This window comes from Pituophis catenifer, unplaced genomic scaffold (genome assembly GCF_029215685.1).
Source record: "Pituophis catenifer annectens isolate HBS135680 unplaced genomic scaffold, rPitCat1.0.hap2 SCAF_8, whole genome shotgun sequence".
Lineage (NCBI taxonomy): Eukaryota > Metazoa > Chordata > Lepidosauria > Squamata > Colubridae > Pituophis > Pituophis catenifer.
Window position 1 is genome coordinate 69,046,397 of NW_027256888.1, and position 144,179 is coordinate 69,190,575.

A 144,179-nucleotide genomic window follows, 5' to 3' on the forward strand; every position below is an offset into this window, starting at 1 on the left:
CAACATAATATCAGAATAAAACAAATTATGACAGATAGGGGATGTGAATTCATGTCTAAAGAATTCTCCCAATGGTTAAAGGATAGAGGGATGCTACATTTCACGTCCAATCCATTTTCTGCCTTTCAAAATGGGATTGCAGAGAGAAAGAACTCCACACTACAAACCATGATTAGATGCACATTAGAGGATGCTGGTTTAGGCAAACAATTTTGGTCAGAAGCCTTACATTATTCAAATTACACTCAAAATAGAACATGGTCCAGTATTGTGAATAAGACACCATATGAGGTGATGTACAATAGAAAACCTAAATTAGCACACATGCACATATTTGGAGTTACTGCAGACGTGCACATACCTAAACAATTGAGGAGAAAGGGAGAAAACGTATCCAGGAGATTAAGATTCATGGGATACGAAACTGGAACCAAAGGGTACAGATTCATCGATAATAATAACAAATTTATAGTATCCAGAACAGCTGTGTTTCATGAGCAGGCCAATTGGTCTAAGTTGCACCTTAATGAAATTTTTCCTAATAAAAGCAAAGATAATATATCTTGCGAGGAAGGAACAACAGAAAATCAAAATATTAACAAAAATAAGAACAAAACCAAAACTTGGACAAATAGTCAGCATAAAATAAAGACAGACACATTAACAAAAAAGGAAGCCAGATATTTGCATGACAACCATAGCAAACCTGAAAGAAATATTAGAAATAATAGAAACCAAATACCAAATAAATACAAAGATTATATTATGCATATGGATGGAGAACAAATAACACCTAATACATATGAGGAAGTATTGAAACTTCCCCGTGAAGAAAGAGAAAAATGGGAACTAGCTATGGAAAAAGAAATGAAAAGTTTACAAGGATTAAATGTATTCACACCTGCGATCGCACCTAAGGATAAAACAATTATAGGTACCAGGTGGATTTATAAAATTAAGAATTTAGAAGGAGGTAATACCTTATACAAGGCCAGACTAGTTGCACAAGGTTACGCACAAAAATATCCAGAAGACTATACTGACACATATTCACCCACAGTGAGAACAGAGAGTGTCAAAACAGCTCTTGTAGTAGCATCTGCACTCAATCTAGACGTGTTTCAATATGACATACAGACTGCATACTTACATGCAAAATTAGATAAGGAAATATATGTAAGAGCACCACACAGTCAATACACTAATAAGAACGAAATTTGGTTACTAAATAAGAGTCTGTACGGATTGAAGCAATCTGGCAAAAGATGGTACGATTGTTTGGTAAAAGTACTAAAGACCATGGATTTCAACGCCACCACTGCTGATAACTGTTTCTTTGTAAAAAAGAGTAATGATCATATTGAATTTGTATTAATTTATGTGGATGATATTTTATATATTGGAAAGCATAAAGAGAGCAGGGAAATCTTTGTAAATAAGTTAAACGAACACTTCTCATTGAAATCACTAGGTAAAGTGAATAAATACCTTGGTGTACAAATTAACAAAACAAAAAGGGGATTCAAACTTACTCAAAAAGATAAAATCATTGAACTCCTAAACAAATGTAACTTAAATAATGCCAAAACATGTGACACACCTATGCAAACTGATTTTCTTAGAAACAATGATGAATCTTCCCCTGAGTTTAAAGACAACACATTTTACAGATCAGTTATAGGTTCACTCCTTTATATATCTAATTGGACTAGGCCAGATATTGCATTACCTCTCAATTTATTGTCAAGATATGTTAGCAAACCAACCTTGTATCATTGGGAAGCTGTCAAAAGAATTTTAAGATATCTGAAAAGTACATTAGATTTTTGTTTAATATTGGAACCCAATAATGACAAAGAACCAAAAATTACTTGTTATGCTGATGCAGATTGGGCTGGTGATACATCATGCAGAAAGAGTACCTCTGGTTATGTTTTTCTATTGAACGATTGTCCAGTTTACTGGTATACTGGTAAACAAGAACTGGTAGCCACCTCTACCACAGAAGCAGAATATGTTTGCTTGTCTAAAGCTGCAAATAATCTTGTATGGTTCAATGATTTGATCACAGATGTTTGGAAGAAACCTACTTTACCATTTATTATGCATGAAGATAACAAAGCGGCCATTGAAATTTCTAGATCCGATGCAATTGGACAAAGGTCCAGGCATATTGATATAAAATTTAAGCACGTGAGACAACTATCTCAAGACGGATTCATCAAAGCAATACATTGTGATACTTCTGAACAATTAGCTGACATATTAACAAAACCCTTACCTTCTAAACAACACAAATATTTAACTTCTAAATTATATGTATTATATTGTCCTGAATCTGAATGTAACTGGTGTTGTATAACGAACCGGCATTTAGAGGGGGATTTGTCAGATGTAAATGCCTTATTCTCTAATGTGTAAATAATGTATATATGGAACATCAGGGGTTAACTTATTACTTGAGCTTTAATGTATTCATATTTTACCACTCCCATTCCTGGCTCCGCCCCTTGTATATAAAAGGAGCCATCCTCCCCATTTTCCTTGCTTCTATCTTGAATATTCAGCGAATATAGAATGCCTATTATGATTAAAGAGAATTATATTTAAACCTATAACTTCTACTATCTTTATTGAGTCTGATCCTGAAAATATTGCAACAGAGCCTTTGTTGCCGCTAACCTTTTTGAAAGCAAATATCCTGGTGATGCCATGGCTGTCCTCCTGCTTTCACATGTGAGAGGCCTCACATTCCTGCAGTTCTTTAATGTTTTAAGTTCTTTCTTAGGGAAGATGGATGTTCTGAACTGCATACAGCAACCATTTTATTTCGAAGGATTTAAAGGAGGAGGAGGAGGAGAGGGAGAAAAAAAACCAATGACATTGGAGCCCTCAATCTTTTGAAGATTAGGTTCTATTATTTTTTAAAACTTCATCTTGTACCCATGATGGCAAACCTATACCTGTGATGGCAAACGCATGCCACAGGTGGCACGCAGAGTCCTCTCTGTGGGTATGTGAGCCGTCGCCCCAGCTCAGCTCCACCACACATGCACACGCCTCCCATTGGCCAGCTGATTTTCAGATCTCTGCCGCGCATGCGTGGAGAGTGGGGCACATGCGGGAGACATGCATGCATGTGTGCAGGGGGTTGGGGGTCGTGCGCATGCGCAGGGGACGGGGAAGCGGGGGGGACAGGGGGGCCCCGCAGCCCGTTTTTGGTCCCAGGAGGCTGCAGGGAGGCCTGCTAGGCCCAAAACAGGGCATGGGAGGGTCGTGGGTGGGTGAGAGCACGGGGGGGGGTCACACATGCATTGCATTATGGGTGCTGGCATGCACACGCGTGCTTTCAGCATGCAATGACAAAAAGGTTAGCCATCACTGATCTATACAGTTTTTATCAGGTTGACTAGGGATAGACTGAAGGACAACTTAAAATCCCAGAACAAATGTGATTCTACAGCACCCCAACATTTTACAAATGAAAAATGACTGAAATCTCAGGAAGCTTTCAATAGTCTCGCATGAAATCTTTTTAGATTTTGAGCAAACTTTCACAAGGTTGGTTTTCTTGCCAAAACTGTTCAAAATCACGGTGTTAGGAGGGTCGAAATCAACCGAGATTGTCCAGTTTTAATATTGTTGAATGTTTAAGTCCCCAAAGCTATTACGTGAGTTTTCATAATAGTGGCCGGCGTCTGAAAGAATTGCTGATCCTGAGGCACAGTACCTCATATTAATCACAACCCTGACCAATTTTGTCAGGAAAAATAAATCTGTTTCAGTTACCCAGCTGTAAAATTAGAAGAATGCTGATCAGTCATTGTCCTAAGCACAAACAAGAAGAATGCAGCCATCCATTTTACACCCTTTGCTATGGGCCACTGTTGGCTCATAAGAGACGTGGTGGCGCAGTGGTGAGAATGCAGTACTGCAGGCTACTTCTGCTGACTGCTGGCTGCCTGCAATTTGGCAGTTCAAATCTCACCAGGCTCAAGGTTGACTCAGCCTTCCATCCTTCCAAGGTGGGTAAAATGAGGACCCAAATTGTTGGGGGCAATATGCTGACTCTGTAAACCGCTTAGAGAGGGCTGTAAAGCACTGTGAAGTGGTATGTAAGTCTAAGTGCTATTGCTATTGCTATTGGGCCCAAGTCAAAAACTTTCTGCTGTGCCTTCAACAATATTCCTGCGTATTGCTGGACTTCTTAGTAGGGATGAATGAGTCTACCAAGTTTAGGGTTTTTTTTCCCCCAGTTTCTCATGTCTCCGTTAGTAGATTCAGTTCACCCTTTTTCCATTACGGTTTGTTTGTAAAGCTTATATATTTGTGCATGCAAGTCTCAAAATAGGCATCATTTGGCCTAATGAAGCTAGCAGATTTGATTACGCACATCAGGTTTATGAATGCCTGCATTTTCCAACCAACTTTTCTCTAATATGGTTTTAATTCATGAGCCACATCACAAAATTCAAAGATAGCAACATTTGAATAGGAACAGTGTTTGATTTTCATATATGGTTATAGAAGTGAAAAATGATTATGATTTGGAAAGTCTGGGGGATGAGTGTGTGCTGACAATATTTCAACAATTTCTAACCTATTTGTGAGCAGAAAACTGGAGAGATATTTTCATCATATTTCTGCTATATAGGAAAAATTCTCCCAACAATTTCTCAAAGTCAAACCTACTATTAGCAATTACCATTTTTCTTTCTTTCAGTTTTTCAATCTTTCTTTCTTTCTTTCTTTCTTTCTTTCTTTCTTTCTTTCTTTCTTTCTTTCTTCCTTCCTTCCTTCCTTCCCTCTTCCTTCCTTCCTTCCTTCCTCCCTCCGTTCCTCCCTTTCTTTCTTTCTTTCACTCCCTCCCACCCTCCTTCCCTTCCTTCCTTTTCTTTTCTTTCCCTCACTCCATCCTTTCTTTCTTTTTCCTTCCTTCCTTCCTTCCTTCCTTTCCCTCCCTCCTTCCCTCCCTCCTTCCCTCCTTCCCTTCCTTCCTTTCCCTCCCTCCCTCCCTCCCTTCTTCCTTCTTTCTTTCTTCCTCCCTCCCTTCTTTCTTCTTTCTTTCTTTCTCCCTCCCTCCCTCCCTCCCTTTCTTTCTTTCATTCTTGCCCTCCTTCCCTTCCCCCTCCCTTCTTTTTCCTTTCTTTCCCTCAGTTCGTTCTTTTTCTTCCTTCCTTCCTTCCTTCCTTCCTTCCTTCCTTCCTTCCTTTCTCTTTCTTTCTTTCTTTCTTCTTTCCCTCCCTCCATTCTCCCCTTCCTTCTTTCCTTCCTTCCTTTTTTCTCTTTCTTTTTTCCCTCCCTCCTTCCTTTCTTCCTTTCTTCCTTTCTTTCCCTCCCTCCCTCCCTTTCTTCCCCTCCCTCCCTCCCTTCCCTCCTTCCTTTCTTTTCTTTCCTTTTTCTGAGATATTTTCTTTTCTGATTCTGCAAGTATGTGTAAGAGCAACCTTTTTAACAGCTCGGAGAGATCAAAATCGTTTTGTTTTGTTTTTAAGGAAAACTATTTTATCTGAAAAATATCTCCTGGAAAGTTTAGCTAGTTCTTTTTACCTCAGGCAACACTGAAACCAGATGTCCCAAGTTAACTTTCAACTCAGTTTTTATGCATTGTTTCTAAAGATTATAAGTCCGAAAGCAACTCCCTATCCATTAATAAAACCCACAAAAATTTGCAAAGGCTTTTTTATTAATCCAATTTTATCAATAGGAGAACAGTTAATTTCATACATCCATTAACCATTAGGAATATTTTTGTTAACAGTTGGGCAACAATATGGAAAGCATGAAGCTGACATGTATAAAATTTATGGAAAATCATTTGGGAATTCAGCCTCCCAAGTGTTGTACACCCTTTTAAAAAGGGTTAATCAGATCTCAGAAGTTGCTAGGTAACTGGGTGATACATTCATAGTATGATCAGTCGATGGGAGTTTGATTTTTACATTACAAGCTCATCAGACTAGGAACTGCATTTTTATCTTTGTCTTGTAAAATGCAAAGCAACCTATCGCCACGTAATTATCAATGCTAATATAATAGTTGCCACTTATTATTTCCCTGTCGAAGCATGGTTTCTGAATAAAGAAATGCAAAGCATTAAAGAAATTGTAGTTTCCCAAGAATTAGCCTTCTAATTCAGATTGTATTTCCTTTTTGAACATTTTTAAAGTCAGGTGTCTAATAGGCATATAGATATCAAAGAAATATATGTACAGGGCACTCTTTCCTCTATACTGTCCTGGACATTATGTCGGTGAGCCAGTGGGGTATAAATTAAAAAATGATACTCAGTTGGAAATTGCTGGAATTTATATACAAATTAAATTTATGGGTTATTAATTACAAGTCCTTGACTTACAGGGACGCGGTGGCTCAGCGGCTAAGATGCTGAGCTTGTCGATTGAAAGGTCGGCATTTCAGCGGTTCGAATCCCGAGTGCCACATAACGGGGTGAGCTCCCGTTACTTGTCCCAGCTTCTGCCAGCCTAGCAGTTCGAAAGCACATAAAAAATGCAAGTAGAAAAATAGGGACCCCTTTGGTGGGAAGGTAACAGCGTTCCGTGGGCCTTTGGCATTTAGTCCTGCCGGCCACATGACCACAGAGAAATCTTCGGACAGCGCTGGCCCTTCGGCTTTGAAACAAAGATGAGCACCGCCCCCTAGAGTTAGGAATGACTAGCAAATATGTGCAAGGGGAACCTTTCCCTTTCCCTTGACTTACAATGACACTTAAGCCCAAAATTTCTGTTGCTAAGCAAAACACTTAAGTGAGTTTTGCCCCATTTTATGACCTTTGTTGCCACTTTCTTGTTAAGTGAATCACTGCAGTTGTTAAGTTAGTAACTCAGTTGTTAAGTGAATCTGACAGTTAGTAATTTCTTGCTGGAAACAACTTGTAATTATCATCGGAGCATTTTTGGAAAAGTCTTATCGTATCTTTTTTTCTGGGCTGGTTGCCAACCTTTGCCAGACTTTGATTTATTCTTGCTACTTAATAAATTTGATAAGGACCGTTGGTGTGTGTCAATATCCTCGGGCATCCGGAGCTGGGGCAGTGTTCTGTCCCCGTCTCACACATGCACCCCCACAGACAGGCAACAGTTAAAGAACTCAGCCGACAACAGTTTATCCGGTATCAGAATTGGCAGCAGCCCAGTGGCTGGCTGCCAGGTAATCTTTACTCACGAGGGGGGAATTTCTCCCTTCGTCCGGGAACAAAGCCAATACACAATAATCAACAAAGTCCAGTAAATACAAAGAAAGTCGTCCAATATCCGTTTTTTGCTTGTCACAGAGCTGAACCAGCCCCCACACCCTCTTTTATACCCTGTGGGGGGTGGTCCAGTGACTCAGCCTAATCCCTGGCATGCCTCTTCCTCTCCTGCGCGTGCTTATCTCTGCGACGCTGCCGAGACTCATCTTCCTCATTACTGTCCACCTGTGGCTGCGTGGGCGTGCTTGCCCCGGGCCTATCTCTTGACTTTCGGAGGACACCGAAGGCATTGCCAGAGAGGAGGGTCCTGGAGAGGGAGGCCTTGCCAACGCCTCTCCTTCACTCTCAGAGTCCTCTCCTGCCGATAACAGGCAGAACATTGACTTTGCTTGTCAAAAGGTCGCAAAAGGGGAATGCATGACCCTGGGACACTGCAACCGTCATAAATATGAGTCACTTGCCAAGCATCCGAACTTTGATCACATGCCCATGGGGATGCTGCAATGGTCATAAGTGTGAAAAACGGTCATAACTCACTTTTTTCAAGGCCGTTATAACTTCAAACGGTCACTAAATGAAGTGTTATAAGTTGAGGACTACCAGTATTGGTTTTATTTTTGCACCTCGACATCATTGCACATCTGGCCAAATATAGGTGGAAATGGCTTACATAGATGGAAATGGTCCAAATATAGATGGAAATGGTCTGCGAGAGAAAAAGGCCCCCGAGCTCCGTTTTTGGCTGCAACGGCCTCCTGCAATCCTCTGCCAGCGAAAACCCAGGGCCTCCCTGAACTCCATTTTCACTGGCAGAGGCATCACGGGCCGGTACTTTGCTGTTTCCAGGGTGACCCCGTCAGTGGTGGGTTTCAAATTTTTTTACTACCGGTTCTGTGGATGTGGCTTGGTGGGCGTGGCATGGCTTGGTGGGCGTGGCTTGGTGGGCGTGGCAGGGGAAGATACTGTAAAATCTCCATTCCCTCCCCAATCCCGGGGAAGGTTATTGCAAAATCCCCATTTCCTCCTGATCAGCTGGGACTTGGGAGACAGAGAATAGATCGGGATGGGGGCAATCAGAATTTTTACTATCAGTTCTCTGAACTACTCAAAATGTCTGCTACTGGTTCTCCAGAACTGGTCAGAACCTGCTGAAACCCACCTCTGGGCCCCGTGGGCCATATCTAAGCACCCCGCAGGCCAAATCTGGCCCCTGGGCCTTGAGTTTGACACCCCTGGACTAGAAGATTTCCAAGGTCCCTTCTGACTCTGTTATTCTGTATTCTAGTCTGTTATTGTCCACTAATGAAAAGTTACTATTTGTTTACTTTTATATTGTCCCGAATTGTTTAAAATTAAAGAGCAATGTCAAAATTAGTTGGAAATAAATAAATTGTCCACCTGCTGTGAATCAAATCACTTGCCTGGTGGCTCAGCAGACTGATAGCATTGTGATTAACACCAGCTGTCTGCAATTACTGTAAGTTCGAATCTTACCAGGCTCAAGGTTGACTCAGCCTTTCACCCTTTCTAAGGTAGGTAAATTGAGGACCCAGTTTGTGGGGGCAATAAGCTGACTTTGTATAAATATACAAAAGTATGAAGGCTATTGCTTAACGCATTGTAAGCTGCCCTGAGTCTCCGGAGAAGGGCGGCATATAAATCAAATTAAAAAAAAACTTGGTGTTTTGGAATGTAAACTGTTTGATAACTGTTCTTTATGGATAAACAAGTGAACTATTGACAATTTGCATATAGTGAGATGCTGAGAGATGGTGAAAACATCCAAGCAAGGACAAATCTCATTCAAATCAATAATGGAATTGACCAGCTGCTGCAACTCTGCTGCTGGAAGCTAGAAAAATCCACAGTTGCTTGCCAAAGTAAAGCTTGCCCTGAGCAGCATATACAAAAATTATCACCATAGAAAAAATGAGATATACAAAAATTATCACCATGTCAGTTAATACTTAGTTGGGTAACCTTTAGCATGAATGACGGCCTTACAATGTCTTCCCATGGAGTGAACCAAGTCTTTTAGTCCCGCAGCTGCTATAATGTGAAACCAAGATTGAATGATTGCTTCTATTAACTGAGTTTTATTGCTGGGTCACTTCTGATTAACAAGTTTCTTTAGTCAGCTCCGTAGATTTTCAATTGGGTTAAGGTCAGTAGTGGTTTCAATTTTTTTTTACTACCGGTTCTGTGGGCATGGCTTGGTGGGTGTAGCATGGCTTGGCTTGATGGGCATGGCAGGGGAAGGATACTGTAAAATCTCCATTCCCACCCTACTCCAGGGGAAGGATACTGCAAAATCCCCATTTTCTCCCCAATCCAGGGGAAGGTTATTGCAAAATCCCTATTTCCTCCTGATCAGCTGGGACTCGGGAGGCAGAGAATAGATGGGGGCGGGACCAGTCAGAATTTTTACTACTGGTTCTCCAAACTACTCAAAATTTCTGCTACTGTTTCTCCAGAACTGGTCAGAACCTGCTGAAACCCACCTCTGGTTAAGATCTGGGCTATTCCCAGGCCATTCCAGCAGTGGAATATGACTATCTTGAAACTCCAATATTATTTCCATAATTTTGGCCACTACTTCCCTAAAAGGTCAAATTTTGCTCCTGCAAATTCTCACATCATCTTCCCCATTTCCTGCCTTATTTCATGACTGCATTTTTAGCTCTGCAGAGCAGCTTAAACATGCCAGTGAAATACCTTTTTTCTAAATATATAAGATTATCCCACATAATGACAGAGGGTTGATCTGCATATAATCTCTGAACTCCAAACATTTCCAGTCCACGGTCTAGCCTGTTCACATTGCATGAATCTCAGTAATTGCCTTTTTCAGGGAGTGGGGGGCAGAAACTGTCCATATTGCATTTAATAGACAGAAGAGGCACGAACAAAAATTGTGATTTGCTGAGCCAAGGAGTTCTAGCCATGTCACAATATCTGCTTTGTCGAATATATGATGAGCCAAACGATTTATTTTATGTACAGTGAGAGCACATGCACCAAGACAAATTCCTTGTGTGTCCAATCACACTTGGCCAATAAAAATTCTATTCTATTCTGTTCTGTTCTGTTCTGTTCTGTTCTGTTCTGTTCTGTTCTGTTCTGTTCTGTTCTGTTCTATTTTTGGAGTCCTTACTGTGAGTGGAAAGAAGGTTTATCAAGCCACTGGTTATTATAATCAACAGAATTGAAAAGAAGCTCCCAAGTAATGTTGCTAATGTTAAGGGGAAAAAAATGAGATATTTAGTATTGACTCTTCAGGAATCTGCAGTGTGCTTTCTTTAAAACAAAAATCCTGTATAAATAAATAGGCATCTATAGAAATGCTTTTTCCCACAAGTTTCAGTACTGATTCCAGTCTTAAAAATGCAGCTTTCTGCTTCCCATAATCACAGTAAAAAGTAACAGATGTCATGATTTGTACACAAATAAAAATGGCTCTTAGGCCAAATTTCAGTGGAAAGGTTAAAACAAAGAAATCAAGTACCTGATTTGCCAGGTGAGAAATGGGGGAAAAAAATGAGTGATTCTTGTGCTTGTAAATTGGTTTGATTCCTACCGTTCATTTTAGAAGGACAAATAATAGCACTGCTAAGCAAACAAGAACATACTAAAAAGCAGAGACATCACCCTGTCAACAAACATGCATATATTAAAGGTTTTCCCAGTTGCAATGTGCTGTGAAAGTTGGACCATAAGAAAAGCTGAGCGCCAAAAAATTGAGGCCTTTGAACTACGGTGCTGGAGAAGACTCCTGTGAGTCCCTTGGACTGCAAAGGCAATCAAACTGGTCAGTCCTAGAGGAGATCAAACCTGACTGCTCTTTAGAAGGCCAGATCCTGAAGATGAAACTCAAATACTTCAGCCACCTAATGAGAAGGAAGGTCTCACTGGAGGGGAGCCTAATGCTGGGAAAGATTGAGGGCAAAAGAAGAAGGGGATGACAGAGAATGAGGTGGCTGAATGGAGTCACTGATGCAGTCGGCGTGAGCTTAAATGGACTCCAGAGGATGGTAGAGGACAGGAAGGCCTGGGGGAACGTTGTCCATGGGGTCACAATGGGTTGGACATGACTTCACAACTAACAACAACAAGCAAACAATCAATATAATGTATCAGTAAAACATCAATAAAAACCTAGAATTTTAGGAACAGAGCAAAAACCTCTTCACTGCATGAACAGCAATAAGCTCTATTCATTTTTAAAGGCTCAACAAAATAGCTCTAACTTGGACCAGGGCTAAAATGTCAGCAAGACTGACTGACATAAGGTGTATTCTTAAAAGGTGGCATTTCATATTTGGACATCTTTGAAGTACAAAGTCTTCCCTGGAGTCCTATTAACACTTAATTGCAGTTGGCTAATTATGAATCCCTGGAGTTAATTATCTTTACCAACTTTCCACCTTAAACTGTACAACGTACAATATTACTATATACCTCCATACAGTGGTAGGACAAAATGTTTAATTCAGTTTGATGAAGAAGAATTTGCTTTAGGAGTTTGCTCAAAGGGGAATAAAATTCTTATAAGTTGAAAACGGTGATCTTGAAGTTAGCTGCTAGGCCACAAAATATGTGAGTGTCTGCGCACACACACACACACACACACACACACACACATACACACGTAAGCATAGTCTTTTATATCTCCTCTCCAATGGTCTTCAGCCTCTCTAGTTTTCAATGTTCCATTTATACAGAGATAACTTCTCCAAGCAGGCTTTTTCAACTGCACTGTAACTGTTATTGCTAAAGGAAAATCCTTCCCTTGAGAAATTCTTGAATTAGGATAGGATAGGATAGGATAGGATAGGATAGGATAGGATAGGATAGGATAGGATAGGATAGGGTAGGGTAGGGTAGGGTAGGGTAGGGTAGGGTAGGGTAGGGTAGAATAGAATAGAATAGAATAGAATAGAATAGAATAGAATAGAATAGAATAGAATAGAATAGAAGTAGAGTAGAGTAGAGTAGAGTAGAGTAGAGTAGAGTAGAGTAGAGTAGAGTAGAGTAGAATAGAATAGAATAGAATAGAATAGAATAGAATAGAATAGAATACTTTATTGTCACTTTGAATGTACACTAATCGGCATACATTAAAATGAAATTTCGTTGCACACAGCTCTCAAAGGGTCTCCACCTCTAATACACACTACATAAACATGACTAAATTATGCATATACCCACATATATTATATGACACAGAGAAACAACACAGTCTAGTTCGGGTGTATACATGTACATGGGGAGAAAAATAGTGAGTTTACCAGGCAGATGGCATTGGGAACAAAGCTGTTACAGAATCTGGTAAAGACCGTGAAGTAGGTATGTGGGGCCTCTAACAGAGACGTCATCTTAGAAGAAGTCATCTACTCAATTTGATGGGGAAATTTATGGCCAGCTCTTCATTTGCATACCTTCTGATCACAATTTCAAATCTGCATTTTAAAAAAACAAAAAAAAAAACAAAAAAAACAAAAAACGAAGGCATTTATAGAGAAACTATTCTGACCCAGCTTTAGCAGAACCAAGAAACAGAATCCTTGTTCCAAAAAAACTCCTTCTTTTATTTAGCTTCTGTGAATTACTGGCATTCACACACTGAAAAGTCCAGGCAATAATCCTTCAAAGCAGCGGTGAACTCCCACTGGTTCTATCCGGCTCACTGAACCGGTAGTGCTGGTGGTCGGAGGCTCCGCCTACCCGATGGACATCATTACATCCCTTTTTTTATTTTTTTTATTTTTATTTTATTATTAAATTTCTATACCGCCCTTCTCCCGAAGGACTCAGGGCGGTGAACAGCCACAAGATAAAACACAGAAGTACAAAAATTTAAAATAGATTAAAAACGAATTAAATAATTTGGCTGAATTTAAAATACCCCATATTTTATTTCTACACATGTGCAGAAGGTTCTGCACATGTGTAGAAGAGGCATGTTTGTGCTGCCGCACGCTCCCATTCCCAAACCAGTAGCGAAGGTAAGTGGATTTCACTATTGCTTCAAAGGGTTAATTGCAGCAACAGCCCTTATCAGTTCCTTGGGATATTTGCCAGGCTGGGAGCTTCCAGTTGCAAAATTGTAAATTAAGTTCTGGCAAGCCGTCTCTGAGGCACAAACCATGATAAACAAATCTTCCAAAAGAAATCCAAACAGTTGTCTCCTACAGCCACCCCTCCCCTTTCCTCCTATTCCCCAACCAGGGAGGGGCCATTCAGTGTCTACGTGTGCCTTTTTTTCCAAGTCAGCTCCTTGTCCTCAGTTGTTCTCCTTTCCTAACAGCTCTGCGCATGCGCGCATCTGGAAGAGGCCCCAGCTGTTCATCCTTCGCACTTATCTCCAACTCCAAAGGCAGCTACTTATTGTGTCTTTCTGTTACAGACGCCATCTCCATGGTAGAGGGGGGCCGCATGTCAGCTCCAGCGTGACGGCCGGCTGGCCCAGAGCTGCCATTCAGAGGAGAGGCAATCCAATTTTTTTTACTACCAGTTCTGTGGGCATGGCTTGGTGGGCATGGCTTGGTGGGTGTGGCAGGGTAAGGATACTGCAAAATCTCCATTCCCTCCCCACTCCAGGAGAAAGATACTGCAAAATCCCCATTCCCTCCTCACTCCTGGGGGAAGGATACAGCAAAATCTCCATTCCCACTCCAGGGGAAGGATACTGCAAAATCTCCATTCCCACCCCACTCCAGGGGAAGGATACTGCAAAATCTCCATTCCCACCCCACTCCAGGAGAAGGATACTGCAAAATCCCCATTCTCTCCCCTCTCCTGGGGCAAGGATACTGCAAAATCCCCATTCCCTCCCCACTCCTGGGGGAAGAATATTGCAAAATCTCCATTCCCTCCCCACACTGGGGGCCAGCCAGAGGTGGTATTTGCCAGTTCTCTGAACTACTCAAAATTTCTGCTACCGGTTCTCCAGAACCTGTCAGAACCTGCTGGATTTCATCCCTGCCTGGCTCTATCTCTGCTTCCGATGCAGAGAATCCATCAGAGCCTTCCCCAGACTCCAGGACTGCCCCAGGTTCCTCCTCAACCTCCTCATCCTCTGAGTCTGCCCCCAGCTCCACTGGCAGCTGGCAGGCCACAACAGAAACAATCTCTCAGTCCACGATAATAAAGCCCTTGAAAAATTTGGGATGATGATGGTGAAGGATAGTGGTGACAACCGCCTCGGATATATAAATGTGGCCTGGAGTTCTTGCTGTTCAGCTAGCAAAAGAAGCTTGCTGTAAAAGGGACAGCTTGCAACATAGCATGCTAAAAGTTGAAGTGCTGGCAAATGCATTCAAGGATGGCTTGCTGGGCACAAGTGAGGAAATAATAGCTCCGAGTGCCACAATAAATTGGATGGGCTTGTCAAAACCAAAAGCAGATAAAAAGGTTGCCATGGTAATTGGACTATCCAAATATACCGAGGCAGTGGCTGCTTGCCTTGCCATATGCAAGGCACAAGGCTTGGATACCTTTGTGAGCTTGGCTTGAGATAAACGCTCATCCCTGGATTAGCAAGGAAAACATAACATGAAAGTGCAGCCAGAGATGCTCTTTGAACCTGTTCTTAAAGACGGTGGGAAGGGAGGAGACAGATCCAAGGGAAGAGAGAATGATTGATTCCACTCTCTTCTGCATAATGGTCGGCCGTGCTGATGTGATCGATTTGCAGTTACATTCAAAGACAAATGCTTCCTTAGATTAAGGGGCCGATAGCCTACTTCCTCGACTGAGTGAAATTCAAATGAAGTGCCTCTGGGGAATGGAGTGGAGTGACACAACTTGTGACATTTGGAAGACAACCCTGTCTGGGGTAGCAAGCGTGGCAGTGGTGAAATCCAAATTTTTTACTAATGGTTCTGTGGGCGTGGCTTGGTGGGCGGGTGTGGCTTGGTGGGCATGGCTTGGTAGGCGTGGCAGGGGAAGGATACTGCAAAATCAATATTCCCACCCCTCTCTGGGGGGAAGGATATTGCAAAATCTCCATTTCCACCCCATTCTGGGGCCAGCCAGAGACGGTATTTGCTGATTCTCCGAACTACTCAAAATTTCCGCTACCGGTTCTCCAGAACCTGTCAGAACTTGTTGGATTTCACCCCTGAAACATGGTGATAAGAAGTTCAAAAATATTCAGAGGGTGCTCTTAACACAAACAGAATGAAGATTGTAGATAAACACTCTATGAAGTATTGTTGGTGTGCTCACAATTGTCAGCCTCAAATATTTTGCTATTTGAAACAAAGAATCTTATTCAATAGCACTGGACCACAAAGATTTTGCTTCCTGAACTCTTTCTGGTGTATCTTATAGATTTTATATAGATTTTAGCCACTTTAAAATGCCTTGGTAAGGCCACACTTGGAATATGGCATCCAGTTTTGGTTGCCACAATATAAAAAAGATGTCAAGACTCTAGAAAGAGTGAAGAGAAGAGCAACAAAGATGATTAGTGGACTGAAGGTTAAAACATATGAAGAATGGTTGCAGGAATTGGGTATGTCTAGTTTAATGAAAAGGAGGACTGGGGAGATAAAATAGCAGTATTCTAATATCTAAGGGGGCTGCCACAAATAAGAGGGGGGGTCATCCTATTCTCCAGAGCACCTGAAGACCGGAAAAGAAGCACTGGATGGAAACTAATCAAGGAGAGAATTGACCTAGAAATAAGGAGAAATGTCCTGACAGTGAGAACAATAAACCAGTGCAACAACTTGCTGCCAGAAATTATAGGTGCTCCAACATTGGAGGTTTTTAAAAAGATATTGGAAGTCATTTGTCTGAAATGCTATAGGGTTTCCTGCTTGAGCAGGGGGTTAGACTAGAGGACCTTCCAACTCTGTTATTCTGTTATCCTGTTTTGGCTGCTAATGATAAAAGTAACCTGTAATTTAACCAATAGAATAGAATAGAGTAGGGTAGGGTAGGGTAGGGTAGGGTAGGGTAGGGTAGGGTAGGGTAGGGTAGAATAGAATAGAATAGAATAGAATAGAATAGAATAGAATAGAATAGAATAGAATAGAATAGAATAGAATAGAATAGAATAGAATAGGGTAGGGTAGGGTAGGGTAGGGTAGGGTAGGGTAGGGTAGGGTAGGGTAGGATAGAATAGAATAGAATAGAATTGAATTGAATTGAATTGAATTGAATTGAATTGAATTGAATTGAATTGAATTGAATTGAATTGAATTTTTTATTGGCCAAGTGTGATTGGACACACAAGGAATTTGTCTTGGTGCATATGCTCTCAGTGTACATAAAAGAAAAGATACATTCGTCAAGAAACATAAGGTACAACACTTAATGATAATCATGTACAAATAAGCAATCAGGAAACAATATCAATATAAATCGTAAGGATACCAGCAACAATATCACATACTGTTTGGTAGAATTTTTTTTTATTTTTTTTTATTTTTTTGCACAGTGCCAAAGTAAACCCTTCATTACCTGTTGGTTATACTGCACACATATGAAAACATGGAACCGTTGCTGAAGCACATTCAGTACACTAAGTACACCCGGAACATCTGTGGAAATCTAAAAGTAATGGCTCTTATGCTTGGAGTTCATCTTGGGGATACCAAGCATTATTGTTACATTGCGAATAGGACAACTATGGAAGAGAATTGCACTACATTTTTTTTTTTTAAAAAAAGGGTCAGTCTGAACGTTGCACATCCATCACTTGTTGACCCAATTTTGCGTCCGCTTCACATAAAACCAGGACTGATGAAAAATGGTGTAAAAGTGATGAACAAGATAGCTGAAGGTTTTGTTATTTGAGACAGATGTTTCCAAGAATAACAGATGCCAAGATTAAAGAAGGCATTTTTGTTGGTCCGCAGATCAAATATGTCATGAATGACAAGCGGTTCGAAGATCTGTTAATGGGGCCAGAGAAAATTGCCTGGAAAGCATTCAAGGATGACATTGAAAATTTTCTTGGCAACTACAGAGCACCAAACCACATTTAGTTGGTTGACAAACTTCTTACAACATACATGAAGTGCAACATGTCACTGAAGATTTATTTTCCGCAGTCACACTTGGACTTCTTTCTCAAAAATCTTGGTGCGATCAGTGACGGACATGGTGAAAGTTTTCACCAGGACATTACAACAATGGAAAAATGGTATAAGGGCAACTGAAATCCATCGATGCTGGCTGGCTATTGTTGGACATTGCAGCAAGATGCATCAGACACCGAGTACAAATGAAAATCAGCAGCCACTTTTGGCCGTCTTGAACTCACGCAGCTTGTTAGAAATATTATATGATTAAATACATTATAGGCATTAAAAGTTAATTTTATATTTATCAAGATTCCTACATTCAAGATTCCTACATTCTGAAAGTAAATTTGTGTTTAGTTTGAAGGGCTCTACCATACTTACCGAAAGGTTTTCAGGAAGCAAAACCTTTGACAAAAAATACTATCTAATGTAAGGAGTTGAATCTTTCTTCAATAGGGATAATGGAGTTGTATGTTCTATCATGAGAGAGCCAATTGGGTGCAGTGGGTAAGGCACCAGGCCAGAAACTGGGAGATCATGAGTTGGACCCAATGCCAGCTGGGTGACCTTGAGCCAGTCATTGTCTCTCAATCCTAGGAAGGAAATAATGGAAAACCAGTTCCAAAAATTTCACCAAGAAAACTTGCAGACTAGGACTATCATTTTGTACCCTTGCAGTATTAGTGAGTTGGCATAAGCCAGGGGTAGGCAACCTTAAATACTCAAAGAGCCACAAAGTTCTTAACCGGAAGCCCCCTGTTCAATTCTGGAGCTGACTAGAAGTCTGGTTCCTCCACCATAGAATCTCCTCCTAGCGCTGCATCCTTTTTCCTCTGTGGACTGGAAGTCTGGTTCCCCCACCATAGAATCTCCTCCTAGCGCGGCATCCTTTTTCTTCTACCTGTCCTAACCAAAAGCCCTATCAATTGTGAAGCTGACCAGCGACAGGGAGCCACAGCAGAGGGATGATTGAGCCACATGTGGCTCCAGAGCCGTGGGTTGCTGACTCCTGGCATAAGCCTATCCCAGAACATTCCAGTGGTCTCCTTCCACAATACTCATGTCGTATTCATCTTTGCATACTCTTCTCCATTATTGCCCCCATCACTTTACAGTTGGGATCCTAAGTAATGGAAGGAGTTTGTCTTCAAGTAGAGTTTTGCCATTGACCTGGATGATGGAAGTACTTAGGCTAGTCTCTAAATACTTAGTCTTCTTTATATTGAGGTACAAACTGAATTGGGTAAGACAGTCATTCCATGTCTGGAAACAGCTCTACAGTTGTTCCATGATGGTAGCTGTGAGAAGGACCAGTAGATACACATTTATGTGTCTACATCCTATTGGCTTTGTGTCTGAAATGGGGCTTTGTCTACTCCCCCTATCCCACCTCTCAAAGCACAAATATAGCACCAGAGGTTTTCTTGGACAGGAAACCAGATCAGTGGTTGATGCCATGATTAACAGTCAGAAGTCATCTCTTTGGTTCTGTCAACTCGCAAAGCATCTCTGGCCTGCTCTTGAGTTGCCATAGGCAAGGGGGATGGGAAACCAACGAAGCAACATGGCAGCCACAAACAGGAGCACATCCTAGACATATCTTTCTCAAGGCTGTCTCCCAGGGTTACAGACAGCGGCTGGAGGGGAGTAGTCTCTACAACCCACGAAATTGCTCCGTTGGCCAATGTGATTGATGACACACCCTGGGGGAAATAGGGTCATGATTAGGGCCGTAAGCATGGGGTCAGAGTTGGCTTCATTTGGATACGTGCCAACATGGGGCTCCTAATAAACAACTCAGTTTCTTTTGAAGCTTGGCTTGAGGCTCATGATTTAATTAGAGCAACCTTCGGAATCCTGACAGGTTCAAACTAACCCAAACAATATATGGAAGTGAATGCATGAACCCATCACCAATTATCTCTTCTGTTGTCTATGGAGATTCTCAGTCAACCAGGTCATGGTTGTCCCAAAGGTGCTATTTTTCAAGAGGCAACTGGACTTTCTGGTTTTTCTTTGATTTCTCTGGTTTCACTGAAGAAGCGTCTTGGATGAGAAGCGAAACGTCTTCAAAGAAAAACCAGAAAGTCCAGTTGCCTCTTGCAAAATAGCACCTTTGGGATTATCTCTTCTTCATTGCTTCACTACCTTAACCCATAAGAATAACAGATCTATAAATATCCATTCATTTCACAATTAAAGTTATTCAATCAACCTTTAGGAGAGATGTCTATAAAGATCCAATATTGAATTGAACCTCAGGAGGTGAGGGTTCTGCCTTCCTGTGGCACTCATAAACTAGATTTCATCTCCATATATTCAACACCTAAAGGTCAGAGGCAGGGGTGGCCTTCAAAAATTTTAGCAAGGGGTTCTCTGCCCGGTTGCTGGGTGGGCGTGGCCATCATGGGTGTGGCCTAGTCAGCCTCCTGCACCATGGCAGGGGGGCGTTTTTGCCCTCCCCGGGCTCCAGAGGCTTTCCTCGAGCCTCTGGGACGGCAAAAATCATAATCATAATCATAAGTTTATTTGTCAAGCATATATAAGATAACAGGTAAAAGTATAAACATAATTTGAATACATGAAAAGAGTAAGTAAAAAGGAATATTAGGACAGGGACAGTAGGCATGCTGGTGCACTTATGTACGCCCCTTACAGACCTCTTAGGAATGGGGTGAGGTCAACAGTTTAAATGGCCTCCCCAGGCTCCAGAGGCCCTCTGGAGGCCGAAAATGGGCCCATTTCTGGCCTTCCCAAACTTCCGGTAGGCCCGTTTTTTGCCCTCTCTGAGTGTCTGCACACGCCCTGCACTTACCTGCATCAAAACGGGCCATGTGAGGATTCCTAGGAAGGGCAGGGCGGGATGGGTGGGGTCAGCCAGGAGTGGGATTTGGGGATTCTCTGAACTGCACAGAATCTTAGCTAGAGGTTCTCCCGAACCCCTGCGAACCCCCAGCATCCCATCCCTGGCCACAGGGTGTGCTCTGAAGAAATGATATTTGTTTACATCAGGGAGATAAGGATAACAAGAAAGCCTATCAGGAGTCTCAGTTTGAAAGAAAACCATTAACGTCTCCGTGGATAGAAACCTGGCTTGAAGGGTTTAGTGACCTTAGTGACAAGGGCAGCAAGGGCAAAGAAAGTCATATTTAAGAGTAAGATGCCGTCTCCAGTGGGTGGGTCATTTGAATTTCATCTGCAAGGTAATTTCCACGCCATTTAGCCTTATCCATAGCAGAAGTAAAGGGGGCTAAATAGATTATTAAACTGACAAAGTCATACAAGGGGTAGGGAGGGATTCAGCCATGTGGGCAAGAGGCATGATAAGATTCAATGATACGCTAGGATAGTTTAGTGACAAATTAGGAATTTTAAGTATTTACAAAACGATATGGTATCGGTGGAGAAAAGGCCAGTAATATATACATCCAGGATTTATGGTGTGTTGAAGATTTATCTTATAAACAGAACACAGAATTAAAAACAAAACCACAAGGAGTGGATTGAAACTGTTCTCAGTAATGGTTGACAGTACAACTCTGTTCCTACAGCTCATTTTGTTTGACATTTAAGGCATCAGAGATTCCTTAATGGTCAACAGTAGAGGCAGGAATGAGGAAAATCCCTTAATTGATGCGGTTAATTGACTAATTGAGTAAATACAGTTTAAATATATGGATTTTTAATTGGATTTTCAGCAAAGCACTGCTTTATGGATGGTGAGCCATGTTGGTGACAAGAAAACCATACACTTCTTTTGAAATAAGTGGTGCATTGCAGCAGTGTTTCTCAACCTTAGCAATTGTAATATGCATGGACTTCAACTCGCAGAATTCCCCAGCCAGCACAGCTGTGAGATGCATGGACTTCAACTCCTAGAATTCCCCAGCCAGCACAGTTAGCTGGGGAATTCTGGGTGTTGAAGTCCATGCATCTTACAATTGCTAAGGTTGAGAAATACTGCATTAGAGGTAATTTTTGCAGCAATTTATGTTCTTATTGTTTAAAGCAAGTGAAATTACCTTCATTCAAGTTCCTTAAAGTTCACCTATGCTTCAATTCTTTTATTAATCTCTTACATGCATGACACATAATTTATTAAAAACTCAAAAAACCATTACACATCTTGGAAATTCAGTATTTAAATTGATAGTTTTTATAGTACATTTATACTTTAATTTTGTATAATTACAAAATGTAGCATGGGTAAATAGAAACATTAAATTTTAATTTTGTTATAACATTTAAGATTCCAGATTATATATGCTGGAAGAATAAAGTAAAATTCTGCATATAAGTCTCAAACACATACTGAATTTGGCAGATGAAATAAACTGCATTTCCTCACTTTGAATCTTCCTCCTAATTCAAGAGTAGGCAAATGTCACTCCCATTCTACAGCTTCCAGAATTCCCCAAGATCATGCAGTTAAAATGTGGAAATAAATCTCTGATTTTTTTTCAGTAGCACTATGTTTCCCCATTTCAAAAATAAGGGTAAAAATCCATAAACCACAAAAATGCTCTCAAAAAAAAAGGGCAAAAAGTAAAAGCAAAAGGAGGTAAATTCATGTTTTATACGCTTAATGTCTATTTGGCCATTTTCACTCTCCTAGACCCCAAAATATAGAAAAGGCAAGTCACATTTCCTGCAACTACTTCTTTCAGTGATATGAATATATTACTACTGCTCTCTCTGAAGCAGGGGTGAGTTCCCACTTACCTTTACTACCGGTTCGCATTGGGAGCGCGTGTGCGCACACTTCTGCACATGCGCAAATCACCCATGATGATGTCATGGCAGGTGGGCGGAGCCTCCTGACGGTTTTCTACCAGTTCTATAGAACCGGACCGAACCAGGAGCAAGCCATCACTGCTCTGAAGCCAAGTTAAATTAATTTAAAACAACACCCCTCCACCCCCCAAAAAGGACCCCAAATTCTTGGCTGTAAAATATCTTTGCCACCCTGGTCCTAATATCTTGATGGTTTTTCATAGTACTACTTCAGATGGCTACAGAGAGAATATATAAAAGGCCTAAATATAAAAAGAGCATGGGTCTTTTCACCCCAATGACATGGGAACAGAACCATTCAGATACAAGTTGTAGACGAGCAAAACAGTGGCTTCAGAAATGATCAGAAGGCAGACCAGAATCTCTTAGCATATTACTAGGACGGCAAGTCATTCCTCCAAAGCTTCAGGTACAACCTTCAGAGCTTTCCCCAAAATGCTACGATATTTAATTCAACAGAAGGCAGAACATGTTATAGCTGAATAAATGCAGTTTTCCTAATAAAAAGAAAGCAAAGTCAATAGGGCAAGCCTGAAGTCAATTTGCCCTTAGCTGATATTATGTCACTAACAAGAGCTATCAAAATATAATTCACTTTACCAGTTCTCCAAAAATTCTTTTACACAATTAGAATAATCATAACATCACGCACAACATTCTTTTCCCTAATCTTGCCATTTTTCATATTTGTGGACTTCAGAATTCCACAGCCAGCATTGGCCACAGATGAGAACTCATTTGAGCTGATATCTACAAGTCTGAAAGTTGCCAAGATTGGGAAATACTGAGGGGCCTCCTTTTGTCATTAGCCAAGATATCTGGGTTTTGTGTTGTTGTTGTTGTTGTTGTTGTTGTTGTTGTTGTTTTGAAATCCAAGCATGGGGAAAGTATTTCCTATCTAATTTCTGTCTGTTGTGCAAAACTTATAGGCACAGAACATCTACCAAAGAAGAGCTGGGAACTCTAAATGAGATTTCCTTTATTTGGGTAGCAAGAAGTGAGAAGTAACAGGGAAGACATATTGGATGGCAGCTTTTATGTACGGTACAATAAGTAGCCACTAAATGTAGTTACGGGTGGGTATTTTGCTGGGATGGAGCCCTTTGCCAGTCTGAGCCAGACTTCTTGTCCGTAGTTCAGTTCCAATATAGCATCTCCGGTCACTACTCTAGTCACGTATTTGTCTCTGCTTCCATTTTCAGATCGGAAAGCTAGCTTGTCTGTTCCGTCAACCACAAGGTAGCCTGAGATGGATGGGCTGCTGGACTCAATGTTATACTCAAAGACATATACTCCCAAGTATGGTACACGGAACCTTCCATTTGCAGGGACATATGAGGTCCCATAGTTGACATCCAGATTGTTAAATCGAATAGGACCAGGTGTGTTCATCCCATAGGTGTGCGAAGCAAAAAAGGCTACCATTGGTGCATATCTGTAAGACCCCTTTGAGAAATCTGCAAAACAAACAAGCAATAAAATAATAGGATCAGAATGTGGGTCGGGGGAAGCTGGGTAGAGCTTTTGAACAGTAATAATAATGTAATATACTTTATTTTCATTGCACCTCGTACAATGAAATTAAACACCATCTTCAGTGTACATTATACATTTTTTTAAAACTTTCAAAAATAAATCAAAACCACACCTCCTTCACATCCTATACAACTGAACTGAAAACCCCAGATGCGGCATTCATATTGCACTATACAGTACAATTCAATATAGTTACTGCTCTGGGATAGAAGTTGTTTTCCAGCCTATTTGTCCTTGTTTTTATTGTCCTGTACCGTCTGCCAGATGGTAATAGTTCAAAAAAAAAAAAAAAAGGTGCCCAGGATGAGATGGATCATTAAGATTGTTTTGAAAATTCTTAAGGCAGCGGACTCTATCAAGCTCTTCCAAGGAGGGGAGAGGGCAACGAATGATCCTCTGGGCAATGATGTTAACTCTGGGCAATGATGTTAATAGACAGGATGACACACTTGAACCCACAACCCAGAGCCGAGGTGGCGCAGTGGCTAGAGTGCAGTACTGCAGCTACTTCAGCTGACTGCTAGTTCAGATCAAATCTCACCGGCTCAAGCTTGACTCAGCCTTCCATCCTTCCGAGGTGGGTAAAATGAGGACCCAGATTGTTGGGGGCAATATGCTAATGCTAATACAATATGCTAATATGCTATATGCTAAACTTTGTAAACCGCTTAGAGAGGGCTGTAAAGCACTATGAAGCGGTATAGAAGTCTAAATAAATAAATAAATAACGGCAAAGTCCAAAATCAGAGGAGAGCTCAAAGCTGCAATGAGGCTGCACCGAGAACATTTGTTAAAGTTTTAGAACTTCCAGAAGATCACTCTTAAATGATATACCATTTTTGCAAGTTCCAGCTGCCAGGTGAAAGATTTATATAGATCTATATATAGATCTGTAACACCCAGAGACCAAGCCCAACACACATGACAATCCCCAGATACCCACTCACCCACCCACCAAAAATTCCCCACCCCTAAACCACCCAAGCATCCACACAGCAGACCAAGTAATGGTGTCCAAGAGCTCACTGATGGTGGCCCTTTAGTTCATTGTTGAGTGCAATTATAGCTCTGGGATAAAAACTGTTCAGAAGACTTACAGCACTTCCTGGGAGGTTTACAAATGTCAGCCTATTGCCCCCAGCAATCTGGCATCTCACTTTATAGACCTCAGAAGGATAGAAGGATGAGTCAATCTTGATCCTGTCAGGATCGAACTCCAGGCTGTGGGCAGAGTCCGCTCGCAATACCTTCCAACTCTGTTATTCTGTCATGATTAGTATCGGCATCTAATTTAGTTCTTGGTTAAAGCTGAACACAATTACCGTATTTTTCAGAGTATAAGATGCATCGGACTATAAAACGTACCTACCTTTTTTTGGTGAGGAAAACAAGAAAAAGAAATCTGCCTCTGCCTCCCAGCAATTTTGCCTTGTTGCAGCAAACAGCCTGCTTTACTTTCATTTTCATTTTCAGCATAGCTTGATTAGCAGAAGAAAAAAATATCTGCTCCCAGAAATTTACTTCCTTGCAGCAAGCAGCAGTGGCCTGCACAAAACAGCTGAGAGTCGGGAGGCCGATCCAATCAACTTGTGCTAATTAGGCTGTGCTGAAGCTGAAAGGGGCTGTTTCTTCTTGCTGCTTGCTGCAAGGAGGTAAACTGCTGGGAGGCAGAGGCGAAAGGATGGGGACCAGTGGATGGGCAGGGCTACATTCAGTGTATAAGACACACCCAAATTTTCACTCCCTTTTGGGTGGGGGAAAGATGCATTTTATACTCCGAAAAATATGGTATATCCTAAAATTCTTTACCAAATGTATGAAGAAATGCTGGATGGATAATTTTTCAATAGGGCAAGGAAAAGGGAAAGCACAAGAAATCAAGTTGTTTGAAGACAAGTGACTATACAGTAATAGGCAGGGTATTCGTGCACACACACTCAAATCTTTTGCCCTATAATTAAATAAGGGCAAGAATACTACAGTCTTTTCATGACAACTTCTCTGAAATTGACAGCTTTTTTTTTTTTTTGGAAGAGTTTCAAAAACATTTCCCCCCTCAAATGAAACGAAGGCAATAAGAGGAAAATGCAGGAAAATATCTCTGCCCAGTAATATGCTCGACCATCCTTCCTTTCTTCCTCCATATTGTCATTTTGCTGCAATTTTCTACACCTCTCCAGGAAGTAGTAGCCAATGGAGAGAAACAAGGAGGAGGAGAAATCAGCATAATGCTGTCATGTCACAGAATAAGTTTAATGAGGGAGCAGTGCAAGGGAATCTGGGCTCCGAGATGCTATTTTCAGCATTCACCCTCTAAGCCTGCCATAACATCCCAGTCTGCCTTTTGTTATCTTCTCATGCGGAATTGCTGATTTAAGTGGGATCAGCTTCATATAGCAGACACAGGTAGACTTATAAACTTTCCCCCAGGCCTTCTGTCAAATTCCCGAGAAATAAAGAAGAAAAGAGGTGGGTGGGGGTGGGGGTGGAATGAATTTTTAAATTGTACAGAAAGCAATTCTCTTCACAATCACAATCACTGTCAAAATGCACCAGAAAAAGTGTGTGTGAGTCTGTTGTGTTTGCAGTCCTGTGCTACTTTATTAAGGGGGTGATTTTTTTAAAATCACAATTTCTTTTCCTCCGACATTTAATTGCCCACTTTTCAAAAGTAACAAATTTGCATTTGTTGTCCGGCCAAAAAAATTACTAGGTATATTTAAGATAACGGAGGAGGAGGAAGAGAAGGAGGAAACTGTAGGCTAAATAACCGGACTTTCAAATCTTGGGAAGCCCAACTAAATGGGAAGTTAAATATTGAAGGCATCTATAATATTCATATAGTGTTTTTAATGAAATCTAAATGCAAACCACAAACCCAAAAGAGCCTATTGTTGTTTTTCCATTATTAACCCCTCTTCACCCCAGCAAAGTCACCTAGTGAATTTTCATGGCTGAAGGTTGACTTCGTCTTCGGTCTCTTCAGTCCTAGTCTAGAAACTTAATCTGTGATTCATGCCCCACTCTTGGGGAGTTGTAAACATTTCTGACCACCAACTATGATGTTTGGGAGGTCAGGAAATGAAGGGCTTTGCAAGACTCTGACTCCCAGGTAAGCAAGGGCCTGAACTTCAGGTGACATATGGCCAATGGGAAGGAACGCAGGGGTGAAATCCAGCAGGTTCTGACAGGTTCTGGAGAACCAGTAGCAGAAATTTTGAGTAGTTCAGAGAACCGGCAAATGCCACCTCTGGCTGGCCCCAGAGTGGGGTGAGAATGGAGATTTTGCAATATCCTTCCCCCAGGAGTGGGGAGCGAATGGGGATTTTGCAGTATCCTTCCCCCTGGAGTGGGGAGGGAATGGGGATTTTGCAATATCCTTCCCCTGGAGTGGGGTGGGAATGGGGATTTTGCAATATCCTTCCCCCAGGAGTGGGGAGCGAATGGGGATTTTGCAGTATCCTTCCCCCTGGGGTGGGGAGGGAATGGGGATTTTGCAGTATCCTTCCCCTGGAGTGGTGTGGGAATGGAGATTTTGCAATATCCTTCCCCCAGGAGTGGAGAGGGAATGGGGATTTTGCAGTATCCTTCCCCTGGAGTGGGGAGGGAATGGGGATTTTGCAGTATCCTTCCTCCAGGAGTGGGAAGGGAATGGGGATTTTGCAGTATCCTTCCCCTGCCACGCCCACCAAGCCATGCCACGCCCACCAAGCCACACTCACAGAACCGGTAGAAAAAAAAAATTGGATTTCACCACTGAAGGAAAAGTATAGCATAGCCCAGCCTGTTTCCCATTCACCCTGGAAATATTATTCTAGATGGGAAATGAATGGGCGGGGGGCAGGGGGGCAACCCAAAGCAAATTACCAGCAGAAGGTCTTGGGATATTTTTGTGAATGCAAAATTAGTTTGTCTTGTTCTGGGTGGCTAGACTTTTTGCTGATGAAGGAAAGGAGGGAGGGAGGGATCCTCTGTCTGATAAAGATGAGAGGTCCAGGAACCAGCCATGGCAAAAGCACCTCCCAGGAGCCAGGAATAAAACACAGTGCCACGCTTTGGAACTGGCCATCAGAAAACACAATTAGTTTAGAGGAAATCCTGAGAGTTTGGAAACCCTGCCTTAACTATTATCCCACATTGTCCCAATAGAACCAAACCAATTTTCCTAAAGTAGAGGTTTGAAATACAACCCATGTGTGGGCAACCTGAGCTGTGCATCCAATGTCCTAATCGTGCAATTTCATAGCTTTAGAAAAGTGCTGTCCTCTTTCTCATTTACCTATTTATGACTCGACGACTTGGCTTAAATGCCATCTTGTTCAATCTATCGTAGACCTGTTAAGTTATGTATTAGATGTCATACGTTTGGATATGAGGTTGGTGGAAACAGAGGATTGTAGGCTCTCACGGAACAATCAATGTCTTCACCATTAAGTGGAGCTTCTTGTTCTCCTCCTTTCAATCTCTGGCCTACAGCTGGAGAAGCTGGGAAGATCACTGGAGGCTTTTAAAAAGAGACTGGACAGCCATTTGTCTGAAATGCTTTAGGGCAGTGATAGCGAACCTTTTTGGTCGCACAGAAACGGTCGCACAGAAACATTGTGCATGAGCGCTCCTCGGGGCCATGCTCCGGAAAAGCTAACTTCCGGGTTCTAGTGCACATGCGCGTCCAACGATCAGCTGGCTGGCGCACATGCTCTGGCCAGTTTTCAGCACTGCCACGCATGCGAAGGGATCGCGCTCCAGAAAAGCCGAACGTCCGGGTTTTGGCACGCATGCGCACCCGACAATCAGCTGGCTGGCACGCATGCGCACACCGGGTTTTGGCACTGCTGCGTGCACAAAGGGCAGCTGATCATCGTGCGTGCATACACACCAGAAACCCAGAAGACAAACAGGCAAGGCTGCACGTTCCGGGCGACATAGCTTTGCATGCCACTTTGGGCACGCGTGCCATAGGTTCACCATCATGGCTTTAGGGTCTTCTGCTTGAGCTGGGGGTTGGACTAGAAGACCTCCAAGGTCCCCTCCAACTCGGTCATCCTGTTCTTCTGAAACAGGTGTGGTGTATTTTGCATCTGCTCACCTATGGCTGCAGCATTTTCCTGCATCATCTTGGCGCTGCAGTTGGCTCCTCCGAAAGGATAGCGACAAGCACAGACGAAGCCCCTCTTTTCATTGATGCAGGTCCCTCCATTTTGACACGGGGAGCTACTACAGCTCAGATAATCCCCTGGATTGGAAATGAGAAAGCATGAATAGTCAGAGTTAGTCCCCGTAGCAGAAAGTAGCACCCAAAATTAAACGTTAATAAATCTGTAGTTCCTGGTTTCTGTTGTCTCTCTGCCAACTTGATAGGGATGAATATGACGTAGACTTGCAATCTACGTCAGTTTTCTATACGTTGAGTCCAACGTTTTGCAGGGTTTATGTCTTGTTTTGCCAGGATAAACCACTATCTGTAGTTTTACCCAACATACATACATGCATTTTTTTTTTCGTTTTTATTTATTTATTAAACATATGCCATTTTTCTTACCTAGAAATGGAAGTTTACAATCAACAAAAGCAACAAGATGAAATACTAAATTATTTAAAACTTTTAAAAAGAGGAGAAGCAGGTGGGGTTGTTCTGACCAAGGTTTCACAAAAGCACGAAGCAGACTCCTTGTCCCGACAAAACCCCTTTTTATTAAGCTAATGTGAATTCCTCTCATTCACATCCAGCAAAGTCCCGGCAAACAGTCTTTCAAGGGTGAATTTACAACCACACACCTTATCAGGCTTGGAGAGCTGCCAGGCCAATATCTTCCAAACACAATGTTGTACAAGAAAATACTTGACAAGGAGTCTCTGAGAGTCACAGACAGATCTTCACACTAATGAAATGAACTAATTGTCTCCTGCAAACTCCCCTCCCCTTTCGCGCCTCTTTATTCCCTATGGGAGGGGCCATTCACCGTCCACCTGTGCCTTTACTCCTGAGTCGGCCCTTGTTCCTTAACTGTTCCCTTCTCCTGGCAGCTCTGTGCATCTGCATATCGGGAACAGGCTCCAGCTGTTCTTCAGTCCTACTTATCTTTGACTCCGAAGGTAGTTGATAACTGTCGGACGGCCCTGGCCCCATCTCTGCCTCTGATGCAGAGCACTCATTAGAGCCTTCCCCAGACTCCAGGACTGGCCCATGTTTCTCCCCAACCTCCTCACTATCAGAGTCTGCCGCCAGCTCCGCTGGCCACTGGTGAGTCACAACAGAGGCCTTGTCTTAGTCCAGGCGTGTCAAACTGGTGGCCCAAGGGGTGGATGTGTCATGCACAGGCCACACCCACCCCAGTTCCATGAAGGGAAAAAACATCATGAAACGTGTTATGATGGCAACGTGATGCCATGAGTTTGACACTCATGTCTTAGTCTATTCATCCTTTTCCCTAGTACTTGAGGTTAGAGCATAGACATCCATTTCAAAATTTACAAATCCACTGTAAAAGTTAACAATTCCCGCCCATATATCCATAGTCACTTGAAAGGAAGAAAACCCTGGATTTGAGACCAACCTCTTCACCCTCAAACACGATACAGGAAAAGAAAACAATCTTCCAATTGTCATATCCTTAGAAAAGCTAAAATAACCTTACATTTTAAAGCTAAAATACTGGATTGTTAGGACTGATGGGGAAAAAAACCTAATCTATAAAATATTTGTCCGGTAAGTGCAAATTAGGCCAGTTCATTTAAACTAGAGAAATGAACAGAATTCTTCCTTACCATTCCTAGTTAAGAATGATAACAGAAGAAAGGCAGCCACCATTATTTATTTGCATATAAATTATGCTGTTTTCAGGAGCAGTGTATTTGTTCTCTCTAATGTTATTTGCCATCGGGGAATTTCATCAGACATTTTTACTGGCGTAGATGACATTGGGATTCAACTGACTAATCAGTCATCATTTTTGCCAATCTAAAGTGAATGGGATGCACTCAACCCAACTCGGCACGCCTGGATATCCTGTCACGTAACATTTCATTCATCAATACAAGACCTTTTAATGCTTTATCATCCAGGTCTCATATTTTATAGTTGAGAACCTGAGCTGTGATTTCCCGAGGATTTTGGACTGGAACCAAATTGGATCTTCTGAAGATTAACTGATAGCATTAGCATAATGGAAGCCTGTGCTTTTATCATGAAAATAGAAATTTTTGGTGAACATTACAGTGTTTCTCAGCCTTGATCATTTGAAGATGTGTGGACTGACTGAGAAATTCTGGGAGTAGAAGATCACATCACCGGCCGGTACGCTCCCATAGAGAGGGTCTCCTCCGGGTGCCGTCAGCCAAACAATGCCGACTGGCGACCCCCAGGGGGAGAGCCTTCTCTGTGGGGGCACCTACTATCTGGAACGAGCTCCCCCCAGAGATACGGAGGATTCCGGATCTGCACACCTTCCGCCGCGCCTTAAAGACCTTACTATTTCACCAGGCCAGCCTGGCCTAATTTTCCCCCTCTTTTATAAAAGATTTTTAAAATTTTAAATATCTTTTAGTATTTTATATATTCAATTTTAAATTGGTTTTAAAAGTTTGGGGTTTTAAATTTGTCGGGGCCAAAATTATTTAATTTGATTTTATTCTATTTTTAAATTTTGTATTGTATGTGTTTTTATTGTTTGGCTGTGCACCACCCTGAGTCCTTCGGGAGTAGGGCGGTATAGAAATCTAATAAAATGAAATGAAATGAAATGAAATCACATATCTTTAAGCAGCCAAGTTTGAGAAACGATTCCTACAGAATAACGTTTGCTCTTGGCCAAGATTTTGGCTTATTGGGAATTAATTTCATATTTAAATCTTCTTCTTAAAATGTTAGTAGATCATCCTATAGCAAAAGCCATGCAATATATGAACATTGTCATATTGGGGAATATTAATCATTATATTTATGAACCATTGGACCAGAAAAAAGGCTGAGCACGAAAGAATTGAGGCCTTTGAACTATGGTGCTGGAGAAGACTCCTGCGAGTCCCTTGGACTGCAAGGCGATCAAACCAGTCAGTCCTAGAGGAGATCAACCCTGACTGCTCTTTAGAAGGCCAGATCCTGAAGATGAAACTCAAATACTTTGGCCACCTAATGAGAAGGAAGGACTCACTGGAGAAGAGCCTAATGCTGGGAACAATTGAAGGCAAAAGAAGAAGGGGACAACAGAGGACAAGGTGGCTCGATGGAATCACTGAAGCAGTAGGCATGGGTTTAAATGGACTCCAGAGGATAGTAGAGGACAGGAAGACCTGGAGGAACATTGTCCATGGGGTCACGATGGGTCATGACTTCACAACTAACAACAACAAAATTTATGAACCATCTTCTTCCAAAAATATTCAGGGCAATAGCAATAGCACTTAGATTTATATACTGCTTCACAGTGCTTTAAAGCCCTCTCTAAGCGGTTTACAGAGTCAGCATATTGCCCTCAGCAATCTGGGTCCTCATTTTACTGATCTTGGAAGGATGGAAGGCTGACTCAACCTTGAACCGATCAGAATCAAACTCCTGGCAGTGAACAGTGAATTAGCCTGCAATACTGCATTCTAACCACTGTGCCACCACAGTATACAGTACATGGCTTCCCATCTCATCTCATTTCCCCACAATCTGTTGAGAAAGCAAGTAAATTAAGTTATTATTGAGCAGAAGATTTGATAATGGATTGGAATCCAGGCCTCTGTAACTCTAGCCTGACACTAATCCAACATCTCTCAATCTTGGCAAATTTCAAAATAGATGGATTTCAGTTCTCAGAATTCTGCCAGCATACTGGGAGATTCTGGGAGGTAATCCCACCCATTTGAAGCTGCCAAAGTTGAGAAACATTGCTGTAATAACTACCCCAGTACCTAATGCCTCCTTGGCTTTTAAAGCAGGACAAGTTATTGCAAAGACATTCAATACAGCAGACCAATATAGCCTTTAGCAATATAACAAGCAGTATCTGGTAAGAGGCTTACACAAGTTGATTACATAAACATGTCTCTCTTTTCATGTCTGAAATACCAGGTAGGCAGGTATACATTAACAATGTTAATACCAGTGAAATAGAACAAGCACCTGAAGGCATTTTGAATATTCGACGAGATGCCACAAAGCTTTTCAGATATAGGAATATTCCAAAGAATAAATTCAGCCTGTAAGTACAACAAAATCAGGGGATGTAGCTGTTCTCGGACCCATTATAGATTGCAGGTAGAGGATGACAGTGAAATTAAAATACCTTTCATACTGAAAGCTATCTCAAAGAAAAGAAGGGTTCACCCTGTCGTTTTACCTATAATATCTTGATGCTTTTCATTAAAAAGGTAACGGTAAAGGTTCCCCTCGCACATATGTGCTAATCGTTCCCGACTCTAGGGGCGGTGCTCATCTCCTTTTCAAAGCCGAAGAGCCAGTGCTGTCTGAAGACGTCTCTGTGGTCATGTGGCCAGCATGACTAAACGCCAAAGGCACATGGAACGCTGTTACCTTCCCACCAAAGGGGGTCCCTATTTTTCTACTTGCATTTTTTACGTGCTTTCGAACTGCTAGGTTGGCAGAAGCTGGGACAAGTAACGGGAGCTCACCCCGTTATGCGGCACTAGGGATTCAAACTGCTGAACTGCCGACCTTTTGATCAACAAGCTCAGTGTCTTAGCCACTGAGTCACCGCATCCCTAATGTCTTTTCATTAGACAGCACTATAATATATTATCAGTAGTTAGTAGCCATTCCACCTGGTCAACACAATGAGAAAGATTTCTGGGCTTGGTCCAATCTCTCAGCTTGCTGAGACCAACAACTGTTTGACTCTCCTTTTTAAGAACTGCCTTTTTTGCATTGATTTCCCATCTATATCACTAGGAATTTTGGCAATCTGAATTTATTTGTTTTCCTCTCTCTGCATTGTCTTTCTACTTTCTCCTCATAGGTTCATAACTTGGATCGTTTTTTAAACCTTCCTACAACTCCTAAAATGTAGGCATTTTATAAACAAATCCTAATTATTCTTCCATGCAGTTTGCATTGATACATCTGGGTGTAGGATACGTTCTTGATTCTATTACCTATACAGTATAAATTGAATACTCAAATACAACCAGATCCCTCTTGAACTAGACTCCAGAAATCATTGTTCTCTAGCACTGTGATACATAATTGAATTGAACTGAATTATGAGAGACTATACAACATATTTATCACTTAGGATTTTTAAATAGTAATAACATAGTATGCATGTTCTTCCATCAATATTTCCAGGCAGGTCAGACTCCAGGTATTGAATGAATAGTCCAGGTATGCTCAAGAGGTAGGTAGATGAGTTTAGGAGATGAAAAGAGTTTTCAGAATGAGTGCTGATTGCTGGCAGATGTATGAATTGCCTCTTTTCATGGGTACTTCATTGCTACGCTGAGCTGTCTTTATTTGCAGTCCAATCATAACACTTCAACAGTGATGAATTTGAGCTTCCTAGGTTAATACAAAGCTTTGTGTGTGTCCACCTTCCCCTTCAGAAGTTAGACAGATGAGGTTTGCAGCCTGAAACACACTTGTGGGCCTTAACTAATCATTTACTCATTCTTTCTCTCCTGCTCCCACACACATTGCATTCCATGGATCATAGAAATAATGTCCGGGACAAAGCAATGTACAAGTAGAGTTCAAATTTCAGTTTCATATACATATACATATACATATACATATACATATACATATACATATACATATACATATACATATACATATACATATACATATACATATACATATACATATACATATACATATAATATACATATACATATACATATACATTCTACTGAAGAGTAACTCTGGGAGGCTTATAATATTAAAAAGTAAAACTATATAAATAAAATACTACAAATCTATAAAAATACAAAATACAATAACTAAAGGATGAGGAGGGAGGGAGCAAAATAGGCCAGGGGAAGGTGGGACCTGATTTTAATTTTTCAGCCAAGTCCAACATGAACCCCTCCCTCTGTATCCTGCCTTTATCATTTTTATCAGTAACTCAGGGCAATGAACGTTTCCAGCACACCTTCCTCCTCCTATTTTCCCCACACCAACAACCTTGAGAGGTCGATTGGGTTAAGAGTGACCAGCCCATATCACCCAGCTAGATTTCATGGCTAAGGAGAAACTTGAACTCACTGTCTTTTGCTTTCTAGCCTAATTCCTTAATTATTAGATCAAACTGTCTGTCTATCTCTTTCCCACTCTCTCAATTGATGATAAATAGATGGTGGTGATAGAAAGATAGATAGATAGATAGATAGATAGATAGATAGAGAACATTCTTTATCTTCAGTAATTAAAACTATTGTTCAGTGGATTCTATACACACTTTTAGCACATATGGCATATTTTTAAGCAAGAATAGAAAGCTAAGCCCTCCTCCGTGTGCAGAAGTTTGTAGTTTCAGAATAAAACATGCATAGGAAAATCAGCAAAGAAGTTTAGATGCAGGAAAATTTATTGTATGAGAACCTCATAGGATGGGACTGTTGCTAGGAAATTCAGCAGTAAGTTTGCTACTTTAGAGAAACAATGGCACTGCATTGACCTTCTCCATTTTAAGACCGCTGCTTCCCCCAAAAGCTCAGCTTTTGTAATCTTACAATAAGATAGTAATGCCTTCTGATCCGTTGTGATCATCGCTGGCCTGAGGAGGCAACAACCCAAATCAAATATGAGATAATCACGAAGACTGAGCAAGGACTGAACTTTGGAAGGGACCAAAGATGCTGTATCAATGCATCACTTTCAGCACCATGGCCAGCAGCCATGCAATGCTAGTTCAACATGCTGATTCTATGAATAGGGGTTTTTTTTCCTTAAAAAATATTCCCCAACTATCTTTCTTCCAAATTTCATCCTCAGCCTGTTTATAACAGTCAGAGGAGAACATAGTCTTGTTTATCATTATATTTTTTTCTTCTTTTTTCTTCCCTGATAAAAGATGCTCATGGAGCTGCAAGATAGTTCTGTCCACGGCACTGAATATGCATATGTTTCTTTGGTACAATTGCTATGTCAGATACCCCAGCTTGTATTCCGATCTTTTCAGGTTTTTTGGGGTGGGGGTGGGGAGTGAGAGGAAAATCTAAATCTCTGTTGAGAACTGATCTATAATAAGAATTGTCTTCCTTCCAACAGTATAACAGTCATAATTTTGTGGGCCTTTCTATAAATCACTTGGTTGTGTCTTTCTATAAGTCATTTGGAGGCACTCTATAGAAAATAACTTCTTTGGCTTCTTGGCTTTCAGCTCCATATCTCATGGATGAATGAAAAAAAAAACCCTCTAGAGTGACCTTCCCAATAAGCATAAACCATCAATGGGAGAAGGTCCAGACTCGCCCATATAATGTAGAGCAAGGGCGTCAAACTCAATTTTATTGAGGGCCGCATCAGGGTTGACCTTGAGGGGGGCGGGGTATGTGTGGCTAGAATGGGCATGGTCAGATTGATGTCACTCATGTCAGGGGCACCTCTAGTAGCCCGAGTGCTCTGTCAGTGAAAACGGGCTCCCAATAATTATAAACATAAGCATAATTATAAACACATGAAAAGGATACGAATAAAAGAAAACATTAGGACAGGGACGGTAGGCCCGCTGGTGCGCTTATGCATGCCCCTGATAGACCTCTTAGGAATGAGGTGAAGTCTACAGTAGACAGTCTAAGGTTAAAGTTTTGGGAGCTCAATTTTCACTGGCAGAGGGTTGCAGGAAGCCATCCCAGCCAAAAATGGAGATTGGGAGATTGGGAGCCCGTTTTTCGCTGGCAGAGGCACCATGGGCCAATCCTTCACTCTTTCCCGGGCAGTACCACAGGACAGATCTAAGCACCCCACGGGCCAGATCTGGGCCCCGGGCCTTGAGTTTGACACCCCTGATGTAGAGTTTCATTATCCTAGATTGTGAGGCTTTTTTATCCCACAACAAAAAGGACCACCAAGAGTTTGTTCACAGTGGAATTGGTGCACTAGGTAAAATCAATCTTAAGAGAGTATAAGTTTTCCATAATTACAGAAGTAATATTAGGGTAGCTAGATGAATGGTTTGATAGAACTTCGGGTGAATCCATCCACTTTTCCTAATCTCTTGGAAATCATCTTTGTCATCTACATGCTGTTTGTTCATGAACCGCCATCATGGAAAGATGGGTTGAAGTAAAAATAAAAAGTAAAGTAAAGTAAAAAGTAAAGTAAAGTAAAATGAGCTGCTGTACTTCATTCATACAACTGCTGACTTCTACTGTTTTTACTGTGGCAGAAAAGATGCTCCCAGGGAATTAAGGTTTATTAAGCAGCTAAGATATGAAACAGAGGGATGAATATTGTTGAAGCCCAAATCCGGTTTAAAATTTTTGTGTGCTGGATTGTCAGAGAAACTGCAAGCACTTAGGTATTCTCTGAAAGGCGCTCTGAGATGAAAGGAATGGAAATGGATTGATTTATTTAATATGCCATACATTTATTAAAATTTAATATTTAAAATTTAAATTATTAAATGTAGACAACAAGGCACAAAAAAGAATGAAAGGGCCTTTGCTGTTCACCAATGCACCCTACTGTGCGTGCAAATAATTCTGTTTTTCAAATCCCTTTTTTAAAAAGATAATTTAAAATAATATGTGTCTTGTCTTTGAAGAAATCCTGTAGCCAGAGGACTTTATAAAGCATTTGCCACACCTGTGTGGAGTCTCCATTCTATAGTCATTATTTAGCTGACTCCTCAGGAACAATGCTGATTTCCTTGCAAAGAAAACTTGGGACATTATGTTATGTTTATAGTCTACTATATACTCTACTACTACTTGAAGAGCTGTAGTGGCACAGTGGTTAGAATGCAGTACTGCAGGCTAGTTCTGCTGACTGCCAATTGCCAGCAGTTCAACAGTTCAATCCTGACTGGCTCAAGGTTGACTCAGCCTCCCCAGTGTCCTGGGGTCATGTGATCACTTTTTGCTACCTTCTGACAAACAAAATCAATGGGGAAGCCAGATTCATTTAACAACCATGTTACTTCCATAACATGATTCACTTAAAAGACTGTGGTAAAAAAAAGGTTGTTAAATGGGGCAAAATTCACTTAACAAATGTCTCACTTAGCAACATAAATTTTGGGCTCAATTGTGGTCGGAAAGTGAGGACTACCTAATATAATTTTAGGTCAGTTTTAGAGCTAAGCAAATATTCCTGAGAAGCTCAGAAAGGTCACATGACTGTTGGACAAGCTCTTAGCCCAGAGGTGGGGAAACTCTGGCCCTTTTATGACTTGTGGACTTCAATTCCCAGAATTCCTGAGCCAGCTGGCTCAGGAATTCTGGGAGTTGAAGTCCATAACTCATCAAAGGGCCAGAGGTCCCCATCCCTGCCTTGGGCCAACAATTCTCCTCAGATCAGGAAGATTAAAGTCTGCAGACACAGAACATGTTTAATAAGCCCTCAAAACCATGTTGTTCCGCCAGGCTGGGCTATCAATATAAAGATTTTAATTGGTTTTAAATTGGGTTTCTAAATTCGGGGTTTTATAAATTGTGCCTACTATTTAATAATTTTAATTATTTTTAAATAGTGTCTGTCTTAGTGTTTTTAATTAGGCTGTACACCGCCCTGAGTCCTTCGGGAGAAGGGCGGTATAGAAATAAAATAAAATAAAATAAAATAAATAAATAAATAAATAAATAAATAAATAATAAGCATGTGGAAAACCTTCTAACACAAAAGGCTGAAAATAGCATACAATAAGCCTCCCTCAGAATCCCCAGTTAGTATAGCCATTTATCAAATTGGTCCAGAGATTTTGAGAGTTGCAGTCTGAACAAATCTGAAGAGGACCAGATTTGAGAAACCTCGCCTATACAAACGTCCCCTGCTTGTTCCAGCCTCTAGTTTTTTATTTTATTTTTATGATTTCTGTATTTCTTTTTATTTCAAAACCTATCGTCCTATAGGTTTGGAGATAAAATTACCAGAATTCATAATCTCACAGCTTGGGAGTTCTAGAAAATGTAATTCCAACAGATTTGGTTGGAGAAAAATAATTCTACATAGTAGCTGAGTTCAGATATGTGAACCCAGAAAGATTGTGATAACCATAAGGTGGTTTGTTTGAGTTTTGGCAAGCGATGTGATGTAAACCCAGCCAATTCAGTAAAACATATAGAAACAAATTATGACTTCCCCCAACATTTGAACCTAGTCAGTAAAGCAAAAGAGATCCCTGCTAAATATTTTGATGTTCAGTTGGAATTCATACTTGGTGCAATGGGCTTGTTATTGTTGTTTTTTTTTAAGGACATAAATACACAATCTGCTCATGTACAGAATCTCATTTTCCCATAAAAATGACAGATTTTTTTTTACAAAAAACAAAAGAGCGCTTAAATCCTTTTGCATTTATGCATTGTGAATAAAGGAAACACATCTATCAAACAACATTTCAGGTGACACCAATAAGAGTGGTAATATTAAATGAAATATTAAATGAAGTATTACCTGTTTCTAAAGCAGAATCAGTGTTTCTCTGACTTCTTCCAGCCTGATTTGTAACACTGTTCATGGGCGTCTTTTTCCCAGGTAGTGGCTTCTTCGGAAGAGTAGCAGCTGCCTTTAACCGTTTGGTTATACTGTCTACTGCCCCTTCTAGGGACTTGTCTACATACAAAGTTAGGTTGGCTAGAAGTGTTTCTGTTTTGGCCTCTATCATGGCGCCAGTGAGCTCTTGGAAGCCCTTCTGAAACAATATGCCATCTGAGTGAACGGTTGGCATCAGTTTGGGAAGGCTGGCATTCATTTCTCTAATGGTTCCAGAGACATCCTGACACAAGCTCCTTGCTTCGTTGGCTGTCTTGTTTAAGAGAGGGATACTCAGCGATAAGCGGATGCTTTTGGCTTCAAGAGCCCTGATTCTGGAATTGAAGGTCTGAAGCTGAACAGAGATGGTTTTCTCATTTTCTGTGGCAGCCGCTTTCACATTTCTCACTGAGACACAGTTGTTTGCCAAGAATTTGATGATTTTCCCCTCCACGGCCTGCAGACGCATTTCATGATCGTTGTATTCGTTGCTGGAGTGCAATATTTTGCCATCCGGGTGACTGGCGTCTCTCTTGTGCTCTTGAACATTTAATAATGTGGTGTTTGGGTTAGGGTGACCTCTGCTGAGGTGATGGATGTCCCGTTCGCCAAAGGAAGATTCTACAAGGGGCCAAATTCTCTTTGGTTTCTCGTTTTGGCTGACTAGTATCTGAAGGGATTCGTTCATCTTTTGGAATTGCGGTATTAACCTCAGCACATTTTCCATCTTCTCCCCATGTTCACAGCAAGCTTCGGTCTCGTTTTTCCAAGCATTCAGGGCTTCTTTGAGGACGTAGTTATCTTGGATGGAATCAATAGCACTGTTGATAACAATCATGGTTTTGTTTAACCCCTCCTCTACCAAAACAAAGCATTCGTCAATACGCGTCCTAGAAATTTCATCTTGAGTCTGAGCGTCAGTTTTAAGTTCCTTCTGATTTTTGTGGAGTTCCTTAATGGTGAAGTTCAGCATTGTCACAAGGCTGGTTAAATTCTCCAGTTTTCTGCTAATAGCATCTGTTTCGAGCCGTAACTCATCCTCGGATGAAAGGCTGAAAGGAACTCCTTGTTCAATCAAAGGCTGGAGAATCTCCATGTCATAGCAGAGGTCATTGATCTGTTCGTTCATTTTCTCCATCTTATCATCCAAGGGAAATACAAGACTCTCCACAGTTTTATTTAAGGAACGAATATCCCCTTCCACACCCCTTATCTGTATTTGGATGTCACTTTTGCATTCGGACAATATGTTGTCACATCTACCTTGTAGGTCATGTCTCTGGATTTCTAATGAGATGGTAAGGTTATTGATCTTGTTGTCTTGGATCCTGAGATCATCGTACAGCTGCAAAACCATCAAGTTCTGTGTCTTCATTTTCTCCTGTAAATTTGTCACGAAATTTGTAAGATTATCATTCATTGATTCAGCAACTATGGGTACATTCTGGACTGAGCTTCGTTCCACTGATAACAGTTGTTCATGTGCTTCTTTCATTTGTGTAAGAGTTTTGTTCAGAGAGCCATAGTAAATATCACTCTTTGAGCTTTGGTGCTCTAAGTCAGCTTCCAAAGATCTCTGCTTTTCTTGCAGTTCTTTGATTGGCCTCTCACACGTAAAGCTGATATCGTCTTCAATATGCAAGATCTGGGTTCGAATGTCTAGTATTTCAACCCTTGTAGGTCTGTTTTCAATATCAAGGGCAAATCTCTGGCAGGATTTATTCAAACCTTTGACCAAGCCTTTGGTATTCTCAAGATCTTCAGAGAGATCAGATGTGATCTTGAAAATCTGAGCCACTGTCTCTTGCATGTCACTTTGGAAGGCTTTAAACTGCTCTTTTACGATTTCTCTGATCAGTTCAGTCACACCTTTGGATTTGAAACCTACAGGGGAGCGAAAGACACAAAAGCTTTCCTTAATATGATGGGGAAAGAAAAAACAAAAATCCAATATTTAAGAAAACCTCAGAGTCTCTTTTTCTTTCTCTCTCTCTCCCCCCCCCCCACCTAAAACCCATTGTTTTTCCTCTGTGGGTGGCGGGAACGAAACAATGTTTTGTGCAATAACATTTGCACAACGTGTTCCTGGGTGGATTATTGTCTTCGCGGTAGTCTCAAAGGGGTTCTGTTTGAATAGCATTTCTGCTAGTCACTCTCATCCTTTTAATCAGTTTTGCTGTCCTGGGGGAGAAGACATAGTATATGCTCCCTCCAATTAGAAGCCATGGTGACAGGGTAAAATGTAACCACAGATTCCAGCAGAATAGTCTAAAGGTTTAAAGCAACTATCCAAATATTCAATCACCCACTTTGGGGGTAGGAAGATCTTCCATCAATAGTACCGAAATGCTTTTAATTTATCGTTCTCTAAACTGCAATGTTAAAACTGCAGACAGAAATTTTACAGGTTAAGATTCATTTATTTGGAATGAGTCTGCTGGGCTCCTTCAAAGTAACGTAAAGGAGATTTTTAAATAAAAATGAGGAAGAGTGCATGGGAGGGCTAAAGTTGCCAAGGATGGAAACGAACAGTGAGAGACCTGACAGGACTGTTATCAAAATGAACTGGGCCTCCACTTTTAAGGCTGTCAAATAAGGAGCAAAAATCTGTTACCGCATTAGAGAGCAAGGGCAAGGGATGTGAAATTTAAATGCTGAGGCTGGATGACTGTATGGTGCAGTAATGGGTATTCTTTGTTATGACCGGCGTCTTGTAAGGGCAATAACAATAATTTATCCGGCTGAGCTTCATCCTTGACTCTTCCACTGCTGGCTCCAATGAGTGCAGCTGAATTTATAGAGAGATTTACGGCTATGCAGCCGGCTGAAGCTTGGACACTGACCTTGAAATTCTTCCTTTAGGATTAGAACTGGGAAGCAGTGGTTTACACACACACACACACACACACACACACACACACACACACACACACACAGCCCCTTCATAATATAGCCTAGAATGAAGTTCTTTGTTGCACTTTGAAATGATAATCAGAAAAGAAAAAAAACAACTGCCTAATCCTGAGAGCCACTAGGAATCTATCTCTAGTTATTTTCACATCCAGGGGTTTCTCTGTTTGAACTCTCTTTATGATAATAGGATTTAGCTTTTGATTCTTCAGCCGTTCCTCTCTGTTCCATTAGAAGCAGTTGGGTGCTTACATTAGTTATCTTTCTAACCTATAAGGCCACTGCCCTTAGTTTGGACAGTTCCCGTTGCTCTCTTAAAAGTAGTCGTTCCTCAATCTTGCACTCTCCTGAACTATTGCACTCCAAGACCCATAATTCTCAGCCAGTACAACAACAGCATTTGCAGGTTTGAATCAGTTCATTAGCAAAACACCTGAAAAGGGCTGTGGCAATGTCCGGTAAAAACCTTTTCATGCATCTCTTTGTTTATTATGGGAGCAACATGGAGCTCCCATGTAACACCTCTCCTGCGCGAGCTGCACTGGCTCCCGGTGGTCTTCCGGGTGCGCTTCAAGGTTCTGGTTACCACCTTTAAAGCGCTCCATGGCTTAGGACCTGGTTACTTACGGGACCGCCTACTACCATCAACAGCCTCCCACCGACCAGTACGCTCCCACAGAGAGGGGCTCCTCCAGGTGCCGTCGGCCAAACAATGTCGGCTGTTGGCCCCTAGGGGGAGAGCCTTCTCTGTGGGGGCACCGACGATCTGGAATGAGCTCCCCCCAGAGATACGGAGGATTCCGGATCTGCGCACCTTCCGCCGCGAGTTGAAAACGCTTTTATTCCATCAAGCTGGCCTCGCCTAAATCTTCTCCCTTTTAAGTGTAAATTTAAAATTTTTAATGTATTTTAAAATTATGGGTATTTTAAATTATGGGTATTAATTCAGCCAAATTTATTTAATTCATTTTATTCGATTTTAAATTTTGTATATCTATGTGTTTTATTTCATGGCTGTGCACCGCCCTGAGTCCTTCGGGAGTAGGGCGGTATAGAAATTCAATAAAATAAATAAAATAAATAAAATAAATATTATCTCTTTGTTTCTTAGATGTTTATCCCAACATAATCATATGACTCTCTGTAGTGTACATGACTCTAGAACAGAGGTGAAATCCAGCAGGTTCTGACAGGTTCTGGAGAACCGGTAGCGGAAATGTTGAGCAGTTTGGAGAACCGGTAGCAGAAATTTTGAGTAGTTTGGAAAACTGGCAAATGCCACCTCTGGCTGGCCCCAGAGTGGGGTGGGAATGGAGATTTTGCAATATCCTTCTCTCTGGAGTGGGGAGGGAATGGGGATTTTGCAGTATTCTTCCCCTGGAGTGGGGTGGGAATGGAGATTTTGCAGTGTTCTTCCCCTGCCACGCCCACCAAGCCACACCACGCCCACCAAGCCATGCCCACAGAACTGATAGGGAAAAAAATTGGATTTTACCACTGCTCTAGAATGTCTATATTAAATGTCATAAAATTCTAAAAGGCCCAAAGGAATGGAGGATGCCAAAGTTCCTCTGATGTTATCCAATTAATTTTTAAAAATTCACCAAAACCTCAACTCTGTTCTAATTTGGGGCAAGGTTAACTTCCAGGAGAAAGACTGGAAAAGCACTAGAGGGCAGGACAAGGAACAATGGATGGAAACTAATCAAAGAGAGAAGCAACCTGGAATTAAGGAGAAACTTCCTAACAGTGAGGACAATTAACCAGTGGAATAGCTTGCCTTCAGAAACCGTGGGTGCTCCATCACTGGAAGTTTTTAAGAAGAGACTGGACAGTCACTTGTCTGAATTAGTATAGTTTCTCCTGCTTGATCAGGGGGGTGGACTAGGAGAACTCCAAGGTCCCTTTCTCTTCTTTTCTCTTCTCTTCTTTTCTCTTCTGATTCTGATTCTTCCACAACATGGGGACCAGTGTTTCAGCTTACATGACAACCTTTGTGGAATAATTTAGAACTTGAGGGTCATCTTAAAGATGATATTGTCAGGTGCAAAGAATCAGGACCATCTTAGATTGCAGCATAAAAAATGTTTTTAAGCCTATACAGAAGAATCTGGTCAACTCAACACTAAATTGGCACCAGAGAAGAGTCAAGGGAATTCAGGAGGAATTGGACTTGGTCTGCTTGTGAGAACATAATGATTCTAAGCTGATGACACACTTAATTCTGCCCCCAGTTCTGCTTGTTCTTCTCTTAGCGATATAGGATTAATGGAATGGAAGTGAATGAGGTGGCGGCCAGTTTCATGGGCAACGCCCATGCCTTGTGAGAAGGGAAATATATCCTGCAGTTTGCCCATCTGTTTTTTATACCCTGTACACCACAATACTATATGCCATCCCTGCCTCAATTGACAAAATTCATTGAATGCAAAGAAAAGTTGTGGGTGTCAGACCTGGAAGCCATCTTTCTGCTTTTGTGCCTTCAGGCTTCAGGCCTGCCACAAATTCCACTGTGGAAAACGGGAGGGGGGATTGTATGGAGTGAAGAAGATATGTAGTCAAAATAGAATTCTTTTAGAAAGTCAAGGCCAATGTGCCCTGCAGCTGTGCTGAGAAGAATGAGGACGTATCTTCTGTTCCGGAGGGCACCTGATTGGTTCGTGTGATGGACGTGTGGGTGAGGACTTGAACTTTCTCTTGGGTGAGGAAAACCCAGAAGCTCTCAGATTCGGGTTTTCACAGATGTGCCAATATGACATCTCTAATAAAAATTAGTTTTGAGGAAACTCAAGCTTCGAAGTTTGATTTCGTTGGGGGTGTTACTTGGGACCCGGACAGTGGGCTTACAGATAAGACAGAGCCTGCTGTAATTGCCTTAAATGTCCTAAGTAAAAATCCCTCTTGGCTGAAAGAGAAATACATACCCAGAGAAACCTCTGATATGTGTGACAACTGCCTTGCTTGTAGGCAAATAAACACAAAATAGTGATATGTTTATTTACTTGTTTGCACTTTTACCTAGCCTGTATGAGAAATCTTTTTTGTCAGTCCAGCATTATAAGGAATTAAGATATACTCTGAAGAGGTGTAATTTAGATGAATTAGATCTAATTAAAGAAGGCACCCGACTTTGATCGATTCAGCATATTTAATATTGATGAATATCTTTTGAGAAGGGAATACACAGAAATAGGTTTGATGATGTTCTACCAGGTGGAAAAGACAAATATGGCAATGTATATATTAATCTACATACATGCCAGGGGCAGATTTCAAAACCCATTGCTCGTGGGCACACACTTGGGCGCATGCGCATGCAACACTTTTGTGCATGCGCAGAAGCTTCTGCACATGCGCAGAAGTGTCTGGGCGGGCGGGTGGGTGGGTGGAGCCTCCCGCCACCGCCGCTACCGATTCGCCCAATCTGGGGTGAACCAATAGCAACTCATCACTGATACATGTGCACCTAAAATGGATGAGTTTGATTAAAGTTGAAAAGCTATTCTCAATAAGCAGAAAAAATGGTTAATTATGTGTCAAGAACATAATTTTAATCTAACGGAGCAAGAAAAACGAAGAATGAAAGATTTAACTAACTGGAATATAAGGAAGAACTTGCGACCATGTGATATCAAAACCGAGGCAAGTCCTATGGGGATCAATCCCTAATCTTTAATAAGTGCTAATTAGCTCAAGAAACTACACAAGCACTAATTGCTTCGCGAAGGCCACTTTCAACTAAAAAGAAAGAATAATCTCACAGGTGTTGATGTCCGAAGGGCTCAATCTACTACAAGATTTCAAAATAAGTGGAATAAGTAGCCTCTAACCTGAGGCTTCCTTATCTGGGTAGCTTCTAAAACAGCCTGTAGCATTGTGATTTCATTGATATTATAAAGCACAGCCTAATTTTTCTTATTTCAGCACACTAATCTAAGGGCAAGGACAAAAACATTTTAATGGGCAATGTTCTTGGAATGTTGTACAAACACCATAAAAGCAGAAGAATTACAGAGTCTGAAGCATTTCATGGACTTTATCTTGATCATTCTTACAGCAGCTTGTTAGGTCATGACTACTAAGAAATCCAGGTGTCAACCCTGAAGTTGGCCAAACTGGGGCCATTTTCCTTTTGTAATTCCCTAGGGAGCCAGGAAAGTGGGTGTAGAGATAGCTGGGGTATTGTAGCCTAAATAAAATTCTTTCCCCTGGGAAGCAAGGATGTTGGTGCAGGTGCCTGGTCTGTATGCTGATTGGACCATGTGACTGGAGACTCGGGGAGGGGAAGTGACAAAGTTTTACTTTTAATTGGGTGAAAAACCAGGGAGCATGTTGTGGCTCCGTTGCCTGAGCCTGGGCTATTGACAGATGCAGACTCTGAGAGTGAGGGGGAGGAGTTGGCAAGGCCTCCCTCTCCAGGACCTTCCTCTCTGGCAATGCCTCCGGAGGACACCGAAGGCCAAACGATAGGCTCAGAGCCAAGCACGTCCCCGCAGCCACAGGTGGACAGTGATGAAGAAGATAAGTGCTGGCTGGACCCGCGACAGAGGTGCAGGGAGAAGCGTACACAGCAGAAGGGAAGGCGTGCCAGAGATTAGCTGAGCCACTGGACCACACCCCACAGGGTATAAATGTGGGTGTGGTGGCCAGTTCAGTTTGTGATGAGCAAAAACTGGAAATACTCCATGATCTCTGTGTTACTGAACTTTGCCTGCTTTATCGGACTGCATTTGGATTAATCCTTGTATTGTTGACACTGCCTGTTTTATCGGAATGCTGGCAGTCTAATCTTTGTTTTGTGTGAGTAAAGTCTGAATTGGAAGCTAGCCACTGGGTTGCTGCCAGCTTTATCTTCAAAGAGTTTTGTCGTGTGGCTTATTAACTCCGGGCCATCTGTGGGGGTGCGTGTGGGGTACGGGGACAGAACAGAGCACTTAGAGCTGGTTTTTCACCAGGATCATGCCAATTTGATAAAAAGGTAAAGGTTCCCGTCGCACATATGTGCTAGTCATTCCCGACTCTAGGGGGCACTGTTCATCTCTGTTTCAAAGCCAAAGAGCCAGCGCTGTCCGAAGACGTCTCCGTGATCATGTGGCTGGCATGACTAAACACTGAAGGAGCACAGAATGCTGTTACCTTCCCACCAAAGGTGGTCCCTATTTTTCTACATGCATTTTTTACGTGCTTTCAAACTGCTAGGTTGGCAAAAGCTGGGACAAGTAATGGGGTGAGCTCCCATTATACGGCACTAGGGATTCGAACTGCTGAACTGCAACCTTTCGATTGACAAGCTCAGTGTCTTAGCCACCGAGCCACTTCGTCCCTATCAGTGGTGGGTTCCAAAATTTTTTACTACCGGTTCTGTGGATGTGGCTTGGTGGGCGTGGCATGGCTTGGTGGGCATGACAGAGGAAGGATACTGTAAAATCTCCAATCCCACCCCAATCCAGAGGAAGGTTACTGCAAAATCCCCATTTCCTCCCGATCAGCTGGGACTTGGGAGGCAGAGAATAGATGGGGGCGGGGTCAGTCAGAATGTTTACTACCGGTTCTCCGAACTACTCAAAATTTCCACTACCGGTTCTTCAGAACTGGTCAGAACCTGCTGAAACCCACCTCTGGTCCCTGTCTATTGGGACAATTTGATATGTCCCAATAAAATGTTCTTTAAGGAATTACCTGCCTCGGAGTTCTTATTAAATGGTATGTGTTACTTGGAACCCTGACACCCTTGTGAACTTCTGTCACAATTGACTTGGGAACAACTTCCCAATGGGAAGAAATAGGTAACTTTTGAGCCTATATGAATTTGAGCTAAACCTTCTTTTACAGACATCAGTGTTTTAAAGAGATGAGAATTGAATGGGACAGACCCATCTTGAAGTCTCCATCTCACAGTTTCTGGATAACTTTATGCCAAACGCTCCATCAGCCCCACCTGCCTGATTGTCAGGGTACAATGACCCACCATGAAGTCTTGGGGGTGAGGGAGTGTAATAAAAATGCAATAATAAAATATTTCCAATGTTCCACTTGCTTAAAGGAGTTCCAAAAGGGGAGAAAACTATGGCAGGAAAAAAAAATAATAATAATCCCCAGACCTGGAATGACAAATAAATAGCTTGGCAAAAGCACCATTTTCCCAAGAACCATTAACCTTTATCCATCCTCTGGATACAGGATGCTCAGATTGAACATGGAGAATAATGCTCATTGTCCTTTCTTCCCAGCTAGGTCTCTTCATTGAGTTTGTAGCTAAACCTCAACCCTCGGCCTCATACCAGGGTTTGTTGAAGCTATTTCTCCTTCTCTCCCAGTTAATTCTCTAGTTGACTTTTGATAAAGAGCAGGGAGGGAAGAGGGATGAGGACAATTCCGAGGTTGTGTTAAGCTATGCAAAGGTCAGCTTTGAAAATAGGGTGGAAGGTTGCACAAAACAAATGGAGAAGGCATGACAGATCCACTGGGAGCCTGGAAGACATAAATCTAATATGGTCAGAAAACAGAAAAGGAAAAAAAAAAAAGCACAAAGGCAGAATCTGCCATCACAAGCGAAGTAAGACATCAAAATTTGTGAAGCCACGGGAATTGACAAATTAGTGGACTCCAAAGGTTGTATGATTTTGATGCCTCTGAGTGTGTGTGTTTGTGCACACGCACACGTACCTTAGAATGAAGATGTGAATAGGAATTTTTTTTTTAAGAGCAAGGCCTTAACAAAACTGAAAAGATTCCATAGAAACTCTCAGGCCAACCTTAAGGTCTCACCGGTTTTGATGGGAAAGATTGACAATGTATTTAAGTCTTTCCTTGTTGAAACCAGTGACGTTGAAAAGGGACAACGCACTCTGATTTTATACTTCAATACATTGGAAGGTTGGCAACTAACCCGTGAACTCAGGTGTAGCATAGTTTTATGGTCATCGTTCCATTTAAATTCTTGGCATCCAGGTAATCAATAATGGTAATGAAAACTTTCTCACCTATTGATTTGCATTTCCTGGGTCTCTTTCTCTTGATTGTTCCCAAGAATGATTATGCCACAATGCCAGAGTAACAGACTAAGACCTTATTTGAAAACTACAAAAGCATCACCAAGTCACAGGAAGAAGATGGAGAGAGAAGGACCCTAAAAATAGCTTTACATTAGGGCAGTGTTTCTCAACCTTGGTAGCTTGAAGATGGGTGGACTTCAGCTCCCAGAACCCCCAGCCAGCAGCACTGGCTGGGGGATTCTGGGAGTTGAAGTCCACCCATCTTCAAGCTTCCAAGGTTGAGAAACACTGCATTAGGGGATAGGAGAGTTCAGTAGAAAGAGGTGGTCAGGTTGGGAAATAAGACTTTTTTTGATGGACAAAGATGCTGCTACATTGTAGAGCAATTTTGAAGAAATATTAACTGTTTATTCTGAAGAGCAACTACTCTCGGAATCCATATAGGAAGCAGTTCAAAGGCAAGGGGAATGGATCATGGAAAGCTTGCAACACTTTCATATAGGAACACTGGTGGTAGGGGCAATCCAATTCATAAATAACTAATATAAATCAAAGACATATACTAGACAGCTTACTAAAAAAGCAGAGACATCACCCTGCCAACAAAAGTGTGTATAGTCAAGACTATGGTTTTCCCAGTTGCAATGTATGGCTGTGAAAGTTGAACCATAATAAAGGCTGAGTGCCAAAGAATTGAGGCCTTTGAACTATGGTGCTGGAGAAGACTCCTGCGAGTCCCTTGGACTGCAAGGCGATCAAACCCGTCAGTCCTAGAGGAGATCAAACCTGGCCGCTCTTTAGAAGGCCAGATCCTGAAGATGAAACTCAAATACTTTGGCCACCTAATGAGAAGGAAGGACTCACTGGAGAAGAGCCTAATGCTGGGAAAGATTGAGGGCAAAAGAAGAAGGGGACGACAGAGAATGAAGTGGCTGGATGGAGTTACTGAAGTCAGCGTGAGCTTAAATGGTTTCCGGGGGATGATAGAAGACAGGAAGGCCTGGAGGAACATAGTCCATGGAGTCGCGATGGGTCAGACACGACTGCGCAACTAACAACAACAACAAAATAAAAGAGAAACTTTGGCAGATTAAGAGTGCATTCAAGCTTTGCCTCCTGGACAAAACTGACATAACCTGGTAAGAAAATTCAGTTTTGAAAAGCAGCTCTTCCCTTCTAATGGCCCAATTTTGTAAATACAGCTCATATACTGTATACGGATAGAAGGGTCCTTTAAACAGGGAAGAGTTACAGACATCCTTGGACTTAAAAAGAAAAATGTAGGAATCCTGCAGAATAGATTGTCCCTGGAGCAAAGGGAACAAGAAACTCTTCAGAACGTTTCAGTCACTGATAAACCTCACCGAACCTTCATAAATTCTCTCTGGGTGGACTCCCATGATTTCTAATCCTTTTATTAAGTAGTGGACCAACATTCAAAATAAATATAAGTCTTAGAAGACAGGAGACAAGCATTGTTACATTGCAATGGCAATGTCTGAAATAGTATGATATGTGGAAAGTTGTTAGGATATATCCTTGTAAGACTGGTGCCATTGGGCATTTACTTATAAGGGCAGTATTGTTAGGAGTTTTTATGTAAGTAATGTTTCCACGGGACATGGTGGCTCAGTGGCTAAGACACTGAGCTTGTCAATCAAAAGGTCAGCAGTTCAGCAGTTCGAATCCCTAGTGCTGTGTAACGGGGTGAGCTCCTGTTACTTCTCCCAGCATCTGCCAACTTAGCAGTTCGAAAGCAAGTAAAAAAATGCAAGTAGAAAAATAGGGACCACCTTTGGTGGGAAGGTAACAGTGTTCCATGCGCCTTTGGCATTTAATCATGCCGGCCACATGACCATGGAGACGTCTTCGGACAGCGCTGGGTCTTCGGCTTTGAAACAGAGATGAGCACCACTCTCTAGAATAGGGTATAACTAGCACATATGTGCGAGGGGAACCTTTACCTTTACTAAAGAATGAGTATTATGAGGACGATTAACCGTATCTCTGTCACAATATCCTCCACATTTAGAGGTTAACAATTTATAGCAAAGTTCTTCCTGTAACAGTTGTCCTAATTCTGACAATTCAGAGATAATGATTCTTGTTTTTGTTTGCAACAACAATGTACTATGCAGTGACCTTTGATCAGAATCTGCAGATTTGAACTTTGTTTACGTGGATTGCAATAAAAAGGGGGAAACATGGATAAATGAAAGCAGTGTCTTTCTGTGCTAAATGTAGCACTAATATATTTCAGTAAGAATCAGTAATTAAGTTGGAATGCTGAATATTCTGGACATCTCCAGTAGAAAAGACAACATCAGGAGAATAAAATAAATTTCATAAGGAGTGTATGTTATGTGTAATTGTATATTAGAGTGCAGTCTGACATGCTATACATTCTAGATATACCGGTAACACTAGGAAGAAAAAGAAAAATAAGCTTGGTCATAATAAGGATTTCACTGGGAAACAAAGAACACAGAAAAGGAGTTCTTTATTGAATAGAATCCTAGATTGTGAAATTTAGGCATTAATTTCAATGCCTAGGTATCAATGTGATACACAATGCATTGTAGTATCTAGGTCTCTACTTAGGACCTAACATACTGAATTTTGCATGATCCTTGTGATGATCAACTTTATTATGGGTTAATGTGCACGAAAAAAATGTGGAAAGGATGTGGAGAACTACTGCACATGACTTCTCTAATGGCACATTATAACCAAACATGCACATATTAACCCGAAGGGATTAGAGAAATGGATGAAAAGGAAGCAAAAAGGAAATGGGAAATATTCAACGAGATATGGAACCTATACCTCAAGAGTGCCATGTAACAATAAAATACACCGAGGGTAGAGAGAGGACAGGATGAATAAGAGAGAAGGTGTAAATATCAGTACGGCTAAAGCAACATTGTTTAAGTGCAACATTCAGAATTTAACAATCCTAGAGGCAAGCCAGAAATGGACTATAATTTATCAAGATGTCTTCTAATAGCTGTTGTGAGCTCAAAGGCATGTCATTTATTCAAACTCTGCTGCTAGTGAAATGGCAATAATTTCAGGCAAAAATGGAAATTTAGCAGCAAATTTTGCAAATGATGAACAATAAAAATAAAGGATACTAGTCACGTTCTGGATTGGATACGCCTCGTACTTTTTTTCCTGGCCAAATCTCTTTCTGGCACTTATATTAACTTTTGAAGATCCCTGCTTGGATCCCTGCCTTCTCAAGTTATATTTTCAAGACTTTAAAAGTACAATTTCAAGATGTCCCAATGCAAATGAAGGGCATTAAGTGGCTACCAGAAGGAGGTTCTTCTCCGTGATGGCATCCTCAAAATGGAATGTTCTCCTTGACAATGTTTATCTAGCACCAGTGTTGTTATATTTATAGCCATTTTAAAAAAAAATCCCAGATGATTACATTGAAAAATGATTTAATGCATTTAGGTTGTGATTCTATGACCTTATGATCCTAAAGCAACCTAGAGCTTTAGCTCTCAATCATGAAGAAGACAATCCAGCATTGATTCCTTCATTATACCATTATATAGGCAATCTCTGCTTTGCCAATGCTTTCTAAGCTGGCACATTTCAATCTTCGAAGACCGTAAAGGAGGCATGTGGAAGAGCCGAGTAACCAAACAATCCAAAGCTCTTCCAGTTCATATCACAATATCAACCATAACAGAAATTTTAAATTTAAATTCTATGTTTGCGTTTTTCTTATGCATTTTAATTGGTTCATGTCAATGACTCCAGAAATTTCATTTACGGGTTATCACTGATAGCGATAACACTGCGACCAGCAAGAACCATACTATTGAATGAGTAGAATAAGCATCCATTATCTAACATGCATCACATGAAGCCAGCTTGCAATAGTATCCTTCCTTATTCTTCCATTCATACAATGCACTGACTCATCAGCTGGATTGTTCATATTGTAAGAAGAGCTTTTCAAAGCAGCCCAGCAGGAAAATGAGCTGCTGGCTTGAAAAATATGCAAGTAATACTGAAAATCAGGAGAAGACAGGATCTTCATTGTGTATCCTGTCCACACTAATTTCTTTTGCGCCAGTATAACCTCTGGTCATATCAGTATTTCATGCATTTTAAAACACAATAAAAACCTGCATATAGTTAGCAGGGGTAGAATGCGGTTGCAAACTATGAGCGTTGTTGGCTGAATCGTATACCTATTGGTGGTTGGGAGCATATCCTGTGATGAAAGAAAGAAAGAAAGAAAGAAAGGAAGGAAGGAAGGAAGGAAGGAAGGAAGGAAGGAAGGAAGGAAGGAAGAAGGGAGGAAGGGAGAGGGAAGAGGAGGAGCAGGGGTGGGAGGGAAGGAGGGAGGAAGGAAGGAAGGAAGGAAGGAAGGAAGGAAGGAAGGAAGGAAGGAAGGAAGGAGGGAGGGAGGGAGGGAGAGGGAGGGAGGAGGAGCAGGGGTGGGAGGGAAGGAGGAAGGAAGGAAAGAAAGAAGGAAGGAAGGAAGGAAAGAAAGGAAGGAAGGAAGGAGGGAGGGAGAGGGAGGAGGAGCAGGGGTGGGAGGGAAGGAGGAAGGAAGGAAGGAAGGAAGGAAGGAAGGAAGGAAGGAAGGAAGGAAGGAAAGAAAGAGGGAGGGAGGAGGAGGAGGGAGGAGGAGAGAGGAGGAGGAGCAGGGGAGGGAAGGAGGGAAGGAGGAAGGAAGGAAAGAAAGAAAGAAAGAAAGGGAAGGAAGGGAAGGAAGGAAGGAAGGAAGGAAGGAAGGAAGGAAGGAAGGAAGGAAGGAAGGAAGGAAGGAAGGAAGGAAGGAAGGACTAAATAATATAGACTTCTTTGCAGAATATTGAATATTGCAACAGCAAGAGCTGGTTGTTTCTTCCTCCCCTCTGACCCCCCTTTTCTTGCTCTTTTCTTGGCACTTTTAAATAGGTGAGTGATTGCATTAATTTCTTTCTTTTACCTTTTAGAAAATCTTGGCTCTTATCTTCATTGATTTTGCCTTCCAGAGAGGAAAGCTTCTGGCTCACGTCTCTCATGATGACTGAAATGTTGTCAACCTTCTTCTGTAGCAAAGTCAGTTTCATCTCCTGGCTGCTAATCTGTTCATTCACTTTTTGTGCAACTGCTGAATGGTGGGGTGGGGAAGGGGAGAGAAATAGAAAAAAAAATTGCAATAAAAGCAGAAGATATTGACTGCAAGGAAAAAAAAATGGATTCACCCAAATAGAACCCACAGCCTGTTGTCAGAAAAGAGGGTGAAAAGTTTCTTTGGTCATTCAAGTGAGTTTTCCATTTTTATTTTATTTTTTTGTCATGCACCTTGAGTTTCTACAAGCAACAGTCACCAATAATGGCTGAATGAGCCATATTCATTATAGGGTAGTTATAATTCCAGGAGAGTCTATTGAACAGTTAACAGAAATTTAATGAGCGTAAGTGGAGTCTTTGTCCACCTAGTCAATTTCTGGTTTTACTGTTTCAATAAATGCATTATACTCTAGGCGACTGTTCCTATGAAGGAATTGAACTGTCATTGTGTTAAGAGGAATTTGCAGTGCAAAAATTAAATCACACTTCAGCAATCTATTGCTCCTTTAGCAATGGCCGCTACAGTTCATTTTCCCTGAGAATGAATTTATTTATTTATTTTAATTGCTTATGAAACTTGCATTCCTCCCATCTCATTCAAGGCAACTCTAAGTGGCTTACAGACATTAAATAAAATATAGTGTAAAACATTAAAACAATAAACATTTCCTGTCCAAAATATCTAAAGTAGAGTACTGGCCAAAATTGTGGAAACGTTTTGGGAAAAGTGTATTTTTGAGGTTTGATGGCTAATAACACCACTTTTTTTTTTTTTTTGAGATTCAAGATAATCATATTCCACTGCTGGAATGGCCTGGGAATAGCCCAGACCTTAACCCAATTGAAAATTGATGGAGCCAACTAAAGAAACTTGTTAGTCAGAAGCGACCCAGCAATAAAACCCAGTTAATAGAAGCAATCGTTCCATCTTGGTTTCACATTATAACAGCTGCAAAACTAAAAGACTTGGTTCACTCCATGGGAAGACACTGTAAGGACATAATTCATGCTAAAGGTTACCCAATTAAGTAATAACTGACATTTATTTTGAGACTACTTCGAACCTTGACAGTATATCTCATTTTTTCTATGGTGATAATTTTTGTATATCTCAGTTTTCTATGTGTTTCACTTTTCTTCTTTATACTGTAACTGCTATTGTAATAGCAAACCCTTCATAAAAGTTATTGCATTATATTCTTGATTAAATTATCTTTCCATTGATATATAATTTTATGGTACTACTCCAGAAAAAAAAAGTTGTGTTATTAGCTAGTTTTAGAAAATACAATTTTCCCAAAAGGTTTCCACAATTTTGGCCACTACTGTATACAATCTTGGATGAAGCCTCATCCAGCCTCTTTCTTAAAATATCCACCCAAATGCAAATAGATAGAACAGCCTGAAATTAACTCCCCTAATGCCATTTTCTGTCCTTTTCCAAAGATTTTAGTATGGAAATGGGAGCAGTTTGCCTCCCAGAGGCTCCTGTTCCATTCTCAGCATTTTATTTATATGTTTATTTATTTACTAGCTTACTTATTTGCATCCTGCCTTTATTATTTTTACAAATAACTCAAGGCAATGAATAAACCGGCCAAATAGATTTTAGCACCCGTCTGAAAGAAGTGGGGAGAAGATCAGCAGCAGCGGTGAGTTCTACTTACTTTTAGTACCAGTTCGCAATGGGATTGCGCGTGCGCCTTCCTTCTGCGCATGCACAGATCACCGATGACAACATCCGGGGTAGTGGGTGGAGCCTCCCACCGGTTTTACTACCAGTCCGAACTGGGGGCAACCCACCACTGATCAGCAGGTCCCTCCACAATACCAGAAGTGTGGGGAGAGGACTCCCCCCGCCCCAAAGTGGTAAGGGCCTGATGGTCGTGGGGAGCTGGATGGTCTTTTGTAACTAACCAAGTTGGGATGGCTAACATTACACAACACACCCTTCCATCCTCCTCCTATTTTCCTTGTAACAGAAACCCCATCAGGTGGTTTGGGCTGAGAGAGGGACTGGCCCAAAGTCACCCAGCTGCCCCCTCCCTCCCCATCCTGTTTAATTCTATTTTGATTGAATTTATGATCTCTATTTATTGTCTTAATATTTAATATTATGCTTTATTTAATGTCTGTAAGCCGCTTAGATAAATACCTAAATGGCTAAAGTGCAGTGGTGGTATTCAGTTGGTTCTATCATGTCCCATTTTTGACACTCTGCGCATGCGCAGAAGGCTCTGTGCATGCGTGGAGATGGCACATGCAAGTGAAGCGATTGAACGCACGCGCTCATATTTGCAAACCGGTAGCAAAGGTAAGTGAATACCATCCCTACTAAGGTGGGATTAGAACTCACAGTCTTCCACTTTCTAGCCTGGTGACTAGAAACTGAACTCTCACAAAATCACACAAAAATTCCAGTAATCTCACCCCAAAAAACAACAACAACCAAGAACAAACCTCTCCTTTCCCTCCCCCAAAATTGATCTCCACCCCTTTTGTTGACATCAATGATTACTTGTTGGCCTCCTAACACTATTGGGAATCTTCTTCTTCTTCTTCCTAGCGTATTCCCGCAGGTGCAGGGTCCGCTTTTTGGATCATTGAGCGCCACTTTGCATGGTCAGCTGTGTCTCCAGGGCGCAGGCCCGCGGCTTGCATATCTTTGTTGATGTTGTCTTGCCATCTCTGCTTTGGAAGTCCGTGGGGTCACTGGCCATTGGCTTCTAGTTGGTAGGCAGTCTTGGCAACGGTGGAAGGTGCTGCTCTCAGGACATGTCCATACCAATGGAGCCGGTCTTCTCTCATCTTCTCTATAATTGGTGCCACACCAAAATGCTGTTGAATGGTGTCATCTGTGATGTGGTCAAGAAGGGAGATGCCCGATATCCAACGGAGCATTCGCATTTCCATGGCATGGAAGTAGCTTTCAGTCCCTGTTGTTGCTAACGCCATTCAGAATACGGATCCTGAAATGCATCCTTTTACCTTGAAACTTCCCCTAATTCAACCTACAGAGCTCATTTCCTTCCTTTATATTGCATTTGCTCTCAAGGAAACAATGATGGCACCCAACTACTACCATTATTGCATAATAACACCTTCTATAGGGGAGCTGAAAAATTAAGGAAGATGCCAGAGGTGGATGACTTGCTTTGCAGCATGCCAGCTAACCTATTTGGTTTTTAAAAATTGAAACAATTTTTGGGGAAAAAAAGAGTCAGGTATAAGGAGGATGTCTGCAGATATGTGTCAATCCAAAGGCATCAGGGTGGCACACCTTGAAATAAAGTATTTCCAGAACAAAAGGGGTAGGGGTAGGCAGAAAATATTTCCCATTCATCTGTTTTTGCAAGAAGAATCCGAAGGGGTCGCAGCTGGTGTCTTGGCTTATAAAATAGCAAAAGTCTGATGGTCTATCTATAGTTTTCTCTGGATCACAGAATATAGCAGCAGCTAACAATATCCGACTTCTATAACCGTTGAATTCATGCCGTTGGAGCCCTTGACTCAGCATTGCTTTAGTTGTTTCTTATGAGGTCATTGTCAGATTATGCCTGAAAATGATTTTTTTGCTCATTTCGGTTCAGTAGCTCTCCTATAAGCCTATTCTCTATAAATATTCTCTTCTGCCCCCTCACCTTTCTGAATACAAGAAAAAAAACGCTCTGATGATTCAACCACACTCCATGGTGTGAGGGAATCTCCTTTAGTTCTGGGTTTTAATAAACGGGATTGGCAATGATAGTGCAGGGAACTATAATAATTACAATTACTACTGACCTTGGTCATTGGGCTCCTGTTGCTGCTGTTGGTTTCCCAGGGTTTGCCCAGTAGTAGCTGTGTTGCTCTCTGCCTGGTTGCTGTGGATGAGCGTTTGATCCTGTTGGGCTGAAAGAAGAACAAGCAGAAGGAGAAGGTTCGGTAAACTGTTCCAATGTGACTAATTCATTCAATAATCAACAATATTATGACCTGTCGGAGTCTTAGTGGACAATCAGTTAAATATGAGCCAGGAGTGTGCAGCAGCAGACAAAAAAGCCAATGCAATCCTAAGTAGCATTAACAGAGGGATACAATCAAGATCAAGTGAGGTACTAATCAGGGGTGGGTTCTAAATTTTTTTACTACCGGTTCTGTGGGCGTGGCTTATTTTGTGGGTGTGGCTTGGAGGTCATGTGACTAGGTGGGCGTGGCTAGCTGGTCAGAGTCATTTCTGGAAGGCCCTTGCACTTACGACCAGTCCTCCCACTTACGACCCGACTCATTTGTTTGCTTTTAACACTGATCAGCTGTAGGACGGCCCTTTGAAGCCCCGCAGCAAGAGTTTAAACAGTTTTTTTCCCTCTAGCATCAGCTGGGACTCAGGAGGCAGCAATAGATTGGGGGTGGGACCAAATAAAAGGTAAGAATAACGTGGGTGGGGGGGAGGGTGGGGGGGGAGAACCGGTTCGGTGACATCATATTGTCACTGCTACCGGCTCGGCCGAACCGGACCGAACCAGGAGGAACCCACCACTGGTACTATTACCACTCTATAAAGCCTTAGTAAGACCACACCTAGAATACTGCATCCAGTTTTGGTCACCATATTATAAAAAAACATGTTGAGACTCTAGAAAGAGTGCAGAGAAGAGCAACCAAGATGGATTAGGGGACTGGAGACTAAAACATATGAAGAACGGTTACAGGAACTGGGCATGGCTAGTCTAGTGAAGAGAAGAGAAGGACCAGGGGAGACATACTAGCATTCTTCCAATATTTGAGGGGCTGCCACAGAGAGGAGGAGGGTCAAGCTATTTTCCAAAGCACCTGAAGGCCAGGCAAGGAATGATGGATGGAAACTGATCAAGGAGAGATTCAACCTGGAAATAAGGAGATTTTTTTCTGACAGTGAGAACAATCAACTAATGGAAGAGTTTGCCTTCAGAAGTTGTGGAAGCTTCAACACTGGAGGCTTTCAATAAGAGATTGGACTGCCATTTGTCAGAAATGGTGTAGGGTCTCCTGCTTGGGCAGGGGGTTGGACTAGATGGCCTACAAGTTCCCTTCCAAATCTGTTGATCTGTTAGTCTGTGCTCTTTGGTGCCCCTCCCCTTCTCAAACTTAAATATCTGTGCTAATTCTTCAGGCAGCTGTTCTGTCCATCTAGGCCACATGCTATGCTACCAGATTGTTAGAGGATGTGAAATGGTTAGAGTTCTTACCAAAGAAGATTAAAACTACCTCCTCCAGCTTTCAATTGATTGCAATTTGCAGAAGTTGCAAGATTTTCTCTACTTTATCATTAAAATCACTGGGAGATTGGCAAGCTTAACACCGCAGAGTTAGAAAAGAGCATTGAACAAGTCCAGTATAATAATTACATCACATCTTTTGCAGAGCTCCTATGATCCTGAGAAAGAGTAATCCAGATAATTGGTTTCTGTTAAATTGTGTAGCTTCTGATAGGTATCAATCTGGATCTTGGTGTTGCCTTTCAGCTAAAACTCTAGTAATTTTTGTACTGCTGGTTGAAAAATGGGCAGCAGGCTTGGGAAAGTGTTGAAATTTCACTAGGGAAAGGATCTTAGTATTCCCTAATTTGACATAACTGCAAATTAGGGTTTTGTGTTCAACTACTGCTATTTGATTTTCTTTGGCCTATTGCTAAAGTGTGTTTGTGTATGCATAGCCATGTTGGGTAGAGAAATTGCAACTTCTTAGTTAGGGCATAAACACAGGACAGCAGGAGGGATTGCGTAGGGAGAGAAAGGGGGAAAAATAACTCTAGAAGTCAGGGGATAATTAATTCAATGTTCCTAAATATGAGACATCCAAAAACATTCTTGTCATTCAGGAAACTTGATATTGATTTGAAATCCTAAAGGACATCATTACTGTATAAAACTCAGTAAGCTTTATGGTAGAGTGGATAACTTTTTGGCTGTGCTACCAATTTTTGTAGGATATTCATTGTTGCATCAAGGAAATGACATTGTTATGAAGAGCTGGGTGTTATTTGATTTTGTTTTGTTTTCTTTTTGTCCACAAACATTTATCTGAAATAAATCATTTCTGTCTCTCCTGGATACACCTAAGATCAGCTTTTACATAGATAGATGATAGATAGATAGATAGATAGATAGATAGATAGATAGATAGATAGATAGATAGATATAGATATAGATATAGATATAGATATAGATATAGATATAGATATAGATATAGATATAGATATAGATATAGATATAGATATATACCTAGACCTAGACCTAGACCTAGACCTAGGCCTAGACCTATATCTATATCTATATCTATATCTATATCTATATCTATATCTATATCTATATCTATATCTATATCTATATCTATATCTATATCTATAGCTAGCTAGCTTTGCTGGTTGTTGAATTCTGGGAGTTGAAGTCCACAAGTCTTAAAGTTGCCAAGGGTGGTGACACCTGTACTATAGCTTTTCTGGAAAGATTCTGAGGCCCTTTGAGGTAAAACAATATTCCCTTCAAAGTAATCAGACGGATTCACTTCAGATGTCTGCATGACCTTATGGACTTTAAGTTGCTCTGAGAGAAGTATCTCAAAATTTGGAACATTTCTGTTGATAGATGCCCTAACAGAAAACAGATTTCTGTGCCAACACAACATAGATACTGTGTCTGCATCATTAATCTGTTTCTTGTTCAATTAGCCATTTATGCATCATTGCCCTGCATTTTTAGCAGCCTACCAGATTATAGGATGACAAATCAAAATTGTGCCATTTGGGAGTCTCACACTGCCTTCTCTCTGCCCTCTTTCCATGGGTGGCTTCTGCCCACTGACTTTGGTGTAGTAATTTGAACTTTAGTCTACAAACACATTTTTATGTCTTTTGCATGTTCCTCCTGCTCCTAGCAAATGTTAAGTCTTTGTCTGCTTATCCAATTCCAGGCCCAGTTGGGTGTCATTTTTGTGCAGACCAATTCATGAGCATATGACATACTTGAATTAAACATGTTATTTATTTTATAAATAAAGTGGACCCTGACCAGGAGGAGGAGGAGGAGGAGGAGGAGGAGGAGGAGGAGGAGGAGGAGGAGGAGGAGGAGGAGGAGGAGGAGAAGGAGAAGGAGAAGGAGAAGGAGGAGGAGAAGAAGAAGAAGAAGAAGAAGAAGAAGAAGAAGAAGAAGAAGAAGAAGAAGAAGAAGAAGAAGAAGAAGAAGAAGAAGAAGAAGAAGAAGAAGAAGAAGAAGAAGAAGAAGAAGAAGAAGAAGAAGAAGAATTTTATAAACAGGGTCATTTTTTTCTTTTTCTGATTTTTTTTTATGAGAATAGAATAGAATTCTTTATTGGCCAAGTGTGACTGGACACACAAGGAATTTGTCTTTGGTGCATATGCTCTCGGTATACATAAAAGAAAAGATACATTCGTCAAGAATCATAAGATACAACATTTAGTGATAGTCATTTGAATCCATTCCTATAGGCTACAACAAATATGTAGGTTCCAAAACCTGCAATGTGCACAGAAGCAGTTGAAAATGCCTCTGTAATGCAAAATCATTCTTTGCTATTTAGATACCTCTAAATTACGAGACAATTTGGTATGCTGGGACTATTGCCATCCTGAAGAGTTTCTAGACTTGTTTCCATTGCGGTTATAAAAAGTGAACAGGTAATTGTCTTCTGAAGAGCCTACCATTTCCATCCTTCCTAGCTACCAGATTTGGTATTTCCTCTGAAATACCAAATCTGAAAACTGAAATACCAGATTCGGTATTTCCTTTGAAATACCGAGTTTGAAAACTGAAAGAAACTTGCATTGGTTTAAAAGAGATTTTGGTGGACAAGTAACATTGATAACTGGGAGAATTTTATATATGCGTGTGTATGTGTGTGTTTAAGGTGAGCAAACCATGCAATTGAGGAACCCCTATTATGATGCTGTTCCTTGGAATTTAATTAAAGGCAAGAAATCAAGCAGACTGTGCAAATTTGGAGAAAAATAGCTATACAGTGAGAAACAGAACATTTTCACATGTTCCCCTTATAGCCACTTTATGACTAAGCAAGTTGAAACATCACACACTCTATCATCCTTTGAAAGAATTTCTAGAGCCAATTTTGTTTCATCAGATTGAATGAGAAATGGGTCAATAAATGCATTTGATTTTCCCTGTCTGGCACTCTTTAAATTGTCTTAGTGCTCATCCCAGAAAATGTTTGTTTGTTTGTGTGTATGTGCATCCTGCCATTGTATGCTGCCTATTGTCATGACTTTAGGCAGCTTACATTGTGTTTGTGTTTGTGTCTGTGTGTGTGTGTGTGTGTGTGTGTGTGTGTGTGTGTGTACACATACACAAACCCTGTTTTCTGCTACCAGCAATCTTCATGTGAGTGAGGCTGACAAAAGGTGTATTGTAGTAGTAGCCAAGCAATATCCTGTGGATGATTAATGAATGTTAGCCACTTTCCAGTTGTTGGATCAAATCTGGAATAAAATCAAGTGAAAGGATTTTATTTTCTATCATTTTATCCAGCAATTTTGGAAATGCATCATTTTACTTCATTGAGTCTATTCTGAATCAGGCCAGGGGGGAGTTTGCCTATTGCTATTAATATCACACCGTAGTCTTGATAAGAATGAGGAATAATTAAATCTATATTGAGACGTTACCCAAGGGACCCACAAGAGAACCGTATCATTTTTAATAAAGAAGGAACAAAATTGCACTCTAGGTACTTGAGAATACTCTGAACTGATCTCTTAAGAGAGTCACTTCCCAGTAAGTGTGAGCAGCAGTAATTCTATAGAAAATTACCTCCGCTAATGCAGGAGAGAACATCACATTACAAAGGGTTGCAATACTCAGTGTTTGTACATTACTAGTTGAGTATTCAAAGGGCTTCCTTTTTAGTATCATAAAGGTAAAAGTTCCCCTCACACATATGTGCTAGTCATTCCCGACTCTAGGAGGCGGTGCTCATCTCCGTTTCAAAGCCGAAGAGTCAGCACTGTCCGAAGACGTCTCCGTGGTCATGTGGCCAGCATGACTAAACACCAAAGACGCACGGAAGGCTGTTACCTTCCCACCAAAGATGGTCCCTATTTTTCTACTTGCATTTTTTACATGCTTTCAAACTGCTAGGTTGGCAGAAGCTGGGACAAGTAACGGGAGCTCACCCCATTACGCGGCACTAGGGATTCGAACCGCTGTACTGCCAAGCTTTCGATCAACAAGCTCAGCATCTTAGACACTGAGCCACTGCATCCCTGTGTTTGTACATTACTCGTTGAGTATTCAAAGGGCTTCCTTTTTAGTATCATAGGAATGCTTAGAATGATTTCACGGGAGAGATCTATACTCATCTCTGTATCTTTTTTAATAAAGGAATGTAATTTTAATTCTAAAAGGATGTCTTTTGTGGTGCTTTCTTCTGTATAAGGGAAAGTCAAACTAACTCTGACAAACACATCATGTGATGGACAGCAATAATATTCCAATGAGAGTCAGACAGACAGCTTAGAGCTGTTCACAGTCTCAGAAGACCCAGGTGTCAAACAATAAAGAAACCTCTCCTTCCTTGGAGTATTAGAGAACAAAAACTAAGGGCACGGATGAGCAGTGGGTCCAGCTGTGATTTTGGGTTACTAAAGATCCATCTAGCTCAGGAATATATCTACAACTGGTAAAAATGCTCTCCAAGTTTTACGACAGAGGTTCTTCTCATTAATATCTGAAGAAACTAAAGACTCAATGCTGATCGTATTTCTGAACAGATTAATTGTTCAAGGATAATGCTAAATTGTTACTCTCTCAATTAAAGCGCATTTGATTCAATGGAATGGAAGAATCCACTCCGAGCACATTCAGATAGGGTTACTGGATTGAAGAACATATCACAATGAAGAACACGCTGCACTATTTGCTCATACGTTTGTATTTAACTAGATGCAGAGTTGAATTTTTTAAGGCAAGGGGACTCCATTCAACAACAACAAGGCATTATGTGAAAAATTGGCATTGTGGCCCAAGGTTCCAAACCATTTGCAGCAGTAACTTGACGTGGGATGCAGTGCCTCTTATTAGTGTCATCAATAAAGGAGAATATGAGTGTCATACTTGATGCTCTCTGAGCTTGGTTGTTTGCTTGCAGACATTTCATCACCTGACTAAGTAACATTGTCAGTGCTAGTGAGTGTGGAGTTTCCTCCCTGTGTACTGTATATACCAGTGAGGGCTAATCTTTTTGCTGTTGTGTGCCAAAAGAGGGCGGAGCGCAGGGGGTTTGCACGTGTGCATGCCCACACCCATAATTCAATGCACCCTGCCCCCCCACCATTGTTGTGGCCCGTACATGGCCTGTGCAGCTAGTAGCTGATTCAGAATGTGTGCTGCATTCTTTGGGGTTCGTAGCTGGGGCAGAACATTCATATGCATGCATGACCTCCCCCCCCCGAGCTCCCCCGCTTTTGGCACGTGATGGCCCAGTGGGCCCGGTAGGACCGTTTTTCATCCTTGCCAGGCTCCAGAGGCTTTCTAGAAGCCTGGGGAGGGCAAAAACTGCCTTTCCCACCACCACCCCAGAGGCCCTCCGGAGGCTGGAAATAGCCCATTTGCTGACATTCGGTGGACCCTGAAGGGCCGAAAATCAGGTGGCTGGCGTGCGCATGCATGCTGGAGCTGAGCTAGGGCAACGCTCATGTGCCCACAGATATGGCTCCGTGTGCCACCTGTGGCACACATGCCATAAGTTTGCCATCATGGGTATATACAGTAGCTTGCCTTGCCGGTGTTGGTGGGGACGTGGTTTTCTTTCTGGTAGATCTTGATTAGGGTATTTTTAAAATTAGTTCCTTGCTCAAGTAGAAAACAATTCCCTAATCAAGGCATTACCAAAGAAGGAAAACAATCAAGCAGAAAATAATATCCTAATCAAGGAACCACCAAGGAGAAACACCACACCCCTACCAACTCTAAAAGAGCCTTGGTGGCGCAGCAGACTAAAGTGCTGTTAAGTAGCACCAGTTGCCTGCAATTACTGCAAGTTCAAATCTCACCAGGCTCAAGGTTGACTCAGCCTTCCATCCTTTCGAGGTAGATAAAATGAGGACCCGGATTGTGGGGGCAATAAGCTGACTTTGTATTAAAAAAAAGAACACCACTTAGGGGGGGCGAAAGCCCTACTAAGCAGGTATATACAAAAGTATGAAGGCTATTGCTTAACGCATTGTAAACCGCTCTGAGTCTCTGGAGAAGGGCAGCATATAAATTGAACCAATAAATAAATAAATAAATAAATAAATAAATAAATAAATAAATAAATAAACAAACAAACAAACAAACAAACAAACAAACAAACTCTGGCAGCTAACGTTTATAAACAGAGAACAAACTTCACCATCATTAGAACTTGGTGATGTTACCAAATTGGGAAATAAAACATCCACAAGCCAACAACCAAACTCAGAGAGCACCAAGGACTCCACAGTTCAACCCCGAGTCACCATATATTATCTTCTATTGACGTGTCAATATTCTTCTCTGAAGACAAGAATCTCATCAGTCACGCGTCACAGGTGGAAAACAGCCCCATGAATGGGGAGGGGAGGGAAAAGGTCATCCATCTTGAGAAGAAGTCGTCTACTATTGTGACCTGGAATTCCACCCCTGGAAACATTTTAGGACTTCTATTTACTGTGCCTCTTTTTCTCTCTTTCTCTTAAAGGTTACCGTTTGACATGGCACCCCTGCTAGGGTAAACACAGCCCAACCAACATGTCTTGCGGTTCCCTAAATACCCCATGACCTTTCCCTCTTTTCTTTTATGCTTTTATTTCCCTTTCCCTTTTGTCAGAAGCAGTAGCAAAGCCAGAACTGTTTTGAATCTTTGGGGAGTCTTTGTGGTTTATGGTGGGTCCCAAGAGACAGTCCTAGTTATGGAAGCCTGGAATGTCTGCCTTAATATATGACTTAATGTAGAATTAAGAGTCTAGCGAACCCATCCTGGAGATTCAGAAGGCGCTCAAAGCACAATAAGAAAATGAGCGCAGGAAGGAAAGGGGCGGGGAAAAAAATCATCCTGAACCTCAGCTGCGGCCTTCAACTGAATTTGAGTCTAAAAGGTTTCTTGAAGTACAAAAGGATTAAGGAAAAGAGTGGGACTCGGTATTTCCCGCTCTCTCTTATCTTGGCTTCAGCAGATCCAGTGGGCTTGCTGCTCTTTGCAGATAAATGCCTGCGGGGTCACCAGGTCGCCAAGAAGAAGAAAAAGGAGGGAGCAGAGGATTGCCACTTGCTTGACATGGTTTCTGACTCCTAATGCTATTTTGTGCAGAAAAGCCTGCTTAATATCAGGATCTGGTTCTAAAAACTAGTTTGTCTTATAACCTGCCAGATCAAAGAGTCTTGAAAAGGATATCGGCACTTTGGGTTCAATCAATATTTCTGCTTTTCCACATTCAAAGGTGGATGTAACTTTAGCATGATTGGAATGTAAGCCTTAGAATTGCCCTCTCTCTCTCTCTCTCTCTCTCTCTCTCTCTCTCTCGCTCTCTCTCTCTCCGTCCCTCCCTCCCTCCCTCTCTCCGTCCCTCTCTCTCTCTCTCCCCCTCCCTCCCTCCTCTCTCTCTCCGTCCCTCCTTCCCCCTCTCTCAGTCCATTAGTCCCTCTATCTCTCTCCATTCCTCCCTCCCTCCCTCTCTCTCCATCCCTCTGTCCCTCCTTTCATCTCTCTCAGTCCATCCCTCCCCCTCTCTCTCTCCATTCCTCCCTCCCTCCCTCTCTCCCTCCCTCTCTCTTTCTCTCTCTCTCTCTCCATCCCTCCTTCCGTCTCTCTTTCTCAGTCCATTCCTCCCTCTCTTTGTCTCTCTCTCTCTTATTCCATCCCTCTCTCTCTTCCTCCCAGGGAAGGATGAGGGGAAGGAAAAGGAAGGATGAAGGGAAGGGAAGGGACCAAAATTCAACTCCCAATCATTAGAAAGTTAACCTAGAAAATGTGTTCCTTTTATTTAAGAATGGGCAGACTGGTCAAGGCACATCAAAGGCTGTGATTTTTAAAAATACTCCACATGAATTATAGAAACAATAATGAAGTACTCCATAAATGTACATGTAATCTAACCACCCTTAAAGCATTATTGTAGCAATACTTACAAGTACAATATAAACTGAAAACTACACGTTCAGCAGCTATGTTATCTTCAGACGGCCATAGCTGTCAACAGGACTTAAGCATTCATCCCAGTTAATTATGTAGGATTTATCAGGTGGCAGCAAGCAGATATAATCTATGATTGGAGGAATCGGTTACTTTCTGCTGATAAAGGACACCTGATGGAGATCCTTTATTCCTTCGTTTACCATTCTTTTGTTCCCAAATATATTCACTGGCATGGCAATGACATTCCTTTGCCCCCCAGTCAGTCAATCACATGCAACCTCTTCTGCATTAAATTAGTGAGCTGGCTTGCTTTGAAAAACACAACCGTTTCCATAACCCCTAACATTTATTAACACTTCTTGATATTTTCATTTATGATCATCTTTTAAATGTAAGCTATAACACACAATATCCCAACAAATATAAGGCTAGAATTGAAAGTACAATCGGCAAAGAAGTCAGTCCAAAACTCCATGTTTCTCTTTCTAAGTTCCTCTTTGTTGCTTTTGTGCTACGTTGTTCAATGGTAGACCTCAAAGGTGTTCTCTAGAGCAGGGATCTCCAACCTTGGCAACTTTAAGACTTGTGGACTCCCAACTTGTGGTTCCTGCAACCGTTCTTCATATGTTTTAGCCTCCAGTCCCCTAATCATCTTTGTTGCTCTTCTCTGCACTCTTTCTAGAGTCTCCACATCTTTTTTACATCGTGGCTGGATGCAGTATTCCAAGTGCGGCCTTACTAAGGCATTATAAAGTGGTATTAACACTTCACGTGATCTTGATTTTATCTGAATGTGTTGCTTCTCCTGTTTAGCTTGACCTGCCCTTACCTGCTCAGTAAACTGTCTTTACCTAATTTAGATAATACTCCATCAGTTTTTAGGATCTCCAAGTTACAAGGACAAATATAAAGAGGTAGAAAAGCTTCCTGCCTAGGAGCCATGCTTCCCAAAATAATCAGGAGGACTTGAGCCCTATTTTAGTGGCATTTCTAGGTTGCACCAACAAAATTCAGTAGCCAAACTTTGGATTTGTTGTTGTTGTTGTTGTTGTTGTTGTTGTTGTTGTTGTTGTTGTTATTATTATTATTATTATTATTATTATTATTATTATTATTATTATTCAAAATTTGGGGTTAAAACCAAGGGTGAAATGGTGGTACAGAGTCTCCATAATGACACCAACTCTTAAACCTAGTCAACTCTCCCCAGATCAGGTCATCTGATATTGATAGTACTTCTCACTCGTAGTAATATCACTGTAATCTATATCCTATGAGCCTCAGAAAACCCCCAAAATTTCCCCAACCAAAAAATCCCAAACCGCAACCACAAATTGCCCATCATCTGGCTTGATACTATACAGATTCTTCTTTTATTCCCACTCAAATGTCTTATTTGCATATCTTAACAAAAACGTGTGAAATTGATCCATTTTCTTGTTAACTTGAAGGATAAAAATAGAAAAAACAGCTTGAGGTCAGCATCATGCTCTCCCCGTTATTTCGTAGTCAGCATCAGATAGTCTCTTCAATGATAAAAACCATGGAGAGAAAACAAATATACTATATAATAACTTGCCAGCAGAAGACTGCAATGCCAGATTGGGTGCATCCCAGGAAGCAGGATTTATGAGCCAGGAGGCGCTGCTGAAACAACTTTATTCCTGTCTCAAAGGCCTCCCAGGAGAAATAGTGTGATGGAACTCTGGAGTCCGGAGGAATGTCGGAGGGGGGACAAAATTGCTCGTTTCATATTTTAATGTATGCGTTTGCATTTTCTTACTTCTGAACAAATATGCATGCTGCAGCACAGATGGCCTTCAAAGCCTCCTCTGATTTATAAAATGCACACAAAAATGCATCGTTTTAAAAGAAAGCATGCATATTTGTGAAAATAACATAGAAATGTGCTGGTTAGAAATTGTGCTTGCAAAAACGTATTTAATTATTGGAAAAGCGCACACAGAGCTGTACAAGAAGTGGACGGGTCAAATGGTATCATTTTAAATTCAGTAAATTTAAATTCAGTAAGGGGCTGCCACAAAGAAGGGGGGGGTGTCAGCCTATTCTCCAAAGCACCTGAAGGCAGGATAAGAAGTAACGGAAGGAAACTAATCAAGGAGAGAAGCAACCTGGAATTAAGGAGAAATTTCCTGACAGTGAGAACAATTAATCAGTGGAATAGCTTGCCTCCAGAAGTTGTAGGTGCTTCATCACTGGAAGTTTTTAAGAAAAGACTGGACCCATCTGAAATGGTATAGGGTCTCTTGCTTGAGCTGGACTAGAAGACCTCCAAGGTCCCTTCCAGCTCTATTCTGATTGATTGATTGATTGATTGATTGATTGAACAATTAATCAGTGGAATTACTTGCCTCCAGAAGTTATGGGTGCTCCAACACTGGAGATTTTTAAGAAGAGATTGGACAACCATTTGTGTGAAATAGTATAGGACTTCCTGCCTGTGCAGGGGGTTGGACTAGAAGACCTCCATAGTCCCTTCCAAGTCTGTTATTCTGTTAAATGTAAACTTTTTTTAAAAAAAAAGTCTTGAGACTATACAAAAACAAGATGAGTCATCTTGGAAAGGTGAAAATAGAGGAAAATTGAAAGCGATTTCATCCAACTTTATTCCCAGAAAAAGGTGAAAAACAAAACAAAACTGTGGTTTGCCAACTTCCTCTTTTAAAGAAACTTGCATATCTCACTTTCCATTCAGCTGGATGTTGGACATTGTCAGAGAGTTCCCATAGATTGTGGGAGATTTTGGAATATCAAAGGGTTCTAGGAAGCACATTGCACTGATGAGTTTCCTAGAAGAATCTGGCATTCCTCCTGTGGCTGCACAGTGCACAGCAAGATCAGCAGTTATGCTAAATAGTTGTGACACGTTACTTAAGGAATTTAACATGCCCTTCAGTACAAATATTGCAAGATATCTCATAGTAGGAAACAAAACCAGAGAAAATGAAGAAGAAGAAGAAGAAGAAGAAGAAGAAGAAGAAGAAGAAGAAGAAGAAGAAGAAGAAGAAGAAGAAGAAGAAGAGGAAGAGGAGGAGGAGGAGGAGGAGGAGGAGGAGGAGGAGGAGGAGGAGGAGGAGGAGGAAGAAGAAGAAGAAGAGGAGGAGGAGGAGGAGGAGGAGGAGGAGGAGGAGGAGGAGGAGGAGGAGGAGGAGGAGGAGGAGGAAGAAGAAGAGGAAGAGGAAGAGGAGAAGGAGGAGGAGGAGGAAGAAGAAGAAGAAGAAGAAGAGGAGGAGGAGGAGGAGGAGGAGGAGGAGGAGGAGGAGGAGGAGGAGGAGGAGGAGGAGGAAGAAGAAGAGGAGGAGGAGGAGGAGGAGGAGGAGGAGGAGGAGGAGGAGGAGGAGGAAGAAGAAGAAGAAGAAGAAGAAGAAGAAGAAGAAGAAGAAGAAGAAGAAGAAGAAGAAGAAGAAGAAGAAGAAGAAGAAGAAGAAGAAGAAGAAGAAGAAGAAGAAGAAGAAGAAGAAGTCCTCATTTCGTGCATGCATGTGTGTCAGGCATATAAATACATGTACCGGTAGTCCATTAAGATGCCAGAAGAAGAAAGTTGGAATAGTTGGAGGAACATTTTGAGAAGAAAGGATGAACAATCACAATAGGAATGGTCTCAATTTTGCCTCCCTAAGAAAGTAACCTTGGAAACCACTTGTCTTCTTTATGTGGATTTTTTTTTTCAAATTGTACATCTCAAAATATTTGTATACAGTAGGGAATGTACTGTAGAGAAGTAAAGGTCACCCCTGTTTGTTCTTCCTTTGCCCCTTAATTTAGTTTGTTTAGTTTAGTTTTATTATATTTGTATACCGCTCTTCTCCCGAAGGACTCAGGGTGGTGAACAGCCATGATAAAACAACATACAAGACAAAATTTAAAAAACATATTAAAACAATTCAATCTTTGGCCAAAAATTTGCCAAGTCTGAGCTGGCTTTGGGGTTTGAAGTGGTGATTAATGTCTCCTTGAATGATGGGTGTGTTTCCATTTGCTTAAAGTCCTTTTTCAACCTTTATTGAAAAAGGCCTCTCTGAAGACCTTTGTAAAAGTAACTGGATGAAACTTACTGTATTTTCCGGCGTATAAGATGACTTTTTAACACATGAAAATCTTTCAAAAGTCGGGGGTCGTCTTATACGCTGGGTGTCGTTCTCCTGTAACCAGGCAGACCAGCCCGAAAGGCTCTGATGAGCCTTAAATGGCTCTGGCGATCCCAGCTCTGACGATCCCAGCTCTGACAATCCCAGCTGAGTTCCCTGCAACTCAGCTGGGATGGCCAGAGCCATGTAAAAGGAAAAAAGTTTTCCCTCTCCAGCTTGCTTACCTTAGCTGCTTGCCTTGCTTCGCTTGCCTGAATCTATTCCATCAGCAAGCAACTCCCTGCCTGCAATCAAGCAAGCAGGGAGTTGTGGACTTCAACTCCCAGAATTCCTCAGCCAGCAAAGCAAAGCTGACTGAGGAATTCTGGGAGTTGAAGTCTACAAGTCTTAAAGTTGCCAAGGTGGAGACCCCTGTTCTATTGGGTAAGTTTTTTTCCCCTTTGGGAGCTTTAAAAAAAAATAGTCAATTGGGGTTTTTTTAGTTGTTCTTTTTTAGACCTAGCCATTTAAAGTTTAGGAAGTTTTAAATTTAGCTTTCATATAAAAATAAAAATAAAAATAAATAAAATAATATTTGTGCAGCTTTGTGAGATTTAGTGTGTTTCTGTAGTGTTTCACTCTAACTACACAAACACACAAAATCTCACAAAGCTGTATGTGGAATTTTGTGTGTGTAAAGTGTGAAAGTTGGTTTTTTGGACTTTTTGTGGCTGTGTGAGGTTCCTGCTTGTTGCAGGGGCCATTTTGGGTCTAGCACAGCTGCTTTTACATTGTGGGTGAGCCAGTTGTGTTGTGTGTATGTAGAGTGTGAAAGTTTTTTAGGGGTTTTTTTGTGGCTGTGTGAGGTTCCTGCTTGTTGCAGGGGCCATTTTGGGACTAGCACAGCTGCTTTTACATTGCAGGTGAGCCAGAGCCAGTTGATGTTTTTTAATTTTTATTTGGTGTGCATTGGAAGAGGGGTAGTCTTATATGACGAGTATAGCCCAAACCCTATATTTTAACAGGAAAAGTTGGGGGTCGTTTTATACGCCCAATCGTCTTATACGCCGGAAAATACGGTATTATCTGGACCGGTGGTGAAATCCAAATTGTCTTACTACCAGTTCTATGGGTGTGGCTTGGTGGGCGTGGCAGGGGAAGGATACTAGAAAATCCCCATTCTCTCCCCACTCCAGGGGGAAAGATATTGCAAAATCTCCATTCCCACCCCACTCTGGGGCCAGCCAGAAGTGGTATGTGCCAGTTCTACGAACTGCTCAGAATTTCCGCTACCGGTTCTCCAGAACCTGTCAGAACCTGCTTGATTTCACCCCTGATCTGGATCCATTGCAATTGAGGCTTGACCTGGAATTTAGTACTGAGATTCAGAGGTGGGTTTCACATAATTTTACCACTGGTTCTCCGCGCACGGAAAATGTGAGCACGGCTTGCACGCATGCGCATGGCTTAGGAAACCTGGCTACATAGGATGGCATAGCACCAGGGCAGAGGGGCAGGTGGACCCACGCACAGGTCGCTACTACCGATTTGCCCGAACCGGTCCAAACCATCTGAATACCACCATTGCTGAGATTCCTTTGAACACATTTCACGTCTGGAAATAAATAAGGGAAATTGACCTACTACAGTCTTCTCTCAGCAGCTTTCATTATCATTGACCATGTTTGTGCAAACACCTCTCATTATCTACCCGACCAACTAGAGCAGGGAGCTGACGAATGTTATGGGCTCTGTCCCACCTCTGGCTGTCCCTAGAGTAGGGTGGGAATGGAGATTTTGCAGTAGCCTTCCCCTGCCACGCCCACCAAGCCATGCCTACCAAGCCACACCAAGCCACGCCCACAGAACCGGTACTAAAAAAAATTGAATTTCACCACTGCCCCACTCTAACACTCTTTCAAAAGGTCCTAAACTGTTTTAATTGGGCAGCGCACATGCGCAGAATCTTCTGCACATGTGCAGAAGCATTCTGATGATGTCAGTGTCGGTGGGCGGAGCCTCCCTCCGGTTTTATTACCGGTTCAATAGAATCGGTCCAAACCAGGGGCAACCCACTACTGGCCTCCACATGGTCTGTTTTTTGCTAGCAGAGTGCTGCAGGAGGCCGTGGAGGCCAAAAATGGGTGGGGGGAGGGCGCATTTGGCCCCTCACCACCTGTTTTGGCCGGTAGAGGCACCGCGGGTGGGTCCTTTGATATTCTCACGGGCCAGATTTAAGCACCCCATGGGCTGCGGGCCTTGAGTTTGACACCCCTGTTGTAGTGGAACCAGAAAGCCATATGACCACTTGGTGCCATTTATCAATAGAGACTTTTTTCACATGGTTAAAGCACAAAGGGAAAGTCTTTTAAAGTCTTTAGATTCCAGCAGGGCTTCAAACATGATGTTCCATTAAGATATCTAACAATTCTTATTACTTGCTCCATTGTTATTATCCATACTAAAACATCTTTGAAGGTGTCGGTGAGTTTAAAGGGGGCAAACTGTGTGCATTCATGAGTGATGGAGGGATAGAATCAATGTAATCCTGGTTTTCCTTAATAAGTAAAATAAAATATTCTGTTTCTGGCAATTGAAAAGCTTTGGCTTTTAATACATTCCTTTAGGTCTGGATTTGAGAATATCCGAAGAAGATTTTCATGATCAGTGGTGCGGCAGACTAAAGCACTGTTATTAACATCAGCTGCCTGCAATTACTGCAAGTTCAAATCTCACCAGGCTCAAGGCTGACTCAGCCTTCCATCCTTTCTAAGGTAGGTAAAATGAGGACCTGGACTGTGGGGGCAATAAGATGACTTTGTATAAAATATACAAAAGTATGAAGGCTGTTGCTTAACACATTGTAAGCTGCCCTGAGTCTCCGGAGAAGGGCGGCATATAAATCAAATTAAAAAAAAATGATCAGAAAGATTTTTAGGTTCCAATGATATGTGGTTAAATCTCCCTTCTGAGATGAATGGGTTTTTTTTTAAAAAAAAAAAAAAGTTGCTCAGTTTTGTCTGCAATCTGGATTCAAATAATGTTTGAGGAAACGAGCTGTTCCATGCTATCGCTGCATCCTTTGTCTTTGTGTGATGGCAACTCCGGTGCTAAAAACAGCAATAACAACACTAAGTTTCTTCTTGGGAATCGGTTTAGTGGCTATTTATAGTGGTGCGATCAAACTCTTCAGATATTTGTATACATGTGTAAGTATTGATCTTTCTCTTTTGTCTGATGCTCTGTACTCTAGATGGCTTTCTTTATTGTAAACATTATACAGCCATCTACTGGGAAAATTCTACAATTGTACTGTCCCTTTTTCTTTCTTAGAATTCATCTAAATAAAGTTGAGAATATCTTATATGAAACCTAGATCCCTTCTCTGAAAAAAAAAAAAATACCGTGTTTCCCCGAAGTAAGACTCTTATTTTTTTTATTTTTTTTGCCACCAAAAAAGGCACCAGGTCTTATTTTGGGGTGGGGATGTCCACTGACTCACCTCACTTGCACACATTGTCCCCAGCCTCTTTTTCACTATCAGAGGCCTTCAGGAACTTCTTCATCTGGAAAGGCCAGCAAAGTTTTCCTGAAGGCATCTGCAGCCATTAACCAAGCTCCAGATTGATCCAGAGCTCTGTTATTAGCTATAGAGGCCTTCAGGAAAGCCTTGCCGGCTGCAGCAAAAGAAATGGGCTGAGGTATGAGAGGCCTGGATGCAACTATCGGAAGGTAAGTAGTAGGGCAGCTCCACACCTCCATCTCCACCCTACCTTAATTTTTACCTGTGCACCCTGGAGTGGCGGGGACTTAATTAGGGCTTATTTTGGGGGTAGGGCTTCTATTGGGCGCATGTGTAAAGATCAAGCTAGGACTTACTTTATGAGTAGGTCGTATTTTCGAGGAAACACGGTATTAAGCACCATAACATAAATAAATATTTGGAAGATCAACATTATATATAAACCCACATTGCCTAACCTGGTACCTCTCAGATGTATGACACTAACTCTTATCAGAAACAGTCAGCATTATCTATTAGGGAAGATGTAGACCAAGGGTGTCAAACTTGATTTCATTGAGGGCTGCATCAGGGTTGTGTTTGATCTCGGGGGGCAGGGGGGGCATGGCTGGGGGGCATGGCCAGCTTGATGTCACTCCTGCAGCCCTCTGCCATCAAAAATGGAGGTTGGGGAGTCTGCGTGGATCACACGGGCTCCATTTTCAGCCACGACAGAGCCTGGGAGGACTGTGCCCCCCCCCCCCCCGAGATCCGTTTTCACTGGCAGAGGCACCGCGGGCCAGTCCTTCATTGTTTCCAGGGTGGGCCCGTGGGCCAGATCTAAGCACCCCATGGGCTGGATCCGGCCCACGTGCCTTGAGTTTGACACCCCTGATGTAGACCATCTTATCTGAAAGGTATGTGATGGGTTATGGTTTTTGATATAAACTAAACAAAATCAGTAACATGTCCATAATTTCCAATATTTTTCTTGTACGTTGGGGAAATTATCCCAGAAGAAGATGAAATTTATACCTCTTTTAGATCAGTTTTGGCCTGGTTCTACTCATATTTTTGGCCATTAGTTTGCAAAAGTTCTAATACTGAAATTATAAGAGAACTATAAAAGTTTTTCTCAACCTGTGTAGCTTTGCTTGCTTTGTATAATTCTGGAAACAGATTTTAAGAAGTTGTACTTGTTAGCTTTGTCCAACTTCTCCAAAGAGAAAAGGACAAATGTATTTTCCCTTTCCACCCAATTTTTTGAACGATAGTCAAACTGATGCATTTCTAATGCAAAATTCTAGGTCTAGATTTTATCAACTTCTCCAGCTATACTTTTAGAGTGCTTACAGTTTCTTCAGCACCCTGAAAGACATCAACATGATTGTCGTTTACTCTACTCATTGAGATAATCTGAGAAGGCTCAGCTCCAGATGCTTTAGTTATGGCAGCTAATGGTTGTGCTTCCTTTATAACTACTCCAATTCTACAAAATGCACACACTCTTCCTGATTTGTGTGTGATCTCAGCATCCTGAAATTAAAAGTAGTAATCTAGACCAATAAATTGTATTGAACTGACAAATGAGTTATGTCCATCTTTGGTGGCTTCGACTATACATAATCGCTTCCATCTTTGTAAGGGTGGAAGTAATAAATGTAATGAAATCAGGGGTGGGCTACAAAAATTTTAGAAAGGGGTTCTCTGCCCAGTTGCTGGGTGGGCGTGGTCATGGTGGGCGTGGCCTAGTCAGCCTCCTGCACCATGGCCCTCCCCGGGCTCCAGAGGCTTTCCTCAAGCCTCTGGGAGGGTGAAAATGGCCTCCCCAGGCTCTGGAGGCTGGAAACGGGCCCGTTTCCAGCCTTTCCGATTTTCCGGTAGGCCCATTTTTCACCCTTTTTGAGCCTGCACTTACCTGCATCCAAAACGGGCCACATGGGAGGGGAGTGCTGAGTGGGGCTGGGATTTGGGGGTTCTCCAAATTGTACAGAATCTTAGCTAGAGGTTCTGCCAAACCCCTGCGAACCCTTGAAGCCCACCCCTGAATGAAACTGTAATAAACAATCAACCATAATTGTTTCCAAAATTCTGTTAGACAAAATCCCAACTAAATGATTTTCGGAACTGTCGCTTTTATTATTTTTAGGAGATGTTGATTGAGTGTGGCCTTAGGTAACCTGGATTGGCTTTATCCAGTCCTTTAGATTAGACTGCTATTTTTTTTTAATTTGATTTATATGCCGCCCTTCTCCAGAGACTCAGGGCGTTTTACAGTGCGTTAAGCAATAGCCTTCATACTTTTGTACATTTTTATACAAAGTCAGCTTATTGCCCCCACAAACTGGGTCCTCAATTTACCTACCTTAGAAAGGATGGAAGGCTGAGTCAACCTTGAGCCTGGCGAGATTTGATCTTACTTTAATTGCAGACAGCTGGTGTTAAATTATAGTGCTTAGTCTGTTGAGCTATCCAGGCTCCTTGGCAGACCAGGCATCTGCTATGGACTGCAGACACTCTTATGGATGAAAAATGTTGCTCATTCATGGAATGAGCAACAACCAAGTTTCCACAAATGAAGCGAAACATTTCCCTCCATAGAGTCTCCATACCACCCTTCGGGCTGCTTACCTAACACTTCAAAAGAGATGGAATATGGGCAATAAAGGAAAAAAGAAGAAGAGACCCCTCAGGGTATCCAGTTTTGGACTGAAAACACAGAATTCTAGGGGTTTTTCTTCACCCTGTTCTATAAATCAAGATCAAATAAACCTTTGGAGCTTAAGGGCATATTTAAAATGTATGTTGAGAGCATAGGTGACTCCACTCACAAAATGGCTGTCATGAGAGACACAAATAATCCACTTTACCAGAAGGGATAGCAGCTCTTTTCCCTGGATACTTTCTACTATCCTGGTGAGGGGTTTTTTTTGTTTTGTTTTTGTGAGGCCTAAAGGCAGTACTGCAAATAGATAGGCTGCTAGAGGCTAATGCTTTCGAACATGACAGCTCCCTATTTATTTTTTCATTTAAAAGAATCATTAAAAAATAATCAGATAGGATAGGGTGCCTAATGGGTACCCAGGGAGGAGTCTGGGGGCTTTGCTGGTGCCTGTAAGCGCTGTAACGCAGTTTCATTTTCACTGGCTTGTTTAATCTTTTATATTTATTATAACGGAATAGAGTAAGAGTAATAATAAGAGTAACCCATTGCAAGCATTTTAGATTTGTGTGGGTTTAACCATCTCCATTGTGGCATGCGAGAGCGTCTTGCTTTCAGGGAGGTTAACGTTTGTAAGTATTAAGGTTTCTCCCTCACGGATGGAAACAGCAGTGGGGTCTCTCTATTTCTGCCCATAAATTTTTAATCATAGCCTCCTCCTTTCCACCACTGATTGAGTTCCCTACCGCAGCTAATGGCATGTCTTGTAATATTCATCCATGTAAAATATGTATATGGATGCCATTTCTTATTTTTTTCAAAGGCAGCTCTCGCATAAGGCGAGCTGAATGCCTTTCAAACTAGGGCAAATTTGTTCCATGTTTGATCACCGGGCTAATCAGAACATACAGGGGAAAGAGACAAGGTGGGTATAATCATCTGGATGGCATTGTGCCACCTGCCTCAAACGGAAAGCCAAAGGAGAAACCCAGGATGTAAATTTCCTTTGACTTCAATGGGAATGGGGTTGAGTATCTAAATGCATGCCCTCTGGCTGGAATACGTTCAAAAGCTGAGATGCCTTAAAAAGTCAACAAGTCAAACTACGAGAGGTGAATGAATTTTTAAACAAGAGGCATTTTGACGGCCGTGATTTAATATCTCCAAGTAATTACTTTATCAAATGATTCCATGAAATGATTCCAGCTTTTGTTGCCAGGAGTTAAACAGATAGTAATATATTGTAACTATGGTGGAGACGTGGCCAATCTTTCCTTCCTTCTTTCTTTCTTTCTTTCTTTCTTTCTTTCTTTCTTTCTTTCTTTCTTTCTTTCTTTCTTTCTTTCTTTTCTTTTCTTTTCTTTCTTTCTCTTTCTTTCTTTCTTTCTTTCTTTCTTCTCTTACTTTCTTTCTGTCTTTCCTTCCTCCCTGCCTCCCTCCCTCCCTCCCTCCCTCCCTTCCTTCCTTCTACTATCCTCTACTACCTTCCCTTATTGATATCATTATTATGATATTATTTTGTTATTTGTATTTACATCGAGAGCTTCTGCATCATATAAATTCCGTATGTGTCCAATCACTCTTTACCAACTAAACTGTTCTGTTCTGTTCTATTCTATTCTAGATTTCATTCATTCTTTCTTTCCTTTTTCCTCCCTCCCTCCCTCCCTCCCTCCCTCCCTCCCTCCTACCCTCCCTTTCTCTGTTTCTCTCTTTCTCCATTCCTTCTTTCCTTCCTTCCTTCCTTCCTTCCTTCCTTCCAAATGAAATTCCTTCAGAAAAAAAATTAATAGACCGAATTCAACCCAGAAGTCTCCTGCTTTACATTCCAGCATTTTTGCAGGGATCCTCTCAAAGTATAATATGTATAACAAATAAGAAAGTAGTTCAAATCAAATTTTCTCTTTTCTCTTCTGCTTTTCAGCAACCGATGATGTATCATTAAAATCAAAAGGCAACTGATGTATGGATCAACTTTCAGAATTAATTAATTAATATTAGTTTGTCTGCTTGCCTGCTTGCTTGCTTATAAATATTTATTATTTATACATTTTTAGCCACCCATCTTATCATAGGGTAATTCCTCTCCAGCCTTCTATTGCTGACATTTTCAAGAACTGTTATATCATTTTCCTTTTAATTCCAATAAAAGAAAGCCAAACAATCACATTCTAGCTATACAAATCTCTCTAAAAGGTACTAAGCTGGCCAAAATCTCACAGTGCAATCCTTTTTAATAATAATGATTACTAGATTTGATCAAAAAATTCAGTGAATAAATCAAAACAGGAAGCAGAGATATTTGAGGGGCTGCCACAAGGAAGAGGGGGTCAATTTATTCTCCAAAGTAGCCAAAGGCAGGACAAGAAGCAATGCATGGAAATTAAACAAGGAGAGAGAACTAACCTAGAACTAAGGAGAAATTTCCTGACAGTGAGAACAATTAACCAAGGGAGCAGCTTGCTTTTAGAAGTTGTGGGTACTCCATCATTGGAGGCTTTTAAGAAGAGATTGGACAGCCACTTGTCTGGAATGGCATAGGATCTCCTGCTTGAGCAGGGAGTTGGACTAAAAGACTTCCAAGATCCATTCCAACCAAGGTTATTCTAATATTTCTTTTGACCTTAGTTGATCTAGTTTCTTGAATTGTTGCAATTCACAAAAGGAAGAATTTCTAGAGAAATGCTAGAGTGATATTTGTCAGGTTCCGATGTTATCTCAAATAAATTTCATTCTCAAACACAAAGTCTTTGATGAAATCTCTTATTTATTGAAGAATAACGATCTAGTCCTGAACTCATTTGCAGCCGAAACTGATCCTCTGATCCCAAACCCCTCCCTTTCCGTTCCTCAAATCTCAGTGTCTCATTGGCCATCTTCCAAGTCCATCTTTCATCTCAACTACTTCAAGTCACAGGAATTCCCCCCTCCCCCCATCACCTAGGTGACATTATCTGCCGGGGAAAAGAACTGGGTGAAAAGCCAAGCTACTACTTGTAACAGGTTCTTTCTCTTTCATTTTTTTTTTTTCACTCATTCATGTCAGCGCTGGGGAAATCATAGTTTGGAGCACTGACAATATTATAGAATTACAGTTATTGTCTACAACAGTCATTTTAGTCTAGTGGCTTCAGAAATCAGAATTTGGCTCTTCACATGAGGATCTTCATCCAAGGCAAGTATCAGGGTAAGACAAAGAGTTTTGCCCTAATTGTTTAATTTGTTCTGTGGTGTACTGCCAGTTCTCTCCATCCTTCAGCTCTTTTCACTCTCTTGGTATCGGCTCTATTGCTGTAATACATTGGTTCTATTCTTGACCTCTGACTAACGCAGTAATTCTATAGCAATCACCTTTCTTTATTATATGTATATTCATCATCAACTGCTATGCACACCACAACAGTTGTGTGCATAGCAGTTATAGTGAGACCCACATGAGCTGTTTCTGAGCATCTTGGAGGGATGATGAATATACATATAATAAAGAAAGGTGATTGCTATAGAATTGTGTGTGTGTGTGTGTGTGTGTGTGTATGTATGTATGTATGTATGTATGTATGTATGTATGTATGTGCCTCAAACCACTCCTACCTTCTGCCTAGACAAGCCTCTGTAGTTTTCTTGGCAATATTTCAAAAGCCATTTGCCACTTTTCTTTCTAGAAAGAAAGAAAGACATACCGTACCTGACTCAAGGACTTTGTACTTAAGGCAGGACTAGGTTTAATACCAATAGTAAAAAAATCATTCCTTTTTCCTCTTGCTAATTAACAGAAATAGCTTTTCTCAACATTAAGAAAACTGAGATCATGGCACCCGGCCCTCTCAATTCATGGCAAATAGATGGGGAAGAAATGGAGGTAATGACAGATTTTATTTTCCTGTCCTCCAAGATCACCGCACATGGGAACTACAGCCAAGAAATTAAAAGACGCTTGCTCCTGGGGAAGAAAGCTATGGCAAATCTAGACAGCATACTAAAAACACCGAGACATCACCCTGCCAACGAAAGTGCGTATAGTCAAGGCTATGGTTTTCCCAGTTGCAATCTATGAAAGTTGGACCATAAGGAAGGCTTGATAAGAAAGGCTGAGCGCCAAAGAATTGAGGCCTTTGAACTATGGTGCTGGAGAAGACTCCTGTGAGTCCCTTGGACTGCAAGGCGATCAAACCAGTCAGTCCTAGAGGAGATAAAACCCTGACTGCTCTTTAGAAGGCCAGATCCTGAAGATGAAACTCAAATACTTTGGCCACCTAATGAGAAGGAAGGACTCACTGGAGAAGAGCCTAATGCTGGGGACGATTGAGGGCAAAAGAAGAAGGGGATGGCAGAGAACGAGGTGACTGGATGGAGTCACTGAAGAGTAGGCGTGAGCTTAAATGGACTCCAGAAGATGATAGAGGACAGGAAGGCCTGGAGGAACATTTTCCATGGGGTCGCGATGGTCGGACACGACTTTGCAACTAACAACAACGAAGCTTTTCTATTCTGCACCAGTTTGATAGCCAGTTGACTTTAATTATCAGAAAAGGTTGTTGTCGTTATTATTATTTAAATATTTTCCATACCTGTCGGCTGGCATGTTCCTCCACTGTATCCTGGACAGCATTTCCACTCCAGTGAGGTAACTATCATATGTTTGATCCTGTAAACTTGGTGGGTCCTTGACTGGGAACTGCAAGGTGATTTGAAAAGCAGATATTAGTGGGAGGTCAGGGTGAAGTGACATGATATAGGATGATAGATCAGTAATAGGCCACAGGGGGATTAGTTTTGAAGTGTATTGATTGCATCTTATGGAAGACTACAAGCAAATGCTTTTTGACAGAATCAAGGCATGTCAAAGCTAATAATAATAAACATTTCAGGAGCACAAATGAATGAGAGGAGGCATTTATTTAAGTATATATGATCATCTGCTCTGTGAGGAAAATTTTCAGCAATGTCTAAGAAACAGAAATAATTCCCAAGAAAAAGTAAGAAATTGTAGAGCAATAAAATGACACGTTTATGAACCGTGGAATTGGTATCAAACTGAAAAAAAACTAATGCATTTCCTCTCAATGCTGAGAAGTAAACAAAATAACATCTGAAAGAAGAATCCTAGGGATGGAGGGCCAAATCAAAAAGGCCCTGTTTCTGATCACTTTCTGATCACTTCTGATCAAAAAGGCTCTGTTTCTTAAAGCATAGACATCTAGTCATCACAAGAATCACAGTAAAAAAATCACTGTTTTGCATTATCGATAAAGGAGAATATTTGTCATTCAGGGTTGAAATGAAGGGTCCTTGGTGCTTTCTGAGCTTGGTTGTTTTTTTAGCACTGATGATATTGCCTAGCTGGGTAATGAAACATCTGCAAGAAAACAGCCAAGCTCAGAGAGCACCAAGGACCCTGACTTTTTGTATTGTGTGAACCCACCTCTGTCATTATTTTATGACACCCTCAAAATTAGCTTCACTGAATATAGTTACTACAGTTAATATAATCATGGTGTTGCTTTTCCTTAAATTGAGATGAAGCCCTGAGCACAAAATATACCCCACCTTACAGACGTTGGTAAGAACAAGTAAAATATTTTGACTTGGAATACTACATCCACTTTTGGCCACCACAATGTAAAAAAGGTGCTGAGACTTAGAAAGAGTGCAGAGAAGAGCAACACAGATGATTAGGGGACTGGAGACTAAAACAAACATATAAAGAACGGTTGCAGGGACTGGGTATGTCTAGTTGGATGAAAAGAAGGACTAGGGGTGATATGATAGCAGTCTTCCAATATCTCAGGGGCTGGCACAAAGAAGAGGGAGTCTCAAGCTATTCTCCAAAGCCCCTGAAGGAAAGGCAAGAAGCAATGTGTGGAAACTAATCAAGGAGAGATCCAGCCTAGAACTAAGGAGAAATTTCCTGACAGTGAGAACAATTAATCAGTGGAACAACTTGCCTCCAGAAGTTGTGGGTACTCCAACACTGGAAGTTTTTAAGAAGAAATTGGATAACCATTTGTCTGAAATGGTATAGGATTTCCTACCTGTGTAGGGGGTTGGACTAGAAGACCTCCAAGGTCCCTTCCAACTCTGTAATTCTAGTCTAGTCTAGTCTAGTCTAGTCTAGTCTAGTCTAGTCTAGTCCAGTCCAGTCCAGTCCAGTCCAGTCCAGTCTAGATTCCCCACCAAGTACCTATTGGTAGGCTGCTGAAGCTCCAGAACTTCAGTAACCTTTAACATACTCCTATTTCATTTAGAAGTTGAAAGTAACATTCAGCAGTCAAAATTTGCCATTTTAATTTCCCATCATGTTCCATCATCAGTCTTGGTACCTCCAGATATATGGGCAATTTTGAGATCAGGGATTTTTTTTTTCTGGAAGCCACAATCAGTGGGTAGAACTGGTACCTGTGTTACCTTTTATGAAATATACAAGATCAAAATAGTCACTCCCAGAAGAAGGGAATCAATTTTATAGGAAAGGGTAATAATTATAGCATATTACAAAAATAGCTTGCCATAAGGAGAGGATGATACATTAAAAAGCAAATTATATCAAATGTAATCTTATTTATAGCCCTTACACTTGAGATTCCTATTTAAATTTTCATCACTTACACTGAAGGCAAGGAGTGCAGTAGGCTAAGAGCAAAACTGAATAAATATCCATTTTTTCCAGAAGTTAAAATTATGCCTTCGGTTTCAGCATGACTATGAATAAGATGCAATGCAAATGTGTGTAATTAAGAGCATGAAATCTGGTTCCGAAATACTCATGTCCACTCAAAGTTTCTGCTCAAGTGAATCCCTAGAAACCTTTTCGGGTTGCTAGAGTAACATCTAATTAGTGGGGAGATTTTCGCAACCAAATTGCCTTCTGGGATTTGCTCACATTTACATCTTCTTTCTTATCATTGCGATCTACTCAGGATGACTTTGGATTTTGCAGTCAAGCAACAACCTACGCATAGTTGGCCATGCATTTGGGATCTACTCTGAAAATAAAGATTCCATCATCACAAGGTTCTAGATAGTATGGATGATTCTAAATATACTCTGTGCAATGAACAAAGTACTCAGTTTAAATTAAATAGCAATATTTAAATTTAAATAGCAATAGCACTTAGATTCAGATACCGCTTCACACAGTGCTTTACAGCCCTCTCTAAGCGGTTTACAGAATCAGCATATTTCCCCCAACAATCTGGGTCCACATTTTACCAACCTCGAAAGGATGGAAAGCCGAGTCAACCTTGAGTCTGGTGACATCTGAACTGCCAAATTGCAGGCAGCAGCCAGTCGGCAGAAGTAGCCTGCAGTACTGCACTCTAACCACTGCACCACCGTGGCTCATAATACTTCATATAGAAAAAAATCAAGGAGTTTTTATGATCAGGGATGTATGACCCTCCCTTTTTTCTCCACATTGTCTGGCTATGTGTGGAAGAGCCAAGCACAAAGATGGCAGACTTCTATTTCCCCAACTAAAGAACAGATTATTGCAGTAAGAAGCGAAGGATGTCTTGGAAAGTAAAGTGCTAGAAAAGGAATAGCCAGGATTTTATCTGTTAACAAACAGTGAGTGTTTGTTCTGCTAGTGTGGAGGAAAGATTTTCAGGAATAGAGATGCCATCTTCTGTTTTTAAGGCCTTTTGTGTAGGACAAGGCTGAACATGAGTTGCAAACCTTGCTCCCTCCCTTAAGGGTTTTTTAAAAAAATTTTATTCCATTTATCCATTTATTTTTAAGAATTGAAGCTGTAGGACAGGAGTGTCAAACTTGATTTCATTGAGGGCCACATCAGTGTTGTGTTTGACCTCGGGGGTGAGAGGGGGCATGGCCAGGGTGGGCATGGTCAGCTTGATGTCACTCATTGAGGCTCCGTTTTCGGCCGTGATGGCCTCCTGCAGCTCTCTGCCAGCAAAAATGGAGCTTGGGGTGGCCACATGCGGCCCACCCAGGCTCCTTTTTGCTGGCAGAGGCACCACGGGCTGGTCCTTCACTGTTTCCAGGGTGGGCCCGTGGGCCAGATCTAAGCACCCTGAGGGCCCGATCCAGCCTGCGGGCTTTGAGTTTGACACCCCTGCTGTAGGAGAATGACAGGCAGGGCCTGGGGGCAGAGTCAAGAGAGGAATTAGCCTGGAATCAATAGGTTCCCACAAGTAGCCTTACTTCTCGAATTCCATTAACTCCTATCTAGCGCCAATTTAGCACTGACTATTAGTTGACTAGATTCTTGTGCCTAGCCATGAGCAATAACTCAGCTTAAATGGAACTTAATGTGTGGTCGTGATTCTTCGCTCCTCACGAAAGCTTTTATTGCAGGCAGTAAAGCTTGCTACATAGCAAAGAAACACTCTCAGTATCATATTTCTTTATAGGAAGGCATCATAGCCATTCCTGGGATAGATGTCTACTTCTACTCTCCCAACAAAATACCAAGGAAGAAAATGTGATTGAGTGGTAGAGAGAGCAAAACTCACCATTTGCCTTCTGGTCATGGATAAATGCTTTTGTGCACAAAGTAAATTGTGAAAATACCCATGAAATATTCTCAAAATTCTTAAACTGCTTATTGTACTCCATCCTGCCTAGATCTTTGGTGGAGAGAAAGGTGAGTTCTATAAGTCACCGTGTTCATGATTTTTTTTTTAATTTCCTATTTTTTCTTGAGGTTATAGAATCTTGTCTATTTAATAGGTTGTTTTTCTTTGTCCCCCATCGAATCTGTATCTTGTAAGAATATAAGCAACCATTGTGAAACAAATTACTGCGTGGTGAGTGGAGAAAATGCTAATATTGGCTAAAGGAAGAATGTTATGAATTCCAGGCACATTTTGACGCTAATACTCATGTCCTCAATACACTTCAGAATTTCAGAAGGTTTTTCCCTGATCATCATTTAAATCCCTTTTACATATATTCAGTTATTTAAGAATAAGAAATGTGTTTGGATTGCCATGGATTGTTAATCAATTGTCTTCAGCGCCTTACATGAATATCCAAGCTAAAACTGAGACTGCAGCCTGACCTGATTCAAAACAGAAACAGTTTGAGGAAAACAAGTCCATGCATATTTCAAATGCTGAATGACTATGTAATTAAATTTGCTGTTGATCTTGGATGAAGGGTATTTCAGGCACAGCAACAAAGATACGGACACTGAAATGGTTTTGAGTTTTATAAAAGGAGATGGATTACATTTTTAAAAAAAAATGCTTCTGGAATTTAATCGTATGTTATAGATATGCCAGCCTGCCACCTAGTGGAAAATGGAACAAACAGGTTTGAAGGTCCTGGAAAATACACATTTGGAGAATTAAAACAAATCTTTCCCAAACTAGTATTAGATTTAGGAAAACTGAATGAAAACACTGCTCTTTTTAAGAGGTTTGAGAATTACCAAATGCTTGGGTAAGGAAGGCAAATGACCATCCATTTCAACTTCAGGAAATTCTCCAAGCAGAAAATTTTTATTTTTAAGATGTTGAAATCTTAAAAATAGAGCATCCAACACATAGGTAGAGATAGGCAAATCAGTTTTGTTTCTAGACTTCAATTTTTTCTTAAATCTCTTCTAACTCATTTATGCTTTAGATTTATCTTTTAATGTGTGAGAATTGTTCCTTAGCTATATATCTATATGCTATAGAGCACTGCACACCAGAACAACTAGACACAAGGACAGTTTTTTTCCCGAACGCCACCACTCTGCTAAACAAATAATTCCCTCAATACTGTCAAACTATTTACTAAGTCTGCACTACTATTAATCTTCTCATCGTTCCCACCACCCTTCTCCTTCCACTTATGACTGTATGACTGTAACTTTGTTGCTTGTATCCTTACGATTTATATTGATATTGTTTCCTGATTGCTTATTTGTACCCTATGACTATCATTAAGTGTTGTACCTTATGATTCTTGATGAACATATCTTTTCTTTTATGTACATTGAGAGCATATGCACCAAGACAAATTCCTTGTGTGTCCGATCACACTTGGCCAATAAAAAAATCTATTCTATTCTATTCTATTCTATTCTATTCTATTCTATTCTATTCTATTCTATTCTATTCTATTCTATTCTATCTACTTCCAAAATACCCTTTTTTTCAAAATAGACTTTAAAAAAAAAACTTGGTTTGAGGGTGGTTGGGGAAAATTTAGGAAGTGCAAACGCTCCTAAATAAGCTTTCTCGATGAATAATGATAGCTTATGAATAACAAAGTTAATAATTCATATCTGTATTCAAGAAGATCAGCTAAAAAGTGTCCTTAATCATGAGTTGCCAATATGCAGCCTGGGTACCAGAAATAACCTAGACAGCAAAAATTATATCACTTCTGAACACAGAGGAGGTGAATGCCCCTCTGTTCTGTTTAGATCTGATGATATTTACAAGCTTTCTTACCCCAGAAAACCTTGTCAGTTTAGATTACTGTACAAGAGCTGGATGAAAAATAGATGAAATTCTGAGGAGCTACAAACTCATTGACTATGGATGCCTGCAAAATCTCATTGTATTTGTCAACCAGCCATTCCAATACCAAGGCATAAATGATCTTGCCTTAGTCCAATCGCTGAATCAGAAGAGAATTCAGTCTTGTCTGAAAACAGACTTCACCTATAGATGTTACATAATGTAATAGTGTTACACAACTTCGTGTTTGAATTGTCTTTTCTAACACGCACTTTTTCACAGATATTCTGGTTTTGGCACACTGAAATAGGGGCAGCAGTTTGCGGAGTCAAAAGCAATAAACACATACAATAAAAGCTGGAAGGGTTTATTACGCAAAGCATAGCAAAAGAATTACTTCAGCTGCAAAGCACAGTTTAAATAGGAAATATCCATTGGCAAGGCAGGAAAACAGCACATATAATATTCAGTAGAAAATGGTGAATATGGGTCAAAAATCTAAACCCTTTAATAATTCATTTAGTTTAGTTCATTCTCTTTTCTTTAAAGGGAGCCATAGATATCCCTCATATTATTCTGGCTAGTGTTTGCCACCTTTCATAGGTAAACTGAGGTTTGTTTCTTGGAGTGATTGATAGAATGTATACCGGTATCTTTCTTAATTCATTCTTAATTAATCAGATATCTGATTCTTCTTAATTAATCAGATATCTTCCCAGACAATGGTCACAGACATTCTACAAATAAAGGGTACACGTGGATAAGGAAAATCTGCCTGACCATGACAGTCTAACTTCTTGTAGTTGGCTAACTTTATGATTAAAGATTTAAGATCGTGCTATATTGACACAATTAATTATAATCCAGAAATGCCAGAACAACTAGATACAGAGGTAGGTTTTTCACCTCGTGCCATCACTCTACTGAATACCTAATTCCTACAGTACTGTCTCATGTCTATGGATATTTACCTATCTAGTAGGGATGTGTTACTATTATCCTTCTCATCTTTTCTACTACCTTCTCCTACTGGTATCTTATGATTATATTTAGTTTGTTGTTTGTATGTATATTGAGAGTTTATGCACCAGAGACAAATTCCTTGGTTTTCCAATCTCACTTGGCCAATAAAGAATACTCTACTCTACTCTACTCTACTCTACTCTACTCTACTCTACTCTACTCTACTCTACTCTATTCTATCAATGGAACAACTTGCCTCCAGAAGTTGTGGATGCTCCAACACTGGAAGTTTTAAAGAAGAGTTTGGATAACCATTTGTCTGAAATGGTATAGGATTTCCTACTTGAATAGGGGGTTGGACTACAAGACCTCCAAGGTCCCTTCCAACTCTGCTATTCTATTCTATTCTATTCTATTCTATTCTATTCTATTCTATTCTATTCTATTCTATTCTATTCTATTCTATTCTTAGAAGCACTTATATCAAGCTGTGCAGGTATCATATTCCAAAAACTAAAAGCAAAAGAAGTAAGAGTAATCCATCAACTATTGGTTTGTAGCCCTTAACATATAAAATGAAAAAGCATGCCTATAGGAGAAAGGGTTTATTCCACTAGCTCCTTGCTTTTCTTCTACGATTCCAACACACAAACACCACACAAATCCATACAAAAACACAGGAAATTAAAAGAAATTAATTATATTATCCAGCCAGAACATTTAAAGAGAGTAATGAACTTTTTACTTTGTTCTGTAGTTATTTTAAGGGAGATACGTATGATTTGAACAAATAATCCATTATTTAACCGAGCAAATGTTTATGAAAATGAATGTAGCATAACTATTACATTTTTGGGGGATATATTCTTCTTCTGAAATTAAATTAATTATTAGAATCCTGTGGCACATATCTTGGAAAAATAAAACTTAGCTTATAAGTAATAATAATAATAATAATAATAATAATAATAATAATAATAATAATAATAATAATAATAATAATAATTTTATTTCTATACCGCCCTTCTCCCGAAGGACTCAGGGCGGTGTACAGCCTATTTAAAAACACAGACAAAACAATGATATAAAATTTAAAATAATTAAATAAGTGGCTCAAATTTAAAACCCCAATAAATTTAAATACCCCAATTTAAAACTATTGTATTGATAGTCCGGCCTGGCGGAACAACAGGGTCTTCAATGCGCAGCGAAACACCCGGAGGTCGGAGATCTTACGTATTTCCGGGGGCAGTTCATTCCACAGGGCTGGGGCTCCCACAGAGAAGGCCCTCCCCCTGGGCGTCGCCAGCCGACATAACTTGGCTGATGGCACCCTGAGGAGTAGTTAGTCAAAACAAGTTATAAACTAATAATTTAAAGATATTGTACTCAGTTGTTATTGTTTTGTATAAGAACAGGAAGAATCATGTACCTTCCATGCAGAAAGTCCAAAGTTCAACCCTCAACATCTCCAGCTAGCATTAAAAAATACCTTCTTATCTGGAATTTTGGATAGTTTTTCTCAATTACTAGATTGAAATAGGTGGAAGGTTGATATGTAACTGTATTCTATGTTCCACCATTAAGAAAACTTTAATTTTTCCAGAATCTTTAGCAGAAACATCATTTAATATTAGTTTCCTTTATCCCATCCTTGGATGAAGTATTTTGTGTATTTCAGGTTCTCTCTTCCTATAGATTGGCCTAAGAGGATTGAATATTTCTAAGCAGTTTTCACACTCTTCATTAATGTAGCTAATCATCATTTAAAAAGCACCTCAGTGATATAAATCCTATTACACACCTTGTTCCACAGGATCCCGTAATCCAAGTGCATGGCTTGGCTCTCCCAGAGCTGTAGCTTTGTACATTGTCAACCACAATTGTGGGCTGAAGCCTTGTGTGAACGTAGGCACACCAGTTCCTAAGCAAATAGAAGGAGAAACAAGATTTATTATACAACTGATAACATAAGTGAAAATTCTGATGGGTATCTGGGAAAAAAATCACTGCAACTAGCTCTGACTTTACTCTGCAACTGTGCACTTTATCCCCTCTAAAACATGGACATTGAGCCAGCTGAGTTTAGGAATACATCCTAAGAATTATTGGCGTCTCCAAGAAAGTAAACTACCATTTAAAATACAAGCACTCCGTTTTGTCTGGATTAATCTTAAATCGTTCCTTTCCTTCAGCCCATGAGTGACATCAAAATCCAGTTTAGAACTTCAGCAGCTTTCTTGAATGAAGTGGACCAGGTATGTGATAAGTAAAAGTTAGACAGCTTAATCCCTCTACTAAAATTAATGTCTAAGGCTGCAAATATGATTCAGTTTATGTTTCATAAATTCTCAATATCGATCAGCAGATGGCAACCTTTCCCAAGGCACATTTCCAAGACTTTTTCATAGGCTGGCAAAGAGATAGACTAAGATAATGTACAGTCTTTCTGTAAAGTTTTTCTTGAGTTGCCCAGTTTCTAAGTCCTAGTATTTGAGAATGTAACCTGTTCTTCTTAATTTATACATCTTATCTTATACAAAGAGCTTTAATAAAAAATATTCAAATTAATGATTCAAATTAGTTTGACTAATTTCAAACTAATATTCAAATTAGTTTGACCCTTAATGACTCCATGAAGATAGCCATTTATGTTTCCTGGCAACAAAGCAAACATTTGTTGGGATTTGTTCAATATTCTAGTCTAGCCTAGGCTATGCCAGGACCTTAGCCTAGCTTGGGGTCCTGGCATAGCTTAGCAGTCAGTTTGGTAGCTACTTATCTGCCATGACCTTGCTTATCTTGGAAGACCATGTGAGTTTAGCCATTGTGTTGATATGCGATACTCCATGGGTTCATGGAGAAGAATGAGGAAGCATGCATGATGATGTCAAGATAGAAATCCTGTAAAATCGGGATGCAAATACATAAGGATCAGCGGTGGGTTTCACATTTTGTTACCACTGGTTCGTCCCGCCCGCTCCCGCTCACTTCATGCACACGTTCGTCTTCTGCATATGCGACCGGTCTTTCACGTATGTGCTTTGCTCACTCACACGCCTTCTGTGCATGTGCCCGGCCTCAAAAACATGCCTAAATAGGATGGCATAAAGCTGGGGGGGACGGGGGGGGCACCCATGATTTCCGCTACCAGTTCACTTGAACCGGCTGAATACCACCTCTCATAAGGATGATATTTGTGTCATGGTGTCACTGCACAAACAGCATCTTTTTTTATATAATCTTGATTTGCTGGGGATGTCCACACATTAAGCATAGTGATAGACCAAACTTTTTTTTTTTAAAGGGCAAAAGTAATAAGCAATCAAGCAGGAAAAAATGCAAGGATTAAAAAAAGATGCATACTTTAGAAAGTATTCATATACATACATACATGTTTGTATGTATGCAGCTGGCATCATGTACCGGAATATCTGCACAGTGTATGGGCTAGATCATGGGTTCCCAATCCCCGGTCCATGGACCAGCATTGGGCAGTGGCATACCAGAAACCAGGCCACACAAACAAGTGGATCAGGGGTGGGTTCTACTTATCTTTACTACTGGTTTGTAGCGGGGCCACACATGCTCTCTCTCTCTTCTGCGCATGCGCAGAAGCGTTTTGATGATGTTGGGGTCGGTGGGCGGAGCCTCCCACCAGTTTTACTACTGGTTCTATAGAACCGGTGCAAACTGGGGGCAACCCACCACTGAAGCGGAGTCCCATCCATGGGATGCAGGCAGCATGCAAAACCGCACCACCACCCCCTGGTCCACGTAAAAATCTCTCTCCACGGTCCCTGGTGCCCAAAAGGTTGAGGATCTCTGGACTAAATCCTCCCAAGTCCAGACAGGACACTCCACAAACAGTCAGAGAGAATCAGAAGGCTAAGATCTTGTGGGACTTCAAGATCCAGATAGATAGGAAGGTAGTAGCCTATAATCCAGGCATTGTGATAATAAGCGAGAAGTCAGTGGTGATGATAGATGCCCCTTAGAGACACTCTGAGAGATTCTTGGGTTCTATGACTCATAAACTAAAACAATGGCTCCAACAATCCCAAGAACAATGTCAGAGCTCTCTATTCAGAAGAATGCAGTGCTAAGAACAATTAAAAGAAATGTGTTTGAATATTAGTAGCTCGGGTTGGTAGTTATGTTATTGGTTTGAGCTCTGAGCTTGGCAATTTGGTTGCAGATGTATCGTCCCCATTCAAGGAGACATCCAAAGCGCACTGAACAGTAGTGGGATTCAAATCCCAGTGCTACCGGTTCTCTATTGGGAGCGTGCACAGATTCTGCGTGTACGCAGAGTGTTTTTGATGACGTCTGGGCAGGTGGGCGGAGCCTCCTGCCACCGCCGCTATCAGTTCATCTGAACCGGGGAGAACTGGTAGCAACCCACCCCTGGCACTGAAGATATCTCCTCGAAGGGGGACGAAATGTTTGGCAGCCAAATTGCCAAGGTCAGAGCTCAAACCAACAACATAACAGCTAAAGAGCCAGCTTAGTGGTTAAGGCACCAGGCCAGAAAGCAGGAGACCATGTATTCAAGTCCCACCTTAGTCATGAGAGCCAACTTTGGGCCAGTCTGTCAGCCCAATCCACCTTGGGTTGTTATTCTGGGGAAAATAGGAGGAGGAAGAAATATTGTGTGTTCCACTGCTTTGAGTTATTTGTAAAAATAATAAAGGCAGGATATAGGCAAGCAAGAAAGCAAAGCAAGCAAGAAAAAAAGAAGATATTGTGCAGAATCCTCAAACTTCCAGGCCTCTGGCAGAGGATCTTAGATTGAAAAAGACCTTTTCACAGGTCTACCAAGTCTATACAAATTTCTTAATTTTTAATACCGATAATCCTCAACTTATGTCCATACTTGAGCCCAAGATTTATGTTGCTAAACAAGACATTTTGTTAAGTGAGGTTTGCCCCATTTTACGACCTTTCTTGGCCCTGATTGTTAAGTGATTCCCGGCAGTTATTAAATTAGGAACACGATTGTTAAGTAAATCTTGTTTCCCCATTGATTTTGCTTTCCAGGAGATCGCAAAAGGGGATCACATGATCCTGGGAGCCCGCAACCGTCATACGTGTGGATTGGTGGCCAACTATCTGAAATGTTGATCACATGACCCTGAGGTCAGTTTGAGAAATGATCATAAGTCACCTTTTTCAGTGATGTTGTAACTTTGAACAGTTACTAAATGAACTGTTGTAAGTCGAGGACTACCCGTACATAATTCTACTGATACATAGAAATCACCTATACTCTTTTTGGGGTCCTCAGTCATTTTTAACAATGTAAAGGGGTCCTAAGGCTGACACCAATATGTTTGAGAAATGCTGATCTAGAAAGTTCTAGGGAATATTGACTTCTAATCTAGTCAGAAGGCCAAATGCGAATAAAATGTGAATAAAAAGATAAATGAAAGCTTCTTCATGACTTTTTGCCCAATGTTAACACTCTTTCGGTCAGTGTTATTTCCCACAGCCCTTAGTATAATTGATTCATAAATCAATTGTTTTCCACTGCGCAGCAAATAACAAAAAGAAAATTAAATTCCAATGTCTGCAAACTCTTATGTATCCTGGGGGGCAATGGACAATAATACCACACTGCAATTAATAATTTAAAGAGCGTTACGTAAGGTTCAAATTTTCCTTTTAAAAATGTTCGGCCACCATTAATTATTAATTGGGCCCTGCCACCGGAAATGATAACGCATGCCACTTTGATCACAACCCTTTGATTAACGTCATGCCGTTTTAGGAGTGTATCGTATCATCCACGCATTGCTTTTACAGTCGGTTGTGGAAGACTTGGGGAAGCAGATTTAAAATGGAACTTTTGCTGAAATCTAATTCATTCCACGCATACTGGAACTCTAAAACATTGCCTCAGCGGTATGATAAAGATCATTAAGCAGCAGCTGAAAAATTAAAAGACCGTTTAAATGGGTGAAAATGTATGAGCCTCTAGGATGTAACTGTTGTGCTGTATGTACAGTACGTATATATACAGAACAGGCCCCAAAGCTAATATAGGAACACCAGGATATACATTCTTCTAGTCCCTAAGGCCACATGTCCAAATGATGCATGTGCTTAGCATAATGGTTGCCTGGTTACCAAGGTACCAGGGAGAATGATTCCGTTCCTTTCCATCAGGCCCATTTCTGACCTCATTACTGAAAATTTAGAGGTCATAGTTGAAGTTCCATTACCCAAGTTCCTGCCTACACTCTTTGGGCAATGACCAGATTCCTCACTATGCTTTTTTTTTCTTTGTTTGTTCATTTCTAAATACCCTGAAGGTTGGCATGTAGCAAAGTTAGCCTGTTCCTCCAGTTTCATTGTGAAACAAAATAAAGTCACCAAGAGCTTGGAGACATTTTTTTAAATTTAATGCCAGAGGCCCATTTGGTTTTGAAGAGAAGGCAGAAGGAAGGAAGGAAGGAAGGAAGGAAGGAAGGAAGGAAGGAAGGAAGGAAGGAAGGAAGGAAGGAAGGAAGGAGCAAGGGAAGGAAGGAAGGAAGGAAGGAGGGAGGGAAGAAGGAAGGCATGAGGGAGGGAAGGAGGGAAGGAAAGAAGGAAGGAAGGAAGGAAGGAAGGAAGGAAGGAAGGAAGGAAGGAAGGAAAGAAGGAAGGAGAGAGGGAAGGAGAGAAGGAAGGAGGGAGAGAGGGAGGGAGGGAAGGAAGGAAGGAGGGAGGAAAGGAAGGAAGGAAGGAAGGAAGGAAGGAAGGAAGGAAGGAAGGAAGGAAGGAAGGAAGGAAGGAAGGAAGGAAGTCCCCAAAGTAGGCACCTTCCAGATATGTGAATTTTACACCCAGTATCTCCCAAACAGTTTCTGAGGTATAAATGTAGTATACAGTATGTTGTATTTCTGTTCTTCTTTCCTGAGCTACAAAGTCCTATACAGTCTGAAAATTTCACTTAAGAATTGCTTTATGTCACATTGATTTTCCAGAGCCTGTTCTCACTTCTAAATCAAGTTAAGATTCTCAGATTCTTTATTCATCAGATTCTTTCTGTTCATCCAGAGGCTCTCTGTTTGTAGTGTTCTTGCGAATAACGTGTTACTGTATAAAAGATAAGTTTATTTCAGCTCTGAAATATCATACATTCGGTTGAGCTTCGTGCGCATAAAAGCACGACTTATGGTCTCAAGATCAATTCTAAATTAAAAGGATGTTGTTTGACAACATAAGGATAGTTATCAAACACAGGGCCTTTCCAAAGCAAAATTAACAAGAGTCTTAGCTACATAGTACAGGAAATTCTTAACTTACAACTACAATTGAGCCCAACATTTCTGTTTTTAAGTGACACATTTGTTAAGTGAGGTTTGCCCCATTTTATGACCTTTCTCACCACAGTTGTTAAGTGAATCACCACAGTTGATAAGTTAGTAACATGGTTATTAAGTGAATCTGGCTTCCTCGTTGATTTTTATTTTCGAATGGTTGCAAATGTGTGACCTTGGGACACAGCAACGGTCATAAGTGTGAGTCAGTTGCCAAGCTGACTGAATTTTGATCACACACTTTTTTCAGGGCTGTTCTAACTTTGAATGGTCACTAAATAGATTTTATCTAGAGATAACTAATGCCTCCTATGGATGAATGAGAGGGACGTGGTGGCTCAGTGGTTAAGATGCTGAGCTTGTCGATCGAAAGGTCGGCAGTTCAGCGGTTCAAATCTCTAGTGCCGCGTAATGGAGTGAGCTCTCGTTACTTGTCCCAGCTTCTGCCAACCTAGCAGTTCAAAAGCACGTAAAAAATGAAAGAAAAATAGGGAACACCTTTGTTGGGAAGGTAACAGCGTTCCGTGCGCCTTTGGCATTTAGTCATGCCAGCCACAGAGACGTCTTTGGACAGCGCTGGCTCTTCAGCTTTGAAACGGAGATGAGCACCACCCCCTAGAGTCAGGAACGACTAGCACATATGTGTGAGGGGAATCTTTACCTTATGGATGATTGATCATGTATAAAGCATAATTAGAGGCTTAAAAATATGGATTTTCATGATTGGCCTGTTTCGCACAATCCAAAGCCATGCTTTTCTTCTCAAAAATAGTCCTACAGTGCCGTGTGGCATGACTAATCAGGGAAAATAATATCTGTTTTCTTCCGGAATGGAGGCCCTGACATTATGTACTACTCATTTCAGGCAGGTACTTGTCTATCATCACTGGTTTCCTTTGTCACATGGAGCTTCTGTAATCTTTGGATAGGGAATGATCTGACGCTTCTGTCCAGCCTGTACTTTTCCTCCTGCTTGCTTGTTTGACCTTAGGAAATATGTATTTATTATTTCATTTACGAGGCTTATATTGCTGCTCCAACTGTAACTAACTCTGAGTAGTCTGCATGTTCTATTCTATAAAATACGATTTCAAAGGGTCCCAAAATTCAAAGAAGTTACATGCAACACACAGTCCTATGCCAAGGACAATCAACAAATTTCAGTACAAACAGACAGACTACCTCTGTTCCTAAGGCCTGCTGGGAAAAAAAAATAGCAATAGCACTTAGACTTATATACTGCTTCACAATGCTTTACAGCCCTCTCTAAGCAGTTTACGGAGTCAGCATATTGCCCCCAACAATCTGGATCCTCATTTTATGACCTCGGAAGGATGGAAGGCTGAGTCAACCTAGAGCCAGTAAGAATCGAACTGCCAAACTGCTGACAGCTGGCAGTCAGCAGAAGTAGCCTGCAATATTGCATTCTAACCACTGCACCGCCATGGCTCAAACAAAGTTTAATCATCTTTCTAAAAGCCAGTAAATTTGCCTTCAATCCAAAGTTAACTGCTGGCTACATATATTGCCAATAATACATAATAATTATTGTGCCAATAATACACAAGTGGTTTGTCATGGTTTCTCCTGTTTCTCCCAATCTAGCCTATGGAATAGTATTTCCTAATTCTCTTACACAACTATTAACCAAGCAGGATTTTCCACAAGGTATGGTAAAAAAACAAAAAACAAGATGGCAGCTTTCATAATGCAATGGAAGTACCACCTTTGTTTCTGTGTGTGTGTGTGTCCTTGACTTACAACAGTTCATTTAGTGACTGTTTAAAGTTACCATAGCACAGAAAAAAAGTGATTTACAATCGTTTTTTCAAACCTATGACCATTGCAGCATCCTCATGGCCACCTGAGCAAAGTTCAGATATTTGCCAACCAACTCGTATTTATGACGTTTGCAGTGTCCCAGGGTCTTGGGATCCCCTTTTGTGACCTTCTGATAAGCAAAGTCAATGGGGAAGTCAGATTCACCTAGCAACCGTGTTACTAACTTACCAACTGCAGTGATTCACTTAACAGCCGTAGAAAGAAAAGTCACCAAATCGGTCAAAATCATTTAACATCTGTCTCACTTAGCCACAGAAATGTAGGGCTCAAATGTGGTCGTAAGTCAAAGACAACCTATATTGTCTGTGTGCCGCATGCCTTCTGGACGCTTGGAAGTAGCATTTAACCAGAGGTGGGCTCCTGGGGGTTCGGCAGGGTTCAGGTGATCCTCTAGCCAAGGATCGCTGGGATTCAGTGAACCCCCAAGTGCCACCCCTGGCTAGCCACACCCACCCCACCCTGCCCCTCCCAGGAGCCTCCATGTGGCCTGTTCATCATTCCAGGTAAGTGCAGGGGCCACACAGAGGCCCTGGGAGGGCAAAAAATGGGCCTACCAGAGGTTCCAGAAGTCTGGAAACGGGCCTGTTTCCAGCCTCCAGAGGGCGTCCGGATCCCAGGGGAAGCAGTTTTCGCCCTCCCGGAGGCTCAAAGAAAGCCTCTGAAGCCTGGGGAGGGAGAAAAACACAAACACACACACACACCGCCATGGTGCAGGTGGACAACTAGGCCATGCCCACCATGCCCACCCACCAACGGGGCAGTGAACCAGTTGCTAAAGGATCTGAAGCCCACCCCTGCATTTAACTAGAGGAGCCCCTTTTAAGAATGTGCATCAAGCAGTGGCAGAAAAGAGGGGTAAGAATGGAGGTGATGGCTGAAGATACATGAACGTCCCCTCTCCCAATCTCCACAGAGGTTGATAGCAATCTAAGAAGCTCCTTTTACGCCTTCAGGTCTGTAACATTCAACTCATCGCGAAACAAGTTAGCAGAACTTCAAATCCTTGATCTGAAAATTGCTATTTATAAAGCTTTCATTGTTCAAAGGCTGCTTTACAGGAAATACAGAAAGTGGTTTTTAAAATGTCTTCCTTGGCTGTCTGCTTTGGTTTTGTTTTTTTAAATGTCCTTCTGTGCATTCATTGTCTACCTCCGAGGTATTATTTAAGCAAATCAGTTAGATAAGATGTATTTTATGCGGCGCATAGACAAGTGGATTCAAGCATACCCTGAAAATCATCTGTCTTGCCTTACAACTAACTTGTGTATAGAAAAAAATATATACTTCACACAGGAGTGTTTCTCAAGACTCGCGGCTTATACAATAATTAAAAAATTGTAAGAATTCAGGAAGCTTTGCTAACAGAATAGAATAGCAGAGTTAGAAGGAACCTTGGAGGTCTTCTAATCCAACCCCCTGCTTAGGCAGGAAACTACACTACTTCAGACAAATGGTTATCCAACATCTTCTTAAAAACCTCCAGTGTTGGAACATTCACAACTTCTGGAGGCAAGTTGTTCCACTGATTATTTATTTATTTATTGGTTCGATTTATATGCCGCCCTTCTCCGGAGACTCAGGGCAGCTTACAATGCATTAAGCAATAGCCTTCACACTTTTGTATATACCTGCTTAGTAGGGCTTTCGGCTCCCCCCAAGCGGTGTTCTTTTTTTATACAAAGTCAACTTATTGCCCCCACAATCCGGGTCCTCATTAAACTACCTTGAAAGGATGGAAGGCTGAGTCAACCTTGAGCCTCATGAGATTTGAACTTGCAGTAATTGCAGGCAGCTGGTGCTATTTTACAGCACTTTAGTCTGCTGCACCACCAGGGCTCTTAATTGTTCTAACTGCCAGGAAATTTCTCCTTAGTTCTCAGTTGCTTCTCTCCTTGATTAGTTTCCACCCATTACTTCTTGTCCTACCCTCAGATGCTTTGGAGAATAGCTTGACTCCCTCTTCTTTGTGGCAACCCCTGAGATATTGGAACACTGCTATCATGTCTCCCCTAGTCCTTCTCTTCATTAAAATAGACATACCCAATCCCAGCAACCGTTCTTTATATGTTTTAGCCTCCCGTCCCCTAATCATCTTCGTTGCTCTTCTCTGCACTCTTTCTAAAGTCTCCACATCTTTTTTACATCGTGTCGACCAAAACTGAATGCAGGAATAAGGAAGCAGAAGAGAAAGGAAAAATTAAGGCCACATTTCTAGATAGAAGAGCAGTTTTTTCAGAACAGAGAGATTTTTGGTCAGAGCTGCCAACGGGGAGGACAAATATTTGTATATCACAGTGGGAAGAATCTTATAATAAATTCATCTCGACAGGAAAAGAAATTCTGTGTGAGAGGAAAGCATTACATTCTTTAATGCTGTTTCCCACTCTCTTCCAACAATCCCCACTATATTGCTGTACAGTGATACCCCGTAATCTTCACAGCATGAAGGAGGTTGGGAAAACCTGTACTGAAATTTAGTTCTGTGGATTTTTTAATAAACTCCTGTGTATGTTGTCAGCAATTAACATGTTTATTTATAGCTGACGAATAACAGTTGCAGGTTATATAACTGCCTCCTTTCTAAGGTGGTAGATGCAAAAAAGAATATTCCTTTAAGAAGGAAGGAAGGAAGGAAGGAAGGAAGGAAGGAAGGAAGGAAGGAAGGAAGGAAGGAAACAGGAGGAAGGGAGGGAAGGAGGAAGGAAGGGGGAGAGAGGGAGGAAGAAAGGAAGGAAGCAAGAGGAAGGGAGGGAGGGAGGAAAGGAGGAAAGGAGGAAAGAAGGAAGGAAGGAAGGAAGGAAGGAAGGAAGGAAGGAAGGAAGGAAGGGAGGGAGGGAGGGAGGGAGGGAGGGAGGGAGGAAGCGGGAGGAAGGGAGGAAGGAAAGAAGGGAGGGGGAGGGAGGGAGGGAGGGAAGGAAGGGAGGAGGAAGGGAGGAAGGAAGGAAGGAAGGAAGCAGAGGAAGGGAGGAAGGAAAGAAGGGAGGGGGAGGGAGGGAAGGAGGGAGGGAGGAAGGAAGGGGGAGGAAGGGAGGGGGAGGGAGGGAGGGAGGAAGGGGGAGGGAGGAAGGAAGGAATGGGGAGGGGGGAGGGAGGGAGGGAGGGAGGGAGGAAGGAAGGAAGGAAGGAAGGAAGGAAGGAAGGAAGGAAGGAAGGAAGGAAGGAAGGAAGGAAGGAAACCCTGAACTAATGGCACAGTATAGTTCTGAGGTTTCCAAACTCCAGTATTATATTCTTTGGTCCCTAGCTCATAACCATTTTTAAGACCATGTTGTAAACTAAAGTCAAGTGTTTTCTGGTTCCTCTTATTCAATTTATGGCTGTAATATAAAGCTAGCCAGCAGCCAATTGCTATTATTTCAGCCTGAATGGGAATGATAAAGCAAGGGGGAAGGGGAATGAGACAACTAAGAGTTTTAGCGCTCTTATAATTGGTACAGATTGTCTCTGTGAATACCATCTGAACAAACAGCTTAATTCTGCCCAGAGTCGTTATCTGTACTATTCAAGCAATTGCATTCCAAAAATTAAAAATCCAGAAGGTTAAAGGAGAATTATTTATATCTTTTACAAACAGCAAGTAGCAGCATACTATACCTTAAATTCCCCAAACCTATGAATATTCATCATGAAAATTACTTTGTGTTTAGTATTACTTATTCAATGGTTTGTTTGCTTGTTTTGGCTTCCATGCTTAGTTGCTGTCTCTTGACAGTTATAATTTATTTATTTATTTATTTATTTATTTTTCATATTTGTATACCGCCCTACTCCCGAAGGACTCAGGGCGGTGAACAGCCATAATAAATACAAATACATATAGAAGTTAAAAACTATTAAGAAACAGATTAAGTAATTTAGGCTCAAAGATTAAAAACATCCAAATTTATCTAAAGAGGTTTAAAACCCAATTTAAAAGCCAGTTTAAAAGCCAATTAAAAAGGGAGAGTTAGGCCAGACCAGCTTGTTGGAATAGAAATGTTTTCAGGGCACGGCGGAATATGCGTAAGTCTTGGATGTTTCGTAACTCCGGGGGAAGCCCGTTCCAGATGGTAGGTGCCCCCACAGAAAAGGCTCTCCCCCTGGGGGCCTTCAGTCGACATTGTTTGGCCGACAGCACCCTGAGGAGTCCCTCTCTATGGGAGCGAACTGGTCGGTGAGAGGCTATTGGTGGCAGGAGGCGGTCTCGTAAGTATCCTGGTCCTGAGCCATGGAGCGCTCTAAAGATAGTAACCAAAACCTTGAAGCGCACCCAGAAGACCACTGGGAGCCAGTGCAGCTCGCGCAGGAGGGGGGGTTACATGAGAGCGCCACATAATAATAAAAATAAATGTAAAATAAAGACATTAAAAAACAAAATAGCAATTAATATCAATGAAAACAAGTACCGCACGTAAAATTATATAAAAATTAACAATTCAAACAAAAATGTGCAAACGTGGTGGAATCTGGCACCGAGTTAAGGGGAGGAGTGAAACAGCTGAGTAGCCTTGAGTCTACTGTTGGGGAGGAAGAGGTTGAAATATTTACCTTGTAGTCATGCAATGTGTACTTTAGCCTGGCAAGATTCCTGTCTATAGGTAAGGAAGAGGAAACATCACTCAGATCAGCTGCTCATTGTGTTGTTTCTGATTCCTTGCACCTGACATCAAAAGTGTTTCGAGGGCTTTTCTACAGTACAAGAAGGTATTCCAACCAGTTGGGACAGCAACAGAGAAGGTCTCATCTCCAAGTCCTTGCTAGATAAGCTGTAGCAGCTAAGGATGAACCTCCTCAGAAGTCCTGAGGCAAGAGGGAGGGTCTTGTCTCTTTTGTATGAGAGTTCATGACTAGGAAGACATGGTAGCAAGGTCAGCCAATGAATAGGCACAGCAACTAAATCAGCCAATGGGGACTGTTTGGATAGACATGGTAACAGGTCAGCCAATGGGGACTGTTTGGAAACTGAAACAGTTTTGGAGGCTGGGCGTGGCTCAGCTCTGAGCGTGTAAAAAAGTTCCAAACTAGTCTGCTGAATAAAAACTGAAATTAGTCTGCTCCTGGAATAAAAAACTCTTCTCTCCTCTGCTTGTGTTTTGCTTGTAACTACTACCACGTTGGAGAATCTGCCATTGGCATTGTACATTTATTTCATGTGTTATTATGTATATAAAGAGAAGTTAATGAATCCTGCTGAATCAGTTACCTGTGTGTGCTTTCAGGATTTGATTTCTGCAACAAACTCTGACAGGTCTTATAGAAAAAGGCATACTCTCGTGAAGTTTGGAAGTAGGCCATTGATGTTATGGTCCCACCTTGGGCATGAAAGCCAGCTGGGTTACTTTGGGTCAGTCACTCTTTCTTAGCCAAACCCACCTTCCAGGGTTGTTGTTTTGGACAAAATAGGAAGAGGAAGGAGTGTTGGGTATGTTCGCCACCTTGAGTTACTCATAAAGTTATAAAGGTGGGATAAAAATCGAATATGTCAGATTATATATGGCAGTGAAATGAATCAGCAGCCAGTGCAGTACTTTAGTGTAACATTTTTATTGAGCTATAAGATAAAATAAGATACAAAATGCAAAAGTAAAAGGCGAAAGATTTATACGATCTGAAGAGAAACCAGTGGAAGGATTAGGAAAAAGAAAAGGAAGCATTGACTTCTGACACTCTCCGTTGCAGTAAAATAAGGCATTAACATCAAATCACAACTTTTTGTTTTTTCATAACAATATAAACTAGCCATTTCTATAAGTATCTATCAGTGTAATCGGTAAAACCAGGGGTGGGATTGAAAAATTTTAGGAACTGGTTCTCTGCCTGGTTGCTGGGTGGACATGGCCATGGGGGTGTTGCCTACTCGGCCTCCTGCACCATGGCAGGGGGGGGAATTTTTCACCCTCCCCAGGCTCCAGAAGCTTTCCTCAAGCCTCTCCTGGGCTCCGGAGGCCCTCCGGAGGCCGGAAATGGGCCTGTTTCCAGACTTCTGGTACTTCTGGTAGGTCCATTTTTTGCCCTCCCTAGGCTCCGCATGGGCCCTGCACTTACCTCGCATCCAAAACGGGCCACTTGGAGACTCCTGGGAGGGGTGGGGTGGGGTGGGAGGGGCCAGCAATTACCCATTCGACAAACCAGATGTAAAATTAGCATCTGATTCACCTGAACCTGGTCCGAACCAGCTGAATCCCACCTCTGGGTAAAACCCAAAATCAACGTTTCATTCTTTTCCACTTCAAGCATGAAGTTCAGAAGCGGTTTCCATGTGGAAACAAAAGTACTTATATTCTTTTCTTTAATCAAAATGGTCAATGTTGCCATTTCAGCCAACTCCATCAGCTTCTGCAGCCATTCGTCCATGGTAGGAATCCAAGTGTCCTTCCATTTTTGTATGTACAATGGTCTTCCTGCGGTCAACATATATAGTGACAAAGCTCCAAAGTTTTTTCTCCAAGGGCAGTACTTGAAGCAAAGTGTAACAATTTATTCCAAGAGATTTTTTGCAGTCTTCCTGAGATCTGCAAAGTTTTGTTTGTGTGTGTGTGTGTGTGTGTGTGTGTGTGTGTGTAAAATTTATATTATTTTGATTTTGTTCCATAGGCAGATATATAAGTTTATTATAATTAATAAGCTCAAGTTTCCATCTGTAGCGTGGCTCCATTCAAATACACTGTTCTACAGTCTGATCATCTCTAGCTTCTATCCCAATATTGAGTGAGAATCATGGGAAGTACCAGAGGTGGACGTCACATACTGTAACAACTGGTTCACCCAGCAACCAGAAATGTGAGAGAGTGAGCGCGCACACTTGCTTCTCTCTTGCGTGTGCCATCCACGCATGCGTGCAGCGTCGCAAAACATTGCAATTTGCTCACATGCACCTTCCTTGTATGCGTGCGGTGTCAAAAACACAGTGATATAGGATGGGATTGCACCTGGGCGGGTGGGTGGGGGCGGGCCCACCTGCAGTTTGCAACTACCGGTTCGCCCTAACCGGTCTGAACCGGTAGCAGCCCACCACTGGGAAGTACACGTAGTCCTGGACTTACAACAGTTCATTTAGTGTCCATTCAAAGTTATAATGGTACTGAAAAATGTGACATGACCATTTTTCAGTTACGACCCTTGCACAATTTTAGGGCGTGTCAAATTTTTCAGCTTTCAATTTCCAAACATTAGGGGTGCTGAAAAGTTGTGACATGCCTTGAGGATTGTAAAGATAGTTTGGTTACTTTAATATAATTTAGGTGTGCTTGGTAAGCAACGACAAAAATATCATAATTTTTTAACTTTTTGTTTGTTTCAGCAGGATCATGTGATCAAAATCCAGATGGCTGATATTTAGGACCGTTGCTGTGTCTCAAGGTCATGTGATTCCCTTTGGTGACCTTCTGACGAGCAAAATCCATGGGGAAGCCAGATTCACTTAACAACCGGGTTACTAACTTATGAACTGCAGTGATTCACTTAACGCCTGCGGTGAGAAAGGTCGTAAAATGGGGCAAAACCAGGGGTGAAATCCAGCAGATTGTGACAGGTTCTGGAGAACCAGTAGCGGAAATTTTGAGCAGTTCGGAGAACTGGCAAATACCACCTCTGGCTGGTCCCAGAGTGGGGTGGGAATGGAGATTTTGCAATAGCCTTCCCCCAGGAGTGGGGTGGGAATGGAGATTTTTTTTTTTTTAATTTTATTTATATGCCGCCCTTCTCCGGAGACTCAGGGCGGCTTACAGTGCGTTAAGCAATAGCCTTCATACTTTTGTCTATTTATACAAAGTCATCTTATTGCCCCCACAAACTGGGTCCTCAATTTACCTACCTTAGAAAGGATGGAAGGCTGAGTCAACCTTGAGCCTGGTGAGATTCGAACTTACAGTAATTGCAGACAGCTGGTGTTAATCACAATGCTATCAGTCTGCTGAGCCACCAGGCCCTATTTTGCAGTATCCTTCCCCTGCCATGCCCACCAAGCCATGCCCATCCAGCCACACCATGCCCATCAAGCTACGTCCACAGAACCGGTAGTAAAAAAAATTGGATTTCACCACTGGGCAAAACTCACTTAAGAAATGCCTCATTTTACAACAGAAATTTCAGACTCAATTGTGGTCGTAAGTCGAGGAGTACCTGTATCAGACAAGCCATCTGGTGGCTGCTAAATTAAGAAGGCTGGGTAGAAAGATATTAGTAGCTTCTGTTTTTATCTGTCTTATACCAGTCTTTCTAAAAAAAAACATATAGCTGTGAGGGAGAACCTATGGCATATGTGCCAGAGGTGGCATGCAGCGCCCTCTCTGATGGCACATGAGCCAACACCCCAGTTCAGCCCCGCTGTGCATGCACCTCCCTCCAGCCAGCTGGTCTTCGGAACTCTGCCGCACATGACAGGGTGTAGGGTGTGTGTGTGGGAATGTGTGCATGCAGAGGGGGCGGGATACATGCAGGGGGCCATGCACGCATGCACGGGGCGCATGTGCAGGGGGCACACGCATTGCATTTTGAGGGTTTGGGCACTCGGTCCGGAAAAGGTTAACCATCACTGACCTATAGCATCACAGCCTCTGGGTTTTATTTTAGTCAAAGGAAACAATGCCAGGACTGACTCTATGCAATCTACTCCCTGCAATGCATCTGAAGAAAAGTTTCCAATTATCTGGGATGTCAAACAGGCTTGTTAACCTTATGAAACTGTGAGCGATGTCATCATCAATTCCTCTTTTCTGTTCCCTCCATAGATTTTTGATCTCTCTTTTCTGATGAGACACTTCTGAAAAGCCGGCCGCCAAAGGAAGCAAGATGCACCAAAGGAGAAGGGACCGGACTGAGGGAATAAGCCATCTTTCTCTCCGTGGCATTAGGACGTATTAAAATTTGCCTAGTTTAAATAAGTCAAGGACATTTTGGAGGGTAGCCTTTCCCCATCTGGATCCATTCATCAAGAACTGGACCAATACACTTGAAAGAAAGTTGGTAACAGTTGATGGACATTTATGGAGTCAATTCAGCCTGTTCTTATATTCTTCAGGTAAATGCAGGTTTTCCAAAGGGAATATGTAGAAATTATCAGTTTACTCCTGCAGAGGTGGGTTCTAAAAATTTTTACTACCGGTTCTGTGGGCATGGCTTATTTTGTGGGCGTGGCTTGATGTGCAGTATTGTCATGTGACAATTCTTTAGGATTTAGCAGAGGTACTGGTCTACCAGGCTTTTAACTGCTTGCAGAGCTGTACCGATCTACCCATTTATTTTTTGCAGGCACTGATCTACTCATGTATTTTTGCAGGCACTGGGCTACTCATTTGTTTTCTTTTAACACTGATCAGCTGTAGGGCGGCCCTTTGAAGCCCCGCGGCAAGAGTTTAAACAGTTTTTTCCCCTCTAGCCATCAGCTGGGACTCAGGAGGCAGCAATAGATTGGGGGTGGAGCCAAATAAAAGGTAAGAATAACGCGGAGGTGGAGTGGGCATGGGGGGTGCGGGGCGCGGGGGGCGGGGGGGCAGAACTGGTTCAGTGACGTCATATCGTCACCGCTACCGGCTTGGGAGAACCGGACCAAACCGGGAAGAACCCACCACTGTACTCCTGACAACAACTGGTACAGTGGTGGGTTTCAAAATTTTTTACTACTGGTTCTGTGGGTGTGGCTTAGTGGGTGTGGCATTGCTTGGTAGGCGTGGCAGGGGAAGGATACTGTAAAATCTCCATTCCCACGACACTTCAGGGGAAGGATACTGTGAAATCTCCATTTCCTCCCGATCAGCTGGGACTTGGGAGGCAGAGAATAAATGGGGGTGAGGTCAGTCAGAATTTTTACTACCGGTTCTCTGAACTACTCAAAATTTCCGCTACTGGTTCTCCAGAACTGATTAGAACCTGTTGAAACCCACCTCTGAACTGGTTGCGTAGCTGTTATACTGGAATTTAATTGCAGCATTTTAAATGATGGCTTGTCCCAAACAATGGATTGATTTCCTCTCTCTCTTTCTCTCTCCCTCCCTCCCTTTCCCTCTCTCCCTCTCTGTCTCTCTCTCTCTTTGCCAATGTCAATGTCAATGCTGTATGGATCTTCAAAAGAGCATTTTGCTTTCTTGATGTAGCCCATTAAAATGAAGCAAAATACAGCCATAATGATGCTTTGCCTGGTTTATTTTTAGTAATTTACTTTTTTTTTTTTTTTTTTTGCATTTCTTGACTCTGGGTGGCTCAAAACAATATTGCGTCAATCAAATTTTCTTGCAATAAAATCAATATAAAAACTACAGTGTGGGACTACGTAGTCATTTGACAGCAAAAAGACAAACTGATAACCTCCAGAGCCAAAATAGCAGCCAGCATTCCTTCTATTTATCCTCCAAAGACTTGGCCAAAAGAGCCTAGGGATTTACTAGCAGAAGCACAGAAGCTGATCAGGAAGACTCCCAACACTTAACTGAAGCGACAATTCATTGACACCAAAAACTCCATGAGCCACTTTTTCCCAGCAATAGCTTCACGGACATGCCTTACTGAAGTTGCTCACCTTTAATTACAAAGCAATAATATGCTATCTGCAGCCATGGTTTCCTAAATGGCTATTAAAACTGTTTAAAATAAATATTTTATGTTTATTATTTTTTTACTTTAATAAAAGACCAGGACGTTTCGCATTGCAGACAACCTAGAAATCCTACATGCAGATTGCTGTACTTTTTGCAAGGTCAATGCAATTTAAATAACCGAAACTGCAGTGTTCCAGTATTTGAGGGGCTGCCACAAAGAAGGGGAGGGGTCAAATCATTCTGCTAAACAAATAACTCCCTCAAACTATTCACATTAGGCTGCATTACTATTACTATTAGTCTTCTCATCGTTCCCATCACCCATCTCCTCCCACTTATGACTGCATGACTGTAACTTTGTTGCTTGTATCCTTACAATTTATATTGATATTGATTGTTTCCTAGTATGATTTGATTGCTTATTGTACCCTATGACTATCATTAAATGTTGTACCTTATGATTCTTAATGAATGTATCTTGTCTTTTATGTACACTGAGAGCATATGCACTGAAGACAAATTCCTTGTGTGTCCAATCACACTTGGCCAATAAAGAATTCTATTCCATTCTATTCTATTCTATTCTATTCTATTCTATTCTATTCTATTCTATTCTATTCTAGTCGAGTCGAGTCGAGTCGAGTCGAGTCGAGTCGAGTCTACTCTACTCTACTCTACTCTAGTCTAGTCTAGTCTAGTCTAGTCTAGTCTAGTCTAGTTCAGTCCATTCCATTCCATTCCATTCCATTCCATTCCATTCCATTCGAGTTGAGTCGAGTCTAGTCTAGTTCAGTCCATTCCATTCCATTCCATTCCATTCCATTCCATTCCATTCCATTCCATTCCATTCTATTCTATTCTATTCTATTCTATTCTATTCTATTCTATTCTATTCTATCCTATCCTATTCTATTCTATTCTTCTCCAAAGCACCAGAAGGCAGGACAAGAAATAATGATTGGAAACTAATCAAAGAGAAAAGCAACCTGGAATTAAGGAGAAACTTCCTGACAATGAGGACAATTAACCAGTGGAATAGCTTGCCTTCAGAAATCGCAGGTTCTCCATCACTGGAAGTTTTTAAGAAGAGACTGAACAGTCACTTGTCTGAGATGGTATTGGGTGTCCTACTTAAGCAGGGGGCTGGACTAGAAGACCTCCAAGGTCCCTCCCAGCTCTATTCTAATTCTATCTGTGACCAACTTATCCAAAATTGCTTTCCCCATCCTCACTGCAGTGCCTAGTTCAACACAGTTATACCTTCCTACCTGTGACTCAGTTGGGTGGCTTCAGTCTATCAGCCATCTTTCTCATGACTTCTGCTCTTATTGAAGAACAGAAGGAAATTTTACCTAGGATTCTATAAAGAATGTGCCAGTCTTCCTAAGGAAAGAAAGAAAGAAAAAATGCAGGTAATATGTTTCTGCTTACTTTCCCCTGGTAGTATCAAAGCTGGGGCTTCTGTTATCTTTAGCTTGCTGGCCGCTGTTGCTGCCGTAGCCCGATTGTCTGGAAGTTCTGCTCACAACTGGTTTTTTCAGTGTTTCCTTTTCAAGAGGACCCTTTCGGGGTTGGATCTGTGCTGAATGTCCTCCATCCTTAGGTAGGATCGATGTCTTGGCATTTGTAACACTACCATCACTGTCCTTTTCTCTGCTAGGAGTTTTAAGGCTGATGTTTTCTCCTTGCTGGGTTGTAACTGGAGTTGGCGAGCTTTGAATTTCCTCCTGGGTTGTAAAAGTGCTATGTTTTATGTCTCGTCCATCCTGTTTTATAGCCAGCACAGAAGTGGGATTCGCAGAAGAATCTGGTATCGATGATATTGCCTCCACACCTCCAAGGCTCTGAACTTCAGGAACGGCTGAGCCAGGATGACTTACTTCCACTTTGCTGGAATCCAAAGTCGTGACCAAGATCGGGTCTGTTGAATTGGCTTCTGCTCTGCTTCGTCCCAAGGTTAATAAAAGCAATACTGAAAATATCTCCCACATTCTCTTGGCTTGCAAGAACCTCGGTATGTCTTTCATATCGTCCTCAGCAGAGGCCGTCTAAACTCTTTCGCTTTCTGCTGTTGCTTTCACTATGGATCTGAACCAAACGCCGGATTGCGAGGTTGTGTTTGCGGGAGAGAAAGGAAACAGGTTTTTGAGTATTTGAAAGTAGACTGAGGAAGCTCCGTTTCCTGTTTCTATGGGTTCCTCTGTGACCTGTGACCTCTTGGAGCGGTGGAAGCAAAATTCCTTAGAGGAAGATTATACCGATTGTCTTTGTTGAAGCTGGAGGAGAGGGAATGGCATAATGCGAACATGGAAATATGCTGTCAGTGAAATCAGTTCAAGGCAGATGGGTGTGGATGTTGAGTAACTTCCCTTTCACATTGAGTAGCTGCAGAGAACACGAGAGACCTGTCCAATGTCTCACTTGCATAACCATTCCATGATGTAAGTAAATCTCAAGTTACTTCTTCGTTACAGTTAGTCCTTGACTTATGACCATAAGCGAGTCCAACATTTCTGTTGCTAAGCAAGACAGTTGTTACGCGTCCTGTTTTACATTCTTCCTTGTGCCACAATTGTTAAGTGAATCCCTGCAGTTGTTAAGTTAGTAACATGGTTACTAGATTACTAGGTTACCCAATTCCCAAAGTTAAGTGAATCTGGCTTGTCCATTGATTTTGCATGTCAGAAGTTTGCAAAAGGTGATCACATGACCCTACGATAGCATGATCACATGACCCTATGACAGCAACTATCATAAATATAAGTTAGTTGCCAAGTTTCGTGGCATGAGGATGCTGCAACGATCATAAATACGAATAGCTGTCATAAGTCACTTTTTTCGATGTCATCGTAACTTTCAACAATCACTAAATGAACTGTTGTAAGTCAAAGACTACATGTAATCATTATCTGTGTTTGCTCTCAACACCATCATGGTCTATCTATCTATTCATGTTTATATGTATATCTCAAAGCTCAATATGACTTTTAATATATTCCTCATATTCCTCATAACACCACTACATAATATTCAATTCAATTTATTATTACAGAGACCAGAACAAAGAAAAGCACTCAGTATATATACACTTAAAAATTCTAGTATAAAATAATAAATAACATCTAAAATCTATAATAAAATCCAGTGTCAATTATACATGGTCTGACTCAGAGGTGGGTTTCAGCAGGTTCTGACCAGTTCTGGAGAACCAGTAGCGGAAATTTTGAGTAGTTCAGAGAACCGATAGCGGTTGTCGGTTGTGACGCATATTGTGATGCATATTTTGAGTGACTGGGAGCCGCAGCAGAGGGGTGAAGAGCCACATGCGGCTCCAGAGCCGCGGGTTGCTGATCCCTGCTTTAGGGTAAGGAACCATCCTAAAAATGTCTCACTGCTTTCATCTGCTCAAGTAAGATGATCCAAAAGACACAAGTTGCTATACATCAAACATCTGCTTAGAATACCCATTGCGGCTGCTGATTGTTCCCTATCCCCAATTTTTCCCTTAACTTACTTTCTCCACGAGATAGCAGAGGGAGCTTCCATTCCCTAGACAAAGTGTCACATTAACTTGAAGGAAGACCCAGAGAATGCATGTTCTCAGCATGCCTGATAGACCTGCAGCTTTAATTGCTACATCAATTTTTTTTCTAAGGGAAGTTTCTGTTTCATGAAAATAGATGTGAGTCAAGCACATATTGTTTCAAGGGCAATTTACCTACTGCTGCAAAATACCTTCAGAATCATTTAGTAGTATTAAACTCAACAGTTCTGGGAAACTCCTCCATTTTGGGAAGACCAGATATATCTATCGTTGCTGTGCGCCAGGAAATGCTACCAGTTCAGACTGGTTCGCCAGAACTGATAGTAAAAAATGCTACCGGTTCGGGCAAACTGGTATTTCCTTTTTTGGGGGGGGGATTTTATTTTTATTTTTAAACAAACAATTCATCATTAATCAATCAGTGTAACATCTGGGTACAACAAATTTTGTGTCATCATATTCAACATTTATCATCATTTTCTTAGTACATATTTATCTTTCCGACAATCAGCTGGGCCACGTGAAATCCTGCTTTCTAGAGAATCTAAATCGCGCAGCACAGCTGTTTTCTCCCCCCTCGCTGTTCTACTTACCTTTGCAGACTCAGAAAAGGCTTCTTAATCCTCCTTTTTCAGCACTGCACAATAGCGCCTGTGGTGTGCACGCAGGCGCAGCGCGTGTTTGATGTGCGCTGCACATGTGCACGCAAAGCAAACCGGTAGCGAAGCGAACCGGTAGCAGACTTCAGAGCATTTCACTCCTGCTGTGCGCGTCATTTTTTATCTTGGACGCCCATCCCAAGGTAACAAGCATCTTCTGGTTGCCACAAAGTGATGTGAGTGGCTGTATGCCTCTAGCTTAGCTTGTAGCACATCAACTAATTGTGACTGAAAGGTGGGCATCTCTGAGTGGACGTGGGCAGCTGCTGAAACAAGATCCCATTTTCTCTGCTGTTAGTGCAAAGGTTCTTCACATTTCCGCAGCTGCCAGCATCTCATTAACAGCTCTTTTTGTGAAATGGGCAAGTCATAAACAACTAAGATTAGTCGGACGGGAGCTGCTGTGCTAACATGCGACTGTAACACTTAATCATACACCAAGCAGGACTGGTGACGATTGAACCAGATATTCTGAATCGCTTGTGTTTACATTGCTGTGCTTTCTCTGTGTTTTGTAGCCTGTAATAGGCCTTCACAGAAGGTAATTGCTACGGAGGTGATCAGAGCAGGGTGTTCTAGAAAGGGAAAAGGAGGGACTCATGAAACAGCAAAGTCAAAGCTGAGACCCATAGCTAATTCAGGGCAGCAGATCAACCTTTCTGGTCAAAATCAATTAGACATTGTTTCTAGAACATTTTACATGAGACCTGATAGCAGTCGGAGGGCTAGATTTAATTATAGAAAACAGGTGGAACGTATTCACCCAAGAGAAGGAAGGAGATACCACTGGCTTAATCACCTTCCATTGGAGGAAAGCCAATAATTTCACTTGAAATTCAGAAAAAAGTCAAAGGCATGGAATATATGGAGCATTTGTTAGGCATAGACAACAATCTGAGAGGCAGGACTGTGACACATGATTAGCTGCATAAAACTTTGTGAGCAGAAGCGATGCTGGTTTTTCGAAGTCTTGTTAGTGTTGGAAGAAATATCCATCTGGTTCAGTTCCAAGTGGGGAGAAAGACACTGGAAACATGGAGGCTGATTGGAAAGATAGTTTATTGATAAACAGGACCACATGGGTTTGAGGTCCTGGGCAGCTGACCATATGGAGTGGAGAGTGAGGGTTATTTATACCTTGCCCTTGAGCTTCCTGTTCCTGTGCAAGAAAAATATTCTATTGATTGCTGTAGGGGTCACTGCTATCTTTGTAGTCTGTCTGAGTCCCAGGCTTGGTTGAAAGTTGCTTGGTTAAGCAATGAAAGGGCTTGTTGTGCCATGTGGTGAGCTCTGCTGCGAGATGGTAGTGGGCTAATCCTTTTATGTCCACTGGTGTCATGTTTTAATGCCATCCCCCTGGAGCTGAAGGTCTTTTGTCTTGTAGATAGGCTGGCCCAGTCCTGCTGGGTCTATTAAGAAAGGTGGGGGCTGCTTTCCAAGAGCATGTTTCTCCTTTAGGGAAATATAATATTCTGCCTTTTTTAAAATATTTCCCAAAATATTTCATTCTTCTAGGAGAGGGGTAGGTGCTAATTTTCTACATTAGAAAACAATAAGGTCTTTCTATTAATGTCAACTGATGGGAAGTGAGCAAAGGAAACAAATCTAAGGGGATTAGCTTCCTCATTCTAAGAAGGACTTTGTTATTATAGTAACAGGAGTAATAAGAAAACACACAACAAGTTTATTTCTGAGGTCTATCAATCTAGAATTTCACAAATACAAGTAGCCTTGACTTACGACTGGAATTTAGCCTGGCAATTAGGCTCAATAAGTCATGATGGTCATCAAGCAGAACATCACATGATCAACCTGATTTTACCAACTTTTTTGTGGCATTTAAGTGAATGTGGTAATCATTAAGTGAACCCATTGTTCGCTAGGGATGCTTTTTTTTTTTTGCTGGAAACCCAGAAGAACACACTGGTTTTCCACAAAAATGGAAGCCACAGTCATGTGACCATGAGAGGCTTTAAATGGCTGTAAAAGCAACATGTCTGCTGAGCGCCCAAAAATCTGGGCATGTGGCCACGATGGGTGTGCGGCCATCGGAACTTCAGAACCAGGTTGTAAGTACCTTTTGGGGGAGATTGTTGTAACTTTGAGCAGTCGCTAAGTGACTAGTCATAACTGAGATTACCTGTACCAAATTGAAAGTGACCATGGAGGTCATCTAAATGCAATTACCAGTCATAGCAATCCTGACACATAATTTCGAGTGAGGAGAACCTTTAGTAAAGTAGAACCAAGGGTGGGTTGCTGGGGGTTCGCAGGGTTTCTGGAGAACCTCTAGCTAAGATTCTGTGCAGTTCAGAGAACCCCCAAATCCCACTCCTGGCTGGCCCTGCCCACCCCACCCCACCCCTCCCAGGAGTCCTCACGTGGCCCATTTTGGATGCAGGTAAGTATAGGGCATGCGCGGAGGCTAGGGGAAGGTGAAAAATGGGCCTACTAGAAGATCAGGAAGGCCGGAAGATTGGGAAGCCTGGAAAAGGGCCTTTGGAGCCTGAGGAGGCAGTTTTTGCCCTCCCGGAGGCTCAAAGAAAGTCTCCAGAGCCCAGGGAGGGCAAAAATGCCTCCCCCTGCCATGGTGCAGGAGGCCGACTAGGCCATGCTCACCCAGAAACTGGGCAGAGAATCCCTTACTAAAATTTTTGAAGCCCACCCCTGAGTAGAATCCAAGTAAGTTGATGAACAATTCCATGGTTAATGAATTCTTATTGCCAGCAAGCTTTGATTTTACTGAAATCTGCTTTCCTAAAATTTTCACTTGTTTCTGGTTGTGTTATCCTTATTGCAAGCATCAGTCCCACACATCATTTCCAGGGAATCATGTGATAATTAGAAAGTGCTATTTAGGCTATTGTCCAGCTTTCAGCTCAGTGAAGGAGTAGAAATTAAAATATCACTGATAAATATTTACCCAGCCTTATCTTGAATACCTGCCCCCCAACAGGAAGAGTTTATCGCCTTCCTATATAATTGGTTCCACTATCAAACTATTCTTACCATAACAAATTACTTTGCTGGATTCAGAAAAGGGTAGTTTTATTTTCTACAAATGCTCCTAATATATTTGGGACTTGCAGAACTGATGTATTCATATAAAAATTCAGATAAATTCTAATCTATTCTAGTGAGGAAATGACAGTGTTTACATCAGAATAGAATAGAGTAGAGTAGAGTAGAGTAGAGTAGAGTAGAGTAGAGTAGAGTAGAATAGAATAGAATAGAATAGAATAGAGTAGAGTAGAGTAGAGTAGAGTAGAGTAGAGTAGAGTAGAGTAGAGTAGAGTAGAGTAGAATAGAATAGAATAGAATAGAATTCTTTATTGGCCAAGTGTGATTGGACACACAAGGAATTTGTCTTGGTGCATATGCTCTCAGTGTACATAAAAGAAAAGATACATTCATCAAGAATCATAAGGTACAACACTTAATGATAGTCATAGGGTACAAATAAGCAATCAAATCATTTTAGGAAACAGTCAATATAAATCGTAAGGATACAAGCAACAAAGTTACAGTCATAAGTGGAAGGAGATGGGTGATGGGAACGATGAGAAGATTAATAGTAGTGTAGACTTAATAAATAGTTTAACAGTGTTGAGGGAATGATTTGTTTAGCAGAGTGATGGCCTTCAGGGAAAAAACTATCCTTGTGTCTAGTTGTTCTGGTGTGCAGTGCTCTATAGCGTCGTTTTGAGGGTAGGAGTTGAAATAATTTATGTCCAGGATGTGAGGGGTTTGTAAATATTTTCACAGCCCTCTTTTTGACTCATGCAGTATACAGGTCCTCAACGGAAGGCAGGTTGGTAGCAATTGTTTTTTCAGGGAGAAGATATGACATTGTGTATAATACTAGGATATAATTCTGGTGTTTTCTGGTAGAGAGAGAACCTTACACACTTAATAGTATAGAAAAGAATAGAAATACACAGATAGTATATTTTAATACAATCTCAAACACCAGGGAATCATTAGATGGATAAAATGCCTGATGCATATATTTACATAATTTTAGAGTATCAATCTTCACAAGGGCTTCTTGGCAATTGACAATTAAATAAAAGATTTAGAACTATATAAGGCATTAAAAAAATAAAATAGAACCATGAGCAGCCACCATTACAAATACTTTTTGAGAAGAGTTAAAGAACTGAACACTTGAAGAAAGGAAAGAGGAGGAGAGGGAGAGAGGAGGCGAGGGAGAGAGAGGAATGGAAGAAAGGGGAAGGAGAGGAAGAAAGGATAGGGGACAAGAGCAGGAGAGAAGGTGAGAAAGGGGGAAAAGAGGGGAGGAGTGGGGGAGAGGAAGGGGAAGTAGGGGAGGAGAGGAGGAAGAAAAAAGTAGAAGAGGAGAGGAGGGAGGGAGGGGAAAGAAAGAAGGAGAAGAAGTTTTGTTGTGAAAAGAGGGAAAAGAGAGGGTAGAAGAGCAAGCCCAAATGTAATTAAAATGTCTTATTTTTATGCTTTCATTAGAAAAACAAATATGTATATATATGATCAATTATGGATAAGAGAATGCACATTTACAATATGTGTATAAGAAATAAAAATAAAAAACTTTTTTTCAAAAAAAAAGAACTGAACACTTGGAGGAAGGAACAGAAGGATATTCACTGCGCAAGGTCTCACAAAATCACAAAATGTGTCTTACTGATATCCGGTCTTTCCCACTATGATGACATCTGTTGAATATTTATTCAAAATAAGTCGGTGCATCTATAAATTAGACCAAGGAAATCTTATGCAATTATGTCCTCTGTTTTGTCCTCTCTTTTTTTGGTATTTTTCCCCTTTCTGGCATACATTTAGAGAAATACACAACTCTGACAAAGCACTAAGGATAATATGAATTTATTGTTAGAGATTAAGCCATGATTCAGCATATTCCTACAGTGTAACTCTCCCCACCCCAATTCTTTATGAAAAAAGGAAGTGAAAATGGTGAATTTGTGAAATTCATTAACTAGATGGTACATGGCTGAAAGCGTTGCAACACCCTAATCAAAAAATTTAAAAAATCCAAAATGTCAAAACAGGATTGTTTCAGAAAGAGGACTTGTGATGTAATTTGTGGGAAGAAAGAATGTAAGATTTTATTTATTTATTTTTATGAAAGGCCTTGAGTTTTCCATCCTGCTGTTCTCCATTTCAATGAGGAAATACTACTGTTTTATAATTGCAACAAAGCAATCCTTAATTCTGACAATTTGGGAAGAGAGTAGCCTGCCTTTCGGAGGTTCCCTTTCAGGGAAGTCACAGGGGTGGCACACTCATCATGAAAACTCAGACAAAAACAGAATTATATTTATATCTTCTTGTAAATCATGTGAACTCCTTTCACTGTGGATCGTTTTAGAAACCAGATGAAAGTGCATAAAAGTGCTCCTTTCACTTGCTTCCGCTTTTCCGTGCTTAGAATAGAATAGAATAGAATAGAATAGAATAGAATAGAATAGAACAGAACAGAACAGAACAGAACAGAACAGAACAGAACAGAACAGAACAGAACAGAACAGAACAGAACAGAACAGAATTTTTTATTGGCCAAGTGTGATTGGACACACAAGGAATTTGTCTTTGGTGCATATGCTCTGAGTGTACATAAAAAGACAAGATACATTTGTCAAGAATCATAAGGTACAACACTTAATGATAGTCATAGGGAACAAATAAGCAATCAAATCATATTAGGAAACAGTCAATATAATTTGTAAGGATACCAGCAACAAGGTTACAGTCATACAGTCATAAGTGGGAGGAGATGGCTGATAGGAACGATGAGAAGATTAATAGTAATGCAGCCTTAGTGAATAGTTTGACAGTGTTGAGGGAATTATTTGTTTAGCAAAGTGATGGCGTTTGGGGAAAAAACTGTGTCTAGTTGTCTTGGTGTGCAGTGCTCCATAGTGTCGTTTTGAGGGTAGGAGGTGAAACAGTTTATGTCCAGGATGTGAGGGGTCTGTAAATATTTTCACAGCCCTTTTTTTGACTCGTGCAGTATACAGGTCCTCAATGGAAGGCAGGTTGGTAGCAATTGTTTTTTCTGCAGTTTAAAAAGCATCAGGATGTGGAGATCAGTAGAGCAAGGGAATTGACAGGGAAGAATATTTGCAGCTCCGGGTTGAAATGAAGAATCCTTTGCTGCTTTCTGAGCTTGATTGTTTTCTTGCCGATGTTTCATTACCCAAACTGAGCTGATGATGTTATCTAGTTTGGGTAGTGAAATGCCAGCAAGAAAACAACCCAGCTCAGAGGGACAACCAAGGACCTGTCAGAGTATAAGAAATTAAAATCTTATCTATTCTACCTGTCGGCCCAAGCATGAGAATGACACCTTGACTGTATCTTGAGGAACATTCCCCACAACCTCCATCTTTTTGCTTCCCATCAAAGATAGGGCGTTCTGACTTCTACCAACACAACACACAACAGTTCCTTCCTCCTTTTCTCAGGTGAAATTGAGATCCTGGGGGTTACTTTTTCTAGATCAAATGCAAAGGAAGAATGATTCACTGGTAACTTGCACTGATGGCAAGGTGTCAAGTAGATAGAACAATCAACTCCAAGACTCTCATTAAAAAAAAATACCAGTGGAAACCACCTGCCCTCAAAAGACTTGCTTCCTAGAAAGGAAACTGACACTTGACTTATTGGCACAGAATGGAGGGGTCAGGGCCATGCTAACTGTTGTAGGAGGAAGCATTCCTGAAAGCAAAACTCTGACCTAAGTAATGATTAATAAATCAGGTTGTATAAACATAAGAGAAAAAAAGATGTATTTAAGGAAATCAGTGGTTCTCATCCCTTTCCTCACCACAAACCCCATTTAAATACCTTTTGTGGTCATGGACCATGGGCACAGACTTAAGATTTAAATCATCATTTCTTCAAATCTTTGCAGGGGCTCTATGACATCATGGCCCCCTACAGGTCCATAGACTACAGATTGAGAAGCACCGAATTATAGAACTAGGCAAAGTTTATTATCTAGCTAACTACATCCTATCAGGAGGAGAATCAAATAAGAACTACTCCATAGTGTGTGCATCCAGAAGCAAAGGAAGACCTGAGATTAGCAATCCCTTACACCAGGGATCCCCAAACTTGGCAGCTTTAAGACTTGTGGACTTCAACTCCCAGAATTCTGGGAGTTGAAGTCCACAAGTCTTAAAGCTGCCAAGTTTGAAGACCTCTGCCTTACACAAAGAAGAGCAGACAGAAGGACAAACAAAGAGTATACAAATATATCCTTAAGTCTCTGCCTAGAATTCAGGGTTCTCTTATGGAGGTAGATCATGGAAGTAGATCAGGGTCCCCTTATGGAAGTAGATCATGGAAATAGATCAGGGTCCTCTTATGGAAGTAGATTATGACATGCTGAAAAATCTCTACCACTGAATTCACACCTCCAATAGCCACCCAGAGAGAATACCTGACCAGATGTTGCCGAAGCTGAAGAACAAATCAAAATCCAGTCAAGAGTTGCTTAAGACAGCTTCATTTCCAACCTGTTTAAGCACCACAGACAAGATGTTTAAAGCTGACATGCAAAAGTGATGAACAGGACTATCTTCCAGTCATAAAAAAAGAGTTGCAGAACTTTTTCCCATCACAGATCTTTTGGAGAAGGATGTTGAATCAGATTTTAATTTGCTCAATTCTAATTCAGCGTTCCTTGCTTTGTTTACTAGCAGGAACATTTGACCAATGTTCGTGAGGAAACAAGAGAACTGCTCGTGATCTTTACATTTCTGCACTCAGCTCTTAGTTTTCCTTCCCTACAACATCCCAGTCCCTGTGTTACGGCACCATTTTTCTGAGCAACATTATACAGATAATATGACTCATAAGCACCATTGTGTAACATCGTTTTTGCTGGTTTCTTTGTAAGCTCCATTCTCTTTACAGAGCACCATTCTCGGTGCTGACAGAACAAAGCCCAATTCTCTGTAAGTTCCAATGTGTAATATCATCGACTTCTTGCTAGTTTCTCTATAAACGTCTGCTAAAAGATTTCAAGCAGCTAGTTTGAATTGGCCCTGTGAATGTCTGGAAGTCCCCACTATTGTTGTTTTGAAACTAACAACAGTTAGAAAACCAGCAGAAGTAGCCAACTTTCTTAAAAAGAGAATCTACTTGTTCTTCTTTCAAGAAAATTTACTTTTTCAAGAGAAAACGGCTTGTATGCCCACAAAGACAGGAAACCTATATTCCATCTCAAAGTTGCTGAACTGTCATTTTAAAAGTGACAAAAGCAGAAGATCATTGTATGCAAAGGAAGCCGACGTCATATGCCACAAGGCATGTTTTTCATTTTGTTGTCATCGTGATTCCTCTTAGATATGATGTTATGAGCACCACAAGAGAAAAGTAGAATGTAAATATAATAAAATAACCCTCGGAAATTTCTGACAGTCTGAACATTGTTTGGTCCTTGGTGTTCTCTGAGCTTGGTTGTTCCCATTAGAAAATTAGATAACATCAACAGTGCTTCTACTCTTGGGGTTTTGCTCTCATTGTATATATTAGTAGCTTGCCCTGTCAGTATTGGCAGGAGTGGTCTTGATGGTTCCTTAATTGAGCTGTTGCTTACTGTTAGCTTGTTTGTCTGAGTTGACAACTCAGAGTTCAACTCAGCCTGAGTCCATTGGTTTCATTTGATAATGAAAAGTCTGCAACAAAACAACCAAGTTCAGAGAGTATCAAGGACCCCACATTTCAACCATGTGCTCAACTATTCTCTGCAGTCCAATAATTATTCAACCTAAAGCCTAAAAACAGAGGTTTCTGAAGGCAGACCAAGAAGCAATGGATGGAAATTAATCAAGGAGAGAAGCAATCTAGAGCTAAGAAGACATTTCCTGACAGTTAGAATAATTAATCAGTGGAATAACTTGCCTCCAGAAGTGAATGTTCCAACACTGGAAGATTTAAAGAAGAGATTGGACAACCATTTGTCTGACATAGTATAGGGCCGTGATTGGGAACCTATGGTATGTGTGCCAGAGGTGACCCACAGAGCCCTCTCTGTGGGCACACATGCCATCACCCAAGCTCAGCCAGCTGGTCGTCATGTTTCCGAGATGCGTATGCACACCGACCAGCTGGTAGTCATGTTTTCGGTGTACTGGCACACATGTGGACATGCATTCCAGTTTGGGCACTCTGTGCCTAAAAGGTTCACCATTACTGGTATAGGATTTCCTCCCTGAGAAGGGGGTTGGACTAGAAGACCTTCAAGATCTCTTCCAACTATGATTCTATTCTATTCTATTCTATTCTATTCTATTCTATTCTATTCTATTCTATTCTATTCTATTCTACCCTACCCTACCCTACCCTACCCTACCCTTCTCTACCCTACCCTACCCTACCCTACCCTACCCTACCCTACTCTACTCTACTCTACTCTACTCTACTCTAATTTCTTTCAGCACTTTTCTACACTTCATCCATTCAAGTTTTCAGGAAAAAAAGCAGTAAATTTGCTTTAAGCATTCATCATAGATGAAGATGTAAACTTTAGAAAAGAGGTGCTCTTGATTCTTTTCTCTTGATAGAATTACTTGAAATATTCTCCTGGGTACATTATATTTAACTCAGTATTAAATAAAACATTAAAAAGTTTCACACTAGACTAAAAGTATTGATTTTATGATTTGATTGCTCAGTTGAGAATGCTATCAAAAAGTTCTAGGAAGTAATATATCATAACATTGAAGGTTAAATATGTTCTGAAGTAGCTTCTGGCTATAATTCATGTGTTTGTTTAACACCATAACTAAGTCATACAACTTTTTCACAAATTAATGTGCTTCTTGTCATAAACACATTAGTTTGTAACACATGTTTTGCTTTATCTCTACACAGCAAGAAGCTAGACAGTTGTTGGGCATGGCTAAATTTGGCATAAGTTTAATTGTGTCTGAAAAATACAGAAATATTTGCTTACTCTGATTATTAGAAGAATGACCTGTTAATAGATATTTTTATCAGTCTTCCCCAACCTGATAGTGTACCTCCTTTTACTAAGACTATTGTTGGTGTGGGATGATGCGGTATTGTTCCCCAACACATTTGAAAAAAGCAGAAAATTATGCCTAAATGAGAGAAACTGTCACTCATATTTCCTATTTAAAAATATCTTCTAAAAGAAGAAAACTAGCATATTAGTCACATCTTTTTAAAAAGTCAGCCTACATACCAAAACCAAAGAAAGGAGACTTAACCAGAAACCAAATGTACAAACTACTGTATGATTTCCTTAATTTCGGATGCTAGCAAAATAATACTTAAGATCCGCCAATACAGATGAGAGCCAAAAGTGGAAAAGGAAATGCCAGATGTTGTAGTTGGGTTTAGAAAAGACCTTGAGGCACATATGACAGGCCTCAAATCTTCATATTTTAGGCACATTATAATGCTGGGAAAGAGGGAAGGAAACATAAAACCAGTAACCAGAAAAGGGTAACCACTAGCGAAGATAGTAGATGATTCTATTATAGTATTAATGGGTGCACCATTGGAAGATATGAGGAAACAAGTTGGGAACAGATTATCTTGGAAGAATTGATCTGTGTGATCACTAAAAGTTGACAGCAGTTTGATGGCACATAATTAGTTAACAAAATTTCATATATGCAGGTCAGAGGTGGGTTTCACGGGTTCTGACCAGCTCTGGAGAACCGGTAGTGGAAATTTTGAGTAGTTCAGAGAACTGGTAGTAAAAATTCTGACTGGCTCTGCCCCCATCTATTCTCTCCCTCCCAAGTCCCAGCTGATAAGGGAGGAAATGGGGATTTTGCAGTAACCTTCCCCTGGAGTGGGGTGGGAATGGAGATTTTACAGTATCCTTCCCCTGGAGTGGGGTGGGAATGGAGATTTTACAGTATCCTTCCCCTGCCACGCCCACCAAGCCATGCTCACCAAGCCATGCCACGCCCACCAAGCAACACCCACAGAACCTGTAGTAAAAATTTTTGAAACCCACCACTGATGCAGGTATTATTATTACACTTGATCTCACAGTCAGCCAAATGTTTAGTGTGCAATTCAAACTTTGTTCTTTGCTACAGCTGTTAGTTGCTGCTTTAATAATTCCAGTGCTTTCTTAATCTTCCTCGTTTCTCAATGATATTTCTTGAGCAGGTATTTTTCAGTCTTCTTTTTCTTCAGTCTCTTTTCTTTCATCTGTTCTAGCTTGCTTGGATCTGATCTTAGTATGCTGATTTTATCTTCCAGCCTGATCTTCCATGTTGGTGGTGCATTGTTGGCCTTTTTTTCTTGCTTGTTTATTTTATATCCAAGGTGTTCAGTTATAACTGCTGTACATTAGTTGGTTTGTTTCTTGCAGTGAGCTGTTGCTTATATTTGATATTACAGCATTGGCATATTTTAATACCTGTGCTAGCTGTTTGTTTATAATAAGCTTCAGTGCTGGCAACCTTATTCTGTTGTTTTTTGTGCTGTTCTAGATGTTCAGCTATTCTTTGTTTCAATGCTTCATTTTTAGCTAGAGGGCTTTGTACTTTCTGAGGAAAAGGCAGACGAAAGGGTATTATTTCTCATAGATTGAAGAAATGGAATCCACCCAGTCTGATACTTCAAAACTTATTTTTGTATAGTGCACTTCTGATCAAGTGTTGAATACTGCATAATGCAGGTAGAAATTACAGTTCTTGCCTGACTGAGGAACATAATTCAAATAAAGTAAATTAAATCCATAATTTTGGATACATATATTTTTTTATACTATAGAATTGCTGGCCATATGGGCTCATTATCTCTAACCAGATTGTCATTATGATGCTGCCAGAGAAATAGTTGGCATCGTGACAGAAATATTCCATTTGGGAATGGAGATGATCTATTCTTTACAATAGTGACTTTATAAGTGACACGATGTAAGAAGAAAAGGTTTCAGAGGGTTTCTCCATGGCAGCTGCTTCATAGTTATATTTTGATGGGAACTTAATTTAAGAGCCTTGATAGTACAGTGATCTACGCACCCTGTTATTAACACAGCTGCCTGCAATTTACTGCTGGTTCGAATCTCTCCAAGGCTCAAGGTTGACTCAGCCTTCCATCCTTTCTAAGGTAGGTGAAATGAGGACCCAGTTTGTGGGGGCAATAAGCTGACTTTGTATAAATATACAAAAGTATGAAGGCTATTGCTTAACGCATTGTAAGTCTCCGGAGAAGGGTGGCATATAAATCAAATTTAAAAAAAAATATATAGAAAAATAATAAGCAGGACATGAAACCCTTTGGAGTAACTGAAGTCCATTAATTGCTGTTTGTAGCATCATCCAACAACCCAACTACATAACCTTTTTACAATAAGTCGATTTAGCAATGAAATCCCCCATACCAGATAGAAACAAATTCACCTCCTACCCAATAAATTATTCTTTCTCTCCAGCAAAGTGCCATATACACCATCTACTGAGATTCCAAAGCAAATGTGGGCTTGGTTAGCTTCAGAGCTGTGATTAAATAGTGACACAGCGTCTTATTAAATGATCTACATGCTGGGTATTTTTAAACCTTTTGCAGTTTTCCTGGAGACAAAGGCACAACACAGGATTTGTTTGCTGCCTGAAAGAGCTTCCACTCCCAAGGAAAATAATCCAGTCGTTTTGTTTTGCTACTGTTTGAGAGGGCAGATAAACAAAAGAGTATCAGTCATCCTAAGCCTTTACATGTTGGGACCCTCATGGGTTTAGGAAAGTCCCTAAAAATCCTGTCACTTCCTAAATCTATCTCAGCCAAGCAATGTTCCTGTCTGGTGTTATTGTTTGGTGACCATTTTTATTCTTTATTTATTTTAGTTTGTATGCACTGTGTTTCCCCGAAAATAAGACCCTGTCTTATATTTTTTTTAAAACCCTGAAATAAGCTTGGCCTTATTTTCAGGGAGATATTATTTTGGGGCGCATGCATTTAAATATTCTACAGGGAACAGCCTTTGAAGTGATTATCTGCATTAGCAGGCACCTCCCCTGACAACTTGTCCTCTTTGCTTGAAGCTGAGGGCCTAGGGGGTTGTTTGTTTGTTTGTTTGTTTGTTTGTTTGTTTGTTTGTTTGTTTGTTTAAGAACCAATCCCTCTTACCCTTCTGGAGTACTGTGAAGCCATTACCATGGCAACTCTATTGTGATGTACATTAGAAGCCATTTTAAGGCACAACAGGCTGTATCTTAACAGAACTTGAATACAAAATGCACACTACCACTGTCAAAAGTACTGTGATTTGACACTATAGATATAATTCATTCCTTTTCATTTCAGCAGTCCAGGCATTCCAGAGTTATGCTGGAACACACACACACAGACAAACACACACATACTCCAAGGGGTGTTAGGAGTGTGTTACCCCCCACACAGTATTTTTTTTTCCCAAGAGTAAGTCAACTGTGTACCAAGTTTGGTTGAAATTGCTTGAGCTGTTCCAGAGTTATGCTGGAACACACACACACACACACACCCCAAGGGGTGTCAGGGGTGTCTTACCCCCACAGTATTTGTTTCCATATATATTTAAAAACCTGTATATTATTTTGCTAATAGACCGATTATCTGGACATCTCCTTTGTGAAGTTTAAACCAATAGTGAAATTCAAGAAGAATCACTTCTGTAGGGACCAGTGTAAGAATCTGCCTCCTATGGATTCGGGAAGTGGAAATGTTGCAGAAAATTGTATAGGAGGAGGTAGAATTTTACCGTACCAGTTTAGTCATTTAATTAATATATCAAAAGGATAGGGATCCCGAATTCAGTGGTCAATAGACAGTGTGGTTTATGTGGCTCTTTTTATTATTCAAATCATCTGCAACCTAATTCATGCTCTTAACAGCAAATGTACCCACATATCAATCTGGAAATTCCATTTGAATTCGTTCCTTGGAGGTTCACCTTCAATTTAATTAAGGGAACATGAAAAGCCTTCCTTCTCATCAAACGGAATAACACTGAAGACATAAAAGCAGCCAGCAGCTGGCATCTAGAAGTTTATTAGTTAAACCTGGTAATCATATTTGAAAAGACACTAATAGTGAGATCAAACAGTGGAAATATGTTGCTTCAGGTTGTTATAGTAACAGGCAGGGCAGCTCGTGGAACACTTTCATAAGAGTTTGAAACGCGGAGTCCTGACTTCTAAGGAGAGATTCAACTGGAAAATGTGTATCGCTGAATCACGAGAACAAGCGGGTGATGTTGTGAATTCTGTATTGTCCCATTGGGGAACACAGTGGGCCTTCTTAGCAATTAACAATTACATAATCACTCTCTCTCTCCCTCCCTCCCTCTCTCTCTTTCTCTCTCTCTCTCTCTCTCTCTCTCTCTCTCTTTCTCTCTCTCTCCCTCCCTCCCTCCCTCCCTCCCCTCTTCCATTGGCTTGTCTCCCTCCTTAAGAAAAGAAAAAGTGAAAGAGATTCACAAAATGAGTTTGCATGAGAGAGAAACCACAGAAAACTAAGAAAAAGAGTTGGAAAATATGCTAGGAATGCAAACAACAAAAAAGGCCAAATACCTAGGGGTATGGCTTACCAACAAAATATCTACGCTGAAGGAAGATAATTATACTAAACTGGCTAAACAAGTAGAAAAAGACTTGGAAAAGTGGACAAAACTCCAGTTATCTTTTTAAGGTAAAATTGCCACTATCAAAATGAATATTCTACCAAGAGTGCTGTACCTATTCAGGGTGATTCCAGTAAACCCGGGCAGAACATACTTTAAAGATTTGGACAGGATGATACTAAAATACATATGGCAGAAAAAAAGGCAAGAATCAAATTAAAGCATTTACAGGATAAATGAGATAGAGGAGGAATGGGACTTCCCGATTGGCAGATTTATTACAAAGCGTCAGTATTAACATGGATAAAGGATTGGATTGAATTGAAAAATAGACCAACATTAACACTGGAAGGTTTTGACTTTACAAAGGGATGGCATGCATACTTATGGGAAGACAAACCCACAAAACAAGAACAATTCCGTAGACATGAATGCTTGAGAGGTCTTCAGTTTGCTTTCTCCATCAACCCAATTACATTTACTTACTGTATTTAATTTATTTATGTAGAAAATTTATTTAGGGAATTTATATAGCCGTTTACTCTCTCACAGCCACTCTAGGTGGTGTCAGCTTTGGAAGCCATATTAGGCCAGAATCTTCCATGCTGCCACCTTCTCATGTGTGGGAAAGTGGGGGGGGGCGTTATTTGAGGGTTTCTAGTTAGACAAAATAGCATTCTTCCTGCCGGTCAAGGTCAGGACGAGCCTGCATCCGGAGAAGGAGTGGTTGGAGTCAGTGCTGGGTTTCAAAAATTTTTACTACCGGTTCTGTGGGCGTGGCTTGGTGGGCGTGGCTTGGTGGGCATGGCATGGCTTGGTGGCTTGGGTATGGCTTGGGCATGGCAGGATACTGTAAAATCTCCATTCCCACCCCACTCCAGAGGAAGGTTACTGCAAAATCCCCATTTCCTCTCAATCAGCTGGGACTTGGGAGGCAGAGAATAGATGGGGGTGGGGCCAAAATGTACTACTGGTTCTCCGAACTACTCAAAATTTCCACTTCCGGTTCTCCAGAACTGGTCAGAACCTGCTGAAACCCACCTCTGGTTGGAGTGCTGTCTCTAGATGGAACGGATGGTGATTGGAGCATGTGATTGACTGATGAGTGAGGGGATGGTTTTGGGGGTTTTGATTTACTGAGGGAAAACCTGGAAATCTCAGATGCGGGTTTTCCCAAGATGTGCCAGTCTAATAAATGGAACTTTGAGACAATGCTTGCCTCAGAGTTTTTAATTGGAGCAGAGGTTTTTCTGGAACACTGACAGGTGGCTTATAAGCAATAAAAACATGGCACAGGAAGTCCTCGACTTACGATCCCAATTGAGCCCAAAATTTATGTTGCTAAATGAGACATTTGTTAAGTGAGTTTTTTTCTTTCTTGCCACAGCTGTTGTTGAATCAGTGCACTTGTTAAGTTACTAAGACAGTGTCTTCACCATTTACTTTGCTTGTCCAAAGGTCACAAAAGGAGATTGCATGGCCCCAGGACACTGCAATTGTCGTAAATATGAGTCAGTTGCCAAGCCTCTGAATTTTGATCCCCGTGGGGATGCTGCAATGGTCGTAAGTGTGAAAAATTGTCATAAGTCGCTTTTTCGGTGCCATTGTAACTTTGAACAGGCAGTATGTAAACTATTGCAAGTCAAGGACTATCTATAAAGAAAAAATAAAATAATAATAATTCTGACCCCCACCCACTTCCAGCAACAACATAAAGTCAAATGAGTCATTTGATGGGCTCCAACCCACTTTGGGCTTCCCAGGACCGCTGGCAAAATCATGTCTTCAGGTCCTTACGAAAGAGTGTCAAAGTATTCATCATAGTCATCATATGTATTCCTCATCAGCCAAAGATGGATTGAAGATAGGCTGAAGATGGGCTCCAGCATGAGTCTGAAAGCTCAGAAGACAAAACCCAGATTGGATCCTGCAGCATTATCCTGGCACACGTATATGTGTGCCAGGATAATGCCCCTTGAGGAGGCTCCAACTGGTGCAGAATGCGGCCGCGCGGAGGATTATGGGAGCAAGAGGGCGCTCCCATGTGATGCCTCTCCTGCGCGAGCTGCATTGGCTTCCAGTGGTCTTCTGGGTGCGCTTCAAGGTGTTGGTCACCACCTTTAAAGCGCTCCATGGCATGGGACCTGAGTATTTGTGAGACCGCCTTTTGCCACCGATAGCCTCCCACCGACCAGTACGCTCCCACAGAGAGGGACTCCTCAGGGTGCTGTCAGCCAGGCAATGTTGGCCCAGGGGGAGGGCCTTCTCTGTGGCAGTACCTGCCCTCTGGAATGATTTGCCTCCGGAGATACGAAGGATACCAGATCTCCGGGCCTTTCGCCGTGCCCTAAAAACTTTTCTTTTCCATCAAGCAGGGCTGGCGTGAACCCCCCCCCTTTTTTTTTAGCTCTTTTTAGCTTTTTAGCTTTTTAAGTGTAAATTGGGTTTTAATTGGATTGTTTTAAATTGTGGGCCAAAGTTGTATAATTCTTTTAATTGATTTTAAATTTTGTATTGGTATGTTTTTTTATCCTTGGCTGTGCACTGCCCTGAGTCCAATAGGAGAAGGGCGGTATATAAATTGAAATAATAATAATAATAATAATAATAATAATAATAATAATAATAATAATAATAATGTGTGTGTTCCTTATAGACACTATTTATTATTGCCTAGGATGAACATTTCTGTCTCTCCTAATTTTACTCCATATGAATCACCTTGGACATGTAAAAACACACACAAAAAATAAGATTAACCATTTCAAATTACCAAAAAAAGAAAAGAAAATCTATCAGCAAACATCATAACACTGGAGTGACAACCTGTTGTGGCCCGCCAGCAGCCAGCAAAGCTGGCAGCAGAGTCAGACAGTAAAAGAGGTTGTGGAGGGACATGGGCCAGTCCTGGGGGCTGGGGAAAGCTCAGACGAGGGTTCTGCATCAGAGGCAGAGAGGGAGATAGACAGCAACAAGGCAGAGGAACAGCTGGAGCCTGTTCCCAGTGTGTGCATGTGCAGAGCTGCCAGAAGACAAGAACAATTAAAAAAGCAGGGTCAATTTAGGAGTAAGGCCACACCTTGGAGATAATTGGCCCCTCCCATAGAACCAGGGGTGAAATCCAGCAGGTTCTGACAGGTTCTGGAGAACCGGTAGCGGAAATTTTGAGCAGTTTGGAGAACCAGTAGCAGAAATTTTGAGTAGTTCAGAGAACCGGCAAATACCACCTCTGGCTGGCCCCAGAGTGGGGTGGGAATGGAGATTTTGCAATATCCTGGGAATGGAGATTTTGCAGTATCCTTCCCCTGCCGTGCCACCAAGCCACACCCACCAAGTCACGCCCACAGAACCAGTAGTAAAAAAATTTGGATTTCACCACTGCATAGGACATAAAAGAGGAGCGAACAGGATGTGGGCTTTTTCAGGAAACAATTAGTCCATTTGGTCATTTCTAAATTGGAAAATTCTGTTCTTGACTCTAATAGAATCTGTGCCTTGGCCTTGCCCTGCATTTGGAAATTGGTTCTCTGGCAGCGTTCCAAGTGTGATATGGTGGGTGTTGATAAACATTCCTCTGAAAGACTGTTTGCCAAAGCCTTGTTGACTGTGAATGTCAGTAATTCAGTCGTGTAAATAAAAGAGACTCGACTGGAATTAAGACTTTGCTTCATGCTTTCTAAGGAAGTCTAGGTCAGAACACAACCTTCCTAAACAGAAAGTCTTTAATCAATCAGGAAAAGATCACCATCTGCAAATACATTTGTACTGCTATGGCAAAAGTCTCCATAATTAGGACCAGCCAATGAAAGGCCCTTTTTCGAGGCTCCCCCTAATTATGCCTATATATGGGGGAAAAATTTAAAAATCCCTTTTCATCAGATCTTAAGAAACGGGAGCAGGTAACTCAAGATACCTTGTATCTCAGGCCTTTAAGGTAGGGTTACCATATTTAAGTTCCCAAAATCCAGTTGACTACACTTTGGTGGAAAATTTTATACTTTTACGTATTTGTGCTTCCATTTATTAGTCAATCGCATTTTTGCCGCAAACATTTTGTGGGATATTTATGGGACGAGCAATCAAAAATGTCAACCACAACGGAGCAATCAAAGTCCTGCTGAATTTTTTTTCTATGCATCATATTTTAAAATATTATCCATTTTCTTGAGTGCTTGCCAAAGCAGACAATTCAGGGCCAATTAACCACTCCAGAAGAAGGATACTGCAAAATCCCCATTCCCTCCCCACTCCAGAGGAAGGATACTGCAAAATCTCCATTCCCTCCCCACTCCAGGGGAAGGATACTGCAAAATCTCCATTCCCACCCCACAAGGATACTGTAAAATCCCCATTCTCTCCCCACTCCAGGGGAAGGATACTGCAAAATCCCCATTCCCACCCCACTCTGGGACCAGCCAGAGGTGGTATTTGCCAGTTCTCCAAACTACTCAGAATTTCCACTACCGGTTCTCCAGAGCCTGTCAGAACCTTCTGGATTTCACCGCTGCTGCAAATACATGTGAAAAAAATCAATTAATCAATCAAGTCAGTAAATCCATCCCGGAGTGTACGGGAACGGCTTTGTTGTTGTCAACGTTTCAAAAAGAGAAGAGATCTGATTCAACACGATGGGGGTAGCTGACTCTCTTCAGTGTAATTCTTGGAAATAATTGCATCTACAAAAATAAAAATAAAAATAAGCAAACTGAGATTTCAGCCCAGATTGCTTATTTACAAAGACAATCGTATGAATTGCTTCTTTTTTTAAAAAAATGACATTTCCAAGAAGCTCGATTTTTAATTTTTCTGTACAGTACTCTGAAAGAATGATTACATCAACACTGCCTGTGCCAAACATTTGATTCATCTTGCATTGTGCTGAGGCTTGTACTGAACTCCAGGAAGTGCACAGAGATGATTCAAAGCAAAAGTAACCATCACTAAAGAGATCAGTGATGGGATTCAAATTTTTTTACTACTGGTTTTGTGGGCGTGGCTTGGTGGGCTTGGCATGGCTTGGTGGTCATGGCAGGGGAAGGATACTGCAAAATCCCCATTTCCTCCCGATCAGCTGGGATGCGGGAAGCAGAGAATAGATGGGGGCGGGGCCAGTCAGAGGTGGTATTTACCGGTTCTCCGAACTACTCAAAATTTCCACTATCGGTTCTCCAGAACTGGTCAGAACCTGCTGAAACCCACCTCTGAAAGAGATATAAGAAAGGAATTACATTTGGAAGGAAGGGGGAAAGAATATGTTTGCGCTGATCCAGGAAAAAAACTTCCTTCTGAGAATGAAATGATGAAGGAAAGGTTTGCTAAGCATCTAAAATAAATTACAATGTTGTGCACAATAAATGGAAAAGAAAACAAACACACAAACAAACAAACAAATTACACAGTCTGGACTACAGCCTTGGAAGTTTCAGGTGCTCCTCATCCAAATATTTATTTGGTCTGCCACAAAACAGGACATCCATCTATATCTACTGCATATAGAATGTGTTCTTCTTGAGTATAAAATTCTAGGGTTGCCAGGTCTGCTTCCAAAAAATAGTGGACAAGCGGGGTGGGGGGAGGGTGGGGGGTTAAGTAGTAAAAAAAAAATACAATTAAATTATATATTTTCTTACAAACAATTTACAGTAGGCCATCGTATTTGTTCTGTCAGTTTCATTGTTGGTAATCCATGCAAAAGTAGCTTCCCAGTCTTTGGTGTATTTGCACACTCCTCTCTTTCGTTTTAAAAAATTCGAAATCTCGCCGCTGTCACTCTCATCACTCGACACCATTTTAGGTCAGTCGACACAAGCTACAATACATTTTAAAAATGTGGACTATACATAATTTTATAATATATTTTTATTTTAATCTCATCATTAATTTTTTCAGAGAATCGAGTTCAATGGATATTCGATCTTTGTCTCATTCTAACTTATGAAAAAAAAGACAAAACGCGATTCTCCTATCCTTATTCTCTTAAGACTGTACAGGTTTAGATTACGTACCATTTCATCATAAAGCTTTTGAATAAAAAAAATGTCCACTATTTTGTGAAAAAAAAATAGTGAACATAATGTGAAAAAAGTGGACTGTCTGCTCAAATAGTGGACACCTGGCAAATGCCAGATTGAAGTTTGGAAAAGTCACAAACAGAGTTCAGGAAGGCGAGGAATATGCCTACCCCATTTGCTATTCTGATTTGCAACAAATATAGTGCTTCATGTCCAGCTGTTTGGCCAGTTAAAAGATCTCTTTTTGTTCTTGCTCCTTTCTAAACTATATCAGAACCTCGAGAGGAAATGCTAAAGCAGGTCTAATATGGTTGGCAAATCTAATAGTGGCACAGCTGTCACGCAGAGCCCTCTCTGCAGGCACATGAGCTGTTGCCCAGCTCAACTCCACCGCACATGTGCATGTGCCTCCTGCCGGCCAGCTGATTTTCAGATCTCTGCCACGCAGGGTGTATATAGGAGAAGCACGTGCATGCATGCATGGGGGGTTGCACACACATATATGGGGGCAGGGGGGTCTCACACACACATGTGCGGGGTGGGGAAGCGTGGGGGGTGCGTTGCAACCCCCATGGGCTGTTTTTGGTCCCAGGAGGCTGCAGAGAGGCCTACTAGGCCCAAAATAGGGCACGGGGGAGCAGTGCGCCCCCCATGGCCCGTTTTTGGTCCCAGGAGGCTGCAGGGAGGCCTACTAGGCCCAAAATGGGGCACGGGGGAGCGGTGCGCCCCCCATGGCCCATGTTTGGTCCCAGGAGACTGCAGAGAGGCCTACTAGGCCCAAAACAGGGCACGGGGGGGTCACACGCGCATGCGCAGGGGAGCAGGGCATGCACAGGGGCTGTCATGGTGCATTGGATTATAGGTGCTAGCATGCATGTGCACTGTCACACACACACGCACTTTCGGCACACAATGACAAAAAGGTTAGCCATCACTGTAATAGTACAAAACTACTCCTTCACAACAAAGAAAGTAAAGAACAAAGAAAAACTAGGGATTAATTTGTATTCCTTCTGAGGTACAAGAGCTGACTAATTAAGACTCGTGCATTATAATGCTACAGCCATACTGAACCAAAACAAAAAACCCACCAACAACCACAAAACAGCAAGAAGTGAGAAACTATGGATTATAGAGCAGTATTTTTGCAAAAGTATTTTGATTTTGAAGGCCGACACTGCCATGGAATGTAGTGCCAGACTGAATGCCAAATTCTTATCAGAATAAAAGCATTGCCCTTTTTTTAAAAAAAAAAATCTTTCTTTGGTTCCCATGATGTAGTTGTAAAATACTAAAAGCAGTAATCATGTGAGATATATTTAATTTATAAAACCTCACAAACAAGGCATGTTGGCAGGCGCCAACAGCGATGTCTTTTTTGTGCCAGATTAAGATTAAGGCTATGGATGCAGGCCAGTTGGCTATTCATTTTTGTAAATAGGTCTTGTTATTCTTATTCTACTCTATTCTTGACTCCAAACTATGTGCACTCGGAAAAATAATGTGTTGGCGCTATTTTTATATTACCTAGCAATTTCTAGGGGGGAATTGATAATTTAGGACAGGAACAAAGTCTGTACGATGTTTCTCAATCTTGGCAGCTTGAAGACATGTGGACTTCAATTCCCAGAATTCCCCAGTCGGCAAGCCGGTTGAGGAATTCTGGGAGTTGAAGTGCACACATCTTCATGTTGCTAAATTGAGAAGCTGTTGTTTGCTTCCATTTTTTGGCCTGTTCTTCTGCAGCGAGGAAGGAGCTGGCCAAGGTGCTGAACATTGATAATCAAAAATTCCTATTTAGAATAGAATAGAATAGAATAGAATAGAATAGAATAGAATAGAATAGAATAGAATAGAATAGAATAGAATAGAATAGAATAGAATAGAATTCTTTATTGGCCAAGTGTGATTGGACACACAAGGAATTTATCTTTGGTGCATATGCTCTGAGTGTACATAAAAAGAAAAGATACATTTGTCAAGAATCATAAGGTGCAACACTTAATGATAGTCATAGGGAGCAAATAAGTAATCAAATCATATTAGGAAACAGTCAATATAAATCTTAAGGATACCAGCAACAAGGTTACTATTTGGGAAGAGGAACACTGTTCTTCCTTCCTTCCTCTACTTTAGTAGAATAAACCAACAGAATAAAAGCTAAATTACCAGCTTTGCTTTCAACTTTCAAACCTAAGAGAGAGAAAATAAAGTAGAATAGAAATAATGCAGAGAAAATAAAGTAGAGTAGCAATTATGCATTATCCTAAAATCAACCCTGGAAGCATATAATCCTTCTAAATTGAACTCTGGGTAACATTTAAAAAAACAGAATGGAGATAAAGCAAGTCATTTGCACAAACCTTAGACAGTCTGAATCTCTTATTTTAATCAGGGACTGCTGCAGCAGCCAGGTCTAGACCATAAACCAATCAGAAGACCATTAATAGCACTAATAGCAATAACAGCATCCGATCTTAATGTTAATCTTATTGATTACATTGCACGCTACCCCTAGCTCCTCTCCGAAAGGAATGGAGGGTTAAGAAATATGAAATATGGATAAATAAAAATAAGTGATTTCAAGTTTTCTGCCTTTCTTTGCTGTTATTTGGCATCATCTGGAATTTTGCAGCCTAGATATGGCAGATCTAGGGATCGCGGATCAGGATGAAGTTTGAAAATATTGTATGTTCAGTTGCATCAGAGGTGGGTTTCAGCAGGTTCTGACCAGTACTGGAGAACCGGTAGCGGAAATTTTGAGTAGTTCGGAGAACCGGTAAATACCACCTCTGGCTGGTCCCACCCCCATCTATTCTGTGTCTCCCGAGGACCAGCTGATTGGGAAGAAATGGGGATTTTGCAGTATCCTTCCCCTGGAGTGGGGAGGGAATTGAGATTTTACAGTATCCTTCCTCTGCCACGCCCAGCAAGCCACCCCCACCAAGCCATGACTCGTCCACCAAGCCATGCCCACCAAGCTATGACACACCCACAAAGCCACGCCCACAGAACCAGTACTAAAAAAAATTGAATCCCACCACTGAGTGGCATGTGTTTGCAAATGACCTGAAGATCATGTTTGACATACCAATATCTACAAATGCACCAGCTGAAAAGGGAGATTAGAGACAACTTTGATTTATGTGCCCTCACTTCCAGTTTTGCTGTAGAGACTCCCTTTCTGTCTTTTTTCTATTTTATTTCTTTTAATCCTTTCCCTTAAATTTTTTCATTTATTTTTTTTAAACTTGGGCCTTGTTCTTCTTTATTTGTTCTTTAGCCAAGCTTTTAACCTTACAGCTGAATTCTTAACAGTCTTTTGTTTTTTGTTTTAACTTGGAATATCCTTTTATTTCTTCTAAGGAATCAAACTCTGGACAAGCGTCTCCACAAAAAGCACTGAAACAAGTTAGAATTGATGACTTGCTTACAGAATTAGATTGCATGCCGGTATAAGCACAGAATATTCATTTGGTTTAAAATAATCACCCTGAACTTCTGACTGATTTACAAATGGGGGTCAGCTCAGGAGGTAGATGCAGAAAACAAGAGCAGTCAGGATGAACCTCTTTCCCTTTCTTGACAGATCAATTTATCAGGGAATCAACAGACAAACAGCTCAAATAATAACAATATATGTAATACTTTATAACAGATGCTTCCCAGGCTGATTGCATGGCAAACCAGGGCCTCCTGGCTGACACAGTTTCTTTAGTTTATTGAAGAAATACCATCAATGCACAAATTAGATTCTCCCTTAAAAGGTAAAGGTTCCACTCGCACATATGTGCTAGTCGTTCCTGACTCTAGGGGGCGGTATTCATCTCCGTTTCAAAGCCAAAGAGCCAGCGTTGTCTGAAGACGTCTCCGTGGTCATGTGGCCCACAGGACTAAACATCAAAGGCACACGGAACACTGTTACCTTCCCACCAAAGGTGGTCCCTATTTTTTTACTTGCATTTTTAACGTGCTTTCAAACTGCTAGGTTGGCAGAAGTTGAGACAAGTAACGGGAGCTCACCCCATTACGGCACTAGGGATTCGAACTGCTGAACTGCCGACTTTTCAATTGACAAGCTCAGCGTTTTAGCCACTGAGCCACCGCATCCCCTAGATTCTCCCTTACATCTTTTAAAATATTATCAGGTGGGTCTCTGATAGATGGGAAGATCAGCTCAACTTACTCAATATAGTTTACAATCAGTTCATAGCATGCTCCCTATCCAAAAACAAGACATTGGATATTTACAAATGGGAATCATTTAAAAAAGCAGTGTTTTCTTTTTTCTTCTGCTGAGTATCTCAATCTCTCAAATAGGTCTAGCAATTGTGGAATGGTTACCAATCTCCAAAGATGTCTGACTAGTACTGATGATGTTACCTAGTTTGGGGAATGAAATGTCTGTAAGAAAACAACCAAACTCAGAGAGCATCAAAAGGACTCCTTGAGAAAAAAGGATACAAATATTCTCTTTTGGTAAAGATGTTTGTATATTCTTGTTTTACATTTTAACAAACTTTTAATTCCCACGTGTATTGGCTGAATCCCTAAAGAAAGCTACAAAGAATTGAGTTTGTTGGTTAATATTTCATTGGTAGAACAGCTCTAGTTTAATTCAGGCAATGTGAAATCTTTTTATGAAATCTAATCTTGCTGAGCCTTGGTGGCGCAGCAGACTAAAGTGCTGTTAAGTAGCACCAGCTGCCTGCAATTACTGCAAGTTCAAATCTCACCAGGCTCAAGGTTGACTCAGCCTTCTATCCTTTCGAGGTAGGTAAAATGAGGACCTGGATTGTGGGGGCAATAAGCTGACTTTGTATAAAAAAGAACACCGCTTGGGGGGGGGGCGAAAGCCCTACTAAGCAGTTATATACAAAAATATGAAGGCTATAACTTAATGCATTGTAAGCCACCCTGAGTCTCCAGAGAAGGGAGGCATATAAATAGAACCAATAAATAAATAAATAAATAAATAAATCTAATCTCTAAAAAGAGCCGAGATGGCCCAGGGGTTAGAGTGCAGTACTGCAGGCTACTTCAGCTGACTGCTAGCTGCAGTTCAGCAGTTCAAATCTCACCAGGCTCAAAGTTGACTCAGCCTTCCATCCTTCCGAGGTGGGTAAAATGAGGAACCATATTGTTGGGAGCAATAGGCTGACTCTGTAAACCTCTTAGAGAGGGCTGTAAAAGCACTATGAAGCAGTATATAAGTCTAAGTGCTATTGCTATTTACTTCAGCAGAAAACCACTCTGTTTTTACTGTAACTTTTCCTCAGATAAGATTAAAAGTCTGTAATTCTTTACCTAACAATATTTATTGTTGAGGAAATATTCATAGCAATATTAAATGGATTTCAGACCATTGCAATCCATAATCTAAAACACTATTATATTGCTGGATTGGGTAATACTACTGCCACCATCATTACTATCAGAACATAGAAGTGTTTTCCTAGCAGTTCCCTTCTGTTAGCAGTTCCCTGTTAGTTAAGAAACAGGTTGTGACGCTTATTTTGACCTATCAGGTCACATTTCAGCATCATAATTATGGTGAAAAAGACATAATGACAGAGATGGACACTCATTCAACTAGAGATGTGCAGGGTGATATTCACATCAGCCAGACTGACTAGAATTGTACCCAGCTCTGCTCCGGACATACCATAGACATCTCTTCGGAAGCCACCAGTGGTGGGTTGTCCCCGGTTCGCACCAGTTCTATAGAACCAGTAGTAAAACCAGCAGGAGGCCCCGCCCACCGACCCTGATGTCACCAAAATACTTCTGTGCATGCGCAGAAACTTTTGCATTCGCATAGAAGAGCACGCGCACGCACGAGTGAAACGAGAGCGCGCGCGGCCCCATTGCAAACCGGTAGTAAAGGTAAGTAGAACCCACCCCTGGAAGCCACATATTCAAAATACAATAGAGGAAAGTTAAGTACATTATAGGAGGGTAATGGCTCAGGGGTTAGAGATCCAAGCACTGTGCGACAGGGTGAGCTCCAGTTACTTGCTCCAGCTCTTGCCTACCTAGCAATTTGAAAGCATGCAAATGCATATAGATAAATAAGTACCATTTCAGTGAGAAGATAACAGCATTCTGTGCACCTAAGCATATAGTCATGCTGGCTACATGATTATGGAAATATCTTTGGACAATGCTGGCTCCCTTGGCTAAGAAACAGGGATGACCACTGCTCCCTAGAATCGGACATGATTGGTCAGGGAAAACCTTTACCTCTGTGTACATTGCACTGATAGGACAGCCACTTCTCCCTTCAGTCACATTTCCCATAAATTGTCTGTGCCTTAATAACTAACAATAATCAAATAATGTCGCTGCAACGTTAGATGGGGAATGCTTTCATTTCTTCCTGTTTCCAAGTTAGGGGAGACATAAGATCTCTGTCAAGAAAACAGCAACAAAATGGTATCCAGTTGTAGAAAAATGATCGGGTAGACGGTTTATCATTATTAGGGACCCTTATGGATTCTACACATTCACACAGGAGGTTTTTAAGAAGAGACTAAACAGTCACTTATATGAAATAGTATAGGTTTTCCTGCTTGAGCAGGGGGCTGGACTAGAAGACCTCCAAGGTCCCTTCCACTTCACTTCACTTCACTTCACTTCACTTCACTTCACTTCACTTCACTTCACTTCACTTCTATTCTATTCTATTCTATTCTATTCTATTCTATTCTATTCTATTCTATTCTATTCTATTCTATTCTATTCTATTCTATTCTTTCATATCTCAGATTATTTTTTAAAAAATAGACACAGGCCCAAAATTGTAACAAAATACAGTAATAACAGAGCAGTCAGTCTGATCAGGTATTTCTATACCTCAGAGAATTTCTCCATGCATGGAGACCAAAGGAGAGAGACCTTCAGCTGCTGTGGCCTAGAGATGGAGATCTTGCCACACAATCAGGAGGTTGTGAGTTCAATCATAGCTAGAGGCAGATGTAGGGTCTCCTGCTTGGGGAGGGGGTTGGACTTGATGTCCTGCAAGGTCCCTTCCAACTCTGTTAATCAGAAGTAGCACTGATGATGTTAGTTTGGTTAATGAGATGTCTGCAAGAAAACAACCCAGTCAGAAAGCACCAAGAACCCCTTATTTCAACCCTGAGCTACAAATATTGTTCCTTATTGGACAGAGATCAGCAGGCATCTTTAGGAAGGGAACTTCAAAATGGTAATGGCACCTCATAATAAATTCATTTTTTTGCAGCCAGAAGCCAAAACTCAGTTATACCAGGAAATCTGAACTATCGGTATCTCTGAATTTTTCAGTTTCTTTATTTGAGTTATCAATTTTGCTCTTAATCCCAAAGCAAGCTATTCTAGTTCTTTACATCGATTTATACACATTTTGCATGGACTTACATTTTCCTTCTAACTTCCTTTTAGAAGAGGAAAATATATTGGTTTTTCTCTCTCTCTAACAATTGCATTTTTTGCAGGCACAAGTTACGTTGCCTCTGCATCAGCCAGAGAATATAGGTTTTTAAAATTTGAAACAGTTTCAATATGTTTAAATGTTTAAACATAAAATATGCATTCCTCCATTGTGCGTTATTATATGCATCAAGAATGTATGCTTTTCATATAACATTTACTTGAAAAGTATACATTGTTAAAGTAATGATTCCTCGTGTATTCATTGATATTCCTTATTTTCTCTAGAGTGTGATTTTCATAAACGAGCCCATTTTCTATTGGACAATGTATCACCGTGTTTGGAATGGTGTGGAAACTGAATGATACTTATTTAGTTCAGGAATATTATTAGCAGAAAAAACCCGTAACATTATTTTTCTACCCATTCTCATTCATAGGAACAGAATTTAGAATGGAATGGAATGGAATGGAATGGAATGGAATGGAATGGAATGGAATGGAATGGAATGGAATAGAATAGAATAGAATAGAATAGAATAGAATAGAATAGAATAGAATAGAATAGAATAGAATAGAATAGAATAGCAGAGTTGGAAGGGACCTTGGAGGTCTTCTAGTCCAACCCACTTCTCTGGCAGGAAAGCCTACACCACTTTAGACAAACGATTATCCAACATCTTCTTAAAAACTTCCAGTGTTGGAACATTCACAACTTCTGAAGGCAAGTTGTTCCACTGATTAATTGTTCTAACTGTCAGGAAATTTCTCCTTAGTTCTAGGTTGTTTCTCTCCTTGATTAGTTTCCAGCCATTGCTTCTTGTCCTGCCCTCAGGTGCTTTGGAGAATAGCTTGACTCCCTCTTCTTTGTGGCAGCCCCTGAGATATTGGAACACAGCTATCATGTCACCCCTAGTCCTTCTTTTCATTAAACTAGACATACCCAGTTCCTGCCACCGTTCTTCATATGTTTTAGCCTCCAGTCCCCTAATCATCTTTGTTGCTCTTTTCTGCACTCTTTCTGGAGTCTCAACATCTTTTTTACATCGTGGCGACCAAAACTGAATGCAGTATTCCAAGTATGGCCTTACCAAGGCATTATAAAGTGGTATTAACACTTTACTTTAAAATGTTTTTTCTTCCGCAGGAGAAAACAAATAAGTGAAATCCTCATTGGTTGAATGTAGTATTTTTGGAATCACATGCTGTGTATGAACGTTCTGTCTTTCATAGAGTTATCTTTCATCTAAAAGCTAGCAGACTGCCTGGCGTCTCATCGTTCTATGAAATACCAGAGGAAACGATCTTGAGAGAACTTAAGTTTTCATTAAATTTAATTTTAATATCCCTTGCTAATGGAAATTAATACAAATGCAATGAACGTTAAGTGTTCGTTAATACAAAAATTTAACTAGCATGATAACTGCAGTAAGGCAGATATATATTTATCTGTTTGTTTGTTTGTTTGTTTGTTTGTTTGTTTGTTTGTTTCACATGCTGCCCATCTTGCTATGAAGTGACTCTGGGCATTTTGCAATGCCATAAATAACAGTAGAAATTAGAAGGTTAGAAACATTGAAATCTTGAGTATTAAAAATTAAAACATTAAAATTAAAAACAAACTGGATAAAAATGGACAGTGTGTAAACAAGGTAGTGGCAGGATCGTCTCCTAATCTACTAGCCACCTCCAGAATGGGATACACCTCCACTGGGGATCCAAGCCATGATGGCGCTGTAGTTAGAATGCAGTATTGCAGGCTGACTCTGCTCACTGTCGGTAGTTCGATCCTGACCGGCTCGAGGTTGACCCAGCCTTCCATCCTTCCGAGGTCGGTAAAATGAAGACCCAGATTGTTGGGGGCAATATGCTGACAGTGTAAACCTCTTAGAGAGGGCTGTAAAGCACTATGAAGTGGTATATAAGTCTAAATGTTAAGTGACAAATGTTAAGTCCATTTGCAGAGCCAGATTTTTCAGGATGTTTAGGAAGCTCAGATTTCACCTCTTCGGGCATGATCTTCCAGAAGGCGGGAGTCACAGCAGAAAGAGATCTTCTTATGGATCCCACTAGCACAATTTCTTGGCTGATGGGATCCACAGCACACCCCTTCTGCCAGAACAAGTGCGGCAGGTCAACCCAAGGGTGATGAGATGGTTGCTCAGGCAGTCAGGACCATCTTCTTCTTCTTGTTGTGCCATATCTATTATCAGACATTGACAATCATGTTGGCGATCCTATTGTTATCAACAGCCACACCAAAAAGTGCTGCTGAGTTTTGTCCAACCAGTCCCTTAGATTTTGGAGCCATGATGTTCTTCTTCTGCCTGGACCTCATTTGCCTTCAATCTTTCCCTGGAGGATTAAGTGAAGGATGCCGTATTTTACCGGGTGTTGCATCACATGTCCGAAATATTCTAACTTTCACTTTTTTATGGTTTTAATGATTTTCCGTGGCTTTCCCAGGCGGCTTATCGCCTCCTCATTTCTGATTTTGTCAACCCAGCTTATACGTAACAGCCATTTATAAATCCGCATTTAAAATGCTTCTAGTCTCTTCAAGTGGTTTTCTGTCAGAGACCAACTCTCCACTCCATAGACCAGGATAAAAAAAAAGATGTAGCATCTGACAAGCCTGATTTTCAATCTTAGGCTTTTGTCTAAGTCAGGATCTATGATTTCCTTTTGATTATACTGATTATTGTTCCTGAGATGCTACATAGATTCTGCAGTATGATTGAATCTAGCTTTTTTTTTTCTAATTGTACAGTATAACAACCTTTGGGTCCAGAATTTCAGTTGCCAAGCAAAGCAGTTTCTCATATTGCTAAGTGAATTACTGCAATTGTTAAGTGAATTCAGCTTCCCTCATTGACTTTGCTTGTCAGAAACTGGCTGAGAAGGTCGCAAATGGTGATCACAACACCCTGGGATGCTGAAATCATTATCAATACATGCTGGTTGCCAAGCATCTGAATATTGATCATGTGACTGTGAAGATGCTGCAGCGATCATAAGTACCAGAACTAGTCATAAGTCACTTTTTCATTGTAACTCTGAATCAGTGATGGGTTGCCCCGGTTCGCACTGGTTCTATAGAACCAGGAGTGAAATGCTCCTGGTTCAGACCGGATTGTCTGATCCAGTAGTGATGGCAGTGGGTGGTTCGGAGAACCAGTAGCAAAAATCCCTGCACCCCCACCCCCACCATGCCCAGCTGAACCGCACAATCATCAGAAGCTTTCTTTTTTTTACTTTTAAAAGCATTTTTTCTACAACCTCTTCCGACGAAAAAAAGGTTTTAAAAGTAAAAAAAAAAAAAAGCCTCTGA

At 41.2% G+C, this 144,179-nt stretch overlaps 1 protein-coding gene across 1 annotated transcript; it reads right to left on the reverse strand.

Annotated features, from left to right (window-relative positions):
* Positions 1-23,079: 23,079 nt before the first annotated feature.
* On the reverse strand, positions 23,080-110,658 carry MMRN1 (multimerin 1). Its single transcript, XM_070948810.1, has 8 exons — positions 110,063-110,658; positions 90,779-90,898; positions 82,168-82,274; positions 57,988-58,095; positions 54,077-54,241; positions 39,137-41,098; positions 28,667-28,813; positions 23,080-23,501 (listed from the first exon to the last, which is right to left on the reverse strand). Exons 1-8 carry the CDS (start codon positions 110,656-110,658, stop codon positions 23,080-23,082), a joined length of 3,627 nt encoding a protein of 1,208 aa, XP_070804911.1.
* Between the last annotated feature and the right edge of the window lie 33,521 nt (positions 110,659-144,179).

Coding starts and splice junctions, on each gene's coding strand:
- MMRN1 (XM_070948810.1), bottom strand. CDS start 110,658: ATGAAAGACATACCGAGGTTCTTGCAAGCCAAGAGAATGTGGGAGATA. Junction 90,899..110,062: donor TTTGATACTACCAGGGGAAA/GTAAGCAGAAAC, acceptor CTATTTGCTTAG/GAACTGGTGTGCCTACGTTC. Junction 41,099..54,076: donor GAGCCAAGATTTTCTAAAAG/GTAAAAGAAAGA, acceptor GCTCCCCTGTAG/GTTTCAAATCCAAAGGTGTG.